Raw genomic sequence first — 144179 nt, 5'->3', positions numbered from 1 at the left:
TTGAATCCAGTTCCCTAACATGAAAGCTTTTACCCTAGCCCCTGCATTATAATGTAAAACACGCTCCTGAGTAGTCTGCCTCAGCAGTGTTTGATGGTAAAAAAAAACAAAAACCCCAAAAACAAAAACATAAGGTAGTCAAGCACCTGGAAAAGTACATTCTGTGAGAATTATGTCACTAACAATCTTGTAACTGTAGTGGTCTTAAATATATCTGTCTAGCTATACACCTTGATTGTTTTCATTCTAATTCTTAAACACCTGGGACTAGATTTCCAATGTCACCTTTCCAGCTGAGAGCAAGTTTTGACATGATTATGGCTCTGATAATGGTTTTAAAAAATTGTTTGATAGCTCTCCCCAAGCTGAAACCAGTGACTAATTAAAAGACCTTATCCACAGTGTAATGTACTATACTCCACCGATACTTTGGGAATTGGAGGGACTGATTTACTTGTAATTTACATAAAACTGGAAGAAACTGGACTGACCAATATCTTTCAGTTATTTCCATGTTTGCCACAGTTATCTTCAGGTGTCTTATTAATTTCGTAAGCACAAAACCCACTTTGAAGTTTTCTATGCCAAAGTTCAGCATGTATGTCTGTTGTTCCTTATCTAAGGTCTGCTTTCTAAGTTAGAATCCAAATATAAATGTATTGGGCCATATTTGTATTTGGAGAATCATAATGTAATAATGTATGAATGCAATGATCCATAAACTCAGTATAAACTTATAAGCCATCAATAAACTTGGAAGGTACTGCAGTAGCTACTCAAAATCTTAGGGCTTCACGATATACCAGCTTTTGCTTCATTTCAAAATCATTTTTTTTTAAATGAAAATTTACTAACCTTTCACTCAACACAAAATAATGGTGGGATCCTACTTCATTTATATTCAGTTGGGGTAATGTATTTATTCAGGTACCAGATGTAGAGTGTTAATGGATTAAAGTATATGGACAAAGTGGGCAATTGTACTGTAAATGTTACTTAAGTGAATTTGGCCTGCAAGGGTATTATTGATTTATTTTATCTAATTTAGTTTGTATTGCAATTCAAGCTCAACACTGAGGGTTGAAGTCATCTGTCTTCTATAGGTGAAATGACTTCAGGTCTCTAGGGAATTAAACTAAGTGAATAGGAAGTCTTTTCCTTTGAGGAAGCAAAGAGAGTAGAAATATTTTCCAGTGGGGTGAGGATGTTGGGGGGGGAAATGTTCTCCTCCCAAGGACACTAGGAAATCATATCCACCAGGAAGAAAACATGCAACCACCACTCAGGGAAACATTTTGATTTCCTTGTCAATATTAAAACAATATCCTCTTAATAGCTGAAGAGTGGTACTTTCCTAGGCATGGAGCTTAATGATGTTCCTTATCATCGATCACTTTGTAAATCAGCAGAACAGGAAGAAAGGTGCCCTTTTTAGCTGTTGTACAAAGCGCACTATTGAGGGTTTCATGTTCACTTCCTTGGTATTCCAAGTGTCCAGGCTTATGAATCAAAGAGGGTACAGTGAACACAGGAGAGCAAAGTATCTCTTTATCTTTTTTTTTAAGCTATTATGAAATTGCTGAATAGTAAATTTGTTGTTGAATGTTTGAACATAAATGATGAAAAATATAAACTGTTTAGTGCCATTAAACAATTGTGAGAATATTATGTTATGTGGCTCTAATCCCCCAAATTATGATAGCCTGAATTAATGGTGATTTTAAAGAAAAAGAAAGCACTAAGTGTTTAAAAAATTGGATTGTCAGGAAGCACACAACTGGTATACTTCATTAGTTTGGGTCCTCTGACATATCCCTGTGAAACAGGGAAGGATTCATATCCTCTTCAATTAAGGATAGGGAAACTGAGGCCTAAGGAAGCTTGGTGATCACTCCAAGGCCACCTGGGGCAACCATAACCAATTTTCAGGTGGAAAAACAATACTACACATCTATATTTGTCCCCTGGCCTCTCTGCTTCTAAGTTGCGAAGAAATCTATTAACTAAACAAAACAGTCAGACAGCTCCCGGGAGCCTTTGGATATGAAGTCTCTAATGACTCCATGCAAAATGTCCCAGACCTGAAACATCTGTTCTGGAGATACAGTCAAGATCCATACCACAGTCTCAAGTTAACAACTTATTTCCTTTCCTTTTATTTAATTATTTTTTTAAAGTGCATAGCAGCTGTCCACATATTTCAGAGGACAGACCTTGGTTTAAACCTCAGCCAGAGAACGTTGTATAGAAAACTCTCACAATTCACTGTATGTGCTAATTAGAAACTTCTTACACAAGCACAGGGATTCATCTGTACACTGATGAATTTTCAGTTGCCAGATAGCTCCAGTGAAAAGACCAGAAAAGTAAAAATAGTCGATCTAATGAATTTAACATTTATTTTTATGCAAGCTGGGTAATTTTTAGAATTGTTTTGTTTTTTTGGCAGAATGATTTGCATGTGCAATGCATTTGTTTTATGAGACTTGAAATAATACTTCCTGGAAAAGGAAGACAATTTTTCTTGATTGAGAGGCATCCAGCCAGATACCCAGAGTTAAACCCAAAAGACCAGAAGTGAAAGGAAGAGAGATAATCCCTAGGTCACACATCCGTAAGACCTGAGGGAAAGAATAAAGAGCATCAGAAAAAAGATCAAGGTGACTTATGATTTCACTGCAGCATGGAGTAAATTTGTCTCTAGTGCGAGCCCTGCATCTGACAAAGAGTAGTCACCCGGTTCCCTTTCTGTTGCATCCCTCCAGTCTGGGACAGCAGGCAAATGTCAGTCTCCATTTCCCACAGAAAGGCAATTTCGTATGCTGTTCTTTTAAAATATTTCCTTTTCTTTTCCTTTGTTTTACTTGACCCTCATTAGATACACGTAAACAGAAATACATGTTTATCTATCCATCCTTCAAGCATGTACTGGTATTCTTTGAAGAATATGTTAGAGAAGATTGTGGTCTTAGGCATTTCACAATCATGTGGGGGAACCATATAATTAAAAAGCAAATGAATCCATAATGAAGATAATTATAAGTAGAAAGAATTGTTAGAAAGACTCTGAATATAACATGATAAAGAATTATTGGGTGGAGCAGGGGTCTTTGTGATAAGAGGTTGATTATGAAAAGGCCTCCCCAAGGAGATAAAGTATCTGAATGATGGAAGGAAGTAACCATGCAATACTTTGAGGAAAGGATCTTCCTGGAGGAAAGAACAAATACAGTAACCTTGAGACAGGGTGATTGTAAAACATGGAAAGAAAGTCATAAAGTTTAGAGCATAGTGATTAGCCCATAGTGGGCTAAGTGGAGTTTGGTACAAGATGAAATCAGGGAGATGAACAGGGGCTAAATCGTGTAGAATCCTACTGGCCATTGAAAGGAGAACACTTGTATTTCATTCTTTATTTAAACTTTGATACAGTTTTCTACATAATACTTATGTGGTGAGGATTGTACCAGGCACTTTATAGACACTATTTCAGGTACCTTTACAACAACCCTGCAAGGAGTGCGACAATATTACTATTTTGTGGATAAGAAAATGAAAACTCAAAGAGGTTAAATAAATTTCCCAAGATTATTTAGCTAGTATGAAGCCAAGATTCTAAGCTAGATCTAAGTGCACAGTCTGAGCCTTGTCTACTCTTCCCCTCTGTTCTACTTTTCCTCTATCCTATTTCCCAGAAATGCATATGTCTTTCTTACAAATATTCTTGTTAACTCCTACTTATTCTCCAGGAAACATTTTTGTCCCCCTTGCCTCCCTTCCCCCTTCCTCCCCTTTTTAAACCTCATCTTCCACCAGGGTGTATGACTGTGCTGTGAGGGACCATAACACCTTCTGTTTTCCTGTATTATCACCAGTATCCGACTGTGGTGGTTGTTATCTTTACCTGTCTTCCTCACTACACTGTATCCTGCACAAAAGACTGGATTGGTGACAGCACCAACAGGATCCCCTTAGCACACGTGTGACAAAGAGTAAATACTGAAATAGTGAGTATTAAAAAGAAAATGAATCATGCTACCAGATTCACAGGACCTTAAAGTCCCAATAATTGGACTAACCAATTCTATGGCTTCAAAAATGATATGGCAGGGTAACTGAAGGAACAATTCAAGTATACTGTTGATATTTAATAATGAGCCTTTAAAACCCCTAAAATAACATAATATAGAGTAATAAAGGCACTTTTGGTCTCCTTGCCTGCAAGCTTTCAGTGTTTTCATTACTTCCCCCAAACCACTACAAATCTAGAATTTATAGGAATTAAAGGGAATGATGCAGTAGTCAAAATTATGTGGATCCATATCTTAGCCTTGCCTCATATCAGCAGTGAACTTTAGTTTTCTCATCTCCAAAGTTGTGCCAATAGTTTGTACCATTACATGAGGACTATAAATAATATAGATAAAGCACCTAGCACAGGGATCAGGATATAGCAAGTATGCATCATGATAATACTCTTCTTAATAGTAGTATTGTGTTCTCATCTTTAGACATTTGCCATCATTCCCCATTGCCAACTGAAATAATAAAATTACTTTGTGTGGCCTTCATGAGTCCCACAGTTAGCTCCTTCTTTGCCAGCCTAAAATTCCACTACATTCCTCTGATTTCTCTTACCCATCCAGGTATCCAACTTCCTCTTCTCCAGCATGCTTGGAATCTTGAAGCTTTTCTGCCTTTGGTTATGCTGTGTTAATAAGCTAGATTATTTTTTACCTGCTGAAATTTCTTTTACTATGAAAGACCATTTGAGCTGTGGGTATAAGAACATGGACTCCAAATCCAGTCTACCTAGTTGAAGTCCTAGCTCCTGTATTCACTACATCCGTGACCTTGAGTGATTTATTTAACATCTGCATGCCTCAGTGACAGTAATATAATTAGAATAGGAAAATGTTAATCTCCCAGGGTGACAAAGATTGAAAGAGGTCGCATATGTAAAGTGCCTATAACAGTGCATGACAAGATGTGAGCACTGCATGGAATATTAGCTGTCATCGTCATCATTATCATCATCACCTTTTTCCAATATTCCTCTGTATGCGAAATGCTTTTTCCTATTATTTGTCAGAATATCTGTTCTTTCCTTAGTGTTCTACCAAAACTTCTATTGTATCTTTATTTTAGAACTTAAAAAGTTATGTTTAATATTATGGTGTATGGCTTTAATGCTTGCCACCACCATAAAATTCTGTTTCTTCAAGGCAGAAGTCGTAATAAACTCTTCCTCATCTCTTTTATTATCGCAGGGCCTTAGAACAGTGTTTTCTCAAATGCTGTGTACCAGCTAAGTGTGAAATGAGTAAGAATGCATATGTCTAATTGATTTATTATTTACTTGCTCATTGTTTGTCTTCTTGTGTGAGAATAAAAGCATTGACCCTGTCTGTCACTGCTGTCATCCCAGAGCTTAAAACAGTGCCTGGTATGAAACAGGCACTCAAGAAATATTTGTTGAATGAAAGATGGAAAAAAAAAAAGAAAAGATGAAATGAATGAATGAATCAGTGAATGGATCAATCAATAAATCTAGATAACCATATTTGAGGTTTCTTAAAACTCTCTTTAGTGAATTAGAAAGCATGTGCTTCAGCCCTTAAGTTCTCTTATTTCTACACACAAACATACTATGTGTATACAGATTGCAAAATTGGAATCATTTCCAGAATCGGGATGTAAATCGGACATGTGCTTGACTAGGTGGCAGGGAGATATTTGAACAAAAATATCTTGCCTAGAGAAAAGCAGGTGGAATTTGCCTTTTCAACATTTTTGTGCCAAGCCAGATAATTTACTTCTCACCTGGGAACAATTTCCTTCCCGCAGCCATAATGTGAGTTTCACCACAGCTGTGGAGCTAAAGTCAAAGTCAAAGTAGAGATTGCTGCGTCACTTGCTGGGAAATGACTTTTGAGTTTGGGTCTGTGTCCTTGTCTGGCAGCTTTCTTATTTGTGTTTAAAAACATGGACTGCAGAGAGGTGCACATCTGTTTCTGAATGTGTAAGTAGAATATGGAGGGTTTTTTTTTCTTTTTGTGGCTTTAAATTCCTGGACTCTTTAGCTGTCCCAATACATGCATTCTGACTTCTACTTTTCCAGCCAAGAAGCAGCAGCTGCATCTGGATGTGTGAATTATACATTTGAGTTAACAGTATTTAACAGAAACATACATTTCTTTTTTATCTCCTGTTTCCACAGTTTTGAGACAACCAGACTTAATCAATATGATGCTGGTATCTTCCGTTGCCACTGTTCCCTCTCTTCTATAAAATTTTCTATTCTTAGCACCATATGGTCAGACCAGAGAATAAATAAATCACTCTCTGTATTGCTTTCCATATTGCTTTTTTTCCGCCTTCTGATATTGGACATTTCATAAGAAGATCAGAGTTTTGTAAGTTGAAATCTTAGAGACAAAGATCAGGACAGGGCTAGGCTAGGGGTAGAAGGAGGAATATGTACTTTCTTTTATGCCTGAGTCATGAAAAGAGTCACTAAAGTTCTCCAATGCTGAGTCAGAGACCTTTATAACAGCCTCCAATTTCCAAAGGCAGTGGAGATAATGGAATGACACATGGTTACATTATACCAGCCCCAGAAACTAAAATATGATAGAAAAGAGGAGAAAAAATATTTTCAAACATTGTCTGTGAGTACACAATGAAGGCCTACAAAGTGTGACTGGATAAGTATCCTTCTCCTGGACACTCTTGTCTAATGCCTGACATGGTATATCCAATATACAGAGAGGTACTCCTCTATTTTTTCAACATTTCAGTCGTGGGAGTCTACTTTTGCTAAGAAAATATGTTCACATATGTAACACCAAATGATATCACCTATTAACTCCTTTATACAAATTAGCTGACCTATGGCTAGAACTGTCCCAACGGACCATCCAATAGGTTATCTGCAATTGCAGAATCTCCAGGAACAAGAAAGCAAGTTGTAAAGGCCTCCAAAAATAAATTTTACATGCCAAAGGGAAGAACATGAGTCTTGAAGTCAGAGATCCATGTTTAGAACCTAAGAGTGTATGTAGCACACTAGCCTCAGGTCACTCAACTATGAAAGAGAGTGACAAAGGACAAGCTATTATGCAATATTTGAAGTCCATCTGTCCTCACCTGACTCACCTGAAGGAAAAATAAATGGGAGCAGTTCAAAAACTTCTTTGCTTTACAGATTCTAGGTACTGAGCATCACAGAAAGAAAACAAACAAACCAAAACAACACTACCAATCATAATCTAAAGCAAGAGTTGCCAGTGCTTCTGTTTGGTAAATAAAGTTTTATTGGCACACAGCCACACCTGTTCATTTAAGTATGGCCTTTGTTGTTTTCCTCCTGCAATGGCAGTTGAAAAACTACAACAGAGATCTGGCTCACAAGTCTAAAATAGTTATTATCTGGCTCTTTAAAAAGAAAAAAAAATTTTTTTCTTCTATTTTTTATTTCCATCAATCCCTGTCTGAAGATATTTACTGTTCTCCCACCGTTTTCTTGAAAACTCTTTGAGCTGCTACAAACCTTAAATTTCAAAATATAAAATCTTTAAAAAAAAAAAACAAAATATAATGTAATATTCTGTCTTTTATATATGCAGAAGGGCCAATGATATATCTGTTGAGTGTTGATACGGGAGTCAAAACTCTTCACCAGACTATAAAATAAGTCTAGAAGGATGACTGCCATTGGCTGAAAGCAGAAGACCAGTTGAGAGCATGACAGTAATATACTTTTATAGGGTACATGTGTGCGTGCATGTGTGCGTGCGTGTGTGTGTGTGTGTGATTGAGGAAAAGAGAGAGATTATTCATGTATTCAGGAACAGTCGTGTATGGTATATAGGATACTCTTAATGCACTGGGGTTTGGAAGGAAATCAGATTTTGAGAAGTTTTGATGAAATTTATCAATGGGATTATGTCTTTACTATTTCTTGAAAGAGCACAGATTTCAGTGGTTTTTCAAAGATTTTATTTGCTGAGGTGGGATGATAGGAGTTACGTTCTATACACCAAGTTGTGCAGCACATTAGCTCAGCTTTCTGTGGGTTGCCCGTGTCAAATGGGGTTGGAGTCTATATATACAGGGTTGTTAGGAGAACTACCTCAGATAATGTATGTGAAAGCAGTAACTAAGCTCTGATTTTTCCAAACAGCATCTGTTATTATCATCACTGCATTTACTATGTCATGGCTAACAGAAAGATTCCAATATAACCTTGAATTAACTTGAAGTGATTGGGCTTTATTTCAATCATTTCCTCATACAAAAAACCATTGGTAATATTCTGATCAAAAGTTTTGTAACTCGTGGAGCTGGGACTTAAAAATCATGTGCTTTAGGCAAAGAAAAGGAAAAGGACAGCATTTCCCATTTCTGACATGAGTTCACATTGTCTTGAAAATTTAAGCCTCAGGATACATTATGTGCTTTCTTCTTTGCACCTGGTCATACACCTTTTAGTAAATGCTTGCTGTTAAAATGATAAATGGATGCTATTAAAACACTTTAATGCATAGTGCACCAAAAGTGCCTACTTAAAGGCTAGTTTCCCTTCAGAATTTTGAAGAAGATGCCTTCTCAGCTTTTCTTTCTTGGCACAATTCTTAAGAGAATGGGAATATGTATATGCCTATATTCCTCTAAACATCCACCAGAGATAGTTATATTCCTGTAAAAGCTTCAAGTGGCTTTAATTAAATATTCTTAGTTAGTAAATAGCTCACCTCTTCCTTGTTTTCCTCTCTTCCCAAAAGGTTTGTGAGTTTGGCAGTAGGTGAAGTGACATAGATTGTATTTCAAACTTCCTAGTTTGACTTTTCCTGCCCAGTGTTTTCGAAGAGGAGAATCTGTAGTGTATATGATTTCTGGGTGAAAAATGTGTTACTTCACACATTATTTAAATTTATAGAACTTTATGTTAGAAACAAAAAATGGATTTGGGTAAAATCCAATAAACAACAACAAATCAATGATTAACTTGAATTTTCTTTGTTTTAAAATACACACGAGCCCAGGTCTCTGAAATTATATGAGGATAAAGGTATTATAAAGACCCACAGCTCTGCTTGTTCGTTCTCCTTGATATTCCCTTGTCCCCTGACACTAAATGTGCTTAAATGCATTCATAATATCGAGTTACATAAGGCAATCAATCAAATTTTGGAATTTTACAAATTTTGGAATTTTACGAATTTTTCTTAGAAGGCACAGCCATTTTCCCTGAAATAATAGAGTAATTTTATCAGTGTTCATCTAGAGCTTCCAAAGTTGTATTTGATCAAGAGACCATCATTATAGGCTGAGTTACTACATGAAACATATAACCAAATGCTCATTAAAGACCTATGAGTTAATAGTCTTAATTAGACATTTAAAAGCTGGTGTTTGTTTCTAACATTTGTGTATTACTTGAATGCTTTTTCATAATTTATGTACAATTCGCAGACTATAGTGATCTAATACTAAGGTAAACTGAGTCCAAAGTGATGATTCATGTAAAGCATAGTTTTTTTCATAGAAGCAAAAGTTTCTATTTTATTCCACTTTTTTCCCTCATTTTGCTGAAGAAAATAAATGGAGCGTCCCTCAAAAAAAAGGGGGGGCAACAATTAGTTTTCCTCACCAAAGGCCTGAACTTCACATTGTTTTTGCCTTCTCTTCAAATGTATACTCCTCAGCTTCAATTTTAATATGCCAGAACAAAAGAACTAAAATTTCTACTTTTAACAAGTCCTTCCTATGTGCCTGAACAGCAATGAGCTAGCAATAGCTTCTTACCTTTCTGACAACTCCCATTGCCAAGTGAAGGCTATTTAGAAATTGGTACAAAGTGAAAATAAATACCTGGTTTCCCACAGGCAGTCCTCTGAGGTGCCGTCTATCATTTGTAATTTTTGTGACGTTATTTGGTTGTTATGATTTATCACCTTGCCACTGTATGAGTCAGCCGTGAAATCTCCATGACTTCAATGGCACGTAACAAAAGCAATCAGGAAAGTGACATTTGAATGAAGGGTTGGTGGATGGGTTTGAACAAGATTTCATTAACTTAAAGAACTAAGGCAGAGTAACTCCCCCAACTTTTCGAAATCTTACAAAGTCAGCATTTCAGTTCTTTCTCTTCATTGGTAATATCTGTAAACTGGAGAGAGGGTGGGGAATTACCATGAATTGGAGACAAACAAAAAATATGAATTTATGGAGGGTGACAGTATGAGTTCATTCTTATTTTGCATTTAATCTTTTATTTTTCCATTGTGTTCAGAAAGACCTTTCGTTAATCTTGCAAATTTCCTACTGCCTTTTTTTTTTTTTAAGATTTCATTTATTTGACAGAGAGACAGCCAGCGAGAGAGGGAACACAGGCAGGGGGAGTGGGAGAGGAAGAAGCAGGCTCCCAGCGGAGGAGTCTGATGTGCGGCTCAATCCCAGGACTCTGGGATAATGCCCTGAGCCGAAGGCAGCCACTTAATGACTGAGCCACTCAGGTGCCCCATCCTACTGCTTTTAAATTTCCTTGCTACCCCCCTGTTTTTGCCTAGGTGGTAAATTAATTGCAAAATGAATTTATTCATTCAATAAATATTTATCGACCCTAGATTCTGTGTCAGGCATTGTGTAAGACAATAGGGTTGAAACAAAAAGCAAGGCAGACATGACCCTCCCTCTCAAGGACATTTTAGTCCAGTGAAATGAGTACTTTTCCAGGCTAATTGTCATTAATCTTGAGTGGGAAAATGCCCATTGAAGAATATTTCTTATATGAGAACTTGACTTTGCAATGCTTGAATATTTATTTTAAGCTACCGTTATCTTCATATAGAAAAGTGGAACAAAGATTGGCCTGTTGGTAGGAATATGACTGGCCTTCTGGGCACCTGCCCCTCAGCCCTGTGGACTCCCTTGTTTGACAGTTTATATTGGATGCTACTTCCTTGATTTGCAGATACTATTTAACTTACTTTGATCTAAGAAGAGAAATACTGGGTGGAGTTCTTAAAAAGTTTCACTGCTGGAGCTCAGTTCCTAGGTTGTAAGTTATCATCCCAACAACATTAGCCACTGGTTGTGTCATGCTCGTCATTGTATCTAAGGGACGTTGGAAAGATAGAGTTCTTAGGTAAAATCACTGTCATAAATGGAAATGTGACTTAAGCACAAATTCAAAAGGAAGATGAACTCTCTGCAAATAAGAACTATGGTTTTCACTTCAATAGTAGCAATACCTGGGATAGTGTCTGGAACAGAATGGCAATAGTAATACTATCTGTCCTTTATAGAAAGCATGCTGGTTGTCAGGTATTATGCTAAATGTTGAGTGAGAAGTACTGATGAGTGAATCTTTGTTGTACAGAAAGAGTAGAGAGGCATCAAGATTAGCTATTGAACCTACAGAAGTTAATATAATTTTGGAAGAAATTGTGCCACCCTCCCAGTCCTTTGGAAGGAAAGATGCAAAACATGAAGACATTGGAATGGTTTGCTTCCTGTCAACTATAAGAGTAAGTGTAGCCAAGAACTCACAAGGAATTTGATGAAGAAGAACGAGGCATTACTGACACAGCTAGATGAAGCATACTCTATTCCTGGTTGGCCTGAGAATAGGACATCACCTTATGTAAATGACATCATAATGAGAAAAACACAAGCAGGTAAACAGTAATTTTGGGTGTGGATACATCTTGCTCCACCTTTTAGGAAAGTTTTGGAGAAGTTAGAATTCAGGTTAAGAATGAGGTCATGAAGAGAAAATAATACTTAGGTATACAAATGTTAACTTGCGCCTAAACACTAGAGGAATATTCCTGGTACTTATCAATTGCTGTTTTTCTCAGTACTCTGAAAGTCAGTATGGGGCATGGAATCATGCCACTATTTTTCTAAGTTGCCTCATTTAACCTACTCCTGCATTGTGCAGGGCTTAGGAAGAAACCTTAGGAAATATAAAACCCAAGATTAGGAAAAGTTTGATGCATTTGCTTTCTTTTTGTATTGGGACTATGTTTCAAGCAATCTAAGTCCCTTGAACCATTCTCCCTGGCATCATCTCAAAGGATTAGGCCACACATACAGTGCACATTGATTAAGAAACCCACACCAAGGACTTCACATAGATGATTTTTGCTTAGTCCCCTGAAATCAATCAGACAATGTATAAATCATTGTTCCCATTTTACTGATGGGTTAACTAAGGTTTATAGAAGTTAGGTGATTTGTTCAGGGTCATAACAACTGGTTTGGTAGCACCAACTTCATAGGCTTCAGACCTGGTCATAAAGTGAACCAGGAACAAATGGCCAGAAATGAGCAAAGCTCTTAAGAGACTGCTCTTGGTTTCCAAAGGAGTGAAATTAATTTTTATCACAAGTAGGGAAGGGGTAGGGGGGAAGATGAAGGAAGGCTATTGGGTGATTTGGGTTGGGTAGAAGTTTTCGTATTAAAGATAAAGTGAAGACTTAAACAATTGGAGGGAGAAATTCTTGGCTATGCTAGAGGAGCAGACCTCAGGGCAAATAGGGATCAATTTTCTTGTTTGTTTTTTGCTTCCAGGCAACTGGAGAGTACAAAGATCATACATATAAAATTTTCCATGTTAGCCATGATCCTATCCAATGCCCTCCTTCCTGTTAAAGATGTTCTGCTAATGTAAATGTAAATGAGACTGAAGAATTGGTTGTACAAATCAAGCTCCTGATGAATTAACACCTTTTCCCTTCTACAGTGTATTGAGATCCAGCCCAAGTGTTCTTTAACTGAACACATAAATGGAGGTTCACAACCTTCCAAATCTGCTCTGCATGCCATGCCCAGATGCTCACATTATTCTTCCCCTGTGCCCACGTAGGAAATCCTCCTGGCATTTAAGATCATCATCTCCCTCAAGCCTTCCTGTCAGAAAGAGAACAGCCCTAAGTGAAATGCTGCAGATCAGTGAGTTGGTAAACCAGCTACGGAAACAGTGTGTTACAGCCCATCAGACCTCTGAAAATATCCCACTTTGAAGATGTAAGAATGAGAGAGCCACATCTGAATTAGGACCCAGAGAAGCAATTGATGGGTGGGCAAGTTCAGGTGACCTTTTTAAATGACAAGAATTTTTCACTTCCGACCTCAGAAACAGCTTTCAAGCTGAGTTTTGGTAGAGAGGCTATAAATTATGGTAATAAAATAGAATATTGCTAACAACTACTCAGTGCTACGTACTTAAGTACAACTACTTAAGTGCCTGACACTGAGCTACCATGTATATCATGGATGGTATCATGTAATCCCTTGAAATCACCCTAACGGGGGGGTATTATTTTTACCTCATTTTGTAGAAAAGGAAAGAGGCATAACACCCTGCCCAAGATTATAGAACTAGTTTTACAACCAGATTCAAATGCAGAGCGATACGGCTTCAAAGCCTTTGTTCTTCAAACACTAGACCACACTGCTTCAAAATGAAGGCCAAAAACCAGTGCGGAGGGAATGGGTCTAAAGGGAGCAACACTTCTGAGTACGTACTATAGTACTATATGCTGGGTGCTCTATGAAGGAAGATATTCATAATGGTAGGAGTTACTCTGTGTGTCACTGTGGCCTGTTTAGGACATGGCTCACAGTGAGATTCAATTCATAAGAGTGTCTGATGCACTTCTCTCGGGTAAGAGAATTCTGAGAGATGGGATCTGATTCTGATTGTTTAACTGTACTGAATTTATCCAGGGACAAAGCATTAATCAGGAAGATGGAATGGGGAATGTTCTGTATAAGAAATGACAACTGCTGCTTGAAGGAAGAAAGGAGGGCTTGTACATAATCTAGTGTTTTCAAATGGACCACTGGGCTAAAAGGACACATGGAATAGATTTGATAGAGAAAAGCATTTTAGATTGTGGAAACCTCCAAACAATCGTAGACTATATATGGGGTATGGATTGGTAGACTTACTTGGAGGAGTCAATACATAGAAATATTTATGTTACTTAATAGTGGACTGTTATCCTTTAACTTTTTATGAAAGAACTACAATTGACCTTTGAGAAGTCTGATGGCAGTAAAATTGGTATAAACTGATGGTTGGCCTTATCAAGTTTAAATATTTGAAAAGGTATAATTCATGTAAATGTTTAGCCTTTTTTTCACTGTGCAAGGGCAAAACCTGCCGAGGCTGGTATTTACTTTTCTAATTAGAAAAGCTTGAGTGATGTGAACAATTAAGATAATACAATACCTTTACAAGATAATTAATCTTTTCTGTGTGATTCATCCTACCACATCCCAAGCTGATAATGTTATTTACCTCCCAGTTAAGGGTATGTTAGAATGTAATTGGAGCCATTTGCTTTGACTATCAGAGGAGAAAAGATCATGCAATTTGCATCTCATATATTTAGAAATTAAAACTGAAGGACTGACCACTTGACACCACAGAAGTTCCTGAAATGAAGCCTGCTGAGCTCAATTTGTTGTGGCGGCTAAATGAATCCTCTCTCCAATTTGAATGCATGATGAAACTCCTATTAGAACACTGCACTGTAATAATTGACAACATAATGAAACTGCCAAAGACAAAATGCAAATACTTCCCTACTGACCCTTCAGAACTGCACTCTGTACTTAGAAAGAAGCAAGTGCCTGTGCCAGACAACTAACATTCCCCTTTATTCTACCTCCCCTCTATCCATCAGAGACCACTGAGACATTCTTTTGGACACCCATTCCTTTAGAATCAGACAGTTGAGAGTTGGCCGCCAACCGTAGGTTGCACAATTTGGGATAGTATATAGATTGAACTAGCAATAGTATTTGAAAGCAACTATTATCTTCTATCACTGTTGTTTTATGAAAGAGATGTATTTTTAGCACTAAAAAATGAGAAGGCTATTATCCAGTGTAACAATTTTATAGAGTAATTTAGCTTTGTTAAACAAACAAGCTGTAACGTTTTTTGTTTGTTTCTGGATTTGCCTCTAATCTGTGGAAACTTGGTAAGGCATCAGCACTGATCTTTGGAAATCACTAATCTATACACTGGCTTTTTAAAAATTTCTAATAAACCACTCAATCCACTATAATTTGGCCTCTGATCCTTTCAGGATCCATAATGAGTAACATCTTCAGTTGCTGGCTCAATGGTTGCTTGTCTCCTTTATGTAACTGGAGCTGTCCTCAGCATTTGATGTAAGTGAACTCTCCTTCATCTTGGAAAAACTCCTTTCTTTCAGTTTCAAATACTCCACATACTCCTTGGAATTTCCTCTGTGAAGTCATTTTTTCCCCATTCCGTCTGTAGTTTCCCCTTTATCATTGAAAGGTGGTTGTTCTCCAGGGTTCTATCCTAATTCCCTTTTCCTTCCTTTCTCTGCATACTCATCCTCCATAAACTTGCTTGTTCCCACGGCTTTAAATACTCACAAATGTTGATATCCAGGCCACCTTCACTTCTGAGTATCAGATCCTCATCTCCAATCATTAGATATTGCCACTTGAATACCACAAAAGCATTTCAAACTCATTAAGTTCCCAGATGGAAGTCATTTATCACTATCCTTTTGTGACTGTGAGTAGAATTACTCTTCTCCCATTGTCCAAGTCTTAAACCTAGGTACCATTTTGACTCAGTCACCAAGGCCTATTATTTCTGCCTCTGAAGTCAGGCCACATTTACCTCACACTTGGACTCCTTCAGTAGCTAGCCAAGTGGTACCCCACCACCATTTTCACCAAATCATTCTCCTTACTGTAACCAGAACATGTTTTTAAGCTCACATCTGATGCTCCCTATGTGCTAATGGCTCCCCCATTGCCTTTCTGATGAAGTCCAGACTCCTTGACTTGACTTATAAAACCCTGTGCCACTCATGAGCTTTTTCTTGCTTATAGCTCCAGATGATTAATTATTCTGCAATTTCTTTTATCCCTCCTTCCACCTACATTTAACATTAGACAACATTCAGCGTTGTTTCATATACATATATGGTTACAATCAATGATTTTATTTTTCCTCAAACATTTTTGGAAACCATGGGTATGTGTTATATAAAATTATTATCAGGCAATGAAATAGTATCAGTGATAGCAGTCATGTTAGTGAACTACTTGAAGCCCGAGTTTCAAGCCTATGTAAGATGGGGGATGATATTACTACCTGCTTTTCTAGAATTGCTATTTGATTGCATGGGATAATGCTAGTTAAGTGTTTTATACAATCAGTCTCATAGGGTTATTACAGTTTTTGAGGTTATGTATAAAGCATTTAAAGTACTTAATACATAATACTCTCTGTAATTCTTCATACTTACATCTAATCCTCCTCATATTAAAAGTAAGCCTTATCTATTATTATCTATCTTGGCCAATCTTAGTTTTGCGCCCAAAATAGGCAATAGTAATTTCTTCCTCTTTGGGCTGTTCTCCCATCTAGAATGCATTCTTACCTCCCTCCTACTTGCTGTTTGAAATTCCACTTACTTTAGGTGAGTTAGTTTAGGTTCCTCCTTCTTCATGAAGCCTTCTCAGATGTCTGTTATTTCTTTGGATATTTCCTTCCTCAGAGCCCGCCCCCCCCCCCCCCCCTTTTAAAGATTTTTTTAAAGGTTTTATTTATTTGACAGAGAGAGCACGTGCGCACAAGTAGAGGGAGTGGCAGGCAGAGGGAGAGGGAGAAGTAGGCTCCCCACTGAGCAAGGAGCCCCACACAGGACCTGATCCCAGAACCCCAGGATCATGACCTAAGCCGAAGACAGATGCTTAAGCTACTGAGCCACCCAGGTGCCCCAAGATTTTATTTATCAGAGAGAGAGAGAGAGAGAGAGAGACAGCGCATGCACGCACCTGAGTGCGTGAGTGGGGGGAAGGCCGGAGGGGGAAGGAGAAAGAATCTGAAGCTGACTTCTGCTTAGCATGGAGCCTGACGCAGGGCCTCAGCGTGGGCTCTATCCCAGAACCCTGAGATTGTGACCTGAGCCGAATCCAGGAGTCAGATGCCCAACTGACTGAGCCAATCAGGCGCACCTCTCAGATCTCTTCTGATAATTAGTGCCATAATACGTATACTGTCTTAGTTCTCAAATTGTCTCAGTTCTTAAATTACTTGGTGTGCATAAAAAACTAAGCCCCTTCAGCTCTCTCAGCTGCATGACTGAGTACACAATTGAATTGAATTTTCCTATCCACCTCCCTATCTTCAGCAGGTGTTTTCAATGGCAATTTCTAGATCCTTATTTTAAATTCCTTGTTAATGATGATATTGCAATACATTTTTTAAGCACAAAAAATGAGAAATGGCACATTTAAGTGGGCTGTTTTTCTTTGATTTAAAATTGAAAATCTAGATTTTGCAGTTTATTCCAAAACAAAAATTGCACACTGCTTCTTGAATCTTACCCTCTTTGGATGCTTTCTAGGTTTGTGATTACTTTCCATTTTCAAAATTTCTTCCTGGAATAGTTTTACAGGTGTCGCTCTGTCTTAGGAAAGGATAGATTTTCACTACCTTATAAGGATGACAAATGCAAGCCTGCAGCAGAATATAGTTTCATTAAGCACATTAAATGTTCTTCTCTCTTCTGCACCACTTGTTATGGTGGATGGATACTCTTACCACGGAAAAATTGAAGGTAGGGCTATTGAGGTGATGGAATGTGAGACAAAAACTTTCCTGTACTATTTTCTTTTAAAATTCTGGCTTTAGATAGTAAATCACATCTCCACTGTGGAATGCAGGCCTTCCTTTACATTCTCTCTTTCTACACAAGTCAGATATTATAAATTATTTATTTCTTTTTCTAAACTTCCTCATTCTCTTATTCCCCATTAAGAATTCTCTCAGGAAAATTGGCTTTTAGGTAATATTTTGCTTTGCATCAAAATCAGAGAGGGTCCTAAAAATCATGCAGATATTCATTTGAATATAGACATTCATCTCTTGCTTTTTGCCAGGATTGTTTATGGTTGGTTTTAAAAAAGATTTGAGACTTACCATGCTGTGGACCAAGAGCATTTTTCATTTTATGCCTCCATCCTTTATGTGGAAAGAATTGATGTCTTTGAAAATAAAAAAAAGGAGATGAGCTTTTTTTGGTGTGAGTTTTATATTATGCCGTTCTAGATTTTGCACAATGTCCAAAATGACAAGGAGTTGTTTTAAAGGTCCGCTTCCACATAAAGTACCTTGAAGAGGGGTGTGTGTGTGTGTGTGTGTGTGTGTGTGTGTGTGTTGGGGGGGTCAGTATGGAGGCAGGGCACAGGTAGGGCTCTATTTTCCACCCAATAATAGGCAAAGCAACTTAAGTTTATTTTGTTGTACTCTTTAATATATTGACTCCTTCATAAGATTGCCAAAGAGAAGAATTCTGCAGCAAATGGTTTGAAAAGACCAAATTCAAGAAGAATAATTTCAATTGATCAAAACAGCATGGGATGTGTTGTCTGTGACTTAGTATGCTTTTGATAACAGTTCCCTAAAAGGAATTTGCATTTTGAATTTTTCAGACTGAACTGCTTAAAATGTGGACTAAATCTGTTACTCCTGTGGGCATTTCCTCTGTAGTTGGTATAGTGATTACTCTGTCAATTCTTTAATTTCTACCTTTTAATGAGGACATGCAAGTGTGCCTATGGAATTTACATATTAATGTCAGAGTGATTTAAGAATGGACCATATTAAAAGAGGAAAAAAACCTCTTTTCCAGATTCAGCCTTCTATTTAATTCTGTGGCTAGTGACAGAGCTGAGAGCCACTTGATAGGGAGATTCAGCTTCTCCTCCAGGCACCTCTGGGGCCTTTGCGATAGAACCAAGCATAGCCATGTATAAATCAGTGTGTCCATTTCTGGGCCACCTAGCTTAATTGGAAGCACTGACCCTAGGCCTTTTCCTTGGGTAGGAATGATGAAGTCAGGGCTTCCAATAATTGCATCTGATCACTGCTTCCAGTGTGAAGATAGAGAATGAAGCAAAATGAATGAGCATCTTCATCCCATGTGAGGTTATTTAAGGGCAGAATTCATGGAGGAAGGGATCTGTGGTTTGGTTTGAGATTCCTCTTTAATTTCTTTTCAATACAATAAGTGAGGGGTGCCTGAGTGGCTCAGTCATTAAGCCTCTGCCTTTTGCTCAGGGCGTGATCCCAGGGTCCTGGGATTGAGCCCCACATCGGGCTCCTTACTCTGCTGGGAAGTCTGCTTCTTTCTGTCCCACTCCCCCTGCTTGTGTTCCCTCTCTCGCTGGCTGTCTCTATCTCTGTCAAATAAATAAATAAAAATCTTCAAAAAAAATACAATAAGTGAAATGTTTGATTTTCAAAGTAGGAAATCATTTTTAGTATCTTTTTTATAGTAATCCCATGTACAAACAATGCAATGGGGAGAAACTGGGTAAGTGGGGGTGTTCGGGCCATCAGAATTCCCTTCTTGTTATACTTAAGGGTTACCCAATCTTACATATAGACGATCTCAGATGAATTATAGAGTTCAACACAGATGACTGAAAGGTTCAAGTATATATGTGTTCCATTTGCATTAAAATACTCTAATATTTCAAGTGAAAACAACAATAATCTTGGGCTTAGTTTAAACCATTTGCATGGAAGTCTGATCCTTGTATGCAAGAGAGATAATAGTGTCCTATTAGGAAAGAGTGAATTGTATTTAAACAATAATTGCAGACAAACCACATGTAAATCAACATACGAAAAGGCATCAGGCTGCATACACTATTGATTTTCTGCCATGTTCTTCTCTAGGTTAATGTTCTGAAAATATGATTTACAGTGAGGCTTTGATGAGTCATATTCTTTGGATGTGATAAAGTTTTACAGAAGTCAAAAACGTTTAATTCTAGTAGTACTGAGCAACTTTAAAACTGTGACATTGAAATTACCACAAAACTGAATTGGTTCAAGAGAGCTGATGGAAGATGCACATGTGAGAAGTTTATAAATATCCTCTGTTAAACTGGAAATAATTATGAATTTTTACAAAGTGATGCATATTTTATATGAGAAAAGGGAAGCAGTTTTGTTATTTTTAAAGATGACTTTAAAATATAAAACAGGGGAAGTGCTGAGACATAGAAGAGACTTGGTGTAGGTGCAAAAACTGCATGGGATGAGGGGTAAAAATAGGGGAAAACTAGTTGTTAGGTGTGCATATCCAGGAATTCAGTGTGGAATTTGATATGATCTGAAGTCATAAACTAATTGATGGAATTCTTGGCATAATTAATCCTCCTGTCCAAGCTTTAAGACAGGTTCGTGTTAATTTTGACTTGGTGGGAGAATATAATATCAAGTGAGGAAGAAACTGAACCATGCTTTAACACCAGGGATTAGCAGAAATCTTGGGAAGTTCTCAGGCATTGAATTTCTGTATTGGAATAATTTTTACCACAATCTGAAGGTCGAGAAGACCCCAGCTGCTATCGGGTTAAATTGAGTTGAATTAAACCATGTTGATACTTTACTCTGTTAAAAACTGTAGACAGAAAAATGTTTCACTCTTAAAAGATAAAAAAATTAAATTTTACCTATTTGAGGTATACATATGAATATTCTAAATAAAGCTATATAATCTGTATACATAAGGGTACAGGAAGATGATTAATATGGATTTACCATCATTTTGGTTACTAACACCTGGTCTATCTGATAACAGCTCTGGTAATTACATGTGAAGAGTGCTGAGTTTGATCACTTGCCTCAAGGAAAAAAACAGACTAGAGCTAAAATTAATTTAAATTTGTTTATTCTGTAAAGTGATAGACTGATTTTATAATGTGCCTTTAGGTGACCTTCATTACATTGACTGTAACATAATATCATTTTCTTTAAATGGTTTTTGAAATGTTTCTAGATGTGTGCAGTATAATCTCATGTATTAAAACTAAGGAAGAAAAGTAAGCACTAATTAATGAAAGATGTTCATTATAAAATAAAAAAGTATCTTTCTAAATCAAGCATAAGACAAAGGTGTCCTCAGATCAACTACTGGGTGTCCTAGAAAATAAGATAAAAAAAAAAAAGAAATTGAAAAAGAAGAGACAAAGCATTCCTTATTTGCAGATTATATGATAATCCAAATATCAACTCCAAGAGAATTTACAGATAAACTTTAGCATTAATTAGAGCATTCAACAAGGTTGCAAGAAATGAGATTTATTTACCAAAGTCATCAGTGTTCCTATATACCAAAAATAACCAATTATAAAATAGTAAGAGCTATTAAGAAAAAAATAGTAAAAAAAGTATAAAGGATTATATCTAACAAAATACGTACCAGAACTTTATGGAGCAAATTATAAAGCACTTTGGGAACATAAAAGTAAAATTCTAAATCAATACTTCGAAGTGATTTCAGTCAAAATTACAATTGGGATTTTTACAACACCTAACCAATTTTTAAATTTAACCAAGTCATATGAAAGAACACAAAATGGAGTACCTGCATGTCTCCCTGTTTCTTGGACTAAATACAGCTCAAAACACTGTAAATGAAAAAGCAAACATTAAAAAACTGTGACAGGTAGAGAAGATAGAACAGCTAGGAACTTGGGACCTGATGAACCATATGGCGGTGTGTTTCTGGAGTTTTCTTTTTGCCTAACATATCTTGGACATGGTGATGAAGAAATTTTTAACCTAGAAATACCAATTGATACAGACAGATTTTTAAAAATCCTATTAAAGTCTGGTCTTAGCTAGAGGATTAGGAAAGGGGCAGCCTACTAGTGCAGAAGACTTTTATTTTTTTATTTTTATTTTTTAAGGTTTTGTTTTTTTATTAATCTCTATACTCCATGTGGGGCTTGAACTCACAACCCCAAAATCGAGAGTCACATGCTCCTCAGACTGAGCCAGCGAATGCAGGAGACTTTTAGACAATAACTGCTCTACTGCAGCTAAGAATCCCGAAAAAGCTGTGGTCCTACTCCTACTCCCATAAGCCGCCAGAAAAGTAAAAACTAAAAGATTGCCAAGACTACCAAGTGTGTGGAACAACCACAAAGAACGTTCATCTGTTGTTGATGAGAGTGTAAGTTGAGTTCACCACTTTAGATGGCAATTTGGAAATACTTACTAAAGCTGAAGATGGACATACACTTTCACATAGCAATTCTATGCTATGTTTATTAGCATAGAATTAGGAAAGTATAGTCCTAGTTAACAACTAATACTATGCTTAAGAAGACAAGTACAGGAATACTCTAGCACTTTTGGTGTGGTGGTTAATTTTAGGTGTCAACTTGACCTTGGGATACCCAAATGTTTTTCTAAACATTATTTCTGGGTGTGTCTGTGAGGGTGTTACAGAATGAGATTAGCATTTGAATCAATTGATTGAGTAAAGCAGATAAGTCTCCCCAGGGTAGGAGGGCATATCATCCCATATTTTGAATACTTGAATAGAACAAAAAGGCAGAGAAAGGGAGAATTAACGTTCTGCCTGTTCTGCCTGACTACTTGAGCTAAGGACATTGGTCTTCTCCTGTCCTTGGGCTGAGACTTAAACTACCATCTTATGGTGTGTGTGTGTGTGTGCATGGAATGTATGTATGTGTATTTATGTATGTATATGTATATCCAAAAGATCACTTCTATAGGATGAATGGATAGATACACACACACACACACACACACACACACACACACCGTAAGATTCTGTTTCTCTGGAGAACCATGACTAGAAAAATTCATATTTTTTAAAGGGAGGATGTAAATATATCAATGCTTATCAACTGAAAAAATACATTTATAAAATACTTAAACAAGGTAATATATAATATACCCATTATAATAAACTAGAACTATCAAGATACAGGTCTCAAAACAATATTGAGTAAAAAAGGTCCATGTATAAACAGTACAACATTATTTATGTAACACTCAAAATCTATCTTTTTATGTATATATATCTATAATAGGTATATGTATATGATTATATTATGTATGTAACAAAAAATAAATCAACTTTAGGAGGTAGTAGAAGAGAATATTATTGGGGAATGTTATTCAAATGTCTTTACTTAAATCTGCAATGTGTAGGTTCTTTAAAAATAATCTAAAATGGATTTTCTGATCATGTGAATAACTGACTGGATGCTAATATAGGACTCTTCCAAACCAGGAATAATGTAAATCCTGGACAACTTGCAAAAGTCAAATTTTGAAGGCCATGGGAAGTGAACAGAGAAAACAGGCACTGATGGAGAAAGTGTACGTTGTATAGGGGAGTTGAGAAGCTGAAAAAAAATTTCTAGTCTTTGTAGTTTTAAGAACAAAGCACAGTGAGTATAGTGTGGATAGTGTGGCAGAAATCTGGTGGATTTGGTCACCATGACAGCTGAAGGGGGTGACAGAATTCCAGAAGGGCAAGAACTAGAGAGATGATCAGTTCTATCTTATGCACATCTCTGCCTGATTCCTGCACTGAAAATTTTTGAAATAGATACAAAGTTCAACTAAAAACAAAAGACCTGAACTGAGACCAGAACAGTTACCCCTGAAATAGTGTAAATAGTCCAAATCCAGTCAATAACATCTCTAGGAAAAATAAAAGAAACTATACTCATAGAAGAAAAATAACAGAATCCAGAATATCTACCACTTAACATATGTTATGTCCAGGATATAAACCAAAATTACACAACACATGAAGAAGCAAAACAAACAAACAAACAAACAAACAAACAAACCCATTTTCAAATGAAAAGAAATCAACTAAGTTCAACCCTTAGATGAACCAGGTATTGAAAAGAGCAGGCACGGAGTTTAAAGCAGCTTTTATAACTGTCTTAAATGAAGTATGAGAAAATATGCTCATAATGAAGGAAAAAGAAAACCCTAGGCAGTAAATAGAAGTGTTACCTGAAATTGAAAAAAAAATAAAATTAACTGGATGAACAGCCACGTGGAGACAACAAAGAAAAGAGTAATTGAATTGGAAGACAATAGTAGGAATTAGCCAAGATGAGGAACAGAGAAAATAAGATTAAAAAGCATGAAGCTGAAACCTGTCAGATAATGTTAAGTATTTCAATACGTGGGGGCACCTGGGTGGCTCAGTCAGTTAAGCGTCCGACTCTTGCTCTCAGTTCAGGTCTTGATCCCAGAGTCATGACTTTGAGTCCCACATTGGCTCCAAGCACAGTGTGAAAAAATTTTTTTTCAATAGGTGTATGACTGAAATATCAGGAGAAAGAAAGATTGATTAGAGCAGAACAAATATTTGAAGAGTAATGGATTAATATTTTCCAAAGTTAATGGAAAGAAGTTTAACAAATATCAAAGACAATAAACACTAATGGTTTATGCCTTATGCTAAGGCACAAAATAGTGAAAGTGCTTAAAGCTAAAATTAAAGAGCATACATTGAGAGCAACAAAAGCAAACAACAAAGAAGCAAAACTAGTATAAGAAAGCAAGCATACAAACAAAAAACCCCAAGAACATTGCATGAGGGATATCAATGAGTCAACTAACATCTAACTTCCATCACAAGCCATGGAGACCAGGAGAGAGTGGAACTTTAAGCACTCTGAATGTATCAGCCCACTGACTTCTGGCCTTCAAAGGTTCTGATGAGATATCTGCTCATAATCTTGTTAAGGATCCCTTTATATGTGACAAGTCACTTCTGTATTGGTGCTTTCAATATTCCTTTTGTCTTTTTGAAGTTTGATTATAATCTGTTTTGGTGTGGGTCTCTGAGTTCATTTTACTTAGAGTTTATTGAGCTTCTTGAATGTTCATGTTAATGCTTTCATCACATCTGGGGTGTTTTCAGTCATTATTTCTTTAAACATTCTCTCTGTTCCTTCTTTTGCTTCTGGGTCTATCACAGTGTGTATGTCAATGTGCCTAACGGTGTCCCACTTGTTGCTTAGGCTCTGTTAACGTTTCTTCAATATTTTTTGTTTCTGTTCCTTAGCCATGATGATTTCCATTGCCCTATCTTTCAGTTCATTGATTCTTTATTCTGCTTTGTCTAATCTGCCTTTTAATTTCTCTAGTGAAATTTTTCATTTCAGTTATGTATTTTTCATCTCCAGAATATCTTTTTGGTTCCTTCTTACATTTTCTGCTTCACTGATAGTTCCGTTTTGTTCATATATTATTTCTTAACTCTCTCTCTATCTTCCTTTAGTTCTTTGAGCATCTTTAAAGCAGTTGCTCTAAAAGATGGTAGGTCTACCATCAGGTCTTTTTCAGGAACAATTTCTGTTAATATTTTTTTTCCCTTTGGATGTGCTATTTTTTTGCTTTGTAAACTTTGTGAATTAAGAAAAACCCACATAATCTAATAAATTATGTGTTTAACTATGCAGATCGTATTCTAGCCCTTCCCCAGGGTTTGCCATTTGGGTTTTTTTGTTTTGTTTTGTTTTGTTTTTTTTGTTTTTTGGTTTATTGCCTGTCTCCCTCCCTCCCTCCCTCCCTCCCTCCCTTCCTTCCTTCCTTCCTTCCTTCCTTCCTTCCTTCCTTCCTTCCTTCCTTCCTTCCTTCCTTCTCTGTGCCAAGGATAAGTCTAAGGTATAAATTTAAGGTCTTGAAGTCTTCTCTGAGCCTGCACCTTTCTGTGGGCATGTGTGGTGGCTTTCTAAATTTCCCAGTATATGAACTTGCTTTTAAATGTCCTGGTCTTTAATGTCTGGCTCCCAAAAGGGGTAACAAATATAAAGGGGGGAGGAAGAGCACTGACCCTTTCAATTTCCTGGAATTTGCTTCATCCAGAGAGCGAGAGGGCTTGCAATCATGGGGGGAGGCGCTAAAACAATGGCTGCCTGCCTCTTGGTCTGTACCTCAGATCAGAAGCAGCAATCAGTGATCAGAGCAGAGACTCCTAGTATTTGAAGTACAAAGACTTTTAGTCCACCCTGCCCTGAAAGCTGTGTACAAACTGCTCTTGGAACTCATGCATAGGACTCTGTCATGAGACTGTGGGTTGGGGGATAGGTAGCTACTACTGTACTAAGAGCTGAAATTAACTATAGTTGACCATCTAACCCTTTCTCTATAGGTTGTGAGCCTTCAACAAAGCCCAGAGTTCCAAAATAGTTACATCAGACTGATTCTGCTAGTACAGTTATTGTCTAGGTGGGGAGACAGACAGACTCCTAGTATTTTCTACTCTGCCGTTTTCACCGAATCCTTAAATTGTCATGTTTTTTAATCTAGATATTGAATTGGCCTCATAAAAGCCCTGATTCCAAAATAAAATGAGTAAAAACATAGGCAAGGAAATTCAGGTAATTTAGGTATGTAAATAGACCTCATCCTCCCTCATGCTCCCTCATCCTCAGAAGAGAGGAGCATTTAAGACTACCTATATGGGATTGGATTTGAACACTTTTTTCCCCTTACTGTCCTTCAGTGATAACAGCTTGTCATTAAAGAGTTTTGAGCTGTGCCCTTAAGGTATTGTTAAGACATTTAATAAAAACTTAGTTGAGAAATTCGGCATGAAGATAGTAATGCTTTGGGAAACGTCAGAAGTTTTAAAACAGAGAATGAACAGATCAGGTCAAATATACTTCTACATGGTTGCCTTTTTTTTTTCTTTCAGCAATAAATAGGATCTTTCAAATTATACATACACAGAAACGGGCAAACTTTGAATGTGTGTAAATTTAAGTATTTGTCCAGCCATCCATAGTATTTTAGATTTTTTATTGCATTGTATAAACAATAATATGAATTTGAGACATTGTTTGAAATATGAGTTGAACATGGGCAGAGTAATCAACAATACCTAAAACAGAGTAAATATGTAATACATATTAAAGGGATAAATGAGTGATTGATCCATTTTTATAGCTTTTGGTGTTAAACAAATGTTTGTTTTGAACTTAAGGAACATCATTTCAACATCATTCATGTGATTTGGCAACTTTGGTAATCTGGAAGGCTGGTCAAAGAAGGCTGTGGGGGTCATGAGCAAAAGAATTAGAAAGAGAAAGATAAAATCAAATTGACAGAGGACAACTGCAAAGAAAAACACCCAATCATATATTTTTTTACATTGTTTTCCAAGATCCCTCTTTTTTATTAATAAATCATGAAGAACACCATTTATATATACCCATGACATATCTAAATTGTAGAAGACAGAGTCAAGGAAAAGCTAAAATATCTATACAGATTTATAAGTAATTTGGGGTACTATCAGAAAAGCCACACTGTTATTTTCACACATTCAAGGTCACTGTGTTAATTAATTACATTCAACCTGGTCTATCATTGCAATAAAGTGCTAAGATTGTACAATTCTACTCCTAAATCATCAATGAAGATTAATTTTCTGAGAATATTTAAAGGGGATTTAACCAACTTGGTTTTTTATTTTTATTTTTTTTAAATTCTGTTTCTTTATGACAGGTATGATTTAAGATTGCACTCTTTTCAATTTCTTTACATTGGAGTGAGTTCACCATCATGTGGGAAAAATCCACCTGACTGTGACTATAAATGTCAAGCAGCACAACTCAACCACTTCTCTCTGAGGAATAATGTTGCTCTCTTCTTTGTTTCAGGTCAAGGCTTTCTATAAATTTATGTGTAAATAGCTTTGTATTTTATGTCTCTCCCTTGTTTTCTGAATTTTCTCAAAAAAATTTTGGTCGGTAAACCATGAAGTCACAGTTGAGAGAATTTTTCACCATGGATAACATTAAATGCCCTTTCCACAGAGAAATATCATCAGGAAATCTGGGAATCTCACCATCATTTAGAGAACATAAAATTAGAATGGTACTAGTTATCTGGAAACCTGGTTATCTGACTATGGCCACACTGATTTTTCAGTTTCTCTGAACAGCAAAGTTCTCCCGTCTTAGGGCACCTGCACATACTGTTGTTACCTGTGCTTTTTGTCTTCAGAACTTCTCATGGCATTTCTTTCCCCTCAGCCTAAAGGGCTCAGATTAAATCTTACCACATTAAGGACATTTTTCTGACTACCTGATCTAAAGTAAATTCCCTGTTATTCTTTGTTAGACCCTTACTAGTTTTCTTTATAGCTCTTATAACACTCTATACCTGCTTTGTTCGTTAAATTATTTTTATTTTCTATTTTTGGTCTTTTATACAAGAATGCCAGTTACATCATGTTAGGGACCATACCTAACCAGTTTATTTTTATTCCCCAACAACTTGTCCAGTTCCATGCGTACAGTAAATCCTAAGTGAATATTAACAAATTAGTATAGAGTAGATTACACTGCAATAACAACCAGCTATATGGCATAAATCTCAATGACTTAAAGTCCAAAGTTTATGTCTTTCTCCTGTGAAGTCCTTTTTGAATCTGGGAAGGAGTCCATGCACGTGTCTTCGTTAAACACATGTACCATTGAACATCCATATCAACACATGCTTGCATGATTGCAGTGGCAGAGGAAGAGAAAGGGATAGAGAACTGGAAAGTTAATGTTTCTACTTGAAAGTTATATATGTAACTTCTGTTCACATGTTATTGGTCAGAGCATGTGATATGGCCATACTTCACTTCAGTAAGACACTATAGTGCTACCATCTGTCTAAAAGGAGATAAGAACCAGGTAGCAGGACAGTGGTAATGTCTGCCACATTGAACAAATTGGATAACACACTCTGCAGATCTCATTCTTCCATTTAGTCCTTGAAAAACTACTGTGTGCCTTGAGAGATACGTAGGGGAAATAGATTTCTTCTCCAAACTTCCATATTTTCTGTGGTCACTAGAGAACCGCTGAGTACTGCTGAAATAATGCTAACTTATATTACACAGTACATTACAGTTAAGTGCAACACAGAGTGGCGATGGATTAAGTAACATAATGAGTAATAACACAAGTAAGTGCTCTATGAAATCAACCAGATATATGCAACTCATAAAATTTGTAGTTTTCATGGAAAAAAATGGTCTATACCTTGCGCTTAATTTTGCTGTGAACTTAAAATGGCTATAAAAAATAAAATACTAAGTTTTTTAAAATTATTGAATGATAAAACTAGCAAATACTTAGAGGACCTAAAAATAAGAAGAAAAAAAAACCCTCACATAGCAGGTAGGGAAAATTGCATAAACAAAAGTTGATGTAGAATTGGCTTAAACATGGCAGAGAGGACCATACAGATGTAAGATTGCATAGTAAGGGGCAGGTTACATGGTAGTGGAACTGAATGACTGCAAGAACAGTTGGAATTGTATTTTGTAATCATTGAGAAGTCACTGAAGGGAAGATGGAGTACCATTATGCAAATCAGACTTTAAAAGTTGAGTAATCACTCCCAACTCATTTAGCTATAAAGTGGAAGAGTTGGGGTTTGAATTAGTGGACCTAAATGCAAACATCTGTGTCCTTAATACTACTTTATATTGTGTCTCAGATTGAAGGCGAAGGAAACTAAATTTGGAAGAATATTCTAGGAGTGTCATGATAAAGTAATTGAAGGCTAGCCATAGAATATAAAGAAAAAAAATCTCTCAAAGCAATGTACAACTTAGTATATTCAATCATTTCTAAGAAAACAAGTTAACCAAACTCTCTTTAGTAAATAAAATTTTAAGAGAATTCCCCGAAATGAGTCTGTCTTTAGCTGTAGGTAATGAATAGCTTGAAACAACACTAAGTTATTTCTGGGCACACCCACAGGCATTAAGAACTATTTAAAATATTCTTGTCTTTGACACATTCTCCATAGACTCAATTAAAAACTACTATTAAAATTTCTACTAGTACCTGGGGCAGATGCTTTGCAGGTTTCCATGGAAGTAGCCCCCAAGAAACAATTTTGTTTCTAGAGACCAAGTATGTCTTATTACACAAGTAACTATGTCTTTCTTTTGACTTTACTTCTTTGAGTTCTGTTTTCAGAGAGAGAGACAGAGACAGTGGGTGTGTGTACACATATATACATGGAGAGAGAGGGGAGAGATTTTACTTAATGTGATCATTACAATGAAAGCAATGGGACAGATTTTATTAGAAGAATAAAATGAGCCTGGTAAAAATATGGTGGTTGTTGCTTTTTAGAATATCATGACTCTAAAATTGTACCCTGAATGCTCCTTCCTAAATGATGTGATGAGATTTGGGAGAGCTGAGTGTGCTGTTAACATTTCATTGTGTAACACAAGGTAAGCCACTTTGGGGGAGGGGGGCTTTAGATGACCCTTGGGGTAAGTTGGCAATTGTGAGAGGAAAGTACAGTTGAATTGGGTAGTCTTTAAGTACCCTCAATATGCTAAAATTTTATAATAATTATGAATCTAGACCCAAATAAAAGTAATTGTTAAAACATATGGAGATCTTAAAGTATGCCAGGCTCTGTTCTAAGCATTCTTTATTAACTGACTCATTTTATATATACTATATATATAGTGATAATCCCATTATCTTAGCTCAGGCTGCCATAACAGAACACCATAGTCTGGGTGGCTTAAACAACAGAAATTTATAATTTATTTTTGCACAGTTCTGGGCTGGAAAACTGAAGTCAGGATGCTAGCTATCATGCTTAGGTTCTTGTGAGGGCTTTTTTCCTGGCTTACAGATGGCTGCCATCTCACTGTGTGCTCACGTGCCCTTTCCTCCTAGAGAGAGACAGCTAGCTCTCTGGTGTCCCTTCTTATTAGGGCACTAATACCATCATGAGGGTCCCATTGTCATAACCTCATCTAAACCTAATTACCTCTCAAAAAAACTCCATCTCTAAATACCCATCACGTATGGGGTTAGGGCTTCAACATATGAATTTTGGAGGAACACAATTCAGTCCATAGCACCTATTAACTAGGTGCTATAATATTCACATTTAAAAATAAGAAATTAGATCATAAAAAACTTAAATGGCATGATCAAGGTTTTTCAGCTTTTAATGACACTACTGAGCACAGTCAGTGCTTTAAAAAAGATTCTATGCTACCTTTTTGAACCTATCTAGTTTCCAAATGGTGTTCCTGACAGGTACATATTAACTGCTTCTCACTTGCATACCTTTCCTTACATCAAGAGGGAAGAGTAAATAATGATGAAAATCACAAATTCATAAATCTGACCTGATATAAGAGCAATTTCCAACTGAATGGAATAATCAATGATTTGAAGCTTATGAAGTTTTCTCTAAACATGCATTTGCATGTTTAGAAGACTTATTGACATTTCTAAAAGAAGTAAATACCAAGGACTGTAAATAACATATTACACCTTCGACCAAAATTTTGTGGCTTGTTAAGGGTAAGCTGGACTGTAGAAAGAACCTTAGATTTTGTAACTGAAGGGTTTTTGCTTGAGAATGACTGAATTATCAGAAGTGGAATAAGAAGAGCCAGGTTGAAAGCTGAGGAGCATGATGAGAAACTCCTCTTACAATGATTAGGTATTATATAGTTTGCTGTTTTACAGAAGCTTTGTAGGAACTAAGGATGTCTCATGGTGAAAATATTTCCTTAGGGATTACCCTTCAGAATAGTTCTTTCATGGATAAGAGAATATTAAAAATTAAAATCTGAATGATTTATCAGGTTTTATTTAATCCGATGTATTTAAGAGATGCAAGATCTGATGAGAAGAGCAATCATTTGAGAGTGTTTACCTAAATTAATTATATCAATAGGAGAAAAAAGATGGTCAGTTTAAAAATAAAATTTCATATGCTAAGAAACACCAAGGATGTCTTTCTGTTTGGGCTTTAAAAAATATCTATGTATAGGAAAAACAATTTAACTTGTGACAAAAAGGGAGAACTTCTAATAAATTTGAGAGTGAACACATTTCTCCATCAATAAGAACCTACTAGAAGTGGCAGTTTCATGTTGCTTAACTGATTTTATTTATCTCTGGAAAGCTTTTGTCTTCAAGCTCTGCTCATGTCCTAATCGTGCAATAGAATAATAATAAATAAGCAACTTCAGTTTCATCTAATCAGAGCCAAAATGGTATACATATTTGTATACATATTTGTATACATATTTGTATACAAATACATATTTACTGTGATCTGAGAAATTCTCTTCTGAACATACTCTTTTGCCTATGGTAGTTGACAAAAAAATAGGAGCTAAAATCTATACTTTAAAATTATTAAAAATAAACTTAGCTTGTAAGCATGACATCTAAGTATGGAAGTTTTTTCCTGAGTCTAGTGACTTTATAATTCTTTTTTTTTAAATAATAATTTTTTATTATGTTATGTTAGTCACCATACAGTACATCCTTAGTTTTTGATGTTGTGTTCCATGATTCATTATTTGCATATAACACCCAGTGCTCCATGCAATATGTACCCTCCTTAATACCCATCACTGGCCTATCCCAATCCCCCACCCCCCTCCCCTCTAAAGCCCTCAGTTTGTTTCCCAGAGTCCATAGTCTCTCGTGATTCACTCCCCCTTCTGTTTACCCCCCTTCATTCTTCCCTTCCTTCTCCTACCGATCTCCCTGCTATTTCTTATGTTCCATAAGTGAAACCATATGATAATTAAATATACTTTAAAATTATGAAAGACAATCACCTAACATGCCAAAATTTTCTTTCAGGCCAGTGACCACATGATGAACCTTTGGATTGCTATTTAGAATTCTATTAAGCTTTTTTGGTGTTGAAAATCATAGTTTACACAGCTTGGTTATTTTGTGATATTAATGGGTTAGATAAGTTTGGTTTCAGCCTTAATTCTTTGAAAGATTTATATAGAGGCACTTGGTTTGACTGTAAGTTGATTCTTTGTTTCTGGTTAAATATTTAAGTCAAACTTGATGAGAAATTGAGGACTTTTATGACTAGGGAATTAATTTATTCAGATCCAGCTGGGTAAGAGCTTCTCTCAGCTAGATCTTATGTTCATGATAATTCCTTTTGGAAATTCAGTTGCTAAAATAGAAAGTCATTTTTAAAGGTACAGCTGATAACCTATATAGAGAACTCAGAATGGGCTGTTTCCTTTAAGCATTGATGATTAAAGGATTGAATTCAAGGCTTTTAGTGTATTATATATACTAAGGACAGAGGGCACTCTCTTAATCATGTATTTGAAGAAAAAAGTAAAGTCTTTATGAAAGATCTTAGGAGGAGGCTGACTGACATTTTATATTTGTGCATTGATTTTTCCTGCAGAAGAAATGGAATAAAATAACAGAAACTTTTGGTAATGAGATAATGGAATGAAAAATATTTTGTTGAATATACATTTTTCCAAATACTTAATTATAGGCTTATCTGAAGAATATTAATCATATCTATCAAGAATAAAACATATTAAATGTGAAATATTGGCTCTGGAGAGTTGTGGTAGAAAATATGTAAGTGTGTATACAATATATACAAGTTCATATATTCATATATATATTCATAAACTTAATTTGGAACTTCATGTAATTTTTGTTTAGTCTTCACTAAAGTAATAAGGAATATGAAACCTACACCTTATAGTTCCAAAATATTTCAAAGGAAGAGAGCATTTTTGGAAAGGACTTATTCAATTGAATCATTCTTTTTTTTTTTGCAAATAATATATACCTTTCCTAACTGAATATCACTGAAATGGATTAGCTTCTTCCACTGCACCTAATAATCAACTGCTAGAAAAATATAAAAAAATACTTAATCCCTGCAGCACATTTTCCTTTGTCCAAATGATTTAGTCAGAATACAGCTAGGAAAATTAAGCATTCAAAATATCAAAACACTAAAGTTCTCCCCTAAATACTGATTATTGGGACAATGGGCTAAATAAAATGTGCTGGACCCTAAGCTTGTAACTTTAATCCTTTTTTCATGATTTCCAGAAGGAAGAAGCTGTTTTCAGGGCCAACGAACAGTTTAGAGAATATGTGTTTGCAGATTCTGGGTCTGCTGATTTAGTGATGCCCTCTCAGGGATCTCAGTGAGTTGTGGAGCCCTGGGGAGCTGTCTCAACCTTGGATGTGCCATTAAACCAGATGGCCATGCACGAATAGTACTTGGAATAAGTACTTATTACTTAGTAATGCAAATGCAATCCTAGTCATAAGCTTCACTAAAAACATCCTTGGAATACATTTTAAATAACAAATGTATTTAGAAACACACCGTTCCCTTTTGAAAAGAGCTTCAGAGAAGGTTTCAAGAGAAGAGGATGGGTGTGCCTGATCTAGCCAGAAAAAAGGGGGGAAAAAGCCTTAAACAAGTTTGTGTTTATTAATATGAGTACACACTCCTGTTTTTCCTCAAAATAGTTTGACCCTTAAAAAAAAAATACAAGAATTTAACTCATTGAAACTATCATGCGTAAGGAGTGCATTTGTTGTGATGAGAATCAGGTGTTGTATGGAAGTGTTGAATCCCTATATTGTGTACCTGAAACTAATATTATACTGTATGTTAGCCAACGGGAATTTAGTAAAAACTTAAACTATCATGCAAGTAGAATGTGGGCTTATAAAGAATCCAAATATATTTAATGGAAGTAGAACAATATTTTTCAAGACTAGATTATTTAAAAAAGGGATTGTGTATGCATCAAGAAAGGTATGGAAATATGCACAAAAACCTGCTCATGTTGGTTATTTGGAGGTAGAGGCAATGAAAAGGGAAAAATATAGGGAAGGAAAATAAAACATAAAGTAGGAAAACACACAGGGTAAAATAATAAATGTGAAGGTAAAAATATAGATTATGTAATTCTTTTTATGAAATTATTGCAAATATGGTATTAGATGCAAATATTTACATTTAAAAAGTTAGAAAATTGATAAATAATTTGACGAGGTTGTTTTATTGTTGATGATTTTTTTGCCTTTAATTTTTGTATTTTTTAAATGTTGTTTTTGCAATAAAATCACACCTAAAAATGTTAACATGATCAAGAGAATGAGAAGACAAGCCACATACTGGGACAGAGTATTTGCAAGGGCTTTTAGGACAGTGAAACTACCATTTATGATCCTATAATAATGGATACATGTCGTTATACATTTGTCCAAACCTGTAGAATGTACAACACCAAAAATGAACCATAATGTAGACAACGGACTTTGAGAGATTATGATGTGTCTGTGCAGGTTCATGAGTTGTAATAAATGTCCCACTCTGAGGGATGTTGATAATGAGAGGGGCTGTGCATGTGTGAGGACAGAGGATATGGGAAATCACTGTACCTTCCTCTCAGTTTTGCTGTAAACCTAAAAATTAAGTCTTAAAAATTAACATGACGACTTGCCTGGAATCACTTTGGTAAATGAATTATAACTAATTCCCTTTGTTATCTGGCAAGTTGTAGCAGCAGTCATCCCACAGAGAAACACACATGTAAAACTGCCTCCTAACTGTTCTCCTGCCTCCGCCCTTGTCACTCTGCAGTCTAGTTTCTTTGCAGCAGGCAGACTGAGCCTTTTAAAACATATGTCACAACATGTCACTCCTCTGTTCAAAACACTCTAATGACTTCTCACCTCAGAGTGAAATCCAGAGTCCTACATAACCTTTCATACAATCTGCAGCCTGCCTCCACCCACAACCTCTTTTGATTTCATTTAGTACCAACTCATTCTACTGTAACCGCACTGGGCTCTTTGTTGTGCCTTCCACACAGTGTTCCTGCCTCAGATCTTTGCTTTTACTGTTCCCTGTGTCTAGATCACTCTTCCTTACCCCATCCCACCCCCAGGTAGCCCCATGGCTTCTTTGCTCATTTCATTCAGGCCTCTGCTCATGATTGCCGTAATGGACACCTTTCCTGAACATCCTTGCCCAATTATTTTTTTATTCCCTTACTTTATTTTTCTTATATTTCTTCATAGTACTTATCACTAAGCAAAATACTATATGAGTTTTTGATTATTATCTTTATTTTCCCACTAGAATCTAAGCTCATTCAGGGTAGGGGCTTTGGTACTTTCGTTGCCTGCTGTATTCCCAGGGACCAGCACAGTACCTGGACTTTAGCCACGTACAAGCAGTACATATAGTCTCTCCCCGCCCCACCCCCACTAGATCTTCCTCAGCGTTAGGTGCATACTTTTGCAGATGAACCTCAGACTTCTCATTTAGTTTTTTGTCCTCCTGCTCATCCTTGAATTAGCCTTCTTCATTGGATTCAAGCACACTTAAGAAACAGATTTTCTCTTGCACTTCCTTTCCTTTCTCTCCTTCCCTCCTGTCCTTCCTTCCTTTTTTTTTTTAAACTATAAAACATATCAGTTTGTTCTTATCCACTTACTCTTTCCCATGTCACTGACCCTAAAATGAGACTACTTGTCATTTCTGGCAATACAGATAGAAACATTTTAAATTTTAGGTAATAACATCCCACTACTCTCATTGGTACACCAACTTATCGGGAATTACTGTTTCATGCCATTTACATATTTACAGACTTCTTCTGCCTCCCAGTAGCTAATTTTCTTTAGGGTTATTCTGAACAGATTGATACCAGAGGATCTTGCTGTCTTTTGGCCTCCTCCCATGCCCCTTTCCCCAATAAATAGTGAATAAATTTATAGATTTACTTATGTACAAACTATAATTTTACCAGGGATGGATAATAACATTTGCTATCTGTGCATTGATTTTCTTTTACCTCTATAGAGCAGGGGTAGGGACATGATCTGTTTAGTTAAGAAAGGAAAATAAAGGCATTTGTGAAAATGTTACTGTTTTTTAAAAATCTCTGGTAGGAAAGCCAAGGTGTAACTTTATACGGAATCCTGAGTAGCACCCTTAATGATTTCTCTCTCTTGATACTGTACTTTTGTCTGACCTAGGGCTTAGAGGGGTAATTATATTGATGATAGATGAGGATTTTGCTTTGTTTACAGCAGTATGCATGTAGATAGTGCTTCTTTCAGGATTTTTTAAAGTTTACACCTGAATTGTCTATTGAGATATTTATTTAATATAAATAATTTTTACTTTTGACTAATTTTATTTTCATTAAAGTTAATAGATGTACATTGTTTGAAGCTAAATATTATGAGTTCCATTTCTGGTGGCTTTGATACCCAGACTAACATATACGAATGCTGGATAATCTCTAACAATCATACCGAGGACCTGGTAAGAAAATAAGAAATATTCTGATGCATAAATGAAGCAAAAGCAGAAACTAAGAGAGCTATATAACTTTGGCACATTAGAGATGTTTAGTAAATTGAATGAAAAGCTCATTTTTGAATGAAACAAATATTCTGATGTTTGAAGGGCAAGAGAATATGAAATAGGTATAGATTACAACGTTCTCTGAAATACTAATGTTGACCTTATATATTCATTCTTCTCTCCTACATTTACTTCATCTTACCCAAGCTAAATTCATATTTTAAAAATCCTGCAGTCTTTTATTTATACTTTAGGCAGACCTATTCAGGTAGTGTGTCTGAAAAATAGTTTTTTCTTTCCCAGAGATAAATGAAATCTTCTAATCTTTTCTCCCTGGCATGTAACTCTTACTTGCATATATCATTCTCAAATCCTTATTCTCTCTTGAACCAACATAAAAGGCAGTCATTTTTTACTTGTTTCTGTGCTTCCCTGTACATTTATGACATAATAACTTCATCAAAAGCTAAAACCTCTCCCCTTGGGAGAGTGCCACATTTCACAATAAAAGTGGGTTTTCTAGAATAAAAAACAATTGCCTGATTAGCCAAAGAGTAGAAACAAGTTAAGTTCAATGGTACATTCTTACCAAATGCCAGATTATACGACTGGAACATTTGCGTCTAGTTACAGCCAGTTTCCTTTGCCTACTTTCTGTAACTACCGTTCTCTTCAGTGAATGCTGTGAGTTAAGGTATATATTTTCATAAGCTGATATGCTATTTATGCAATGCCCCTTTTAACTGACATTGAGCTATCTGGAAGTTAGAGGTTTGCAGTCAGTTTCTGAATTGCCAAAAGCAATAGTCCTAGAAAGAAGCTAAATATAGTGGTAGAGATGATAACTTATCAGAGTGGCTGAAAATGTAGTATTCAAATCATTTCTCAATTATGATATATTTAAATGCAATCCTATAACAACCAAAATGATGACAAATCATGGAGCTGTAATTTTCTGTTCACTAATTTAGAGCCATACATTTAAGCAAATTCCTTTACAGTAACAGTTCTACTTAAAATAATCTGCCACAAAAGGATGATCAGCCAAATAATAATGTGCACAGAGGTTACCCTACAGAGGCACAAAGTATTGGTTCATTACTTATACAAACAGTGAATTTGCAGAGATGGAAAAATGATTACTACTCAACAGAATTATTTTATTTCATTAGTTTAAGGTAGTATTAAACATAATTTCATAAGTAGTGATTTACCAGATGCTTTTAATGGAATAGTTGATTCGTTGCTTATTTTGAGCACTGATTTTTATGTCATTTTAAAGAGGAGTACATCTTTTGAAATAAGGCATATTGAAGAAATTTAAAAACATGTCTCATAATTATATAATTATTTTAATTAACTTTATTTTCATCTAGTCTTGCACATTTAAAAAAATAACAGGTTACCGTGAGAGTGATGTATAACCAAAATGCAACCCCAAAGCTAAAAATATGAAATACAAATTGGTTGACAATTTGGGTTTTTATGTTTCCCAATTCCATTTGTTCTTTCTTTCCAAAAAAGTAACATTTGCTATAGAAAACAGTTCTGTTAAGTCAGTTTATTGACACTAGTATTTAAAATTTTAAGTACTCTGCCTCTTTACTTATACAAATTATTTAATTTTTTTTAAGAATGTGGGACTTCCAGTACATTTATTTTAGAGTAGCCTAACCTTCCATGCAATGAGTATGTTTTCCACATTCTTGCAGTTTATATAATATTATGAAAAGAAGAATGTTTAATGTTAATTTTTACTATGAAAAGAAAATAGAAGTGGGATATTTAAAAATAGGTCACTGGTCTTTGTGGAATGGATAACTGATTAAGGATTGTAATTGAGCATTTTGTCTTTCCAATTTCTAGGACACATAAGAAGACACCTACTGTGCTTGCTAAAATGCTGAAATCTCTGCATCTTAGCTTACATTCCAAAATAAAAAGCTCTTAATCAAAATAGGAGTAGCAATCCATGAATAAAGCCAGGATGGAGATGGAAGTAGGGAAATCTGAAAAGGAGAAAAAGAATGAAAATGTGTGTGTAGATGTTAACATGTGGAGGAATATTAAATGGGAATGGGGTAGGGACTCTGACACACAATTATGAGATTGAACAGAGTTCAGAATAAGAAGTAGGCAAAGGTAGAGTCTCAGATCCTGGAGGTATAATGAAAATTGTTATTGTGTTCCAGGAGGAAGAGATGAAGTGTCATGGGTGGTGTGTTGGGGGTCTCCAACACCACTCTCAGACTCCATGTTCCCTAGGAGGACTCACAGAACTCAGAAGCTGTGATACTCAGTTATAGATTATTATAGTGAAAAGATACAGATTAAATTCAGGAAAGAGAAAGGACACAGAGAGCAGAGTCCAGGAGAAATCAGGAACATATTTTTGTTGTCTTCTCCCTGAGGAATGGCCCAGTTAGTGCTGAATTCCCACAAGAACAGAATGGTAGAATGTGCAGAGTGTTGCCAAGCAGGCAGGCCCACAAGCACTTTGGGGGCCTACGCTTTTATTGGGGGTTGGCCATTTAGACATGCATGGCCTATGTGGCTGACCTTAGCTATTCAGTTTTCAACCCTCAGAGGTTACATTGATACAGCATGGCCCAAAGCTTCAGGCATACAAAAACAGGTGTTCACCATAGGCACATTGTTGGCATATCTGGCATGGCCCAAGGCCTCAGGCATACCAAAACACTCTTAACAGGCAGGATATTCCAAGCATTCAGACGTTTTCTCCCAGGAGCTGGTCAAGGGCCAGGTTTTTTGTTTTGTTTTGTTTTGTGTTTTTTGATCTACAGGGTTTAAGTAATGGGGCCTGCTGAGTTAATCCTTTACTGCACAGATGGTGCTGTTTGGAGAGGATAACAAGTCATGATAGAGCCTGCCAGGCTTTACCAAATACACCAAACATCCTACGACTATTTTTCCTCTGGCGGGAACCAGTAAGTCCAAATGAAAGAAAGTATATCTACTGCTTCTGATCATTGGAAGGGAAACACTTGAAACTTGAAGTTTCATGTGGTCTTTTATTGTATTTTATATTTGAAAGAAGAAGGAATATGTGAAAAGCTCATGACCCTAATGGTATTATGAAAAATATTCGGTTTTCTGATGCCTTTAACTTCTACAATGGTGGTTCTGACATATAGTAATGAATGTCTCAGACTAGAATATTTATGAAAGCAGACCAATAGATAAGAAGGGCTTTAAACGGAAATAAGAAAGGAAGAACATGTAATACACAGAAGGGCTCTAAATCATTCTTCCTGTAAATATGCCTTACTAATTCTCTTACCAACTTCAAGTATTTGCTCACATTTCACCTTTTCAATTATGTCTACCTTGACCACCTAGATAGGCTGAATTCTACAAAAATAGCTGTTTTCATGATTCAAAGACAATTTTATGTGGTTCAATCTAAGATATGCTGCTACATACACCAAACTCTCTCAATTCATGCCCCTCAGCATTCTCATTTCCTATTTACCTTACACTCCTTTTAATTATATTTCCTTAGTGTTTAAGCTCCATCTAAAATACTATATAGGGAAGACTTGTCATATTTACTATTTACTATCCGTCTCACTTCTGCTACAAAGATACATGAACATAGAGATCTTTTTTCCCCCTCTCTTTAACTTACAGATGTATTCCAAGGGCTTAGAAACTCACCTGGCACAAATCACTAAATTACTATTTGTTAAACATAGGAATGAACAGATACTATAGCTTAGAAAGCAATAAAGGAGACATTCAGTCATCTGTTCAATAGTGGGAAATATTTGGAAGCAATTCTTAGATATTCTATGCCAGAATGAGCTAATTGCAACTGTAAAACTTCATAGTCAGATAAAGGTTTTGGATCCCGTATCTGCTACTTACTCATTGCATAAACTTTGGACTTTTTTTTCTCTCCTGTAAGCAGTAGTTTGCTTATCTTTACAATAATATGTAGCTTTAGTGCTGTTGTATAAAATACAACTGTCTCCATTCTTTCCTAGAGACTGGATGAGAAATAGCTTTTTACTAAAAAAAGGAGATCTTTTATAATTAAATACCAATAGGATGGATATGAGTATAGAGATAGAAATAAGAGGATATGTATTTGTTCAAAAAATGTCAAGCAATGAGGCTCAAGGGAATATAAACAGAATATAGGAGGAAGTGGAGAGTTGAACAATACAAAGGATAAAAAATGACTCAACTGAAATTCTAAATGTTCCCTGTAAGTGGTAGAAATGTAATGAAGATAAATCTGTGAAAATTTTAGTAGCAGGAAAGATAACATCATGTACTTAGAATAGCAAAAATTCACAAGATGTAAAATGGAAGTGTTCTGATTTAAGGGCAATTGTGGTAGAAAATAATTAATAATCATATGACTTCAAAAGATCTAAGACAATTTTAACTATCACCATGGCTTTCCACTGGCCCACCACGTCTGCTGTGATGAGTTTTCTTTTTGTTTAGTATTGTTTGGCTGCACCACATCTCCCTTTTAGAGAAGGTCTTTCAGGAGTATCTTGGTGGGGGTTAAGGCTCACCATTAGGATGCAGCCAGGGAGTTGAGAAAATATGTAGGCTTGGGTAATTGCCCCTAGGAGAATTTATGAAATTTAAAGAAGAGATCATGAATGTTCTTGTGCTTTCCCGTCTTCAAGGCCTGGGTGCCCGTCTGCCACTGATTCTGGAAATAGCTCTCCAAAAAATTCCTTCTTTTTTGTTTAACATAGTCCATTTCTGTCACTTGTCACCAACAACCTTGACTGCCAGATGTGATTAGTTCTAGATGTAGGGTCCTGGAGTGAGAGGTTACCAGGACAAGGAACTTAAAGTGATAAAACCGTGCAAACCAGTATGAATTAGAGCCTATCTGGTTGCTGCCATTTAAGACCAACATTGCTTCCCTGTTTAAGTTATTGATTCCTCTTGACCTGAGTTTCTGTCAATGTGATTGAGTAAATGCTCACAAAATCTCCCATTATTAAATATGTAGATGAAATATAACAACTAGATAAAATATCACAACCTTCACTAGAATGATGAGCTTGTGAGAATGTAAGGAAACTTCCCACTGACCCAAAATAAAGAGATAGCTCAAAAACTCTGGAGTAGATGGCTGTACTACAGTTGCAATTTGCCTGGAGGTGTTTTCCATTCTTGGTAACCAGGTTTGTCTTTTAATGGACACTTGGAGGTAGAAGAGAAAGCCTTAGTAGGGGAGTGATGGGGGAATTCATGAGGAGCTGGAACTGACAAAGCTGGGAATCTCTAGTGGCCAGAACCTAATGAGAGGGTGGAAAGGAAAAGAAGAAAAAAATCCACCAGAACTGCAAAGAGAAGATAACTTAGATGTTTTGTCTTGAGCTCTGGATGGAGAAAAATGCCTCCCCTAAAGATATGTAACCATAGATAAGCCCTCATGCTAGTGTGTAGTTAAAATTTATACTTCCACTGTAGCCCTGAAAATGAGTAATTAACATAAATAAGTCTCGGGTTGGTAGAACATGAGGATACTTGGCAGAAGCAAAAACAAATTCTCCTTTGAACGTCGCTCTCTTAACCCAGGCTGTGCAGAATTCCCATGGATTAAGTCTGGACAGTCCAAACTTAAAAAACATGTAAGGCAACAAGCCCATTGTAAGCAAGAGCTCAGGGGGATCAGACTTCTAGGAACTTCAGATAATAGAATCATACAATAAGGATGTAAAATGAACATTCTTACACGTTAATATTTAAAATATGAAGAAGAACCACCCCGCTGTTTTTAAAATGAGGGAAACAAAGACTTGAAAGGATGTAATAACTTCAATAAAAAAATGCAATGGGTAGGTAATAGCAGATTAGACAGAGTTGAAGACGTATTCGGCAAACAGTCTGAAGAAATAACAGGGCAACATAAGACAGACAATGCAGTGAAAAATATGAAAGTGAGGAACAAAGAATGACAAGTACTACCATGTTTTTAATGAGAATACAAAAATGATAGAGAAAGGAAGGGGCAGTATTTGATGAGATAATGACTGGTTATTTTCCCAGATTTGTTCAGTATCAAGCATCCTCTGATTGAAAATCACAGTAAGTCCCAAGTAGGTGAAAAATAAATAAATCATGGTAAACTTATTTGCTTCTCTGCCTGTTCTAAAGATTTTTCATAATCTGCCTTCACCATATACCTAGCTGGTTATATTTCCCACGACTAATAGTATGCACGCAGTGTTATGAAAGTCTGCTTCTTATTTAATATAATTGTTAGTCTTTGCTATAAATTTGCTTCTTCTTGGTATAAAATGCTTTTTTCTTCTCTTCTAGTTGTCAAAATCCTATTTATTTATCAAATGCTTTTTCACAGATCCTTCATGATTATTCTAGTCACACTGATCTCTTTTTTTTTTTTGGAATTTCTATTACACTTATATTATGCAGCTCATTCATTCATTCCTGATATTTATTGAGAGTCTGCTATGTACTAGCTGGTTACTAGGTACAACAATAAATTTGATAGAAACACTCCCTGTCTTTAGAAACATTAATATTCAGCCAAAATGATAGTAAAAATAATTAGAATACAGTGATAAAGTATAAACAAGGTGTGAAATGAACACATATTAGGATAGAGTAGGGAAAGTAATCAAATATATGACTCAGTGTAGATTTCCTAGAGGGAGTAACATTTCTGCTTATACATAAAGATCAAGTAAAAATTATCCAGGCTTAGATATGGGGTAAAGTGAAAAATGGTAAAAGAAAGATTTAGGCAGTGGGACTAACATGTTTCACAGCTTAGAGGCTTAAGGCTATTTGAAATTTTAGGGACTGAAGGAGTTTGATATGGTTATAGTGTAAAGCATAAGGAAGAGAAGGGTGAGCAATAAATCTGGAGTGATGGGCTGGACAGGGTGCAGATCTAGGTGGGCCATATAAGTCATGTTAAATTTGAACTTTGTCCTAAAAGCATTGGAGAAGCATTGAGGGATGTGTTAAGTGGAGGCTATATTATTGTATTTCTATATTAGAAAGGTCACTTTCATTGCCATGGAGGAGACTGATTCAAAGGAGGGGAGACCAGTTAAGAGCCTGCAACAGTGCTATAGACAAAAGCTACTGGTGACTGAGACTACCATGGTCTCAGTAGGGATAACAAGAACTGGACAAACTTGCCAGATGTTTGAAATAGGTGATCACTTTTCTCTAATGGTTAGCTGTGCATTTGTTTTGTCTCTTCAGTTAAGCTATAAGCTATTTAAGAGGAGAGACCATGTCTGATTATTCTTTTCTGTCTACCAAAACTTCCAAGTCATCAATAGCTGGGCCTCATAAATATTTGCTGACTGAATGAGTTTGGGAACGGAATTATTCAATTGTTGAGACTTCATAAAGATAGCTGGCTGAAGATCCAGGATGAAATTCTCCATAGATCAATTTTCAGGGTAGTACTAAAAACAGTACTGAGATGCAGAGTTCTCAGACATTACCTCCTCATAGTGGCCAGAGTAGTGAGCTATAAACCTGGTGATGAAGAATGCACCAGTAGTTACAGCAGTAATCTTGGCTCTAGGGCAGGAAGTCAATGCCAGTGACAAACTGCCAATATGTGACAATTTAAAATCCAATAAGTGAAGTTAACAAAGTTGCTTTATAGCTCAGTGGACTTATGGGGAGGGCTGGAAGCCATTTTCATCCTGTATCAGCAGCCTGGCTGTCTTATGGGCAATATAAATAGCAGTCTGGCAAGGAATCAGGATTTCTCTTTTGAAAATAAATGATAAGGGTTTATTTAGGTTAGGTCTGTATGTTCAGTGGAGCAAAAATTAGAAATGTATAAAGCTGATCATCTCTTTGAAGGGAAACACAGCAGGGGCTGAATGAGATTGAGTTGTTTTTTTTTTTCCAGGATGGGAAATCTATCTCCTCATCCAAATAATTTCTCTCTACGATTTTGTGAAGTTGTAAACATAGTTTCTTCTGAACTGTGACAACTGTATTATATCTTGACTTATTTGGATAATTGCTCACCATGAAACTAAACACAATCTATACTTTATTGTGTGTAAAATTTTAAGTGAGGATTTAAAACTTTTCTTGTGGCAACTAATTGAGATTTCGAAAAACTAAATCTAGGTATGAAGACGTCTCAACATTAAAAAGTGCCTTATCTAGCACGATGTATTCAATATTAAGTGTTTTTTCTGGTATGATGTGCTCATAAAGTAAGCTGGAGCTAAAGAATTTTATGTATGGAGATGACAAGCTAAGCAGTGACATATTTCCCCAGAAACTTATCACAGGTGTGTTTCATAAAAATAGATAGTATTTATTGAGTACATACAAATCTAAGCTTTGTATTAAATATGTTATTCATGCTCACAGCAAAATTGTATAAGAGGCGCTATTATTACTCACATTTTATAGGTAAGGAATCCATACTCAGAAGGTTCAGAAACTTATTCAACAATCCTAGGATTTGAATCCAGTTCTCAGAATCCAGAACTGATACTTTGTACCACTATACTGCTTATAGTCATAATGAATGCCTCTGAAGAAAGGAACATCTCTTGTATTTTCTACCAAGTTGGGTGGCAAGTAGTATGGTCTTCACTTTCTACCAATATAAAAAAATGATTATTAGAAACCAATGCATAGTGTAGTGTGCTATCATTTCCAAAGGATTTTTATCCAGCTCTTAGGTTTAGAGTTCAAAATTTAACCAGAAGATGTGAGATACACCCTTTTGTTCTCCTGAAATTATTCCCCATGAATAATGGGTTTGGTTGGCTTGCTCATCCCCCAGGTGCTGCTACATGCTTCCACTAATGGGTTACAACTGCAAACTTCTTTGGCCGATTCCCCCTCTGCACACAATCAGAATTCTCTTTGATTCTCAAATTTTAGAATTCTTTACTTTCTATGACACTCACCTTTGCCATCAGCCCTTTTTCCTTCTGTATTTTTTACTTCATTTCCTAATATATTCAAACTCTTTGTTATGCAAAGTTGCTGGTCTTAGTTCTTTAATTCGCCTCTCGTTAAACATGTCCTAATTCTACATTACACCTATACATGTATGATACACACACACACACACACACACACACGCATGCGCACACACACACACACACACTGGCAGCACTAATAAAGGCTTCCTCCTCCCTAGAATGTAAGGGAGGAGGAGACTGCTTGCATGGGCCAAGACAGAACACTCTCAATTTTGTACTAAATATTGCTACATTTATAATACTACCGCTGAATCTTTTATGATTTCTAGAATATGTGATCAAATTTTGTGCAGATAATTATACTTTTTTCTCTTCCTTTATGCTATTTCGTATCTATTCTATTTAATATTGCTATATATACTGAGTGTTCTTGGCTTACATCTTTAATATTTCCATTTCTAAAAGAGAATGTGTGTCTGTTTATGTGATTGTGTGTTTATCATATTGATTCCTATTTTATTATAAGTTTTATCAGAATGAATGTTAAGTTTTACAATGTTAAGTTTAAGTTTGAAGTTTTGGTGGAGATAAGTATACACCTGTAGGAAGTCCTCCATCTCTTCCAGATTGCTTAATTTATTAGCATAAAGCTGTTGATAAAAGTTTCTAATAATCCTTCCAATTTCATTGTTGTTGGTTTTATTAATTTGGGTGCTTTCTCTATTCTTTTGGATAAGTCTTGCCAGTGGTTTGTCAATTTTATTTATTCTTTCAAAGAACCAGCTTTTAGTTCTGTTGATCTGCTCTACTGTGCTCCTGGTTTCTAATTCATTGATCTCTGATCTAATCTTGATCAATTGCTTTCTCGTGCGTGGATTAGGCCTGTTCCTCTGTTGCTGTTCCAGCTTCTTGAGGTGAGAATATAAAAACTGCATTTTAGATTTTTCTATTCTTTTGAGTGAGGCTTGGATGGCTATGTATTTTCCCCTTAGGACTGCCTTTGCAGTGTCCCATAGGTTTTGGACCATTGTGTTTTCATTCTCGTTGGTCTCCATAAATTGTTTAAATTGATTTTTGATTTCCTGGTTTATCAAATCATTCTTGAGCAGGATGGTTCTTAGTGTCCAAGTGTTTGAGTTTCTTCCAAATTTTTCCTTGTGGTTGAGTTCCAATTTCAAAGTGTTGTGGTCTGAGAATATGCAGGGAATAATTTCAGTCTTTTGGTATCGGTTGTTTTGTGACCCAGAACATGGTCTATTCTTGCAAATATTCCATGGGCATTAGAATAGAATGAGTATTCTTTGGTTCTGGGGTGTAGTGTTTTATATATACCTATGAGATCCAACTCGTCAAGTATGGCATTCAAAGCTCTTGTTTCTTTGTTGATTTTCTGCTCCGGTGCTCTGTCTATTGCTGATAGTGGAGTGTTGAGATCCCCTACTATTAGTGTATTTTTATCTATATGTCTGTTTATTCTGGTTAAGAGTTGGCTTGTGTGTCTTGCTGCTCCCCTGTTGGGGGCATATATATTTATATATTGTCATATCCACTTGTTGGATACATCCTTTAAGAATAATATAGTGCCCTTCTGTATCTCTAACTGTAGTCTTTAGTTTAAAATCAAATCTGTCTGATATGAGAATTGCTACCCCAGCTTTCTTTTGAGGTCCATTGGCGTGAAAGATGGTATTCCATCCCTTTACTTTCAGTCTGGATATATCTTTAGGTTCAGAATGAGTCTCTTGTAGACAGCAAATGGATGGGTCATGTCTTTTATACAATCTGCAACCCTGTGGCGTTTCTCAAACTCAATACACGAGAAACAAATAAACAAATCATAAAATGGGCAGAAGATATGAACAGACACTTTTCCAATGAAGACATACAAATGGCTAACAGACACATGAAAAAATGTTCAAAATCATTAGCCATCAGGGAAATTCAAATCAAAACCACACTAAGATACCACCTTACGCCAGTTAGAATGGCAAAAATTGACAAGGCAAGAAACAACAATTGTTGGAGAGGATGTGGAGAAAGGGGATCCCTCTTACACTGTTCGTGGGAATGCAAGTTGGTACAGCCACTCTGGAAAACAGTGTGTAGGTCCCTTAAAAAGTTAAAAATTGAACTACCCTATGATCCAGCCATTGGTATTTACCCCAAAGATACAGATGTAGTGAAGAGAAGGGCAATATGCACCCCAATGTTCATAGCAGCATTGTCCACAATAGCTAAATCGTGGAAGGAGCCAAGATGCCCTTCAACAGATGACTGGGTTAAGAAGTTGTGGTCCATATATACAATGGAATATTACTCAGCTATCAAAAAGAATGATTTCTCAACATTTGCTGCAACATGGACAGCACTGGAGGAGATAATGCTAAGTGAAATAAGTCAAGCAGAGAAAGACAATTATCACATGGTTTCTTTCATCTATGGAACATAAGAACTAGGAAGATCGGTAGGAGAAGAAAGGGATAAAGAAAGGGGGGTAATCAGAAGGGGGAATGAAGCATGATAGACTATGGACTCTGAGAAACAAACTGAGGGCTTCAGAGGGGAGGGGCGTGGGGGAATGGGATAGACTGGTGATGGGTAGTAAGGAGGGCACATATTGCATGGTGCACTGGGTGTTATACGCAACTAATGAATCATCAAACTTTACATCAAAAACCAGGGATGTACTGTATGGTGACTAACATAATATAATAAAAAATATTTTAAAAAAAGTATACACCTCTAAACTCTTAATATAAACTCTTAATATAAACATTTTTCAATATTGAAGCATTTCAGCAGCCCAAGGCTGAATCCTATTTGTAATTCTCTTTAAATGCTGCTAGATTAACTTACTGATGTTTCCCTCAGAGTTTTGGTCTTAATACTAATAAGTGAACTTTGCTTGTATTCCCTCCCTCTCTTTATTTCTTTTTGAAGCCATCTTTATTATAGTTTGGCATCACAGTTATGACTTTATAGAAACACCTGGGAAGGATGTTTTAAAATTATTAAAAACAATTTTTTTAATACTCTGGTACTGGTTTCTAAAGTTTTGATAGATTTTACCTGTTGAACCATCATGGCCTCATAAGTCTTAGAGAGGTAGCTCTTTTTTCCACATATTCAGTTAGTTCTTGGTAACTGTAGTCTTTTTCTATCTTCTGAGCTAAATTCAGAAACCTACATTTTCCTTTAAACTATTTTAATCTGGGCTTCATGCATTGCAATTTAGCATTTATTTACATTATGCAGCTATGAAACTAGGACCCACAATGCTTGTTTCTTTACCTTTCCATGCTACTGACCTACTTCTGTGAGGGTCTGTCTTTAACCTCACATCCAAGCATTAGCTTGGGGATCACAATCCAGGCATATTCCCCTGGCTAATCCACTGACTCAAAATTCATATCTTCAAGTAAGGTGTTGTTTATTTGGTGCTTCAGGGTTGTGCTACATACAATAGTAACTTATATTTAAAAAAAAATGGTTTCAGGGACGCCTGGGTGGCTAGGTTGGTGAAGCCTTCAGTTGTGATTCCTGGGATGAGTCCTGCATCAGGCTTCTTGCTCAGCAGGGAGCCTGCTTCCCCCTTTGCCTGCTTCTTTCTCTCTCTCTCTGACAAATAAATAAATAAAATCTTTAAAAAAATAAATAAAAAATTTAAAAAGTTGAAATATTGGTTTCATATTTTTTCCCCTATATTCTCCCTTGATTTCATTCAGATTTTACACTAATCTTCATATATTGTGGTTTGGGGTTGTTTTTTCCTAGTTTCACTAGAAATGGGACTTCTGTTACTGCTTTTGTTGCCATCTTTTTTACCTTAGTTTGAAAATGGGAGTTGAAAAAACAATGTTCCTCCCTGTTCAATTTAAGCAGAGGTCACCACCATCCTGTTTCTTTATAGCACCATCATTACCCAGGCAAAATGCTATATTTGCATCCTCTTTAGCTCCTCCATCATCAAGTTGTATTAAAATCAGGTAATAATCACAGGATGGTCTCTGTATATAAGTAGTTTTTTAGAAGTCTCTGTGGACATCAAGTTTATTTATTTATTTTTTAAAGATTTTATTTATTTATTCGACAGAGATAGAGACAGCCAGTGAGAGAGGGAACACAAGCAGGGGGAGTGGGAGAGAAAGAAGCAGGCTCATAGCGGAAGAGCCTGATGTGGGGCTCGATCCCGTAATGCCGGGATCACGCCCTGAGCCGAAGTCAGACGCCCAGCTGCTGTGCCACCCAGGCGCCCCGGACATCAAGTTTAACACATCCTGCCATCCCTTCACTTCCTAGTCTCCTATTCTCATCATGAAGAAGTTTATCTGGTGGGATGATTTACATTGACAAAAATAATGATATAAGGCAAAAGGTGAGAACTGACCAAATGGATTTGCTAACATAGGGCAGAAAGGTTGGGAAATGGGGAATGGAGGAGGTACTATAAGAATGAACTGTTCTTTATTTTTTTTTATTATGTTCAATTAGCCAACATATAATACATCATTAGTTTTTAATGTAGTGTTCAACAATTCATTAGTTATGTATAACAACTAGTGCTCATCATTACACATGCTCTCCTTAATACCCATCACCCGGTTACCCCATCCCCCCAACCCCCACTTCTGTAACCCTCAGTTTCCAGAACCCTCCTGGATTCCAAAGTCTCTCATGGTTTGTCTCCCTCTTTGATTTCTTCAGTTTTCTCTCCCTACCTGTGGTTCTCTGCACTATTCCTTATGTTCCACATATGTGTGAAACCATATGATAATTGTCTTTCTCTGCTTGACTTACTTCACTTAGCATAATCTCCTCCAGTTCCATCCATGTCAATGCAAATGGTGGGTATTCATCCTTTCTGATGGCTGAGGTTCCTCAAGACGTTAAAAATAGAGCTACTTTATGACCCGGCAGTTGAACTATTCTTTAGAAGATTCATCGAATTTCAACAGGTGGTGAGGCCACTCCCATTGGTGGAAAGGGTTAGTACAAAGGCATAAAGATTGGGAAGAGGAGAGTGTAAACTGGAGACTGGCTGGTCACCCAGAGGAAGGGAAGAGGGGAAGTGAGGATGGCATGGTGATTTAAGGAGTACTAAAGGAAAATAATCTTGATATAGCCTACTTCTTCAAGAAACTTCTTCAAAAGAAATAAACTTAAATTCAATCGACATATTTCACTCCATCAAATAAAATCAGCCCTTCCTTTTCCATTCCACTGTCCACATCACCAACAAAAACAGTAAAAATCATGCTAGCATGTTTACTGAAGTCTCATTATATGCCATTACATAATTTATCGGTGTCCCATTTGCTGTTTCATAAAATAATGCTATACAGTGGGTATTTTCATGCTCATTTTGCAAGCTGAGGAAATTGAGGCACAAAAAGGTGAACTAACTTACAAGCCATGTCAGTAGGTTAACTGTGGCATCTGGGTAGTCTGTTTATAAAGCATGCTTATATTGACATATATTGTTTACATGGTTCTCATTCTTTGATTCAAATTAACATGTTTTAAAATACTATTTTCTGATTCTAAATGCAGCTCATAGTAATTTTGGAAAATTTAGGAAAGATAAAAGTGTACACACACAAATCAGTAAAACCATAGCCTAACTTATTTTTTAAGGACAAATTATTAAAAATTTCCCTTCTTGGGGAGCCTGGGTGGCTCAGTCAGTTAAGCAGCCAGTTCTTGATTTTTGGCTCAGGTCATGATCTTAAGGCTCTGGGATGAACCCTCCCCTGCACCTGGCTCCTGGCTCAGGCTCAGCAGGGAGTTTGCTCCAGGATTCTCTCTTCCCTTCTTCCTCTGCCCCTCCCCCCACTTGTAGGTGTATGTGCTCACTTTCTCTCTCAAATAAATAAATAAATCTTTAAAAAAATTTCCCTTCTCTCCTCTAATTCAACTTTTTAGGGCTAACTATTGTGTAAGCAGTCTTTTGCTTCAGCATATATTTACACACAGGAGTTCACCCAGCTTATTTATTGACCAGTAATATCTTGTTTATGTATTTCCAAGTTAGTAGATTTATTTCACTATTTTAAAAATTTCTGATGTATTTTGATTTTGGATCTACAATTCCACTATTAATGAATATTGTGACGTTTTAAATTTTATTTTGTCTTTTCTGTTATTGTTGCTATAATGAGCTCTCTTGTGAACATAACTAAATTATCTATAGTCATTTATGTGATAATTCTATGTGAGATTTAGTAGTAATGGTTTTAGGATTGCTGGGTTTGCTGGGCTGTAGACTGTACATATTTATAATATTAATAATAGTACCATATTAGGCTCCAGAACAGTTGTACCAATTTATCACTCACCAAATGAATACTAGAGTATACATTTCCATATTCCATCACCCACATTAGGTATTTTAATCTTTTTAAAAATTTTTTAATCTCATGGAATAGGCAGAAAACCTGTATCATATTTTTAAGAGGTTAGTATTTTTATGTGTTCACTGGTTGTTTGTAATTTTTATCTGGGGATTTGTTATTTATATATTTTGTCCATTTTTCCCTTGGGATGATCAAACTTTGTAGAAGTTGAATTGTAGGAGCTTTCTGTATTTTATAAATATTAACCTTTGGTTTTGCATATGACAAGAATATTTCTGCTATTTGGTTATTTTTTAATTTGTTAATTTTTAATGGAGAATTAGTACATTATTTTAATTCCAATGCCAATATTTCTTTTATGGATCCTGAGTTTTGTATCATTCTCCTTTATTCAGTGAGTACATTTTTTATATCTAGATTTTTAATCCATTTAGCGTGGATGTTTAGATGTTTGTGGTAGAAGATAAACATCTAATTCTGTTGTCCTCTGAGGATCATTCAGTAGTTCTTAAACCATTTACTAACTTAGCCATATTTTCCATCTGATTTGAAATCCCATATTATTCATACGCTTAATTATATGACTCTCTATGCTGACTTATTTCACTATTCCTTTGCCATTAGCACACTTTTAATATAGTAATTTTTTACATTATTTTGATTAACATTATTTTGACATCTGTTAGGTTTTTTATTCTTCTTGCTCCTTTTTACTCAAAGTTTTCTTCTGCCTCATAGTATCCTTTGTCTTAATTTTTGTTTTGTATTTTCTTTCAACTTCTTTCACCTGTAAGGCAATTCCTTAGGTCACATCTGGGCTTCCTTCTTCTCTCTTCTGTCTACGTGGGATTTCTTCTACTGAGTTTAGGAGAAAAATCCACTAAAAACTACCAAGCTGTGAATCTCCTCTTGACATTAATAAATATCAAATATTTTCATGTAACCCTGTCTCATTTTATCTGCCTTCTTGTTATTTCCAACTTGAAGCCTCATTGGGATCTAAGTCAGTGTATTTGAAGCCAAACCAAAATCTCCCTCTCACTTCCGGGAACCTCTGCATAATATCCTGTTATAATGATGTAGGTGTGAAGTTTGTAGGACCTGTGTGTCTGATTTTTAAGTATCATCACTGTTATTGGAATGATGATAAATAACCATTCACTATGTCAGGTATTGGGTTAAATATTGTACATAATTCTCTTCTTAATCCTTGACTCTTCCCTGTAGATTTTATGGGATCATCCTTTTATAAACCTCTTCACTGAAAAAGAAAAAGATTAAAAAATTCCCTCCCAAGATCATTCCTAATAAGTGGCAGAGCTAGACATTTATGGTAAATCTATATACCTTTCTAACACCCACTATGCAAACCTGCCTCCTATTGATTATGGTGCTCAGGTTTGGAGGATCTTTGTGAGTGACAGGATGGGATAAGGTTGGAGGGTGATGGTTTATTATATCAGAGTTGCCTAATAGGATTTGAAAAACTAGCCGTACTTCTCAGATTTGTAAGATTCACTAAGTAAATATGTCTTATCACAAAAATTTCCAGAATATATGCCATATTTATATTGTTCAGAAAACAAGTTTAACTCTTAATACTAAGTAAAATGCCTAAGTAAATGGTATTCTCTTATGTAACTTCTAGCAACTACAGATAACTTCAATCATCACATTTCCTTTTCCTCACTGTAATGGCATGCCTATGTCAAGTTTTAATATATATATAAGATACACATCAAGGACATAATGTATTAGACAAGTACAACTTTTCAATTTCTTAACTTTTAAGATACATAATTGCTCCACTATGAAGACTTAAATGGGGATTGTCACTTTTGTAATTAATTCTTTTTGTTTCATCCTTCTTACTAATTGAAAATAGGCTTTCAATATAGAATGCTTTGAAATTGGATGAAGAGACAGAATTGGAATGAACTTAATTAACTACAAACTGTCCAAATCAATCAGAGTTTGACAGTGCCTCGGTAACACACAGAGTTCATAATTTACTTGAGATCTGCTGTAATGCATATGCCATAAATTGCACAGTAGCCATGCTCACTGTGCACAAAATTTAGTGCCAGGCTATGAAGTTGCACTGACAGAAAACTGTTCCTGCAACACAGACTGTTTTGGGAGGATATACTTTACATTTTCATTTAGACAACTAATAAACTTTTGAAAATAAGTGCTTTGCTATTTTGCCCTGATAGAATTTCATAATGGAATTAAAAAATGTTTAAATGTGTTTCCAAGCATTTAAACATTATAAGGGTCATGGTTAGGTCTGTTTGTTTTGTTACAGAGTCTTAGTGAGTCAGTCTTGGGAAATATTAGATATAGGTTATAAAGAAATATTTGTCTGTGCAATTCTATTATACCCTTCTTGATGTTATAAAAATAATTTTCTAGATATTCAAAAAGAATATTTACTGATCCTAAAACTGATTAATTACACTTGTTAGTATTTTATGACCTATGTCATGTTTCTGGTTTTTAAGAAAAAATATAATTATCCTTTGTTGAAGAAGAAAATAGTTGATAAAGATTATGACATATACTTGGCTAGACAGCATTACAGGATTATTTTGGCCAAAGATACCTGTAATTTATACCAAATAGTCATTCTTCATGTGCAGATATCCTTAGCAAATACTCAGTTTCCTATATTCTCCAACTACTTAACAAGTTTGAATTGTCCCATATTATTATTCTTGGATATATAAAATGTTTAGAGGAGGAAGGGGAGTAATATTTATGGTATGTCTCCAATATACAGTCATAAAAGCCTACAGAGTTATTGTTCTTGATCCCTATGCAAGAAACATTGCAAGTATTTGATAAGTTATGAGAAAAATTTAAGAAGAGGCAAATCAGTCATGTAATATAAATGCCCAGCTTGTGTCAATGCATAGATAATTTCTGGTTTCTGGAAGAAATAATAGTTAGTTAACATAATTCTTATTGGCCATGAGATGATCACAGAAATCCTATGTGGCTACACCATATCTCAGAACAAATGATCCTCAAGGTAGTGCAATAAATAAATGTGGTACCATTGTTGACTTATTTTCAGCTACCTGAAAATCTGGGCAGTTTTGGGTAGGAGTGAGTTGTATTTTTGAGAAGGCAGGGATCAGCTTAGAAAAGCTATTAGAAAGAATAGCAGAGCAGAAAAAACACATCATTGTGGGACAAAAAAACCCCACAGAAACCCATCAAGTCTTCTGAAATTAAAGAAAAAATTCTTATTGTAATCAGGTTACCATTTCTTCATTTTTTTAAAGATACATAAATCCTGGGTGCCTGGGTAGCTTGGTTGGTTAAGTGTTTGACTCTTGATCTCAGCTCAGGTCTTGATCTCAGGGTAATGAGCTCAAGCCCTGCGCTGGGCTCCACACTGGGTGTGGAGCCTACTTAAAAAATAAAAATAAAAATACATAAATCCTTCTTCTGAACGAAGGTAGGATTTACTAATAAGTATGAAGAAAAACACACTCCAGTATATGTTTATATTTTATTTTGTTTCTTAATGGGGGAGTTTTGATCAACTCAAATTTCCTACTAAGTGAAATAAAAAATTAAGACTGATGGCTAGAAAAAACATTGCAATATTTTTTTTCCTTTTATAATCTTTTGAAGAAAAATTATAATACTAAATACTACTTGAACCGAGCTGAGTCTTTGGATATAAATTGGTCTTTCATAAAGAGTGAAGTAATGGACCTATATCTGTGATTTCAGAGTCTGAGGCATTAGATGTTGCTGATTTTGGGAAGGAATGCTTAAAAAAAAGTAGGAAAAACGTTTCTGCACAAGTGAAATCTTTTTTTTAAGATTTTATTTATTTATTCGACAGAGATAGAGACAGCCAGCGAGAGAGGGAACACAAGCAGGGGGAGTGGGAGAGGAAGAAGCAGGCTCATAGCAGAAGAGCCTGATGTGGGGCTCGATCCCATAATGCCAGGATCACGCCCTGAGTTGAAGGCAGACGCTTAACTGCTGTGCCACCCAGGCGCCCCTGCACAAGTGAAATTTATAAAGAATAGAAGGGGAAACTGTAAGCCAAGTAGAATCAACTGGAGTTGACTACTGAAAAGAAAAGATAGACCACCAAATTAATAATGAATAATCATAAAAAAATTTAGGTCCAAACTAAAATTATGTAACAATCTATATATTTCTAGTTCCTTCAATAATTCATATAAATATCATGTGATAGCTGGTTATAGAAAAAAAAACTAAGGCACTTAATACTGTAAATGTGAGGAGGATATATTCCAACTTGAAAAGCAAAGTTCTCTTTAGGTTGTAATTGATTTATTAATGGCTAAGCTTTAAGCCAGTTGTGGCCTCACTAAGTATATGAATTTAGAGATAGGGGCACTTTCTGAAATGGCTCGAATAGGGCATTTATGGTATCACTAGTGAAATGGCTTCTTCTTTGTATCCTAGCATTCTTTTGTTTTAATGTCACATGCAGGATATAAATGGTGGCAAGATGGAGGCAGCATCTAGCCTGTACGCTTTCAAGTTCGAAATTATTGGAGATTATTTTTGACCATTTCTTTATTAGAAAACTCTGACCAAACTTTAGCTTTGATGGGCACATTTCACTCCTGACCAATGACTGAGACTGGTGGATGGCCATGTACTGATGGCTTAGGTCATGTGTCAGCCCCAACCGGCTATGTATGTTTGCAGTAGAGGAGGGTGGCTTCTCAAAGAAAATCTAAGGAACTTCTCTACCTGCAGGGTAAGTGGGTGCTGATTATCAAAAATAACAGATACTGCTTCCTTCAGGACTATTCAGAAAATATGAGTGCTCTATACCCCCTTCAGTTACAGCAAGGACTCTTGACAGTACTTAGAGAAGAAAACCTTATAACTATTCATTAAACAAATATCATTAGAGTACCTACTGTGTTGCAGACACAGACCTAACCCCAGGAATTTTACAGTCTAGTAAGGTCAGTGCCACATGGCTCACTTCTACCACCATATTACCCCTCACAAATAACTCTACTTGTATGAAATTTTTCATACTTCATGGTGTATCATAACAGCAGAGATCAAGCAACATATAAGCAGTAAACAAATGTTCCAAGTATGAGAAAACTAATTTGTATAAGTATCTTCAACTACAATTTTTAAAAATAAGGGATAAGAAGATACAAATGATACTATTACTTTTTGTCCTGTTTCAGAATGCATGTGTATTGTGACAAATTAAAAGTATGTGGAAGGGTAAAAAGTAAAAGATAAAAATCTATCATTCACACCCTTACTCCTTACTTCATTCCTTAGATGTGAGAGGTGAGCGAGTTTGCAGTTTGGTATATATTCTTTCTGAACTTAGAATGTGCTATTAACTAATGCATCAAATCTAAACTTCCAAAATGCTATTCAAGGACTCCGCATGATCCTAAGATGCCTTCTCTATCCTCTCTTATCACACTCCCCTAAAGGTCCTATTCCTTTAGTTACACTTGACTTCTTGCTCTTTCCAGGTTACCTCAAACTTTATCTCATTGGTCCCTTTGTTGATGCTAGTCTCATTATGTAGAGTTTACTTTTATCCCAGTAGTCAATTGGTAAAATCCTAATCATCCTTCAAGAACCAACATAATTTCTCTTATTTTCTGTGTTCTGTATAGCACTTGTTGCAATTTTATTGTATCACTTCATGACTCTCCTATTTCAAGTGTATAATAATAGCACTCTCCCTGAACTATAAGCTCTTTATTTTTTTCAAAAAGCTCTACTGAGATATAACTGACAAAATTGTAAGGTATTTAAAGTGTACAACATGATGATTTGCTATATGTGTACATTGTGAAAGGATTTCCCCTATTGAGTTAAGTAATACAATTAATCCATCACTTCACATATTTACTTTTTTCTACTTTTTTTATGAGAATATTTAAATTTTACTGTCTTAGCATATTTCAAATACACAGTACTGTGTTATCAGCTATGACCATCATGTTATACATTAGATCCTCACATTTTACATTTTACAGCTGAAAGTTGGTACTCTTTTTACCAGTTGCTTCTTATTTCCTTCACCACCCACCTCCTGGTAACCACTTTTCTCCTCTCTGTTTCTGTGAGTTCAACTCTATATTTTTTCCCCCAAGATTCTACATTAAGGGATACCATGAAGTATTTGTCTTTCTCTGTCTGGCTTATTTCACTTAGCATACAACTCTCCAGGTTCACTCATGTTGTCACAAATGACAGGATTTCCTTTGTAATTAGGGATGAATAATTTTGTATATATATAAATATATCTTTTCTTTATCCATTCATCTTTCTACAGACAGTTTATTTCCATGTCTTGGCTATTAGGAATAATGCTGCAATAAACATGGGCATACAGATATCTCTCTTTGAGAGAATGATTTTGTTTCCTTCTATACCGAGAAGTGGAATTGCTGGATCATACAGTCGTTCCATTTTTAATTTCTTGAGGAATCTCCATACTCTTTTCCATAGTGGCAGCACCAGTTTACCTTCCCAATATTGTACAAGAGTTTCATTTTTTCTACATCCATGCCAGCATTTGTTATCTCTGCGTTTTTGATAATAGATAAGTATGAGGTGATACCTCATTGTGGTTTTGATGTGCATTTCCCCAATGACTAGTGATGGTGAACACTTTTTCATGTACCTGCTGGCTATTTGTTTGTCTCCTTTGGAAAAATGTCTACTCCTATCCTTTGCCCATTTTCTAACTGGCCTATTTGTTTTTGTTTTGTTTTGTTTTTTGTTATTAAGTTGTGTAAGTTCCTTATATATTTTCAATATTGACCCTTTTCAGAGATGTGGTTGCAAATATTTTCTCCAGTTCTATAGGTTTCTTTTTGTTTTGTTGATGGTTTGCTTTGCTGTGCAGAAGCATTTTAGTTTGATGAAATACTACTTATTTTTGCTTGTGTTGCCTTTGCTTTTGGTGTTAAACCTGAAAAATCATTGCCAAGGTTGATGTCAAGGAGCTCACCTCCTCCATTTCCTTCTAGGAGTTTTATAATTTTAGGTCTTATGTTCAAGTCTTTAATCTATTTTAAGCTGATTTTTGTGTATGGTGGAAGATGGGGGTCTAGTGTCATTCTGTTGCATGTGGTTGTCCAGTTTCCCCAACACCATTTTTTGAAGAGACGGTCTTTCCCTGTTATATATTCTTGGCTACTTTGTTGTAAATTAATTGATTTGAATGCATTGGTTTATTTCTGAGGTTTCTGTTCTGTTGCGTTGACTTATGTCTATTTTAGTGCCAATACTGTTTTTTTAGTACTATAGCTTTATAGTAAGGATGTGAAATAAGGATAATGGCTCCAGCTTTGTTCTTTCTCAAGATTGCTTTGGCTCTTTGGGGTCCTTTGTGGTTCCATATACATTTTAGGACTGTATCTTGTATTTTTGTGAAAAATGTCATTGGCTAGAGATTGCATTGAATCTGTAGATCATTTTGGGTAAGTCACTTTGGGTGGTGTGGACATTTTAACAGCATTAATTCTTCTAATCTGTAAGCATGGAATACCTTTCCATTTATTTGTGTCTTCAATTTCTTTTATCAATGTCTTATAGTTTTCAGTGTACAGATCTTTCACCTCCTTGGTTAAATTTCTTCCCAAGCATTTTATTCTTTTTAATGCTATTTAAAAATGACACTGTTTTCTTAATTTCTCTGATAGTTTTTTTGATATATAAAAATGCAGTTGATGTTTTATATTGATTTTGTATCCTGCAAGTTTACTGAAATAATTTATTTCATTCTAGCAATTTTTGGTGGTGTGTGCTCTTTAATTACATTTTTGTCACTCATTAAGTTTTCTATGCCTCAAAGAATGTGGCAGGGGTTGGCAAAACTACAGCTTACTGCCTAAATTTGGCCTGCCACCTGTTTTTGTAAATAAAGTTTTACTCTAACACAGAATAATAGTCATTACATATTGTTTCTGGCTGCTTCTGTGGTACAACAGCACTGTTAAGTAGCTGTGAAAGACATCATATGTCTTGGAAACCAAAAATAGTTATCAGAAAAGCTTGTTGACAGCTGTATAAAGTTTTGCACATAATAAGTATCCAATAAATGCTTGATGAAATTTGCACAGGGATATTCTTTAGCTGATACCACCCAAAAGTACAGCCCTAAGTTGAGAATTTAAATAACCCAATTGTTTTGTTTTGTTTTATTTAAATTCAATTAGCCAACATATAGTACGTCCTTAGTTTCAGATGTAGAGTTCAGTAATTCATCACTTGCATATAACACCTAGTGCTCATCACATCACATGTCCTCTCTAATGCCCATCACACAATTACCCCATCCCCCCACCCACCTCTCCTCTAGCAACCCTCGGTTTGTTTCCAATAGTTAAGAATCTCTCATGGTTTGTCTCCCTCTGTGATTACTTTCCATTCAATTTTCCCTCCCTTCCCCTATGATCCTCTGTGCTGTTTCTTATATTCCACATATGAATGAAACCATGTGATAATTGTCTTTCTATGACTTATTTCTCTCAGCATAATGCCCTCCAGTTCCATCCACGTTGATATAAATGGTAAGTATTCATCCTTTCTGGTGGCTGAGTAATATTCCATTGTACATAAATTACCACATCTTCTTTATCCATTCATCTATCAATGGACATCTAGGCTCTTTCCAGACTTTGACTGTTGTGGACATTGCTGCTATAAATATTGGGGTGCAGGTGCTAATACTTAGTATAGCAATTGCTGAGTCACAGGGTAACTCTATTTTTAACCTCTTGAGGAACCTCCATACTGTTTTCCAGAGTGGCTGTACCAATTTGCATTCCTACCAACAGTGTAAAAGGGTTCCCCTTTTTCTGCATCCTTGCCAACATTTGTTGTTTCCTGACTTGTTAATTTTAGCCATTCTGACTGGTGTGAGGTGGTATCTAATTGTAGTTTTGAACTGTATTTCCCTGATGCCAAGTGATCTATAAAGAACTTATCAAACTCAACACCCAAAAAACAAATAAACCAGTCAAGAAATGGGCAAGAAGACATGAACAGACATTTCTCCAAAGAAGACATACAAATGGCCAATAGACACATGAAAAAATACTCAGCATCACTTGATGCAATTGTTTTAACACTGCAGTGCCAAATCCTGTTGAACTGATTCCTGTGTCTATTTGGATGTTTTATTTAATTTTGCATAGGCAGTCTTTGGGTAGTGGAGGTGAAATGGCAGTAAAATAGAGGTTAGAATCATTTTCACCAGGCCAGTTTATATTGGCTTCTTCCTTCATAAGCAAATGTATTTAGGGGAAAAATTTTATATGCCATTTTACAGAGAGGCATCAAAAGTGTTTTACTGGTTGCTGTCACAACAACCAAAAATATGCTTTGAAAAAAATGCTTGTGCTGACAGGAAATATTTCCAGAATGAAACTCTTGGTTATGATCATTTTGGTTACAGAAAACATTTTGTTTTGCCTGATACAGACCTTAAAAGTTTCCCAAAAATGCTTCTAGCCCAACTTTCAATGAGGAGACCACATCGTCTTCAAAAGAGATGAAAAAACTATTCATGTAATATTTTAGCTACCAAGAACTAGCTAGAGTTTACATCTTGAAACTTTGCTTTTCAAGAGCAAACTTAAAGATGTGTTTAAGAAAAATCCCTAAGTTCCTGCATAAGATATATTGCCTAGGCAAAATAAGATTCTGATGAGATGAATTTTTACAGTTGAAGGAGAAATTTTGCTATATGCTTTCAGAATTTTCAATTGAGATAAAATCTACTTAAATCTAGCTTCAATACATTTGATTATTTGTAAAATATGCAGTTATAGTGTAATAGAAAATGTATAGTTTTGAGGACAGATTACAGAGTCATGTCAAATCTTACCATTTGTTAGTATTTTGTTGTTTTTGTTATCGTCATCATCAACTGACTTTTATAAGTCAGAACTGCTCACAACCTCAGTAAAATGTGAAACAGATAATAATACTTATTTCATGCTTTTGATGATGAGATTAAATGAGAGAACATAAATAAAAATAGCCAACAGTTCTGGACCATTGTAGGGAATCCATATACATTGACAGACTAAAGAATCAAGGTCTAGTTTAATGATTTAATAAAAACATTTTCAGATATAATGTGATTAACAATCACATGGCCAAACTATATCACTTCCCCTTCTCTTTGCAGATCTCAAAGTTTCAGAGAGTATGAAATCTTTGACAGTCATCTATTGCCACCAAAATCACTGTCATGACTGGCCTTTTATGGATAGTTATCTCATAGTCACTGGAAAGAGATCCTACCAAATTAAGTTCTGATGATAGTTGGCCACTAATAAAATGGAGAGCCTGCACCAATTTACTCTTCTAAAATTACCCTGCCTGTCTTTAAAAGTTGACAGCTTGCAAAATGAATCTTGAATGAAGAAGGAACATTTCCGTCATTACCAAGCCCTTGAGTTAGTGAGGTTCTGTGCCCTATTTCTCCTTTATTCATTACATATTATTCATATGTTTCAATTAAGCTAGCTGGATAAAGCCCTTTATTTGGTTATTAATCATTTCATTTCAAAATGGTTATTTTGCTGGCCAAGCAGGTCTTCTAGAATTCTCCCTTGACACCATAAACTAATGGGATGTTTTAAATTTAAAATGAGAAATCATTAGAATTTCAGTTAGGTAAAATTAGGAGTAGGTCATACTGATATGAGTACCTGAATGTGTCATGCTTCTGGGAAAGACTAGAACAAATTAAGATTTAAACCCTGACACTAAAGGGAAAGTTTATATTTCAGCACTGTGCTTCAGAAATCATAAAACACTAAAAAAACAGGTTGCTGGAAAACTCATCTATGAAATGAGAGAATTTTCACTCTCTTGGTTAGGGGTCAAACATGCCAGTGTTTCTAGATAGTAAATTTACTATGTTTGGCTAGGTGTGGGAAATGAGTTATAAATCTCTGTTGAGTTCAACTGAGTAATTTCGCTAGAAAACACATGAATTTCACAGAGGTGAAAGCTAAATTACCTTTCCTTCTTAATCAATGCAGACAGCCAAATGAAAATGTGGTGGCTTTAGAGCTTCTCTTTTTTTATACCCAACAATGTATTAGCGCCTGAATTAACTGGACAAATGACTTTGCTCATTCAAAATCATGAACATCTTCTCTTACAAGCAATCCTTTTAGTCAAGGTAAAAAAAACAAAAAACAAAAAACCTTGGTTTTGTTTGTTTGTTTTTTTAGAGAAAGAGTGTGTGCGTGTGCATGAGTGGGGGAGGATAGGGTCAGAGGGAGAGAGAGACTCTTAAGTGGGCTCCATGCCCAGTGGGGAGTCCAGTGCAGGGCTGAATCTCACAACCCTGAGAACACGACCTGAGAAGAAACCAAGAGTCAGACCAACTGAACCACCCAGGCATGCCTTTGTTTTTTTTTTTTAAATTTATTTGTGTATTTGAAAGAGAGAGGGAGCACGTATGGGTGGGCCGAGGAGGGGCAGAGGAAGAGAAAGAATCTCAAGCAGATTCCTTTCTGAGCACAGAGCCTGAAGCACAACGCTCAGACCATGACTTGAGCCAAAATCAAAAGTCAGATACTTAACTGACTAAGCCAACCAGGTGCCCCTGTATTTGTTTTTTAATTTATATATTTTTACAGGAATTTGTTCTTTTCCTAAAAGTATAATTTATGCAACTTTGTGATTAATCCATCAATAAATTTTAAATTAACACTTAACACCGAATATTATGCTAGTTTATGTGATATGTGTTTATGCAAGCTAAGTTTGGACAAATAAGTAAGCAAACATGAAAAATAAACAAGTCTCTAAATCTTAAATTGTTCTATTTCCAGGAATAATCTCTCTGTGATAATAGTGAATCTTAGGAATTTGGAGATACAGATATGAACAGAGCTTCAGAGACATAAGATATCAAGGGTGGGAAGAATTTTTGAAAAGGCAGAGTAGGAGTGTGGGTATGAAGGACAAGTTTCATGCTAAAGGGACAGCATGACCAAAGGAGAGGCAGTTTGGGGAAAGAAAGAAAACTAAATGGAATCAAGTTGTTAGTCATGGAAACAGTAATAGAAGGTTACCAAGGAAGATGGCCGGGGGGCATAATAGGAAAAAGCTAAAAATGTAAGCACTTAAGACTGTGGGAACAGGGATCCATTCTTTGTAATTAATCAAAAGAGTGACACGATAAAATGTTTCAGTTTTTGAGAGGCATTTTACAGGAGCGATTAGGAGTATTCACTATGGAATCACACCTCGTGGTTCAAAACATACACTTCTAATTCTGGGGGGGGGTGTGTGCGTGTATATGTCTGCCTTTATGTCTGAATCTGGAAAATAAAAATAAAAATAAAAATGCCTCTTATCTTCTAGGGTTATGGTGAAACTTAAATCAATTAATGTACTTAAAGCACTGGAATATAGTTAGCATTTAATAAAAGTGGGCTACCTGTTTATCAAAGAGGGAGACTTCATAAGCCAATGGCATGAAAGATGGTTTGGAAGAACCTGGAACAAAATAAAGAATTCAGCGTGATGTGGTAGTCACTAGACTTTGGGCTCTTACAGCCGTAGAGCGTGTCAAACTCATACTACACCTTCAATATCCCGGAGAGTGCCTGGTGCATAAAAGATATTCAGCACATGCTGAATATCATTACAAAATGAGGTGAACCAGACATGGGCCCATTTTAATAAGTATGCAAACAAAAAATAAGGCACATGTGGGAGACATTTTAAGGGAAAAACTGTACTGTAGAATAATCTATAGTTCAGTCCCTGGCTTCATAACTCAATAGCCCTTTCATATTGATTAGGTCATTGTAATGCTTTTGAAATTATGTTTTATCAAATGAGGGCAATAATATTTAGAGGATTTTTGTGAGAATTAAGTGAGACAATGCTTGTGAAATTGTTTTGTAGCTCTAAGTTTTTCAGTAGGTATGAGGTTTAATGTGAGAACAAGAAGAAAGTGAAGATTCTGAGATCTTGGAAAGGGTGCTCATTTGGGAGAACTATTTGGTTCGATTTTTAAAAATAGGTTTGAGGTGATATTTCAGCTGTCTTTGCCCCAAGATCACTTCAAATAAAAAATTTTTAAAGGATTTGTGGACTACTTCGTGAATATGCAGGCTGCTACAGTGTATGAATGAAAATATTCCTTAATGGAAAGAGTGGTACTGTGTTACTGCTTTTAATGCATTTACCCAAAAGGAAATGTCTGTTTGCAAGAAAAACTATACATATATATTTATATGTATATATTGTTTGTGTATATATGTATAGATTTACATATGTATGTGTATATATCCACACACATATTCATAAAACTGATAAGCTTTCTGAGTCTATAGGCCATGCTAAGAGACGCGGTGCTATATTTTTACATATATAAATAATATTAAGCAATATAAGTTGCTCTAGTACTGGGCTCTATGGTGTAATGGTAGTCTGGCTGCCTTTATTCTAGTCTTGACCTTAAATGAGTTACAGAAGTTTTCTCAGTTTGTTTCTTGTTTATAACATGAGCTGGAAAATTTTGAGGAACTCCTGTGCAGAGCAGCCTTCCCACCATTAGTTCTATCTTTATTGCTTAATTTTCCTGAAGATTTTTGAGTCATCAAGTACTGAAATTAAAATTCCAGGTTTTCACTGTGAAGTTGAGCCCTAACAGCTGAGCTATGAGTCTACCAAAACTGTCCGTCTTCAGGGGAAAAGATGGTGCTCAGCAGGGGTTGGTGTTCAGCAGTGGAGTGTTCGCTGGTTGTTCCCATTTCAGAGGGTATTGTTTGCAAAAAGGCTTTGAATCTAATTTTTAAAATAATCATAAAGAAAATAAATCTTAAAACAAATTGAGTTTTATTGAATTGTGGAATATGAGCAGATCACTTGTCCAGCAGGCTTTGTCACCTTAAGATATCAAGCATTTCATCACAACAGTGATGCAATCAGTATTGCAGGAGAGCATTGTCCCTAACTGAGCTCTTAATGTGGTAAATTGTTTGCAAAAATGACTGCAAAAATTTTGTCCATACACATGCTCCTCTACAATGCAACTTTTCCTTTCCTCCCATCAAGAAGTGGAATCTGTGCCCTCTTCCCTCCAGTCTGGAGAGATCCTGTGACTTGTTTGAACAAGAGAATTATACAGAAGTGATGCTGAAGAACTTCAAAGGCTGGGCCTTATAAAGCCTTGAACCTTCCATTTTGCCCTCTTAGAATCTTTAGAATAAATCTCTGTTGCCTTAAGGCACTGCATTTTAGAATGATGTGTTATGTAGCAAAAGAAAGTGGATATCCTGTAATACATGATCCATACGTGAGACAAGTGTATAAACATACATAGGCCAATGCATCAGAAAGGATGAACAGTTTTCCTTATAAAAAACCCTTATTGTCTCATTCACAAACTTACCTATTTATTTCTAGACTCATTTCTATAAAGATTTTTAAACAAGCTTTATGGTACATAGCATGCTACATTTCACAGAGGAAATGCTACATATGATTTATTACCCCATAAACCCTATGCCATTTTGCCTGTCTGTGCTACAAAATGGGCAAGGAGTCACACACATGCAAGTCACAAAGAGGATTTGGTCCTAGAAGGACAGCGTGATGTGAAATGGGATAACAGTGGTATGCCGTTCCATTGATGTTAATTTTTATGTCTAGCTTCTGTGTATTTTTCACATCAGACATAACCCAATTCATCTGGATATATGAGGTTGTCCTATGTGCATGATAAAACGTACATAAGTGTGTTCTGTTTCTATTTAATTATAATAGAGCGACTCATATCTCTCTTACAATTCTGTGCTCTGTGTGACATATACAATATTTAGTATTCATTTAATAAATGCTCCCAACTAATGGGCCAAGATGTACTGGCAACTGTGATAAAATATTACGTTTGCAGATACTACCCAAAATTTTAACTACTAATTATGAAAGAATCAAAATATCCATTAAATATTTTTAAGTCCAGTATACTGTATTTTATTGCTTGTGTGTTTTCTAAGCCAAGAGAATTCAGCCAAAGTCCACTAAACAATTCTTCAAAGCTTTTAAGAACAATATTATGGATGGGAAATTCTCACTTTTAAATCTTTGAGCAAATGCGTTTAGGTAAAATTTCAACTGTTACTTTAGCTATATACTAGTTTCTGTGGTAGAATATATGCAAGCGTATTAATTTAAAGTGACCTTTTTGGGGGAGGAAAGGAGAACTCAACAAGCTAAGTTACAATATGTATGGGAAGAAAATTATACAAACCATGATTGTGAAATAAAGTAAAATTACTCTTATTGCTGGCTCCTCTTAGGTGATGTTGCACTTCTGAGCAGCTTTCTACAATGTTTTATCCAATCCCACTCAAGAGAATACTTATTTTAGGATTCATCTGCCTACTTAGGGCATGAACATTTGTTCTACTACAGAGGTGAAAATAAAATGTATACACTTCATCCAATATAGCTAAAATGTGTATAGTGAGACACTTTATGGTCAGATTTTACTATACACAGTCTTCTTCATAAATGATTTATGTCAGCATGTGGAAAACACCAAAAATGGCCATAAGGTAAAAACAAAAGAAAACAAAAATAAAACCAATATCTCTTTTATGGGGAAGGGGACTTGGTACCAGTATCTACTCCACAGAGTAAGGTTGGTAAGGCTATCACTCATGGTAGCTGACTCACCTGATCACAGGCTATACGGCAAGCCAGACTGCAAGTATTCAATCCCCATGGTTTGTGTTGGTTCATGAAATAAGGACAGTTGGTAAAAGCTTCTTTGAGATTGGTTAGATGAATTCAAATAAAGAGGGTTTCTCTTCTTTAGGGATTGCAGACTGTAGCTGCAACTGGTCATCTTTAATGGAACACAGGGAAAACTGCCTAGAACAAAGTCTCTATACATAGGAAACCAAGCAAGAGAGAGAGCCCAAATGACATTGTTTGAGCCATTTAGTCTTTCTTATATAAGGCCACTTGCATCTACCCATGGCCTTCTCCAACATAGACCCAGTAAATTTCATTTTTGATTGAACTTATTTGAATTAGTTTTATTTTTTTATTTATTTATTTTAAAGATTTTATTTATTTATTTGACAGAGAGAGACAGCCAGCGAGAGAGGGAACACAAGCAGGGGGAGTGAGAGAGGAAGATGCAGGCTCCCAGTGGAGGAGCCTGATGTGGGGCTCGATCCCAGAACACTGGGATCACGCCCTGAGCCGAAGGCAGATGCCTAACGACTGCACCACCCAGGTGCCCCGAATGAGTTTTATGTTACTTACAATTGAACCCCTGTAGTTCAGTGCTCAAGTCTTTAAAACAATAAGTCAGTAAGACTCAAAAACTTTTTTTTTAAAAGTCATTCTGTATTTCTTTATAATGATCAGAGAGACTAGATCCTAAGACATTTATCTTATTTTAGTCAAGTATCTGAGGATCAGTCCTTGGAGGGCCTGGTTTGCAAATTTCTGGGGAGAAATCAAGACAGTGTGTAATAAAGCTAAATGAACTCAGAATCAGATGGGCATTTCTATTCTACAATTAAGTAAGTCTTAAGTCATTATAAACCTGTCAATGTAGTCAATTTCACCTGTTACATATCAGCCCTTTGTGATTTCATTAGAGTATAAGTCAATGGGGCATCTTTAGAGAAGGTTTTTTTGGGGTTTTGTTTTGTTTTGTTTTTAGGTTTATGTTTGGGTACTTAATTATATGACACCATTCAGAGGTCCCCTATCTGAAATGTTTATGATTGTGTCTGTTTGGATAGAGAATTCAAAAAACTTCTTAAAGAAAACTTTCTTGGAGGTATCAAGTTTACTTCAGGATTCCATTGTGTTGTTTAGAATCAACTGTTTGACAGGAAAATGGAATATTTTAAAGGATTTGTTGGATTTAACCTATATTTTCAAATATATAGACATTTTCTCAGGGTGGCTTTGAAAGTAGCTCAGCTTTCCTAAATGAGTGCTTTGAAAAGATTCGAGAAGATGTGGTAAATACATACACTTGACATGACTCTTAAATAATGGTAGATGATGTAATTTACAAAGACTTTTTATTCAATAGCCTTCCGTAATACTTCCATGCTTTTATAATGGGAATTATTTTCATAAAGCACACTAATGACACAGTCTTTGCTATTACCAGTTTTATATTTAAAAGTTTAACTTTTGTATGCCACTTATGCTTTAGTTATTTTTGCTATTTCCATAATTTATTAACTATTGGATTTCTAAACTGTCAGCTACACTAAATTTGGGATGTTACAATTCTCTAGACTGTGTTGGAGATTTGCCAAATTGTATTAACTTTAGATGAATGGGATCTCTATTTTATTTTGCAACATTTGATGGTAGCAAGTTCTAAGCACCATGTGTCACATAAAGTGGATGACAGTAGGGTGGTATCTAGATGCAGAAGCACAAATATGAATAATGGAACTGAAGAATCTATAATAAGTTACTGCAGGTGGTGACTCCAGAGGAAGACAGTTCTGTGTAAAAACTGTACCAATTAATGACAGATGAAAAAAAAAGAGTAGAGAAAAATTCCTCTGGCACATCGAACAACCTAAGTCACCACGGCTATAAAAATCTCAAGTCTTTTAATATGCATTATGAATTTTAATTTTTTCTAATACCCTTAGAATACTTTAACTTTTTCAGAATAAAGAATATGCATGCTATGTAAAGTACTCTTCCATACTTTGAAGGTTAACTCATTTTGGCCCAGGATCTTAGCCAGGGGCAACATTCAGTGCCATGAATGAGGCAAAGGTAAGTTTGAATTGCTGTAGACTAAAACACACAGTATGGAAGAAGAAAGCTCCAGGAATTATCAAATTTATGTATTTGTTAAAATATTTACAATATGTATTCCATGATTAATAGTTGCAGCTGTGAGAGGTGTACAGGTTATGATAGCCTATAAAATGATGGTTATAACACAATTAGTATCTCCCTGGGTAGAACTCAAGGATATCGCTTATCCTTCAGAGCTGAACCCAGTCTGAACCACCTTCAGAGCAGAAAGGCAAGTGAATTGTAGATCTGGTGATAGGAACCAAACAAACCTCACTGTAGAGACGGAACCGCGGGTTACTATCTGATAACTTACCTGTATCACTTTAATAATTCAAATGAGTGAACCCTTATGCTAATAATCTAGCTTGTTTAAAATAATTTCACATGTAGATATGTTGCTTAAGCTTAATTTTTACAAACAGATACCGAAGCATTATGAAGACCTGTCTAGCACAGTGAATGGCAAAGATGTCTTTGAATGACAATTGCAAGCCTCAGAATTCAGCATATTTTCACTCTCTCTTTGAATCAAGCCCATTTTATTTGAAGGTCTTTCTCAAAATAGAATCAAATGAAATAAAAAGTAACAACAACCACCATCAGTGCTTTTCTCCTCATGTTCACTTTGGTCCAGATACGAGAGACATAACTTTTGCTCACATTTATTAATGAAAACTAGTCAGAGGTCCCCAATTTAATCACAGAGAGGGTAGGAAATGCAGTCAGTCTTCTGTGCATCCAGAGAGAAGAAATGGGATGACACAAGTCTAGTCAGAGTCTGCAACATTGACTGTTGCAGACTGTTTCTATCATCCTGTTACACCAGTATCCTCAGAGATACTCTTTCTATTCTCTTGAATTCAGAAGGAACTTTTTTGAAGAGTTTCACCGAGTGTTTACTGAAGCACATTAAGCTGGCTAGTAATTTCAGTAGGAAGTTTTTGTTAGGTTGTTCCTGTTTTACACTTAATTGGATAAAGTCACACAGTCTCAAACGAAGCATCATTCTACACATCATTCTTAACATACCTCTGATCTCAGTCTGGTTCTCAAACCTCACTGGCTAGCGATGGTTTTCTTGGAATCGTTATAACATATGAAGGATCCATTATTCTCAAAGTTCAAACCTCCCAGATTATAATATTCAAAATACAAGCCAGTTATTTCTAAGAGATATGAATCTTTCCTTTGCTCTTCATCATAGTCAATAAGATACATCTCTTCCATAATCTTGAAGAATATTGTCAATCTTTACTGAGAATTTTCCTTAAAGGAATGTTGTAGACATTTTACCTTTTGCTTCACATGGAAAGCTTTCTAAAATTATATTTTGGTCCACTTTTCCTATCTCCAGTTCAATTCCCAGCATAGACTAACAATGTCTGTTTCTGCCTTCTGTCTCCTAACTATCTTGGTTGTAACCATCTTCACCTCCTCTCCTTCAGTCCTTGTCTCAGCAATACTCAAACACCATCCATGCTTCTGACAGGTGAACCACTTGCACATTCTTCTTTTATCATTAAACAACATTTAATCAACTAATTTTACAGCTATTTGACAAGCTATTACAGAAAAAAATATGTTGTATCTTCACTGAAATAAATTGCTTTGCAAGTAAAATTTCACTGAGCAAGGTGTTAAATGTATTATCACATAGCACACTCTAAAGCAAAATTTGTCTAATCTCTTTTCTTATGACACCATTTTGCAAAAGATGCTGGCAAATATTTTCCTATGAGGGATTCCATCACTTCCTAAAAGCATTCTTATTTTAGCTTGTATCACTGCTTAATGCTACTGACCTTTCAATAGCACCTATCATAGAGGATTTTTTTTCCAAGATGCATTTCATTAAAAAAACAAAAGATAAAAAACAAAAAAACCAACAAGCAAGACTGTGTTTAAAAATGCACTTGTGTCTATGTGAGCCTGTTTGTTAAAGATTTGTACAAGCTAAGTTTTTCTTTTTGGAATCTCTTGGATTACTGCCCATACTTTAGGAAAATAGCCCCAATTACTCTTTCAATATTTAAAATATTTTTCTTTCACTGATGATTTGTAACTGATTTGAAAAATATATTCAGTTGTTTTTTCCTTCAATATTTGAGCAGATTTGTTTGGTTCTTATCTGAACCAGTATATATTGGTACACTGGCTTTTTAAAAATAATGAACTGGTTAGGATTTATAATCTATCCAACACCTCTTGAGCTTGTAGTTTCCTTCATATAATCAGTGATATATATGTAGAATGTTTTTAATATTATCTTTATTGTGAAAAGTAAAAATGAATGAAGTGAGATAAAAAATGTAAGAGGACATATCGAGGGGTCAGTGTTAAGGTGTTTTTCTGTAACCCTGAACTGAATAACAGCTTGAACACAGTTCATCAAAACTGTGCTGAGGGGCGCCTGGGTGGCTCAGTCGTTAAGCGTCTGCCTTCGGCTCAGGGTGTGATCCCGGCGTTCTGGGATCGAGCCCCACATCAGGCTCCTCTGCTGGGAGCCTGCTTTTTCCTCTCCCACTCCCCCTGCTAGTGTTCCCTCTCTTGCTGGCTGTCTCTATCTCTGTCAAATAAGTAAATAAAATCTTTTTAAAAAATGTGCTGAGAGTTGGCCAGGGTTAGAAACTTTTTAAAATTTTTTATTAATTTCATTTTTAAAGTACACTCTGTGCCCAATATGAGGCTTGAACTCTTGACCCCGAGATCAAGAGTCATATGCTCTAAAAAAAAAAAAAAAAAAAAAAACCAAGAGTCATATGCTCTACCCACTGAGCCAGCCTGGTGCCCCCAAAGTTAGAAACTTTTAATGACAGCATGAAATGTATCTGTTTGTAGGTGTAATAAAAGCTGCTTACATCAGTTGCCTCCTTCTTATCCTCCTTATCTGTAACTGTTTTCTGAATTTGTCAGGGGACTTCATGGGGGTGGGTCAGATTAACTTGAGAAACAGGAATGAAATAGAATGGAAATCAGTAGTGGGTAGCTCACTACATAGTGATCTCTGGTATGAAAATATAGTTTAAAGAAAGACTTTAAAAAATACACACCTATATGCTATTTTACATAAGCATTATGATTATAAACAAATATTAATGATAAACCACTAATAAATGTACAACCTTAGGGGTTGTTAAATAATATAGATTAAAAGTGACCAGTTTGGGCTTTTAAGTACTCTCTTATTTTTACAATCCCATTTTGCTTTCTTGATTTTCTATGATCATGAAACGTCTATGTCAACTAAGAAAGGGCGAAATAAAAAGTCCTTTATATCCTTCTAATTCACCAGCCGTAAACCAAACATCTTGAAAACATCTCTTTCACAGTGAGGGATTAATTCTAGCAATCAAAACCCACCAGTGAATGTGTCAAACACAATCAAGCCTGGCATTTGCGTTATTACAATGTCAATGTGATACCTCTGTTGTCCTAGAAAACTTAAAACATCATTGAGATTATCAATACTGGTACTTTTGCTTTATTTAAGAAATTGATTACTTTTTCATTGCAGAATGGAAAAATAAACTTCTCACAGATCAATAAAACACTACTCTCTCCCATCGCTCCTTTTCCCCCTGATAAATGCTCTTGATAAATGCTACTTTTGAGGAGCTTAGCTAACAGATTCTACATATTAGGTTTGAGCAGCTGTTGCTGACATGCTGTCCATCCTCAGTGCCTTCTTTCTTTTTCAGCAGCTCAGCAACAGTCTGGGCACCCAATCATGTGCTAAAGACATAAAATTATTTTGATGGGAATTAATAGAGAACATTAGCCAGGAGATGATATAGGGCTTTCTGAACTGTGCTCATACTTTAAAGAAAATAAGAATTCTTAATGGAAATAGTTACCAAAGCCAAAGAAACTAAAAAAAAATGAGTAATGCCCCCAATACTTCATCTCACCTAAAGATGACATGGTAAGAAGTAAAAATTGTAAGATTTCAAAACCATTGGGTCATTGATTCTTAGCCATGGCATAATATAAGCTCCCTCTTCTCAGTTTTAGTCTGTGTACATGTGTATAAAATGTATATACATACATATGAATACATATTCTACTAATGATGTAAAATTAACAATATTTTATTATTATCTAATAATAATAACTAATTGCTTATACTCTTCCTAATATTATATCTGTTTTTTCCTATAAAACTCTTAATCCTATGAGATCAGAAACTGTAAATCAAGTGGTCTTAATTCAACATGACAGTGCATATTTGTTGAATGAATGAGTGGTGAAGGGAACTCACCATGGTAGATACTCTAAATAGGGAAGGCATAGTATAATTCTGTATTTCTTCTAAATCTCAACAGCCATTTTGGAAGGCAAAAGTTAATAATACAACAAAAATTAAGTAATTCAAGACAGTGACAATGGCGTAACAAGGCAAAGGTTCTATGCCAAGTGAGCTGTGTAGACCATTTTTAAAATACAGATTGAACCAACAGGGGTTGGACTGTTTGAGGAGAGATTGGTAGAGAACATGGAACTTGAAATTGGTTATTCAAAAAATATCAGTTGAATGTCTACTATGTGCCACATGCTACACTGAGTTTTTGACATGCATTATTTCTTTTAATTCTCACGTGTCCATAAGTTGAGTGTTAGGAGAGTTGTGATTATCCTATTCTACTGATGGGAGGACTGAGGCTTAGAGAGGTTACCAACTTGTACGGAACTAGGAAATAGTGAAGACAGGATTCAAAATCATGAATTCAGACAGCAGAGCCCTTTGTTTCTATCTGCTACTGTATGTGCCCTTCCTAAGTAAGTCTCAGAGAAAAGGTAATATATATATATAGGAGAGGGGCAATATAATTAAAAGTGTGGATATGGCAATTCACATGACAAATTCAAATATTTAGGAAACCATGAGTTGACAGTCTGATTATTCTAAGGCCACCTTATATTGAAAAGTGACATGGTGGGGGGCGCCTGGGTGGCACAGCAGTTAAACGTCTGCCTTCAGCTCAGGGCGTGATCCCGGCGTTCTGGGATCGAGCCCCACATCAGGCTCCTCCGCTATGAGCCTGCTTCTTCCTCTCCCACTCCCCCTGCTTGTGTTCCCTCTCTCGCTGGCTGTCTCTATCTCTGTTGAATAAATAAATAAAATCTTTAAAAAAAAAAAAGTGACATGGTGATGTTGACTACAATATTTCCTACAATATTTGCCTCGTGTTAGGCGCTGTAATAAGCACTCTCTGTGTAAAGTCCCACTAATGCCTTACTTCATCTCTGTGATCTGGTACCAACCTGAACTACAGCAGGTAGTAGAGGGCTCTTAGGGCCAAGTTAAGGTTCTTGCTTTTCATTCTAAATGAAGGGACATTTGAGATTTTCAAGTAGTGGAATGATATAATTAAACATATCAATATTTTGATGTCAATATTTTATGTTTTTAGTGATTATTAGTGAAATTCTATAAATATACTTTAGTAAATTTACTAAGATTGGGAATAATAGATTTTTATTTGTGAGAACAAGTATGTGCTTTTGTGTGTATAATGGCGAGTGGAACAACGTTCTCTGAGGAATTGAGGGCAGAGATTAATTTGGAGAATAGCACAATAATACAAGTATAATATGATAATGGCCTGAAAAACACTAACAACATTAGGAATGAAAAAATTCGATAGATCATACCTATGGAGACAAAGATTTTAACAAAGTGAAAAAACAGAATAGATCTTGAGCCCAAGAACACAAGCAAAATCTTTCTGTAGTTGCAAGCTGGGAGAAGAAAAGAGAGTTCAAATGTATTCATCCAAAACTGATCACTGTACCAATAAGTGTCTCTCTACATTCAAACTAGCCTATGCTTCTTAGGGCTTGAATTTACTGGCTGCACAGGCTCTATAGTAGTCCTCCACTTTCTCACAGGAATTTCTCTTGCCCAGGTCCTAATGAAGAACATGTCTGAACTCTGCCTGTTAGAAAGTACTCTTTATTTGAACCCATTTCCTAGTCTGAACAGAATCAGTGAATGAGGTGCAGTGGAGGTCTGCTTTCTCTCTGGCTTCTCAGGATGCGTTGTAGCACCCAGAGCAGCTGGCAGGGAGGAATGGAGCAGCATATATTCTAATATGGTTAACTTATTCTAATGAGCTGCATTCTCTAAAATCAGACTTGCTGATGTTGGCAGGAAATAAATTTAACTCCCCTGCACAAATAGATGCAAAGCTGAATTCTCTGATACATTTCATTTTCCACAAGGTAATCAAGATTCATAAAACTTCAATTTAGGATCAGGGCACCAGGGAGTCAATGTCCTTGAGAAACACAAAATCTTCTAATCAGAATTGTGTTTCAATGGTGTTAATCTCACAGGATCTGATAAATGGACACAGTGGAGTTGAATCTTATTTGTCCTCATTGTCCTTTCTGCCATCCATTTCATTCAACATCAAAGTAATCGAATACATAAAATCTGCACTATTTGCTTTTGGCCCAGAAAACACTACTAGTGTCTTTAATCAAAAGAACAGGAGATGAAGTTGATGGCACTTTTTTTTTTTTTTTAAGAGAGCAAGTGAGTGCACAGGAGCAAGGGTGGGAGTGGGGGTGGGGAGAGGGAGAGAGAGAGTCTTAAGCAGGCTCACACCCCACCTGGAGCCCAATGTTGGCCTCAATCTCAGGCCTCTATCTCGCAACCCTGAGATCATGACCTGGGTGAAATCAAGAGTTGGACGTTTAACTGACTGAGCCACAAAGGTGCCCTAGTGGCACATTAATTTCTAAAGTTATCAACAACTTCAAAATTATTCTAAATTCTTAATCATGGAACACTACATCAAAAACTAATGATGTACTGAATGGTGACTAACATAATAAAAAATTTAAAAAAATATTCTAAATTCTTAAATCTTCCCTTCATGGTCCCAAATCAAATTAACACCTCTCTTGTCTCCATTTTCTATAGAACTTTATTAACTTCAAAACAGAAGGTGATGCAACCATCTCAAATATATTCTTTTCACTCTTTCAGCCCCCAATGCGTTATCATCAATAGCTCTCCAAATAACAGCCCGTTAAGGAGGAGGAGAGTTTTGGCAGCAAAATGAGGGCTAGCAGAGAGAAGGCTGAGAAGTATGATCACACATAATTTTTAAAATTTGCTTATTTTTAAAACATGGCATACTATCAGCCATTCTAATATAACTCATACAAAGCCCTGAGTACATGTCTGGACTCAGGAGCACTTAGAACTTCCAGGGCAAGCATTTTGCATTGAAAATCAATATTGATGATGCTAAATAAGTCTGCTACTTGGAGTCACCTGGACATGAGTTTGTATTACTGAAGTCAAAGTAATTAATGACACATTTAAAATTCTTCCATTCCATGTGGAATAAGAAGCTACTGCTTAAGAAGTCAACTAACCCTCTTAGATTTCATGGGTGTCTGATCCTGAACACTTTAAGGAATGTGCTGCTTGTAACTTTGAAATCACCAGTGCTTGTGTCTGTGATCAGGCAAACGTAAGACAAGAGAGGAAAAGAACTTCTTGCGAGGTTGAAGGAGTGGTAGTAATTTGGTGGGCATTTAAGAAAATGTGGAAGTGAATTATGAAAGGCAAAATGTGTTTATTAAATATTTGGTTATGGGAAATATAATTTCTTGAGTTTGGGTATATAAAGAGTTGATCCGATAAGAGGTGGTATTTGTAGATGTGATTAGTAAGGGTTTTGCCAATCTACTGTTAGGTATAAACCAAAAGACGCTCAAGAAGAGCTATGTTGTCATTGCACTTGGAATAAAATACAGAATCTATTCTATGACCTGCAAAGCCCCACGTGAATGAATCTCAACTGATGTGTTGGTCCTGTCCGTTTTGATTGAATTGGTTCCAAGTTCAGCCTAGAAGTTGATAGTTAAGTGTGTGAAAAGGATTGAGCAACACTGCCCTCCATAATAGAACTCTTGATTCTCTCTCTCTAATCTCGTGATCTGCACACCCTAAATATTCCTTCCATCACTAGTCTACTCAGTATTAGACTAAGCCAACCTCACTTTCACTTTAGGGCTTTGTATTTGCTGTTTTTGCTTAGAATGTTCTGATATTGACCACTCCTTCCTTTCATCCTTCTTACCCCTGGTAGATAATAGCTACATGGTCAGCCCCTTTAAATGTTCAAAGAGGTCATTTGTAACCTATATTAAGTTTAAGAAGATTTTCCATTTCCATTACTTTAATCACTTTGAACCCTATTTTATTTGCTTTATGGAATTAGTCACTATTGGAAATCCTCATTCATTCCTTTCCTTGTTTACTGGCTGGGAGCCCTCACTACAAATTAGAGAACATTGTCCCTATCATACTATTTACTGATGTATCCTTTGTGTCTAAAACCATGCCTGGCACAAGGGGTATTCACTCTTTGTGTTGAATAAATAAATATTTGTTGAATGAATAAATGAATGAGTGAGTGAGTGATTGAAATGTCAACAAAAAAAAGAATGTACTGGAAACTCTTTCTTGACCATGAATTATTGTTCACTAAATTCCAATGCCTGCTTTATATTATAGAACACATTTTACCTTCTTTCTACTTACAGTATTTTTCTTCCCTAGGCCTTTCTCTTAACTTTTTCAACAAAGGCGAAACAGACTTTGGATCAAAGAATATGCAACACATGTGCCAATGACCAAAACAATTTTCTATCAGAAAATTCAATCAAGGCTTCTTTAATCAGGGCATAAATCTTTCAGACACACATCACAGACGATATGACATTAGATCATAACTGCTCTTTTTTTTTCAAGCTATTCCCCCACATCCATTTTGCAATTACAACCTCTCAGTGGTAGAGGAATAGCACTGAAGTAGCAAAGGGAAAGCAATACCCTGAAAAAGCAGTTTTAAACATGATGAACTTGGCACTTTTAGTTTATCTCAGTCTGCAATTTCAACTCTCATGGGACTCAATGAAATGGAATCAGGCAATGCCGATCAATAATCTGAAATTCTGTTATAAAGGGTGTAGTGTAAAATAAACATTAAGAGCCAGCGTCTGTCTCCTCCTTCTACCAGCAACACCCTCATATTTCCCATGCCCATGGAATTTTTTTTTAAGAGAGAGAGACAGAGACAGAAACAGAGAGAGAGAGCAGGGCAGGGGGAGGGGCAGAAGGAGAGGGACAGAGTCTCAAGCAGCAGGGCTCATAACCCTGAGATCATGACCTGAGCCAAAATCAAGAGTCAGAAGTTTAACCGACTGAGCCACCTAGGCACTCCACCATGGAATTTTTTAAATGGTGGTGAGAACTGTTTATACCTGTTGGCATTTCTACTTTTCTCCAATCCAAGGAGAACATTTAAATAGAAGAGACTGAGTTCATCCCAATCAATCTTTTCAGCAGCGTCGTATACTTGTCTTAAAGAGTGGCCGTTAGGGAAATGACTGCATTTGGCAATAGACATATTCAAAATAATGGAAATCTGTAAAAAGAAAAACCTTATTAGATAGTATTTTTTAATACAGGTGAATAAAATCCTGTTATTGAGGGAGATTTTAATGGAAGTATTTGGTTAGTTCATTTAAACTAATTAAAGTTTTAAAGACAGACAATTTCACTTTGTAGTTTTTGAATTTGAAGAGTTTAGAATACGGTAAAAATCATTGAAGTAGAAGTAAGAGATATAAGAAAGTGATGTCATATTCCATAATCTACTGGTAAATTGGCTCAAAAGATCTCTTAATTGTTCCCAAGAGTGATGCATGAAGTTTTTCACAATGTAACCAAACTGTGAAACTGGAATATATGGCGAGAAATGTAATACATCTAACTCAGAGAGCATACATTGAGTTCTGGATGGGATACTAAAGCCATAGCAACTGTTCTTTACAGGAGCATCTTATATAACATAAGAACCTTTATAAAAGCATCGTTCTGAATGTTAACAATAACAAAAATGATGTATTTCTTTAGTTCTTTTGTACATATGATTTATTTTGACAAAATGAGAACTATACATTCCATTCTTTAGATCACTTTGAAGGTTTTTTTAAATTTTGAATTTTAATTTTCATGATTTTTTTCCAAGCATCTGGAGACCCAAATACCCATCACTCAAACTTAGTAGATGTTTCCACCTTTCTCTATTTTCTTCAGTGGCTTCTCTCATTTTCAAGCAAATGTAAAGCCATAGATACTATTTAAACACCATAATCAATAACTTCACCCTTCTTCCGAAAGTTAACCATTATTTGGAAGTTAGTGGGTACCAATTCCATAACTCACATCTATCTGTCTTCTAGATTTCTTAATTGCTCTTTCATGCTTTTATCTATTTATCTGCATGGACAGTGGTTGGGGTGAATTCTTTACTTACTAACTATGTGTTTTTGAGCAAGTTACTTAATGTCTATACATCATCTTCCTCATTTGTAAAATATTGACAATAATGGTGTACCTCATAGGGTTGTTAGGAGATTGATTCATTTATGAGGCACTATAAAAAGAACTTGGTATAACATATATAAATGTTTGATAAATTACTCAATAATATATTTCAATTCATTAAGTCTTTGTCTCCAAATTAGAGTTTATCCCATTTATTGTGATTTTCCTAATTATTTCAGTGTTTTCTTCATTCTTTTTCACATCTTACTATTTTCATTTTGTTTTTTCCTGTTTCACAAATTCTTGTCCTTTTAAAATAGGTGTTATCTTTTCATTTACTTGTTTATAGAATTGTTCAGCAGGTTCTACGAATTTCATTTCATCTGGAATAAATTCCTATTCAGATTTTTACTTGTTGGCTGCCGATTTTGTTGACTATTTTATTTTGCTTATACTTTTTTCTTTTTTTCCTTTCCTTTTTTTTTCTTGACTCCTTCCTCAGCTTCTCCTCAAGTCATCTACCTGTCCACAAACCTAAGTTAACAACCTTGTGTATCTTTTCTGTATTTCACGTAACACACACCCACACACGACTGGAGGACATATTTTTATAAAATAACACATCTGTGTTTTGTAGAATACTTGTGGAGGATATTAAGAGATATTATGTGAGGAAAGTATGCTGTAATCAAATAGTTTTGGGAAACACTAGGTAAAACAAAATTGAACAGGTTTCTCTGCTGCCAGACTTCTTAGTGCATTTATCATAGAAATGTGAGCAAACTGTGTTTGCCTCCAAATCATTTGACAACAGAAACCTTTCTTAATAGGGAAATTCGTATGCTATTACTATGAAGAACAGATTTTGGGAAACACTGACGTAACGCTTGCAAAAAGAATCATTTAGTCTTTAACTATAAATTCAGCTTTCAGCCGTTTGAAGAGGCCAAGCAGCCATTATTATTAACTACTCCAGCTTCTTATTTTGTATGCAGAATCTGGATTCTTATCCCTTTGCCTGGTAACCAAGCCCCTGCCTAAAACCTAAGGATCAGAAACAAAGTATCTGTCTTGGTTTCCTGTCCTAGCCCTTGACCTAAATTGTCCTTCCAAGATCCAGGGTGCTGACTCTAAACCCAAGCAGCCTACTTCATGGTCCTCCTACTAATTAACTGTCTCCTCATTATGTGACCCAATTCACAAATTTCTATAATATCCAGATCTTCATTCTTAGTTTACCTCTTATCAATACATAAATTCAGAAGAGAGTATAGATTACAGAAGAAAAATAAAGGATATAAAAGAATCATAAAGAAAGTGAGTTTTGACTTGGGCATTTACTGAAGTAGGGACACAGCATGAGTTAAAAGGCTATTTCTATTTAGCCACCTTTAGTTTTCCCCATACATTTATTGGCTGAATTAAATGAGTTAACATAAAATGAATTAAATGAGTTAACATATAAGAGCACGTAGTGTTATGCTAGTTCAGTATAGGCAGTAAATGTTAGTTCACATTCCATTCTTCAAGTAAGATCACATAGCCAGGAATTCTTCATTTATAATATGAAGAATGTCTAACAAGCATAGTGGATCAATTCATGTACTTAAAACATAATTGCCACAAATTACTAGACAGTAGTAAGCTATTTTCTGGTGAATATTATGATTAATAATAATAATAATTATTATTAATATAATAATAATAATATTCCTATATTATTAGGATATTTAGGCAACTTTAGTAAGTTTGCACATAACTTCCTTAATGGATAATGGGGGAAAATGGGTAATATATGAGAGGTAGGTAGAATTATTAGCGTAGATAAAAATTAAGAAACTCTAAATCAGAGAAGCTTAACAACTTGTCCAAAATAATAAATTTAGTAAGTCAAGCAGCTGGGTCTCTAACTCCAAAGCTCATGCTTCTTCCACTATACCATATTGTTTTCTCACTTTTTAAAATTTGTCCCTTTACATGCAATTTGGTATTTTTGTTATTAATAGGCATCTTGCAAATTGTGTCAATATTTTCTCTGCTTTTTAAAGTTGCTAAATGTATATTCATCATCGAGATTGCTCTTTTTGTAAGTAAGCAGTTCTACAAATATACTCTAGTGATTATATAGTTAGTGGTAATAGCAATAGTAGTTACAGAGTGTTATGTAAGCGTGTGCCTTTTGCATGGTTTTAAATATAGATTACGGTATATTCATAATTTTTTTTCTTGGTATGTAAGTTAACTAAGTTTATCATTATAATGATATCTTGGTATGTAAGTAAACTAAGTTTATCATTATAATGATATCTTCAATCATTGTGTATCATTTTATATAAATAAAATACTCTTTAAAAAACATAATTGTATTTAGCGGTGACTTAATATACCCCCAAATAGCATGGAAACTATAATGGTCAGGTGTTCCAGCTTTTATGGATCCTATTTTATATGCTTAGCATTGTCTTAAGTATCTTATATACTTATGCTATTTAATAAATACAGAAATCCTATGAAATTCCGCAGGGTCACAGAGCTAGTACGTGAAAGTGACTGAATTCAAAGCCTGGCAGTTGGTAAAAGAGCCCTTATTCTACTCCATATGCTATACTTCTTCCATATCAACTCTCACTTAGTAGGGGATATATATTTAATATGAGGTTGCTTATAATTAAAATTAGTGGAGGGGTGCCTGGATCACTGATCTTAGTTTCGGCTCAGTTCATGATCTCATGAGTCATGAGACCAAGCCCCATGTTGTGGGCTCCGTGTTCAGTGGGAAGTCTGCTTGAAGCTTCTCTCCCTCTGCCCCTTCTCCCACTTGTGCGCGCGCTCTCTCTCTCTAAATAAATAAATCTTAAAAAAATAAATTGAAAACCAAAATTAAGAAGAAAGTTGTACCATATTATAGTCAGGTAGACTATGCTTCTCATCTCATGTTGTCTCCAGTCTCTATAAGAGTGACTAAATCAGACACCTATACAATTCTTTTTTCAAGAAAATGTCAATTCTGATTATATTAGAAGTTTGACATTTTGAATGGCCGACGTTTTTTGGAGAATTTCCTCTTTAGGCAAAGGAGAGATGGAGATACTAGAAAATTATCTAGGCAGAAGGCAAACACTTTAAATGTATTGCAGAAATTAGAGTCAGTAAATACTTGAGAGTAATTGTCCAAAAAGGGAGAAATAGTGACAAATGCAGTAAATTCCAAGAAATAAAGGCTGGTCAGATACAAAATCTGTTCCTCTGCCAAGAGTAGAGTATTTCTGACTATTGAACAGGAGATTCATGACTACAAGGAATCAAGAATACAGTTGACCCTGGGACAGTGCATGGGTTAGTGGCATTGATCCTCTGCATAGTAGAAAACCTGCTTGTAACTGTTAACTCCTTAAAAACGTAACTACTAACAGCCTACTGTTGACCAGAAGCCTTAGTGATAGAATACAAATAGCATATAATTTGTTTGCTTTATGTATTATATACTATATTCTTAGAATAATGCATTTTTTCTGCATTTTTTCATTATTTCTAGGATACACAGTTCATCTGAGAGTTTTTTCAAATCATTACAAATCTCCGAAAAATTATTCCAATATAATTATCAAAAAAAATCCACATGTAAGTGCACCTGCACTGTTCACACCTATGTTGTTCAAAGGTCGACAGCACTAAAAAAGATAAATAGCAGTCAGTGGTAGAGAAAATAAATAATATTTCAATGGCAAATCATTTACAAACAAAAAAATCAGTACAAGTTTTGTCACAGGTGGTGAGTGAACAGTGACTACTGATACAGCCAGAGAATGAAGCATTAAGTTTTTGTCATTGTTGTTTTAAAGTCTGGGGATGAAGCAGGAAGGAAAATGGAATGTTAAAGCCTTGAACTCTGCATAGTAGTAGGAAGTTTTATATTCCGCAAGATTGTTACTCCCACGTGATTATATCTACATATAAACCTAGGTGAGCCGTCTTCAAAATGGTCAATAAATCTGACAGAGACGCATTTGCCCATTATTCCCAATCAATGCAAGGAAGAATGTGTTAGAACACAGCAAGCAATCAAAATTCCCTTCTCTCCTGGAAACCACAGTTACCTCCAATTTTTCAAAACAAATCTTAATCTGTTCTCATTCTCAAATGAGTCTTTCATTTTGTTATTTGGTGATACAAATCGAATATATGCTAAAATGATAGAAGTTTAAAACTAACAGTTACCTAAGAAATAATCTGGAGTCTAAATTCTAGACTAATGTCCTCATGAGGAAATCAAAACCCTTTTAGGCTGTGACTTATTAAGCTCATGAAGTAGGTTACTTACTAGGTCTTCAGTGGTAGTCAGCTTCTTGTATTATATTAGAAGTTAACTTATCATTCAATCATCTGGAGCTAATCTCTCTCCCTCCCTCCCCCTCTTTTCCTTCCTTCCGTTCTCCCTCCTTCCCTCCCTCACCTACTCCTTTCCTTCTTTCTTCTCTACCTTTTTCTATTCTCTATACCTATCTCTCACCCTCAACATAGAAATTAAGGGAAATAACTCGGCAATTAAATGGAGTGAAAATAATTTTTCCAGTGCTCTTAAAAAATATTTGTATGTATTCAAGTGCACCATTATCCAAGTTCTATTGGACATCTCTTGAACTATGCTCATATTAAAATAGTATAGACCGCAAACATAATTAAGACATGATAATAGTTACTTAAAATTATGGAGATTCATATTTATTTCTACATTTAACCATCAGGGAGTTTAGTTTTCTTTAAAGTGTGTCTGTGGTCTTCATCATGTATGTAAAATTTATGTTAAAAATGAAAAATAAATATAATGGAACAATGTTATAGAAAGTAAGATGAATTAAAATAAAATAACAGCATTGGCTTAAACCTGAGGTAGAAAAAAGTAGAATCTGAGTATAGTCTCTTTAAATGGGTCTCACCTTGGTGGTCAGTTAAGGTTTTACACATGTAGTTTGGAGGTGTGCAGTGGTTTACGCTTATAAATTGAAAATCAGTAAACCTTGAGCCCCACAGGTTTCTCTCTTTCTGCTCAGTGTAGGGGTAATGGGAATCCCTAGGCAGGATTTGACTTGAACCTTTTGACCTATCTTGAACTCTAGTTCAGTGTTCACTATGAATATCACTTGATCACTTTTTCTCTTTTTCTTCAGTTAGCAGCCAATACACTCTAAGATAAATTTGAGGAAAAGCCATTTTTATGTCATAAATTCCTTGGACTTTAATTATACAGTATTTTGGAAAAATTTCGCACTTCTTTTCTCCATTTGCTTTCCAAATATTCATGTCATTTTGTTAACCAGGTATTTAGAAAGGCTCCATTATACTTGTGTCCTGCTTATATTTTAGAAAGAGTTAGACACATTTGTGTCCATTTGTTGTATACCAAGACATGGAAAATAAATAGTATTTTGCTCCTTGGGGTTTGGCAGTGTTGTGTGAATTATAACATAAAAGCATTTTCATTTGCTTAATCTTTCTCTTCCTTTCCAGTGCCCAGTACATTAAAACAAAACAAAACAAAACAAAAATCCAAATAAACAGAAAATGTCTTATTGAGATAATAGAAGAGTGACCTCATTTTTATTGTTACCTTCAGATTCAGCTATGTCATTTTTTCCTAGATGGAAGCAGACTGGATTTCTTGGCTTTTCCATTGCCCAATTTTTACAGATGTTTTTTGCCTCATTTTGAATTCACCTTGAGAAAAGAATGATTTTCTAAGATTTTCTTTTTTCTTGGACCCATGATAAAAATGAGTCAAACATATCTGGAACAATGGTGCTGTTTACAGAAATAAAGTTAATCAAGAGAATTTTAGATTTTTTTTGTTTTGCCTAGTAAATGTTAGTAATAAACACACATTTTTCTTCTTATGGATACAACATCACTAGTTCATTGTACAGACTGTGACCTGAACATGGTCTGTATGTTACTTTAATATCAGTAACCACCACAAAGCAGTTTGGCCAAATTATTAGGACACCAGGACACAAGTCAAAGTTTTTTTTAATATAAAACCAGTGTTCTTACTCTGTCCTATATAGTATGATAATCCAACTGCAACTTGTTTCTTGTTAGTGCTAATCAGTCCTTTTATTTATCTCCTGCTGGCTCCTCAGTATGTACCCAACCTAAGCTATTTCAGACTTTTTCTCTTCTCTTCTAGAACCTAATACCTACTTGCTCTTCTCAACAGGTGGTCCCACTACTGTGTTCCTGGAAAGGCTGAGTTCATGAGCTTCAGCTTTTATGTTTGTCCCAATTCAATGTTTTGTTTGCACCCACCCTTTCGTCTCTCTTTTAAGTCTCATAAAAATCCTCATCTCCTCTTTTTGATGTCTAAAGCTAAACCTTCCTTTCTGAGCTCAGATTCCATCATGTCCCAACTCCAGAGACACTTTGCTACCATTTGTAATCCCTCTGGCTTTGAGCTCAAGTTCTCTCTTTTAATTGGATCTCTTCTCTCAGCTTCACACACACACACACACACACACACACACACACACACACACACACTCTCATGTTCTTATTCTCATATCTGTGTGGCGTGTGAACACTCTGTAGGACACATTTCCTTTAAAACTAGTTGACAAGGGCTCTCTCCTTTATCAATGACTGGACTTCCTTGGTGGCCCAGATTTTTTCTAAGAACTACATGTGGGTCCTCTTTTCTCTTTTCATAGACTTGTCGCTAAATATCCAATATATTCTGATCTCCAAATCAGCGTTGCCCAAATCTAAATGTCTAATCTGTAGTCTCTCCAGCTCTAGTCCATATCTCCATAATCCCTCAGGTATTTCAATTTTCTGTGATTTCCAAATCAATATACACACAGTTCTATCATGTAAAACACCTAGTTTAATAATTACAGTAATAAATTCGCAATTTATTTTTTATTTGGTATTAACTCTATAATTTAACACGTTATGGATAGGTGAGCCTTGGTGTCTTCCAGGTTTTGAACTTGCAGGTTTTCTGTGCATAGCATTACCTTTAAAAGATGACAGAGTTTTCTATTTGATATTCATACACTTACTCTAAAGGTAATAAAATATTGTTGGACATAATGAGGTTTCAGATCCCTCTTACCCTATAATTCAGTGATTCCATGTTTCTCAGCACTATGTACTTAGGTCTGAATTTATATGATAATTAGATTCATGTGAAGGAAGAAAAAGGGCAGGTTATTCCAAAATTCTTAACTCAAAGTTATAGATTTTTCATAATATATAAAAACATGTAAGTGCGTTCTGACAAGTTAATATACGTGCCAGTCATATCATTTTTTGAGAAACTACACTAATCTGAAAAATAGTTTGAAAACAAAATTTGCACGTACAAGTTTATTCATAATAAAACTTTTCGTTGTTTATTTCTAATCTACAACTGTTAGCTTTGTTTTATATAACTTCATTATATACATTTATTTATAAACTACTTCCTTTCAGTAAGATGATGCATTAGGTCTATTTTGACCCCACCGTTTATTACCTTTCAGTGCTTCTTTACATTGGGGTATTCCCTCAGATTTTTGATAATTTCATTTAAAAGTTTTCATAAGAGGGGCGCCTGGGTGGCACAGCGGTTAGGCGTCTGCCTTCGGCTCAGGGCATGATCCCGGCGTTGTGGGATCGAGCCCCACATCAGGCTCTTCCGCTGTGAGCCTGCTTCTTCCTCTCCCACTCCCCCTGCTTGTGTTCCCTCTCTCTCTGGCTGTCTCTATCTCTGTCGAATAAATAAATAAAATCTTAAAAAAAAAAGTTTTCATAAGAAGTACACTTGGTCCCAGAGTCAATGGAGCCAAAGAATATGGACAAGGAAATCTTCACCATGTGGGATACTGAGTCCTACCACTATCACTTGTATACCCCAGATCTTTTATGCCCACCCTGCTAGTGAGGGTCCTCAAGGGTCAGCAGGCATTTCAAAACACATTATTCCACATAAGTTCCCATATATTTTTATAGTATTAATTTCTTCATTGCTGTATCCCACAAAATGCACAAATCAATTGTGGTAATATAGAGATGCAGAATCTCTTTTTACAAAAAGGTTTTCTTATGAAGGTAGACTTAGGTACTGAAGTATAATCTTAACTTTCACCAATTACTGCCTAATCTAATTCTTGTCTTCTCAGCAGGTTTGAATGTGGAATACTTTTTTAAACTTCAATCTTAGATCATTATATCTAGAATAACATTTAAATGGAATTTGGGATTCAAACAGATGTATGGTGTTTTCATCTCAGTGGGCAAACTGCCCTCATCATCCACTTTTATCACTTTTCTCTCTTCTTCCTCCCAGAACTGAGTCTTCATTCTTTGCAATTCCATTGTATTTCATAGTCTATACTTCACAATTTAGGAATTAAAAAAAAAGTGGCTTTACAATGATGATAGTTATTTCATACCTAGTCATGTTTCTCAACAGAACTAATATCTACTTTAGGATGGAATTTATCCTTTATGTCCCTATAAGAACAAGAACATGATTGAGCTTGCATAATATATTTAACCATGTATGAAGTGTCACCATTAGCAGGTCACTCAACAAATTATGTGCAAGTAGCCACTTGTATTCCACAAATGTCAAATGCCAGGCAAATCTCATTGGTATAAGCCACAATGTTTCAACCAAAAGAAGAGCAGAAGTTTGGATCCTATAAAACATGAACTTCATTTGGCAACAATGAGGATTTTGTGGTCATGTGAACTGTATAAAGCCCAAAGAAAAGAAATAAGTATCTTGGCTTATGAAGAAGTACAAATATTTAGTCTCCTTGTTTTGAATGGACATAGGTCTTTTCTTTCATATCTATATGGGTTTAAGACCTTGGCATTATTCCATTCTCTGTCCCTCTACCTGTCTAAACACAGGGGTATGCTGAACTAGGGAGATTCATTTAGGTCAGTATGGGAGGGGTGATGGGAACACATCTGCTGAATGGAAGTAAAACAGAAATGGACCAGATGGCAGGAGTAATGAGGGTGAAGAGCAGAAAGGAAAATTCCCCAAAGATCTACCAATGGTATTACTACATCTGCTGAGGAAAAGTTGACTAAAAAGGGAGCCAGCATGGTTTCCACACATCTGAATGAGCTGACTCAGTCAGGGGTTACTCTGCAGGGGTAGAATTAGAGTTGGTTAGGTGCAGGGAAGGAATGGAACAGAAAGAAAGAAAGGGACATTTTGCCTGATTTTTTTTTGTAAGAACATCTCTCCATCTTTGAAAGCTACAATTATTTGCCAGCAATTAATATGCTTCTGATTCCAATCAACATAATAAAGTCTGTGAAAAGTAATTTTTTAAAAAAAGGCTCAGTGCTACCATCACAACCAATGTAAGCTTTTGCCTTCATTAAAGCCTTTTACAGCAAAATTAGCTACAATTTATAAAAGAGAAAGAAAATAGCTTTTTTAGTTTCCCACAGTCTGCAAAAATGAAACAGAAACAGAGATTCTAAAGATATTAAAAGATTATTGGTTTTGCATCGTTTACTTGGTATAGAATTGACTGGAAACAAATATTTATTTTTGCATATAAAAATTAGGCCACTGAATTAAAAGGTATTAGGTATCTTTTTAATACTAAACCATTTAGAACACGTAAAAATAAAAATTTTTTATCTCTTTATCACAAGGAAATTGCTAACATTGATAATATTATTTTACAGAAGACAATAAAATAGCTTGAACATGTATTTAAAGATTTTATTTAATTATTTATTTTAGAGAGAGAGAGTGCACAAGCAGTTTGGGGGAGCGGAGGGAGAGGCAGAAAATCTCAAGCAAACCCCCCACTGAGCACGGAGCCTGACATGGAGCTTAATCTCACATCCCTGAGTCATGACCTTAGCCTGAGTTCATGACCTGAGCCAAAATCAAGAGTTGGATGCTTAAGGAACTGAACCACCCAAGCCCCTCTGAACATGTATTTTTATATGTGTATGTATATAGGAAGGAATAGAATTGCCAGGAAAAAGGGAAGCCAATGCAATAATCTTATTGCTCACTCATCCCTAAAATTTGTATTATAAAAATTTAGAGCCTTCCAATCAGGACAGCATTGATACTTAGGAAGTATTATTTCAGTGTTCTGCCTCTTTCACCCTGAATACAGATTGTATTTTCCAAGGTTAATCTGTGATGTAATATCAAAAATTCATGTATACATTAGTCCAGTCAATATGTATTATCATAATCATAGCCATGTAGTAAATGATACATGCAATGAAAATAAAAGATTCTAAACTAGCTAAATACACATATAAAGACTTAGATTTATGAAATGGAAAACCAAAGTTCATAATAATTTGTTATAAAATATAATTGAGAGAATAAAACTATTAGTTTAAGAGCCAGTAGCAGCAATATATAAATGGAAAGAACAATCTTTAGCAAAGCAGTTTGGAAAAATAAATAGCCCATCAGCTTGGCCAGATAGACTAGGTCTAAGGCAAAGAGACAGTAATAGCTTATGTGTTCTACATAATAAAATAAGAGGAGTTTTGAGTTTCCCAAGTCAGTCCTTCAGAAAGGAGTGAGGGAGCCAGAGAAAGCAGAAAGGAGAAAGAGAAGGGGATGAGAAGACCTATTCTCTCCTTGGAATATGACTAGTGAGAAATTCCCGAAGATGGAAATGGTTAAGGGACTTTTTAAATTAGGAAATCTGTTTTTCAATTTTAAGTTATCTTCATAGTAATGCAACCCTCCCCTGACCCTACCTTATTACTCTATAAACAAGTGGTTCTCAAAGTGTTATCTTCTGACCAGCAGTCTAAGCATTATGCAGGACCTTGTTACAAAAGCAAATTCTCAGAAGCCATTCTCAGGAGACCTACTGAATCAGAAACTCTGGGGATGGGGTGCAGGGAACTGGGTTCAACAAGCTCTCCAGAGGATTATAATGTGTGCTCAAGTTTGAGAACTTCTGACCTACGCATAGCAGAGAAGTCTGCTGTTTCTTCAGTGTTGTTGTAGTGGCACTTAAGGAAATAAAGAAAGTGGGTCATAGTCCAACAGAGATGTCATGAGCAAGAAGTGAGATGCAAAGTGAAGAGAAAAGAATTCATTCACCCAGGATCAGAAAATGAACCAACAGCAATAAGGTGTTCAAGTCAATTAATACTTGTCACTCCCAAGAAATTTCAAAGATATTATGAGAGACACTGAGTTTACCAGATTCTGTGGCATAGGAATTTGAGATGTTTATAAATATTAAATGATGAAGTGACTAATCATAAGTAAATAGTATGAAGATTTGGGGGATAACATAATATCTGAGAGACACTCAGAAAATTCCCTATTTGGAGAACTATTTAGATTATTCATAAATAAAAATAATTATCACTTTCTTTCTGGTTTCATTAAAAAAACCCACCTAACCCGCTGGAAAACAATTTTGTACAGGAAGAGTTTTTGAACTTAGGCATCTTTCTGAGAGTAGAAGTAATTCACACATGGGTAGGTGGCTTCTTGTGCTTAGTTTAATACAATTTAATAGTTATAGAATTTTAGTTTTTTAAAGGAATGTATTAACAGTGATGTGTTTTAAAACAGCTTAAAATAGTTGTTACAATTTCAGGAGTGTACAAATCTCATTTGTGACTCAGGAACCTGCTGAGAGATTTGCTTCTGGGGACCATTTCTAGATTGTGCATAAAGAGGGCTGAGAAGCTATAGCTGTTCTTCCATGGGATGCTGGGGTGGAAAGCACCAATTTAGCTAGACCTATTTATATGTGTCAATAGGGGTAGGAAAGGGGAAATAGAAATACAATCAAAACCAGTAGTAGGATGTATAGAAGATATGCTGTACTGTAGAGATTGGCACTTACCACACTAGTCAGAATCCATACTATCTTTTTTTCATAATTGTCCCTTAATTTTCACCTGAAGAATCAAACTATAGAAAACACAACTCAAACTAACCTCTGCTCCCCTCTCAGTCCATGATCTTCTAGAAGAGCTGGGCTCCACCACACTCTACTTCTCTTCACCTTCCCACAAACAGTCACTCCAAGGAGGCTCATGACTCTGGTCCAGACTATAATATTCTATTTTCCAATTATAGTATTTAGTTCAGGGATTCAGGGATAAAAATGCAATGCAATTATCCATTTATACTTCTGAGGGTCAGGTCTAGGGTTTTATTTTAACTATTGGTGGGAATAAAGATTTTTTTATGCTGAATTGGAATTGTGAGTACAATGTCAGGAGCTCATGGTATTTTGGTATTGTAAGGGGATAGTTGATCTGAGAGCTTGTAGGTTGACAAACAGGTTATGATTGCTACCAAGTCCTTGGGTACAGCCACACCTCAAGTTAGAACTCTCATAGCACATTTAGTGAATAAAAAATTTTTTTTTCTTACTGCTTAAGCCATTCCAGTTGCAACTTCCAATATTTGAAAATAAAAGAAACTGATAGGCAAGTAAGAAAAGAGCAGCACAACCACTGACAGGTTGACTAGGAAAACTTCTCATATTGGGCTCCAAGAAATGTGGGAAGAAAGCTTTTTTCACTCAAAACAGGCTGTGTGAATAGGCCACAGAGTTTGAGCACAGATTTCTGTGTTTGCTCATTAGGGATTGCTGAATACACTGCCCACATTGGTATGCCCATTGTTGGGCTAACTGGAAATATCAGTGTCCTGGCTCTGTAATACCTATAAATAAAAATCAGTAAATTATCCTAAGTTTCTTCAAGCCAGATCAGTAGTTGTTGCTTTATACTTTATTGTCAAAAACTTAAGAGCCACAGTTGTTGAAAAGGGAATCCTAGTGTTGGTAACTACTGTGAAGCTGTCTGTGTCTCCACCCATTTCTGTTGATTTTCACGGTTTCAGTGCACAATGATGGCTGCTTTCAGCAACTACTCTACCCATTCAGAGAAACTTCTCTACTAACAAACTATAGAAACGATCCCTGAAAGTATAGTCTTTGCTTTCAGTAAGTAAATTCAGCTTTTCACCTATAGGCTTTATTTGGGATTTTTAGCTCAAATATGGGGCATGTTGAAAAGGTTACGGTGTTAATGACCTCCAGGAAGCAAACCTGAACGAATGATGGAAGGAAACAAGAGGATAAATGCCCCAACTTACTCACTGTTGGACTGGCACAACTCTGAAGCATGTTCTGTTCTATTCCCAGAGGTCACAGGTTTTGCTGGCTTTCGCCCCAGTTGTCAACAACATAATAATCAGTTCCTTAATTCATCCTTTTTTGGCTGCTTTCCCTTCTATATCTCACTTTACTACTTCGCCACCACTGCTCCTGGGATCACCTCAGAAATGAAATTCTTACTCTCAAATCCTTGCCTCTGGATCTGGTTCTGTTACTAACGTGGGCAACTAAAATAAACGACTATATATGAAATCAGAAAATGTAACAGGAAGTACATTAGGAGACACAACAACAAAGTTTAAGGTAAGAAGAACCTGAGAAACATAAGGTGGAAAGTTCAGAGCTAGTCCACACACAGGCAAGGTATGTCTTTTAAATGAAAATAACTACTTAGAAGAGCTTCAGTCAACAGGCACCCAAATATATAGCCACCCACATTTTAATAAACAAATTATTTTCCAATCCTGAGGGTCAGTATGATTGCATTTTTCTCCCTACCCAACAAAGCTTATTTGGATATTCTGCAACTTAGTCTCTGTAGATAATGAGCAAATACTCAAAGAAATTGACAGGTAGCCTTGTATCTTTGCAAAACCATACAATAATATTTTCTATAGTGGAACAATGTACTTTTTCCAGTAGACAATGGCAAAAGAGTTACAATAAACAGGCAAACTTTGCTATCAGAAATCTGGAAATAACTGTCAAGAAACATCACCGGACTCCAGACTCCAGAGAATATTTAGTAGTTTGTGAACCATAACTTCTTTCCAGTAACTAGTTCTGTTGGTAATTATCTGCTATAGGACCAAAGAGAACAGGGCCTGCTGAATTCCCAATCGTGAGGAAGTTATAAAGAAAATCCCAGAGGAGTAAAAAAGCCTACAAATATCTATGCTTGAAATAAACAGAGATTTGAATACTTGTTCTCAGGAACAGTAGGTTAAATATTAGATGAGGAACATTGACCATGGAATAATAATAGAGCTAGCAACAGGCAGAAAAAAAATGCCATTAGACATAAACATATTGCCCATAGGAAAAGATCATCTTTATTGGGCAGCTGGACATTAACTAGTACAGTGCTTTCCAACCCTACCCCCAACACTTTAATATTTTACTTTAATTTCAAAATAAGGACAAATACTACATCTTAAGCCCACTGGAAAAAAATAAACATAGTAATAAAATCTAATTTCAGTAGCCAGTGACCATTATACTTTCCACTTTGTAACCCCATTATAACCATTTTTTTTCTCTCTACTCTCTCTTCAAGTTGGCACATTGAATTGAAATTCAATGAAAATCTCATTAAAAATATTTTTGGAGGCAATCCAGATAGCAAGAAGGAGAGAATGACCTGTGGGTGGTCTAGAATGCACTGTCTGTGGTGCTGATGAGGACTCACTCTTTCTGAGCACAGCTGCTCCTGATCTGTAGTTTATGTACATCATTATTCCTGGGACTTGGATGACACATCTGTCTCCTAAAAGAAAAGGGAAAATCTTAAGCTCCCAAAGTCTACAGGACCATTTCTTGCAGTGATCAGCAATAAATGCCCGACTTGCCACAGTAATTGGCCCCAGCCCTGCGATGATCCAGGGCAAGGTTCCAAGTTGAAACCCTGTCTCCTTACAGTGACTACATTGAAAACACAAGTATATGTCTAATAGGTTGGTTGGATCAGCCTGATTCCATAGCATGCAATCAGTGTACACATGATAAAAAAGATGAAAGAACTTCAATTCAAAATTGGAAACACACACACACACACACACACACCTGGAATATTTTAATCCAAAGCTAAATCCTTTTAGAGGAAGGAGAAGAGATTGTATTGAAGTGCAGAAAAAACAATTTTGAGTTTGTTTAAAAGAAATTATGGGATAATCACAAGGTGTTATAAGTTAGCTCTCTTTAATGGACATGAGACATAAGGTAAAGGTGGTCTAATGAAATTCTTTATGATTGAATTTATACTCTTTAAGATGGACAATTTATACTCAGGGAGTGTGCTTGATCTTTTATTTGAAAATGATCAGAATTTTTCTCCCATTTTAAAAATGGAGAAAATGAGTTGCAAAAGGTGGTGTTGCCAGATCATTATCTTTCAGGGAAGAACTCAGAATAAAACTCTTGGCCCAATTATGGTGCAAGGTTTTATAAATTTGAAGGTTTTTAAATTTTTAATTCTAATGTTGGGGTGAGAAATTGATGTATCATTTTCAGACTAATTATCTGGCAAAAATAAGATACATTCAGGAGATAGTGAAAACTAACTTTAAGAAAGCACGTCTTAGTTTAGAGCATACTTAGTTCAAGAAATCTCTAGATTTACTAGGGATTAGAACCTTAGTTATATAATTAATTCTATATCTCTTCTCTAATATGCTATCACACAATGCTATTTCTATTTAACATGCAAATTTTCTCAAAACTAGTGAATATAAGAGCCATATGGAGAACAGTGGTTTTAGGAGGTCACCATCTTTTTTTTTCTTGATGCCTTTGGTAGAGATTTATGTGAATATATTTTCACAAAATGTATATTGTTTGACTTATATGCCTCCTTTTAATACATGCTGTTTCTTCTTTAATGTGGTCATCAAGGTGCTCAGATATGTTTTTAATCATTTATAGCTTCAGCTTTCTATCTTTCCTTTGTATACTTTTCCTCCCATGTCCCACCACAACTAAGATATTTTCTATTTTCCGTGTTTAATGGTGTTCTTAGTTCTTAATATTTTAATATAAAGTACCTATATCCTCTTGAAACAAATACGAAGTACTCTATTTGCTACTGATAAAGTCATTGATTATCTCCTAGTTGTCATATATTGGACATACATTCATACCTTATCTTGTTATTCTGTAGCATTTATTTTTCTTCTTATTCTGTAGTTCTTCCCTCCCCTAGTTTTACTTTTAATTCTCTACATGCTGACCTCCAGTCTCCTTAAACAATCATTTTTTTCTACACTTACTTTAAATACTGGTATTTCCAAGTGTTCTGACGTTAGCTTTTTTTCCTTCTCACTTCAGAGGTGTAGGTAATATCATAATATTGTACCTATGCTGTTGGTATCTATTCTCCCACTTTATACATGAAGAAACTGATACAAAGAAGTTAACAGAATTGTTCAATGATGTATATTTGATAAGAATCAGAGCTTTAAATTTAACGATGTTTATATTTCTTCCACCATTCCACATACTCTAGGATGGGTTGCCATAACAAAACCCACAATAGCTCTGTGACTTGGATAATATCTGTTTCTTGTTTTGGTTTCGTGTTCTACTTGAGTATAATACCTCTACTTTGCTGTATTGTGGGGTCCCAATTAACAGTCTTTACCATCTGGAACGTTGCCTTCCAGATTTGGTGGTTTTAGAGGTAGGAAGAGGAGAATTGGAGAGTTGAATACTTAAAATCTTAATGAAAATGTGAAACACACATCACTTTTGCTCACATGGCCAAAGAAAACCACATGACAGTGATTCCAGTGGATGAAACTCTAGGAGAGCCAGGTAATTGTGGAAATAATGCCAACCACAATTTCCCCATGAATTAGAATACTCTTTGTGTATATTATAATTGTAGTGGAATCTTTCAGTTTTAGGGTACCAATTCCATTATTTCCTTTTCAACAGCACCATAATTATTAGTGTGGGGGAGAACTTTCTTTCCCCCATTTTGTGTGCTCTTCAAGGGTGGATGCAAAAGTGGATAGTTCCTCCCTATTACTCTAGCACAGCAAGCAGCCAGACACAGAACCTAAGGGAGTCAATCAGATGATGTGCTACTGAACTTGAAGCCTGTGACTTGATAGGAAAACTGGGAGAAGAATGAAACAATCATTCATTCTGAGAGAGCAAGCTGACCCAACCATTGTTGTTAGAATGATCGTTGCTCCAATTCCCCTTCAGAGCCCTCTAGAAATCTCTTGTTTTATGTTTCTAAGCCTGTTCCACACATTTATACTGTGAACTTCCTCATAGCCTTTTGATAATTTTTTTTTTTTTGCATAAAGGGGCAGAATTAGATTCTGTTGCTTACAACCAGAAAACTCAAACTCATACATACTACTTACTAATATTCTGAAGATATGCTGAGGGTATTTAGGAGATCCAAATGTGAGGTTATAGATGTATGTGTCATTATATAAAATTTATGGAATAAGATTCAGGAATAAACTAATGGTGGTGTTGATATTTACATAACTTTAAAAAGTTATGCAGTAAAAGGTGTCAAGAAACCATAAGAAACCCAATGAGATCCTGCTAAAGAAGTATGAAGATTCCTTTGCTACAAGATCCTTCAACTCAGATTGCTTAGCACCTAGGTTAGAATCAGTTTAGTGATAATAGGATAAGCACTTCACTAATGTGATTCTGAATGAGCAATTTTCATATTAATGGCTTTCTCACTGTATTAATGAAAACACAATTTGCCACTATAATGGGAACATCACTTAAATTAGATCAAAATTGCTAACATGAACAAGGCTGTTAATAAAGCAAAGCTATTGTATGTGCTAATGGTTCTCCTGTTGTTTTAAGAATGTTCTTATATTCCAAAATTTGTATTAAATTAGAAAAAACTGTGCCATTTTATTTACTGCTTGATAATGTCACTTACTGTATATACAAGCCATTGCCATCACATTAACTTCGCATAGATCTGCCAGGAACTGAAGTCGTATAGAAAGGAGAATTCCACACACTGGAACTAACAATAAGCATTCTCCCTTAACCTGGGACTGTTGTCTTCAGTCATTTGGTATACATTCTAAACTACTGAAGAGATAGAAAACACTGTAAGGAAAAGAAAAATTTAAACACTAGAGTCATAAAAATAATAATGACTCTGTTAAATAGTTTGCTAGGGCTGCTGTGTAACAAAATACTGTAGACTGGTGGCTTATACAACAGAAATTTGTTTTCTCACAGGTCCGGAGGCTAGAAGTTCAAGATCAAAATGTCAGTAGTGTTGGTTCTTTCTGAGGGCCACGAGGGATAGGTCGGTTCCAGGACTCTCTCCTTGGTGTATAGATGGCCATCTTTTCCCCAAGTCTTCACTTAGTCTTCTCTCTGTATGTGTCTATGTGTCCAAATTTCCTCTTTTTATAAGAATGCTAGACAGATCAAGTCCTACCCTAATGGCTTCATTTTCACTTAAGGACCTCTTCAAAGACACCGTGTCTAAATATGGTCACATTAGGATGTACTAGGGGGTTAGGATTTCAACATAACAATCTGAGGAAAGGGGACACATTTAAGCACATAGCAACTTCCTTAAGTTTTAATTTTCCATGCATATATAAACATGTATTTATGAAATGTTTATATGCAAAGTTTGGCACAGGTTAGATTACCAGGTTATTTACAATTATTTAAATGGTTCTGATTTATATGACATATAAATATCCCAAATTAAACTTGAACATGAAATATAACTAATGGTAGAATAATTAGCTCACTACTTATAGCAAAAAATAGCTAAACGATAGTAGTGGAAGTAGCAGTTGTACTGTATGTGTACCTAGGAAAGGAAACTCAAAAAGAGGAAACATTTAAGTTTTTATTTAAATTCCGGTTAGTTAACGTACAATGTAGTATTAGTTTTAGGTGTACAACTTAGTGATTCAATACCCAGTGCTCATCACAAATGCATTTCTTAATCCCCGTCACCTATTTAGCCCATCCCTCCTCCCACCTCCCCTCTAGTAACCATCAGTTTGTTCTCTATAGTTAAGAGTCTCTTTCTTGGTTTGCCTCTCTCTCTTTTATTTGCTGTGCTTGTTTTGTTTCTTAAATTCCACATATGAGTGAAAAGTTCCTCAAAAAGTTAAAAATAGAACTACCCCATGATCTGGCAATTGCACTACCATGTATTTACCCAAAGAATACAGAATACTAATTTGAAGGGATATATGCATCCTGATGTTTAAAGCAGCATTATTCTACAATAGCCAAATTATGGAAGCAGCCCAAATGTCTATTGACTGATGAATGGCTGAATAAGATTTGGTAGATATATGCAATGGAATATTACTCAGCCCTCAAAAAGAATGAAATTTTGCCATTTGCAACATGGATGGAGCTAGAGAGTATGCTAAGCAAAAAAAAAAAAAGGAAACATTTAAATGATAGTGTCATCTCTGTTACTTTTCTAGATATTTATATGTTCCCTGGTATATAACTTTTTACTGGGCTAAATTTAAAAAAAATTAAAATCCTAATACTCTTCATACGGAATAAAAGATGGTCTCATCACTACTAGCTGTGATGAGGCATGCATTTCTAACACAATGTAATGCCTGGTTGTGTATTGCAGACTCAGCCTGAGCTTCCAAAGGAGTCACTTTCTCATGATAGGAAGTAAGTCATGTTTACTTGGCTGTAGTCTATTTATTCATTCAATTAAACAAATATTTAGTAGGCACTCAGTATGTGTCTGATGCTGTTGTCAGTACTGGGTGAAAGGAGCCAATAAAAGTCCACACAGTAGGGTCTTTTAAATATTTTAAATATATGCAGATAATTCTTCATACTGGTAGGATTAAACAGAATCACCACAGGACTATTTAGTTAATTTTAAATATGTTGCCAATAAAATACTCAGTTTGAGAGTAATTCATAAGACTTAATTGCTATTTAGCTAAAAAGACCATATGTCTTAAATACTTTGATTTCAAGTATTCTGTTCCATTCTATTCTAATAAACTTGGAACTATCTGAGAAATCTCAGTGTACTGGTGTTTAATATTTGAAATCTTGTACATGAAGGCAAAGAAACCTAATTTTTGCCTCAGAATGAGTGGTTGAATAATCATCTTTCCCAACAGCTTTTTACCTAAAGCCATGAAAGATGAAATCAATAATTGAGTCTTTAAAACCATTTGTTTTAGCTCTTTTCCCTCCAATGTTTTATCAATCCTAATGAAACTAAGAAATAAAACAGCTTTTAACATTATTTCTTTTCACTTCTTTTTATTATATACAAACTGGGGATATCATCCAGTAATAGAAATGGCACACAAACAACACCCAGGTTGAAGAAGAGAAATGAGAATTTTAGTTGATTTAAAAACTGAAAAATCAGAACAATCGTAATAAATTAATTTTATAAATATAGATTTTTCATTGGATTTTAGATTATATTTTCACATAAATCAACAGCTAACACACACCTTTTTCATAGTGCAATTGATTTTTAGCAAAATTTTCGTCATTAATACCTGTGGAGGATCATTTTTGTGTTATCCCGGTTCAAAGGGAAGATCTTGGTTATTGATTGGACTGAGTAACTTGTACCAACTTATATAAAACAGTTGTAATTTGAGAAAACTGGATGCAAGCTGTTTAATTGTGAAATGATATAATGTACCATAATCCTCAAAGCATGTACGTGAATATAGTGCATATGTATTTGCATAGTAATGAATCCTCAAAATAAAGTATAAGAAATTAGGTGAAAGCTAAAAATGAAATAAGATATTGCCAGCAAGAAAACATGTGGCTGCATCACATTAAATTTAAATGGAAACTCTTTCTTTGAAACTCGTTCTAAATGCATTTTTGTAGTTAAAGAAAATAGTATTTGGGGAAAATATTTTCTAATCTTAGGGTGTGACTGATTGTATTATATTATACATTATATGCCTGACTAGAATAATAATCAATAAATGTCCTAAATAATAATGTTTTTCATTAATAAAGTCTTTTCTTTCATGAGACATTTTCATATGTAAAATGAATCAAAAGAAAAGAAATACATCTACTGAACATTTATTATATGCTAGAAATTGCCTTGGCTTTTTACATGCATTACCTCATTTAATCTTCACAACTCTGTGTGATAAAAACAATTCTCAATTTCTAGATGAGAAAAATCAGGTACAAAGAGATTACGTAACTTTCTCAAAGTCACACAACTAGTAAGTTTAGAGTAGAGAGTTGAATCTTAGCATCCTCACTGCAGAGCCAAAGCCCCCAAACAATCAGACCATATTGTCTCCATGCTGTATTCATATACTGCCTTTACTGATCTTTGGGAAAAGCCTATAACGTTGTTATGAGTAGATACTAAACTCTTTCAGAGAAGTTTTGAAGTTTCCCTATGTCACACAATTAGTAAATAGTCGAGTCCCTTTTTAGTACCAAATCTTATTGCTCCAGATCCTTGATAAAGTAGCCTACTGAGACAGCATGACTCTTTCTTCCCTTATGCTCAGGGCTCAATGTACAGGTAATTCCCTAAAATGTGTCATCTTCTCCAGGTACTTTGAGATCTATATTACAGAGTGATCTAATACATACTATTTTAATCGTCCAGAATCACTTCAAGGGATTTTAGGTTTTATGTGAAGGTAAAACAAAAGGATGCTTTGTCCTTGTCTTAAGACACCAAACACTGAATGGGACATTGTAAGATCCTTTCCTTTTTGTCTATACCAGTCTTTGTTCCATACTCCCAAGGCTTTCAGAAATACATGTTAACAAGGCTTGAGCAGTAATCTGAGTAATAACAGTGATCTTTCAAAATATATGACTTCTGGCCATGTTGGCAATTTCTATTTCAATTAAATATCCATCTATCCATTCATACACTCAACAAATATTTATTAATTCACTATATAAAGGAATTTTTCTAGGCATTGGGTTTGTAGCATTGAAAAAATAGAAATCTCTATTGAACTCATATTTTAATGAGAGCAGATAGTTGATAAACAAGTACAAAAGATAGAGCATCAGATGGTAGTAAGAGTTAAGGAGAGAAATAAAGCAGGGGAATGTGACAGAGATATCAAGGACATGACATTGTTAAATTCCTTTCATGACATTGTTAAATTCCTTTCATGACATTCTTAAATTCCTTTCATACCACTGTGTAACATCTTTTTTTTTTTTTAAAGATTTTATTTATTTATTCGATAGAGATAGAGACAGCCAGTGAGAGAGGGAACACAAGCAGGGGGAGTGGGAGAGGAAGAAGCAGGCTCATAGCGGAGGAGCCTGATGTGGGGCTCGATCCCATAACGCCGGGATCACGCCCTGAGCCGAAGGCAGACGCTTAACCGCTGTGCCACCCAGGCGCCCCCACCACTGTGTAACATCTTACCACAAATATATTGACTTAAAGCAGCTTCAATTTATTATTGCACAGTTTTTGTGGATAAGGATTCCAGGCATGTTTTAGCAGGGTCCTCTACTCAGAATCTCACAAAAATGAAACCAAATTGTTGGCTGGGCTTCAGTCTCATTTGAAGGCTTAACTAGATAAAAATCTGTAGCTAATTTCCTTGCAGCTGTTGAATTCACTGCAACTTGCTTCTTTGAAGCCAGCAATAGAAAGATTCAGAGAGTCTATACTTTTTTTTTTTTTTTGAGTCTCTGACTTTAGAGAAGGTTTAAGCCCTTTTTAAAAAATCTGGCTTGATTAAGGTCAGGTCAACCCAGTATAATTCCCATTTTGACTACCTCAAAGTCAACTGATTAGGAACCTTAATTACATCTGCAAAATCTCTTTATCTTTACCATTTAATATAACAATAACAGAGAGATAGCCCATATCCTTTGCCATATTCTTGGTTGGAAGCTGATCAAAGGTTCCACCCACCCTCAAAGGAAGGGGCCTGATCATCCTCAGTATGTCACCACCGATGACCAGGGCAAATCTCTGAGAAGGTAATGTCTGAGCTAATACTTGGAAAAGATGAAAGAGGCATATGGGTATCTGAAAGAGAAAGAATACAGACATTAGAAACAGTATGTGTTAAGTTCTTGAGGTTGTAGTTTCCCTTATGCACTAAAAACAGCAAGAGGGCAAGGTGGCTGGCTCAGCGACAGGAGAGATGGAAGGGAATAAATTCAAAGTGATAACAGATCACGTAGGGCTTTGGTAAGGATTCTGGCTTTCGCTGTATGGGAGATAGGAAGCCATAGAATCTTCTTAGTGCAGGGATGACAAGATCTATCTTACAAATTTAGGAATATCGTTTTGGCTGCTAGTAGACATAAATGGTAGGAGTCATGGGTGAAAGCAGGGTGGCCATTTAAAGGCTATTACTATAATGTGTGCGTACAACACAGTAGTAGTGGTGCAGGTAATGATAATTTGTAGTTTCTGATATATTTTGAAGGTGATATAACAGGATTCCTTAAATGATTGGATGTAGGAAATGAAAGAAATTAAAGAGCGATAACATCAAGGTTTTTGCATAAACCCTCTCTCACAACTGTTTTGCTTAATAAATTCTCAACATAAGATAATACATACTATCGATGTGACATCATTTATGATGTTAATTTTAATTACCTGGCCAAGTTGGTGCCTGCCAGGTTTCTCTACCACAAAACTATTTCTTTCCCTTCTTTCCATACCCTCCTCTTTGAAGGGTCTTTCTAAATGCAGCTCATACTCAAGGAGTGAAGAATTAAGCTCTATCTCATTGCGATGGTGGCACATTTCTTCTACACTGGAGATTTGTATTTATCATTCATTCATTCATTCATTCAGTGACTATATTTGTGTATGTTTGTAGATATTTATGTTATGTTTTATATTTCTTGTATAATTTGTATGTAAAGCTTTATGCTTTTTAATTTAATACTACATTATTGATTTTATTGTTCAAATTGTCCCAGCTTTAGCTACTGGGAGAGCTTTCTAGTTTACTCCTGTGTGCCTTTGACGTGACCCTAATCATTTGTTTTTTGAGCATTTCCTTACTTTGGCACATTACAAGATGCTTCAGGCTTATCTTGTATATTCCTTGTCTTAGCTCTAGAATCAGCTATTTCTCTAAGGAATCCTAATTCTTTTTTTAAGTAGGCTTCACACCCAGCATGGAGCCCAATGCAGGGCCTGTACTCACAACCCCGAGATCAAGACCCAAGCTGAAATCAAGAGTCATATGCCCAACCAGCTTAGCCACCCAGGCACTCCCCTATTTCTTTTTGTTGGACAGTGGTATTAGAAATGAAAAGTCCTAGTAGTTGGTGCTGTGTGTATTCATTGCTACACAGGACTATTCTTTTTTTTTTTTTTTTAAGATTTTATTTATTCATTTGACACACAGAGGGAGAGAGCAAGCACAAGCAGGGGGAGTGGCAGGCAGAGGGAGAAACTGAGGTTCCCCACTGAGCAGAGAGCCCAATGTGGGGCTCAATCCCAGGACCCTGGGATCATGACCTGAGCCAAAGGCAGACACTTAACCGACTGAGCCACTCAGGTGCCCCTACAAAGCATTATTCTTAATAGGAAAATATTTTTTAAATGGTATACATGACCATTTACAGTAAATTAATTAAATATATATGATAAATCCATATATCATGGAATACTATGCAATCTTAAAAATAAGAAAACACTATGTTGATATGAAATAAACTTTAGGCTATAGCATTACATGAAAAGAAAGCAGTGTGTGCATAACATGTTATATATGTGCATGTATGCTAACATTTGTATTAGAAGAAAGTAAAAAATAATTAGGTATGTCTACATACACAGTATCTTAAGAAGAGTACACGTGATATTACTAAAATTAGTTTCTATAAAAAGGAAAACTTCATAATTATGGGGTCAGAGAAGGGGGAGGAATATCACTATATACACACTTTTATACCTTTTGACTTTTAAACCTATTGTCCATTCAAAAATATCTTGATTATATTTCAAACATGGACACATATTTTAGATGTAGTTGTGTACTGTACTATCCAAAATACCAGGATACTAGGTAAATAACAGGAGACGAAATCATGGTCAACCAGACATCATTCTTGGTTATTATCTCTCCAACTAGATTATACATTATTTTTTAAAATTGCTGCCTTAATTTATTTTTTATGCACATCTCAGTTTCCTCCTTCCATATCAAATCATCCTTGAAGTGAGGCCAAATTAATTTTCTTGCCTACAGTAGGCAGTCATTTCTTTTTCCTTGTATTTAACATGAAAAGAACAGTGTGAAAATTCCTTATAGAAAGTTATGTCCTTTCACTGGTATAATTTGACATTTTCACTGCCCAGGAGGATCTTGTCTTGAACAAAAATATCACAGAATGTTATAAACATACAGATTTGAGGGTCCTTGAGACATGTAAACATACAGATTTGAGGGTCCTTGAGACATGTAAACTAGTTATAGGGAGAACCATATTGAACATAAGAAGACAGATTATCTGTAAGGGAATTGTGGCTTGTAGTAATGCAGCTTGGAGTTGGCAGCCAAATATCAGCTAAGCAGGATCTCAGACCCAGGAAAACTTTGCAAATGTTTTAGTTACAGAAGCAAGTAGGCCTCCAAAATACGGTACCATGAATGAAAGCCAAGAGAATAATTTTGAAAGATGAAGGCATCCAAACCCTCTTCCTGGAAAGCTTCTACTGCCTGTAGAAGTGCACTGTTACCTGCCTCAGAGTGTTGCCAGTTCCACTTATGAGTGTCTACATGTTTGTTTCCTTGAGCTCTGATCACACTGGATTGTGATTTACCTATCTATATGGCCATGTCCTTGCCAAATTGTGAACTTCTCACAGCCAGGGGCTATGCTAGATCTCCTGTTACAGACTTAGGGCTTAGCACATGGCTGGAAACATTTTTCTAAAAATGTGAAGAATAAAGAAATTTTAAAAGGAGAGAAGAAATCCAATACACAGTTTCAAATGCAAACATCGGCTTTGGGAAGAACAGTCTTTGGATTATGTACAACAATGAGTGGACAACAAATGCCACACTAAGGCTTACAAAAGATAAGAAAAAGACAGGAGAAAGAGGAAGTATAGGCACAGTTGGAAAATTTAAGAGAAAAAAATGTAGAAAGGTAATTGGGAGAGAGGAAAAACTGGAAGAGTTATCTGTGTGGGAAATGGTAAGATGTGATGGCCACTTATTTTTCAATTCCCTTCCTTATTTAAGAATAATCAAATAAATAAGCTAGTAGTTTAAATATAGTGGTTAACATTCTTTAGGGCACTTACTGTAGGAGAGCTTTACCTAAAATAACATCATTTGGTTCTCACATCAGCCTTTTCTGGGAGTAAATAGTAACATCTTCTTTAACAAATGCGAGAATACGCCAAGGGGAAGTACACCAAGTCACCATCCTTCCCAATGTACACTTTTCCTTCTGTACTGTTCTGGACGAAAGAGGATTTGATATTCTCATGTGTACTAATCAGTATTTATACAGCTTTTTGTTCTAATTTCAAATCATGATTACCTTTTTCATCTGTAGCTAATAATAGTTCCTTGGTGTTGAATGTAAATATATACCTTGGGCAATTAAAATACCACTTTAGTCTCAGAGTTTTATGCCTATACATTGCCTCTAAATTTCTTAACTACACCTTCACATTTTCTGAATCAGTTCTAGGGCTGATTTCAACCTGGTTGTGTTGGTGTAACCAGTGTTTACTCTGATGAATTGCTGACTTAACTGTACTTGTCATTGTATATTATATGACCCCAGATCTGGCCTAATACCGTCTCCTTATTCTTATGTCCCATCACTTGGAATACAAACCCTTTTATCTCTTTACATGCCTCTCATACTCTGTTAACTTACTGTTCTTTTTTTTTTTTTTTTTTTTTTTTTTTGCTGTTGCCATTCCCTGATTTAGAATGTTGTTCTATTCATTCCCTATTCATATCTTTCCAGGATTATTCAGAGTCTTCTACCATCTGATATGGATTGTATCCCCACTCCCGAAATTTATTTGTTGACTCTCTACCTCTGAGTACCTCATAATGTGACCTAATTTGGAAATATAGCCATTGCAGATTTAATTAGTTAAGAGGAGGTCATATTGGATTGGAGTGCTCTCCTTATCCAATATGACTGATGTCCTTAAAAAAAGAATTCACACAGGAAGAACCTCATGGAAAGGTTGGAGTTGTGCTGCCAAAAGCCAAGAACTACAAGAAGCTAGGAGAGGGGTCTGGAACAGATCCTTTCCTAGTGCCTCCAGAGGGAGCATGGCCCTACCAACACCTTGATTTCATATTTCTGGCCTCCATAACTGTGAGATATAGTACAGTGAGAGACAATACATGTCTGTTCTAAGCTGCCTATTTGTGGTACCTTGTTTCAATAGCCATAGGAAATGAAAACAACATCCATGAAGTCATATTTTTGGCCCTTCCTTCCTTCCTTTTTAACCTCATTTGTTGCCTAATGGTAATATTACTTAAAGAGCAAAACAAAAACAAAAAAACTTCATGAGTTTTACTGAATTTCATACTTTTCATGAATTCCAGACACTATGACAAGAACTTGACATATACATTATTTCGTTTTATTCTTATACAGACCTATAAGACAAGTACTATTATTATTCAAATTTTAGTTATGAGAAAATAAAGCTTCAGAAAGCTTCAGTAACTGTGTTCACAGAGGTAGAAGTAGGACTCAAATTGACATTTCTCTGACTTTACTTTCTAGACTATTGTTCAATTTTTCTTAGTGCCACATAACTATTTACTTATATATATTTTTTGTATTATTCTCAAGGTATTTACACATCTCACACCAAAGTAAATAACAGAAAACCTTGTTTAAGTGCTTCTTATGAGCCCTGTAATCTACATTTATTTTGCTACATGTACTTTTCACAACCCTTTGTGGTAGGTTCTATAATTCCATGTAGGTTCAATTTACAGATGAGGTAATTTAGATATGGTATTTTAAGCAGCTAGCCTAAAGCCAGACAACCTTGGAATGCCAAGGCCTGTATCAAATTCCAAAGTGTCCACTCCTAACCATTACCCTTCTCCAGCTCCTTAGTGGTATCTCTGAGGACAAGAACATGTTTGATGTTTCAATTGTTTCCTTCTAGACCTACCATTAAGCTGGAAAGAGACTAAGTTCTAAATAAATTTTTTCAGTAAGAACAGAAGAGAACCCCAGGGACAATGTAACTAGAACTGTTCCCACTGCCTTTGGAAGTAGGTCTGGGTTATTCACTATAAACTCTATGGAATGCCTTTTCTCTCATTTGAGAATCTCCTCCAAACCTGGTATAATATCCCACATCAAATGCCATTGAGTCAGTATTATGCTTGACAGCTTCTACACAACTGTTGCTTTTATCAGGAGAGTCCTTTCAAACAAAAGGGAAATTATTCATCTCCAAAATAGATATATTAAAACCAATAAATTAATCTTTAAAGAAGTTTTTTATGGCATCACCAGGATAAATGAAAAGGTACCATAGATATTTTAGAAAGGGAAGCCCCTATTGTAGATTTTGATATATGCTCAACAAATGGATACTCAGAACTGAATAGAAAATTGTATCTCCTACTAAAGTGTGTGTGGATATATTTCTTAAATGAGTTCTCTAAGTATGCTAGCCCAAGGAGCAGGAAGTGTTATAAGTATTACATAAACTCAAGGTGCATTTCTTTCATTCAACTTTTCCCCAATAAAACTTTTTTTAATTACTATACATGTGACTCCCATGTACTCCCTAATTTCATTTTTAGGCCAATGGGAAATATATTTTCTACTGTTGTTATGAAACCTCCAAAGTTAATTACTGGAGATAGTTGGATTATTTTTTTGCTTATCTTTATTCTATTGGGACTATACACCATTTGCATGTAGCAATGTAGGGTGAGTTCACTTCCGACCCAGTCAATTATATAAGTCTATCAACAGCTATTTTATTATGGGAACAATAGAGACAGACGGCTTGGACTCTGTGATGAATGTAGATTAGAGAGAGGTCACCCTGACATACATAATTAGTTTTAGAATGTTAAATTAATAGGTAGAACGCCCCTAAGGCAACCATACATTAAGGCTGAAGCTGCAGGATCTGGAGTCCAGCTCCTGTCTGCTGTTGTCAGCACTGACATGGCTCAACGCACTGCTTGTGAAATGGCATAAGGTATTATGGCAAAACTAAATGGCTGTAAAAACAAAATTTGCATAATGCTATGGTCATACTACATATATTTCCCTTCAGAAACTTTATGCGGCTAAATTATTATGCAAATTCCTAGTACAGGGTTGTCTTAAACAGATAAATCTTTGGGTGCCTTATGAGAACTAAATAGATGTTAAACAAGGGTTCAATAAGCAATCGATGATAATATTCAGAGAAATATTATATTTCAAGTCTGTACTTGCTGTAAATATTAGCTTAAAATGCAAAGGTGAAATAAAAGACATCTTTTCCAGTTACAAACTATTTATTTACCTACCCATATGTAGGTAAAAAATAGTACCAGTGCCCCAACTCGTCTACAATAGAGGGATGAAAGATGATAACCAAATTTGACTTTTGTTTTAATCAATGGCTGATAATATTTTAATTTGTATTAACAATAATGTACTATTATTATTGTTATTAACCTGTCTGAATGAAGAGAAGGATGATTTTTTTTATTTTAATGTTTTTTTATTATATTATGTTAGTCACCATACAGTACATCCCTGGTTTCTGATGTAAAGTTCGATGATTCATTAGTTGCGTATAACACCCAGTGCACCATGCAATATGTGCCCTCCTTACTACTCATCACCAGTCTATCCCATTCCCCTGCCCCTCTCCCCTCTGAAGCCCTCAGTTTGTTTCTCAGAGTCCATAGTCTATCATGCTTCATTCCCCCTTCTGATTACCCCCCCCCTTTCTTTATCCCTTTCTTCCCCTACGGATCTACCTAGTTCTTATGTTCCATAGATGAGAGAAATCACATGATAATTGTCTTTCTCTGCTTGACTTATTTCACTTAGCATTATCTCCTCCAGTGCCGTCCATGTTGCAGCAAATGTTGAGAACTCGTTCTTTCTGATAGCTGAGTAATATTCCATTGTATATATGGACCACAACTTCTTAATCCATTCATCTGTTGAAGGGCATCTCGGTTCCTTCCACGATTTGGCTATTGTGGACAATGCTTTTATGAACATTGGGGTGCATATGGCCCTTCTCTTCACTACGTCTGTATCTTTGGGGTAAATACTCAGTAGAGAAGGATGATTTTTATAGAGAACAAACAATAGAATTTTCTAGACATTTCAAGGAGAAACTTGAAGCAATCCAGAGGCATATCTGTAGTATAATTTGTACCATACATTATATTATTTTTCATCAATAGTATAATTCATTTGTTCACATTTTAGTATTTACCATGTAGCAGGTACTAAAGTAGACAACCTATTATGCTATCTATATTAATACACAGAGCATACCTTAAGAAATCGATATTATTACCCACATTTTACTGATGAGATAAATGAGATACCTGTTGGTTGTGAGACCCTGATCACACCACAAAATGATGACAGATCATGGACTGCCTGAATCTGAAGCCCATATTCTAATGGCTTTATATGATATTTTTTTCTTCATATCATTCAAATCCCAAATGATTGAGCTAGGCCATACATGTTTAGGTTTAGGTTAAGTAAACAATGAGTAAGCATATTACTTGTTTCAAGTACCAAATTAGATACTTTCCTCAATAATTCTATGGGATATTTTCTGAATCTATAGCACAGAGATGTTTTCTTGCAAGGTTATATGGTCAGAGTGCAAAGATCATGCTTAATTTGTAAATATTCATTTCAAGTTTATCACAGCCTCTGAGAATTTAGTGGATACTAAATGTGGAAAGCTTCAGTGTTTCTAATGCTACCTTAAAAATACCAGGTTTGTGTTTGTATAATTTAGGTTGATTTGGGGTGGTAATTTAAACAGACCAATATAGACTGTCCCAGGCAATTATGAAAATTTAAAAAAAAGCTGATCATTATTTTCTCAGAGATAATGACAGTAAAATAAAATGTCACAGAATAGCTATCCCCTGCTGTTAGATAAGTGCCAAGGTAAAACCAATTATTTATTTGATAATCATTATCTTATGGAAAATAAATATTGGAAAAACACTGAGGTCTTTTCAAGAGCTGAAGATTCTAATTCTATAGCAACTGAATATCATGGTGAAACCTTTCATCTTATACTAAGTGATTGATCAACTACAAATTTAATTCTTCTGTTTTATACACACACACACATGCACACACATATACATACATACATATATATATATATATATGTATTTCAACAGTCACACTATTCTAGTATTTATTTCAGTTCTTTCCTTCTTTACAAAGTTTATACAACTCCTAATTCTCTGAAGTCTTACAAATCTAAGTGATCCCTAAATCAATCATATATTTCTTAGCAGAGATGAACTTTTTTTTTCCGTTTTTCCACAGAGAGATATACAAGAGGATTTATGTCTGTGTTCAGTCAACAGGAATTAAGCAGCATTTTTGATGCCCCATGTTTTGTCCCTAACTTATTTGTCCCTAACCTTAGAGCTACCACGCACCACAAAAAATTAAATTAAAAAAAATGTGGGTGTTGCTTCTATATACAGATGTGATAAATCAAGCACTTGAAATGTTACCGTGTAGGAGATGACAATTTTGCCTGATTTTCAAATATGCATTTGCAAATATAAGATTTTTTTTAAGTGAAAAAGACACAGCTGACCCTGATTTTCTTCTTAGCAAATTCCTGAGCTTTCTTTTTAGACAGAGTACTGAAATGCTATATCCATTTTAGATTTCCAGATATCAGAGTTTGGCATAAGAATGGAGTCATACTGCAGGAGCAAGAAGTAATATTTTAGCAATAGCTCTGAAGATAAGATTGAATATTTTAGGTAAAGACTTAGAATCTAGAATAAGGCTATAGAGAAAAAAATATGTGTACATGCTTGCACATATATTTTGCGTGCACGTGTGCATGCACACACAAAGGTAAGAGCATTTGAGGTTTCCCTTTTATTGTAGGTATAGGGATGCTTCTAGTCTAGACAGAGTCAGTGTTCATAGCTTTGTGAGTGGAGTACAGAATGTATTTAAGCCCTAACACCTCTTTAATACAGTTTATGATCCTTACAACCATATATAATGTCCATTTTCTCAGACCATGGACCTTCAACTATAGGATTTTGTCTAACACTATTTTCTGCATTATTAAAACAATATGTTTTCCTCATATAAAATTGTAACACTGAATAAATCTATTCAAACAATACAACACTGTCTTCAGTGAAATTCAGATATGTCCAACCAGTACCATTCCATTAAGAATCACTACTATAGAAAATGCATTAGAAGATAACTCTAAATATATTGAATCTCCTGGATTTCCACAAAAAGTGGTTTGTGTGTGTGTATATATGTGTTTTGCCTTAATGTAGTTTTACCATTAGGTGCCTTCGTTTTATTAGGATATGTTTGGAGAACATCTGACCCTGTTAATCTTGTTGATAGACCTAGAGGGGCCTACAATAACTGCTCACTGCCTCTTTTGGAAAGCCTTCCCTTCCTCCATTAGAACATCATGTGTTGCTATAACATTTGGCAATATCTAGTAAATTTAACACTGTTTACAACATGCAGCTGTGTTTTATTCCTGAATACAAGAAAGTAATTGTGAACAAGTTTAAACTACAAAGAAAAATTCTTACGACTACCAATAAAATACACCTATTATTCAATAGGCAATAACCCAATTGAGGGTTCTTTTTTTTCATGATTTGATCTCATTTTCTATTTTATAGTTCCAAGAAACTAATGGAAACATGTACAGAGCTGTTTTTTTCTCTAAATCTAGATGTTGCGAAAATTCTCATCAAACACAGTAGGTTGATGACAGGTACAAGGAAATGGCAGACATTTAAATGATCCAAATTATAATTGGTAATTAGCTCCCAAATTATTCTTGTCTTTTTCAGTTGAAAAGAAGACATTTTTTACAGTTATGTAATTACCACAAAGAAATATAAATATCCTGTTTGGACCTAATATTCATGTGGAATATAACTTACTGTAGCTGAGAATATGTATTTGCCTATGTTATAGAAGAAATATATGTAAAAGGCATTTTAATAACCATGAAAGGAAATTTCCTTTTAAAAGTTATGCCGTCATAAATAAGGGTCCTTAGAAAAAACTAACATCATAAACTATCATTATAAATTGTTAACTTCATCTAGAACATCTCTGTACTAGGGAAATTTATTTCTTTCCTTCTGTGTGATTTCAGCTACTGTACATATTTTTCATTTTAGTCACGATGTTCTGCTAATCAAAACTAGCAATATAATCTAGAGAGATCTGGGGAATTAATTAGGTACATCTCATTTCTACTCTGCTAATCTCTATATCTTCAGCTTTGGGAAAAGGAGCCATCATTGACTGATAAACCAAGGAGATTCTATTTGCTTTATAGAAGGATCTGCTAAAAAGGCTGGCTATGGTTTATAAATCTTTTAGTCCCATTCTGATAGAGCAACATTTGAATGCTGACCTTGAAATGGAAAGCATTGTACTCTGTGGAAATCAAGTAGAGGTATTACCATATTAGCTGATTTTATTTATGTGTTTTGTCTATTTTGATCAGAGAGAGACAGAGAGAGAAGTATTAATTAAAGCTACATGGAAAGGGGGGCACGAAACTCAAAGGATGTGGAAGAATGCTTCATGACCATACCACTTCTATTTGCAAACACTGAATGAAGATATGGCAAATCTATCTGCCTGCTAACTTCAGTAAAATGAATCTTATCCATAGAAAGTTTGAAACATAAATCCAGGTCATTACCTTTTCATTCGAAGGGGAGTATTTGAAAAGGGAAAAGGAGTTTTTTTCTTCCTTCCCAAGTGGTCATAAATATCCCAGCAATCAAAGACATTTTTCTTTCTAACTCAGATTAGAGAACTGGGAAATCATGTTACAATAAATGGATAGATGCCACGGGTGTATCATGGATCTTTAAGATGACAATGAGAGTTCAGTGTAATAATTCTCTAAAAGTTTGGATAATTGGATTTAGGAATCTGGAATCTGATTGTATTCCACGGGCTACACATATCCCCCAGTAAAGGAACCAACATTTTTCTTGATGGTTAAATGTTGGCTAACTGGCATTTGCAATCCTGTGTGTGTTTTCTTAGCCAAAATACATGTTAAATTTTATTTGTCTTGGGAATATTTACTTTAAGAAATTATAAGCATTTGAAGTTTAAATAAATTACAATTCTAGAATTTAAAAAGATAGCAGTTTTTAAAAAAACGTATTTCAAGAAGTCAGGGCATAGGGCTTCTATTTATAAAATGAGCACCATACTTTCATTAACTATACTAAAATGCAGTTTAGTGTCGTGTGTGTGTGTGTGTGTGTGTGTGTGTGTGTGTGCACTGGAGGTGTTCATGTGGAGGGACAGGAAAGAGGGGAAGAGAAAGGGAACATGGTAGAGACACCCAGAAGTGCTATAGAGGGCTAGGGTCACAGTGCTCACTCCCAGGGCAGGGGAAGAGTTCTGCTTTGGCCCATCCTGGAAGGGCTGTGGCTTTCCTCCAGCCAACAGTTTAGTGTCTTTAAAGTGGTTCTCAAATACTTCCCTTTCAAACAATTATTAGGAAAACATTGATTTCAAGTACTCATGAGTCCAACATGATACAGATGTATTTTGTATTTTAGGGTGTAAGAAGTGGCATTTGCCACTGAACTGTATAGTTAAAAATGGTTAAAATGGTAAATTTTATGTTATGTATATTTTGCCAAAATAAAAATAATAATTCTTTAAAAAAAGTGATGCAATAAATATTCAAGGTACAATAGCGTTTGATAATTTTTTTTTAAGATTTTATTTATTTATTTGACAGAGATAGAGACAGCCAGCAAGAGAGGGAACACAAGCAGGGGGAGTGGGAGAGGAAGAAGCAGGCTTTCAGCGGAAGAGGCTGATGTGGGGCTTGATCCCAGAATGCAGGGATCACGCCCTGAGCTGAAGGCAGACGCTTAACAACTGAGCAGTTTGATAAATTATTAGAATTAATTGTTTATAATGTCTGATTCCTGGGAACTGTCCAAACTGTCATTCATAGTTACAAGGCGTTCTGTAGAATTTCTGCACACAAATGGAATGGCTTTTATTTAAAACTTATTTTCAAGTTTTACCATCCATAGCAGGTTTTGGAGAACTGGTTTTCACATCCTTTTGTTTTTGTTGTCACTTCCTACTCTGCCAGTAACAATTATATGGCAGCGGTAAATTGAACACAGAGATATTAAAGTTCTGACAAGTTCATTTCATGTTTTTTTTTCTACAGTTGTAGCTTCTTAAATCGAATTTCCTGCAGAATATAATAAAGTTGTGAGTCTCATGTCTCCTTCTGAAATTGGGAGTAACTTTGCTACTGGCCCTGAGAAATTTGTTCTCCATCTAGTAATGGATCAGTTTTACCCCTCGAGCCTGGATGTGAGCAATGTCCCAATCTTCAGTCTGATTTTCCTAGAGACTATTTTTGCATTGCCAGAATAGAAATGGCCCCAGAGCAGTGAATTTATGCCTCCATAATGAATATGGTTAGTCCACAATCTCATGCCAAGTACATGTTCATATCATCTTTATGACCCACATAATATATCATGGAGCTACAGGCTGAAAAGAAACTAATTAACCTTTAATGAGATGAGGACACTGTAGGACAGTTGGCACTATAGAAGGGCTGCAATTCCCAGACCGAGACATTCACCTGGGCTTCATGCCATTGTAGATCTACTACCTGTGTTTGGCGCCAGCCTTCTTTACACTACCAAGTCTGTCCACAAAAACAAAGCAAAATAAGTCAAAATGTTACCCAAGAGAAGCCCATCCAGCTGGGCTAATATAGAGGATATGGAAATAAGTAAAATGTCTAATATAGCTGTCCTCAAAGTCTTCTCTAGTTAAAGGAAATTATACACTTTGTGACCTTATCACAGATCATTCTGCTTTAAAGGACTTGAACCATGTAGGTATGACATTAAAGGAACATTCTCAAACCAAACAGTGGCATTAATATGCTCACTCTTATCATGATGGACTATGACACATGTTCAATACTGTTTGATTCATATTAAATTTCAGTTGAAGATAAAGGTTCAGTGAGTTGATCTATACCCAGTTTCCAGGATCCCCATAATTTCTGGAATTACAGATTCAGGATTGGTTGTCTGACAAATGTGCAGAAGAATAATGCTCACAAAGTGTTTATTAACGTTCTGAAAGTCGAGAGAGAAGTCTCTTCGGAGTAGTTTGACCTTCATTCTAACTATGAGTTGACAGTTATTCTAGAAAGAAAACACAGAGCCTGTAAAACATCTTTCTGTTCATATTGATCTTTCCATTGAATCGGACAAACATTTTTATCCAGTGGCACATTAATGTGGGAAACACTTAGGCACTTCTCCTCTATCACCTGTTCAATTTTCCACATGTAAAAGGGGAGAATTCCATTTCCTTCTCTTAGTTCAAATCAGGTCAAAGTAAATTATAATGAATTAAACTCCTTCCTTTTATTTATTACACTTAAGACCAATTCTCAATTGTCTTTGTTTGTAAACTGCATACATGTTGTATGATAGCATTAAGATAATTCAGGCCTTAAATTTTAAGGACTGTTTAATCTATAAAATAATGATGTTACCTTATAACTAGTGACTCATATTTTTATAGCAGATTTCCTTCTCTTCTTAATGCCCATATCTTTTCAGGTCTAGTTTTGAAGGCCATATGACTAATCCTTTTTTTTCCTAAAGTAGTCTGCTTTACTGATTACCAGAAGCATTGGCTTCTCTGAAGTTTATTTAGAAGAATGGGAGAGCATGACAGGACTTTCAAGTTAATAGCACAGGAAAACATGCTACAGTTTTAAACCACTTTGGTCTTACCTTTACTGGCAGTTACGTGTAGAGAGGAATTCTGATTCCAGGATGAAATAGTTCATAGGTTCAGGGTACTAGTAGAAGAATCCCTCCACTTCCTATCACCACACACACAAACAGAATAACTAATTATTTAATGGAAACTTGTCCACTGAAGGTGAAGGGAAATTTACTGACTATATACTGTATCTATTCCTTAGGAATATGGTTCTTTAGAGTTATGTGTAAAGTGTTCTAAGCAATCATCTGGTTCAGTGATTCTCAGACCTTGGACATAAGAATTACACAAAGAGCTGGTTGAAAGTGAAGATGTGCTAGGGCCCACCTTAAGAAATTGTGAGTTAGTGGAACTGGGATGAGACCTAGGAATCTGCCTTTTGAATAAGCATCCCAGGTAGTCAGTGAAAATGTTAGCTTATCCCTTCATTAAAGCATATGGGTTCTGAATGCTAAAGTAAGTAGGGCATGAGGAGGTTCTTATAGTCTTGGAATTAGGTTGTGGCAGAACATCTTGTCTTGAGGCTGCTACTAATAAAGATTGCTGAGGGACAATACTGATTTCTTGGGAGGAGCTACACAATTTGCATAGACCCAGCAGTAATGTTAGGAGAGAAAGGATGAAATTCAAACTTAGGCTTTTCTGAATGAGAACTGTCTGACTCCCACCAAGGCTCTGGAGAAGGAAAGGACAAAGAGACCCCTATATGAAAAATACATATAATGAGAAAAATGGTTAAGTATCTGAGCATAAAACAAGAATTGCAGAATTTGTAGCAGAGAATGACTAATGTTGGATTATCTTCAGGACCCATGTCAGTAGTTAAATAACTAAATACTTCTCATTTTGAAGATATCTCGTCCTTCTCTCCTTTTGGACAGGGTAAGTTCCCAGGATTAATGGATATTTAGGAAAGTGAAATGAGGCCTAAAGAGACAGAGCTAATACTCTCCCTGCTAATTTGGACAGATCAGGTATCAAATGATTTTAGAAAAAATAAAATAAAGTTACCCCTAGTTTATGAGCTAGTTCAGACAATGTACAGAAGCATAAAGAAAGAAAGGAATAAGCCTGAGTTCATTTCACTCCTCTTTTCTACTGGCTAATTCATTGGAGTAAGAGAATGAGTATCAACTTTGTCTAACTTTTAGGTCAAGAGGAATGCCTGTATGAATTCTAGCAATATATTCATTTTAATAAAATTTTATCACCATAGAATAATTTTGAATAATTTGCGTAGTTTCCTATTTAAGACTTTTACTGTCGCTTAAATTTATATCAAGGTGACGATCAAATCCATTTTTATGACATCTAATCTCCTAAAATAATGTTGCAAATACTAATAAAGACACACCGTGAACTGATCATTTTTATTATGTTTTATTGACTTTCTTGGTCCTATAAATAAAAAAAAAACAAGGTAAATTTATCTTTCTTATTTCTTTTTACAAAAATCACTCTTCATCTTAAAACTTAAACTTTACCTGTGCTTTTATTTTTCTGCAAGGTATTTCTCTATCACATAATTTATCTTCAACAAGTTTCATTGGAATACACCCACATCCACTTGTTTATGTGTTGTCTATGCCTGTTTTCATACCACAGCAATAAACTTAACCATTTGTGACATATACTGCATGACCCACACTTTACTCATTGATGCTTTACAAAAAAGGTTTGCTACCCTTGTTTTAGGATGTGTAGTTGTTCTTTTATATGGATTCCAAGCCTCTGTTTAAATTCTCCATCTCTTCATTTTGTTCGTCTTTTCTTCAGTTATTTTAACATTTTTACAATAATTATTTTAAAGCCCTTGCCTACTGTCTCCAGCAACGTGACAACTACCTCCAACAATTTCTAGGTCTGCTTCTATTGTCTGATTTTTCTCTTGATCTATTGCCATATTTTCCTGACTCTTTTCAAGTCTCAACTTCTAAAAAATTATATTCTAGTAATTGTTTTTAAAAGAATAATAGAGACTAAAGTAATGTTACTTTTATCCAGAGAGCATTGGCTCTTTCCTTTAATAAGCAGATAATTTTAAGGGCCATTTGGATTTAAACAAATTGGGCCTGAAATTCTTTTTTAGTTAGACACAGCCCACAAGTGTCTGAAGGGCAAGCTTTGTAGTGTGTTTATCAGTATCTGTCTCCTAATGGCACTTTTTTTCCTAAGCACCATGAGGCTGCACTATGCCCTCTTTCACAGTAGCTTCCCTGCTTTTTGTTGATATCCTGGTATGTTGTTGCTTTGTCTTCCCTGAAATATTGCCTTTTGGAGGTTTTAAGCTTAACTGTTTAGCTTCCTACCTCACACAGATTCAAAATCTGGCAAAGAGAGCATCAGTGAATTTTTTTGCAAGCCCCTTCCTTTAGGATAATTTTGATGCCAAAGCATTATGAGCCTGGGAGTTCTTTCGCTGTGCTTTTCTGGCTAGTCCCCAGCTTTCTGCACCACAGTAGCACTCAGCAAATGTCCTGTTGGGAAAACCAGCTGTACGTTTGAGGCTCCTCTAGATTTCAATCTGTCATGCAAGAAAACATGGCCCAAACCGTCTCCTGGTTTCCCTTTCCCCTAGTAGAGTCTTGCCTCTAGTTAGGGTTCCTCAGTGTCAGCCTATTCCTCCTGGGAAAAAAAGTCCAGCTGATGATCTCAACTTGCCCAGGAAAGCTCTTCTCTCTCTAGAATTTAGTTCATGAAGTCTTATCTGGTTCCACAGCTGTACACTGCTTTTAGAAGTATGATTTTTATAATTTGCTCATTTTTTGCACTTGAAATGGTTGTTTCAACATATTACATCTTACTTGGAGGTGGAAATCCCAAATTACATGTAATCCTAACTGTCATATTTAAGACCTGAACAATATATGCCCCAACTCACCTTTCTGCCTTTCTCTGTTACTACTCCCCAGGTCACATACTATGCTACAGCAAAATTGGATTTTTTAGTGTTTTTAATAACACACCAAATTTTCCTGCCTCTGAGTCCCTGCCCCTGCTGTTCTAAGCAGCTCATGCTCACTGGAATTCTGTATGTTCTGAAAGCCTCAGTTTCAAATGCCATTATTCTATGCAGTCTTTTCTTAAATCCTCATTTGGAAATAATCTCTCCCTGCTTTAAAACACTTTCTAGATGTATTTTACCTTCCTTATAATGCACAATATTTTGTATTATCTTCTCTCTTTTAGAAAAAATAATCATCTTATTCTCCTTAAAACAAAGATCATAATGCCTTATAAGTAAGATGGAGGCAACTCCTTACAAATAAGGACTGTGCTTAACTTACTCCATAGGTTCTTATATCTTTTGCACATAAAAGTTTGAGATAGAGCAACTAATCACCTGACAAGTCCCTGTTATGTCATGACTGTCTCTGCTTCTGTGTTAGGCATAGAATAGCTATTTTATAAATAGCTTTCTTGAGGTACAACTGACTTGCAGTAAAGTGTACATATTTGATGTGTACTATTTGACTGGTTTTGACATAAGTATACACCCTTGAAACCATAACTACAATCAAAATAATGAACACACCTATCAGTGCAAAGTTTCAGCAATCCCCTTTGTAATCTCTCCCTGCCACCCCTAAACCCATGCAACCACTAATCTATTTTCTGTTACTGAAGATTGATTTGTCTTCCTGAATTTTGTATAAACACAATCATAAATGAGTGCCCTTTTTGTTTGGCTTGTTTAACTCATTGCAGTTATTTTGAGATTTATACATGTTGCATGTTGATGGATATTTGGATTGCTTTTATATAGTGGTTATTTTAAATAAAGCTGTTATAACATTCATGTACAAGTCTATACGTGAACATGTTTTCATTTTTCTTGAGTAAATACCTGGAATTACAATAGCTGGGTCATATGGTAGATGTATGTTTAACTAAGAAGCTGTAAGTGTTTCATTTTACCTCTTTAAATTCCCACCAACAGTTTATGAGAGTTCCAGTTTCTCCAGTCCTTGGTAAGGTTAATCTTTTTAAGCTATCCTAATGGGTATGTAGAGTAGTATCTCATTGTAGTTTTACTTTGTGTTTCTCTAGTGATAAATGACACTTAGCATTTTTTGTGTGAGATTATTTGTCATGTATTCATTTTCTAACAAGATGTACACGTATGCATACAAACACATGGGCCACTGTTGATTAAACACTAATTAGCTTCCTGCCCCTGAAATTGGCCAGATTCCCTAATTTAGGAATGTGTAGTTGATATTTAAAAGAGATTCAATCTCTTTGAGTGACCGGAACATTTTATCTTTGATAAAATCTTATCAAAGAAACTGTGACTAGCCTTATTTCTTTCTAAGTCTTTGAAGCAAAGGAAGCTAATTTGTAGAGAGAGAGAGAGAGAACAAAAACGTAATTCAAGAGAGAGAGAGATGGAAGAGATATACAGGATACTGTTTGGATTCCACGCATATCTCTAAATTCCAGTTCCCATTATTCCTGAATCCTAGGAACAATTTTTTGACCTCAGGTCTCGGGAAGCATTACTTTCTTCTTATTGACTTAATATAGCTCCACTTATCTCCTGTAATTTTCAACCAAAGTTACTCAAGAAATGCTTATTTAAATCATTAAATATCTCTGCATGTTGGCAGTATTAAAGGTTGAATGGTTATTTTAGAGCAGTTCAAACATTTATTCTTTAGTAAGATGCCATATTTCGCAAGTATAATTTCACTGTATGTAAATATACCATACTTTATTGTTTTCATTTCGAGCTTATAATAATAACTTCTGTATATAGTGTTTTCACAGGATTAATGGCTGGTTAGGGTTAATGGCTCTCAGCTATGCCATGGGCCATCAACTCTTCTCAGTTGGCCATTAATCCCCAGGAAATGCCTTGTACCTCAATCATTATGGTTTAATTAGGTCATTAAAAAGCTGCTGGTTAATTGCCACATTACAAGCATCAAGAGATGGGCAGGTGGCTGCAAAGAACAGAAGAATCACAGCAATCATAAAAACAACAAAAAAGTAATACACACACACACGTGCACATGTGTGTGTGAATGTAGAATAATTAGAAAATGTTTCTATGTTTTCACATGATAATTTTTAATTAAAATGTTTAAATGATTATAACTTTTTGAATGAGAAATATAATTACATTAATAATCCCTAAAGAAAATATCAAGTTTCAAATTTTATAAAGAATAATTGGCTGAAAATTTTCTAAGTGTGATTAGGACAGAGAGTTGGAATAGTTTCAAATCTAGATGTTCCATCAACTGGCTACCTTGTCTTGGTGAAACCCTTTGTTTTTTCTGCTTCTCAGTCCTCTCCTCTGTAAAAAGGAAAGCAATGCTAAAATTTGGGGTGCTCTGAAATTCTTTTAAAAATTTAACTATTGAAAATAAACTTCAGCTAAGAAAAAGTTAAGTTTCACACAAGAAATAGACTTATGTTAAATCCTTTTATCTTACAAACTCAAATTGAGATATAGAATTATATTTTCACAAATCACCAATATTAAGAATAAGAGTTTTCACTATATACATCCTACAGATATTAAATGATAAGAAAACATTGTGAACAACTTTATATCAATAATTTTAGCAGTTTATATGAAATAAACAAATTCTCTGAATGATAGAAACTATTAAAGCTCTCATAGGAATTAACAGATAACCAACATAAACCCCATATTTATTAAAGAAATCAAATTTGTAGTAAAAATTTTTCCCAGAGAGAAAAATCCATTTGTGGTAAAAATTTTTCCTAGAGAGAAAAATCCACAACCAGAAGGCTTCACTAAACATTTAACAAAAAAAATATTCACACAAAAATTTCCGAAAACATATATCTACACACGTTATTCTAGTCCCTTTCTTCTGGAAGAGAATTTGTATAAGAAGAGTCATCAGTTTGAATTTGGTAGCTATGATTCTTCAGCTCTGACACTTAGACTCTGAACTGTTAGGCATATGGTTTCTTTCAAAATAAAAGATTATTAAATAAAGATAAATACCCAATATCAACATGGAGTATGAAAAACTGTGCATGAACTTCAGGATACAAACTACTGACACCATACAATATAAAAAGATTATAAGAAGGGAACATATTGAATTCATATAAAGAATTTACTTTCTCATAATATGACACTAAGGAAATTATACATCAACTGTTTCTCTAAAAGATATCATAAATTATGAGGACCAAATAAATAACAAATATTTAAGGATTTTTTTACATTTATTTTTTAATGTAGAAACTAACATATCTTAAAGTTAACTCAATTACAAACCATTTATTAAATGCTCATTATTTAATAGGTACTGTGAGAATTTATTCTGGGAAAACAAGATGAAATCCAAGAAATTTTTAGAAACCAGACTGTTTTCTCAGTCCACATTTTCTGAATGACACAGTTCATCACATTCTTATTCATTAAAAAAAGCACTGCTGTTTGGTAGTATATATTGTGCTGGGAAACATTTTGTGCCCATGAGACCATTACTCTACACACGTCTGTAATCCAGATAATAATAATTGACAATCTCAGGACCGGAGAGAGGGCAAATACATTGGAAGGTTTCTGTTAATTAGTTAACGTGGCCATTAGGGCAAAAGTGTATCTGAATTATAAATTGTTTAGAACTCAAAGGAATAACAGTTCTACGTTTTTTAGGCTAGAGAAGAGTTCAGTCTAGAGAACCAATGAGCCTAGTTGGAAATCTGTTCTATAATACCAGAAATCTCTCTACAGTACATTATTCTTAATACTAAGATTTTAAAGGCCAAAAGAAGGTTGGTATTTGGGGGCAACGATGGTGAGAGATGCCACATCCTCTTACTAACTCTCAGTGTATTATGTTGCTGACACTGTTTTTGGACTCTTTTCCACTAGACTATACTCATTCACTCATTTAGGCAATATATGATTACCCGCTATGTGACAGGATCTGTTCTAAGTCTTAGAAACATAGTAGTGAACAAGAGAAAGTAGGTTAGCTCTTATGATACAACAAATAAACAAATACACTTTCAAAGCATTTTAACTGCTGTTAAGTGAAAGAAAGTAGGAAGGTTAGAAAATTTAGATTGGGTCATCAGGGAAGATTTCTGTACAGTGCCATTTGAGCTGGGATTTGAATGGACAGAAGCAGCCCTGTGAAGATTGGTGTGGGAGAACATTCTGAAGGCAGAAGGAATGGTGGCTGCACAAGTAGTGAAGTTGAAATGAGAAGATGCATCTGGCTAGAACATAGTGGGTAGGAGAGGAGCAAGTTGAAGTGAGATCAGGGAGGACATTGTTAGCAGCTGAAAAGTTGGGGCTTTCTGCTAAGTGCATTTGCAGTCCTGTGAGTATGTTGAGCCACTGGAAAAAAAGAGTATGAAAGCTCAAGAAGAGGTCAAAGCAGACAATAAAGTTTTGGGTGTCATTGACAAAACAATTGTATTTAGGATCATGAGACTGAATCAAAATGTGTACATAAAGAACAGAAATAGCTCCAGGATGGGGAAGAAGGCTATTCCTACAATGTGACTATATGCTCTGAGGCTGTTAAGCACTGGTCTTAATTCTTTTTTATTTTTGTCAAGTTTAGGAAGGGGAGGTTAGAGAAGATGGGTAGTTACTGGAGGCTTCATTAAGAAGGTAAAGTTCAGTTTGGGAAGTTTGAGAATTAATAGCAGCCCCAGAGACAGAGTTGAATTCTGTACTTGGGACAGAGGTTTGTCCTCCATTTGTTTCTGCCACCTTGGACACAGCAAATATTTGTTTGAAGCTTGCCACACTATACGCAGAGATTAGCCAACTTCCTGCCCAAGACATCAACCTGAGGGCTCTTCAACCTGGAATCTCAGATTGCTTTCTCCACATTTTGGAGGCCATTCTTTGAGGGGAAATCCACTGTTATCTCCCTTGATGCATGGTGCAATAGTCAGCAGCTCTTAGCAATTTATATTCAGATAAATTGCATTTGTTCCTTTGTGAATTTTTTTCTTTATTTCTAACAGATACCACAGTTGTATTTTAAGTTTTAAAAATGTTTATATTTATTGTCATGAATGGTTCTTCTTTATCAACCTTTTTTCCTCGTTAGATTAGAAGTAAAAAGAGCAAATTTAAAGCAGACACAGTAGAGGCTACTATTTACAGGACTTACACACTCTTCCCTAGTGTTGGAGCTTCCTCCAACATGGCAATATCTTTCTTTCCAGTTCCAGATAATCTTTCTGCCTTTAAGATGTCCCTCTGGCTAATGTTGACCTAGCCACATCTAGAAATTACTAATCTTGTCAGCTCAGAAAAGTTGCAGGCTAAAAAGCCTCTCAAAGCCATCACTACTCCTGCTCTCTTCCCAAAGGAAACCAAAGCAATAAAAACCACATATCAGTCAAGGTCCAAACAATAAAACAGAAACCATTATCCATTTTGAGAAGAGACCAAATTTAATGGGGGGAGTTTGTTATCCATGTATGGAATGGCTGGGAAGCCAAACAGGGACTGGCTGGATAATAACCATGTTCATCAAGAGCAGGGGCACAGTCATCCAGGGCTGGAGGGTTGAAGAGAGGGGATAGTGTTACTGGAACCTAAAAGTGGCCCTTCCAGTGGCTGCTAAGGCTGCCCAAAGCCAAGAAGAGGATCCATACCCAGGTTTCTCTCTTTCTCCATCTCTCCAATCTGCTGTCAGTATCTCTCACTGGCCAAATCCTGATGAAGGCAATTGGTAAGGGAGGCTGGAAGTGCAGGCTGTGGGGATTAGCCCCAACTGCTGAAGGGAGGAAAGAAGGGGAAAGGCAAGGAATGGTTCTGAGGGCAAACAGTTCTAAGATTACCACAGAGCATTCTAGATTATAGTTCAACAGTGATAAAGACACTCTAGCGCTACTCTTTATTTCATAAGTATAAATGCAGTTAAAAATATACGAAGGGGTTGGGGTGCCTGGGTGGCTCAGTTGGTTAAGCGTCTGCCTTCAGCTCGGGCCATGATCTCAGGGTCCTGGGATTGAGCCCCGCATTTGGCTCCCTGCTTGGTGGGGAGGCTGCTTCACCCTCTCCTCCTCCCCCCCCCTTGTTCTCTCTCTCCCTCACTCTCTCAAATAAATAAATAAATAAAATCTTTAACAAAAAAGTTTTCCCCAGTTAAGAAAAAAAAAAATATATATATATATACATACATACACGAAGGGGGCACCTGGATGGCTCAGTCGGTTAAGCGTCTGCCTTCTGCTTAGGTCATGATCCCAAGGAGAGCCCTGCGTTGGGCTCCCCGGCTTCTCCCTCTCCCTGTGCTCCCCTTGCTTGTGCTCTTTCTCTCCCTCTCTCTTTCTGTGAAACAAATAAAATCTTTAAAACAATATGTATATATACAAAGGATTTGAGTTTCCTCTTTATTCAGTTTTAGGGTCTTAAATAAAGCACATGTATTTTCCAATTTCCTAATTAAAAAAAAAAAACAAACCTTACTAGTAAGTTAATGTTACTCATATTCCTACACATTAAAGTATTAAATATGCATCAAAGTAAGTTTGGGAAGAAAAAAAGCACATTTTGGGCACATAGTAGTTCTCTACAGGTTTGCTGAAACTCCCGACTTAAAGTTGGATTTTGTTACACATCTCTTATCTTGGCAGAGATATACCAAGTAGGGCCTACTGCTAGTAAGTCTGTTCTTTCCTCTAGGTTTTTGTTGATACATAAAAACAGGATGAAACATCTAAACATCTCTGAAAGTCAACTGGTTTATTTTGATTCCGGTGAGAATGGCTAAATTTAATTAGCAGGACAGAGAAAAACCAAGTTTACAATCATGAAGTTTTTCATGTATTAAAGATATCTGAGTACATTAAAGTGCTCCTATCTGTTCATTTATTTGTAAGATGTAGTTAGCAACACCTGACCTAGCTACATCAGAGGATTATTGTGAGGGCAAAGAAGGTTCAAAGATGCTTTGAAAATGTATATATAGGTACAAATGTGAGGTAAAATTATCTGTGTTAATTTCTTGTCAATGAATACTTGACATTTTCCATAGCACACTTAAAAGAAGTAGGGCTTAAAAAATAGTATTATGTTTCCCCACCGTGACCCATAAGATCTGATACTTTAAAAAGAATGACTAACAGAAGTTACTAGTAGAAGAGATTGAGGTGGCAAATGTCCCCACATGCTGCAAATCGTGATTATGGATGACTGTAGTCCATGTGCTAAATAAACAAATGAATAAGTAAGTGATGCTCTGCCCAACTAAGGGTTTGTAGCCAGGTAACAGCTGCAATTTTAAAGAAATAAATTCTTAAAGGAATAGCTAAACAAGACATGCTTTATCTTAATTTTCTCTTGCTCGGAAGGGAGTTTTACTCCTATACATAATGAATGAGAGTATTTCCAGGGTCAGATTGATTCCATCACTAAAATTACAACTCAGGTTATAGAGAAATTCATCTACATCCTGCATTTTTAACCAAATTCAGTCAACTATCTCCTTAAGTACATTTCTTAAGATTACTTAATCCTCTGTGGGTAGCAACAGCAAAATTTTATCTAGGCAAGGCCAACTAAGATTAAAACTAAATCGAGGACCTAAAATTTTCATTTTACAGAGATAGTAGAGCATCTCTCAAACTCTCTCAGTCTCACTGTAAAGGGAGTCAGGGTGCCGCTAAAGGGTAGTAGAAGTAGAGACTATGGATGTCATCTCAGGTCCTTCTGAAGGGGTTTAGTTCTCAATGTAGGTTTTAGGCTTAGTAGTGAAGTGGTGATTATTGGCTTTAATTCCTTTAACAAATAGTTATTGACTACCTACTGTGTGCTAGCCCTGGGACTCTCATTAGGGACAATTTTGTGCTCCCTCTAAGGGACATTTTGCAGTACTTAGAGACATTTTTTTGTTGTTGTTGTTTTCACAGCTGTCCACTCATCACAGCCCTGGTGGTTAGAAGTCAAGAATGTTGTAGGAACTTTCCCATCCCTACCCTCAAGAAAAAATTATTGAGAACTTGTGGTTTGGTATTGATATTTGAAATGATACCAAGTCTGAAATGTCGACAGTGCTGAGATTAATACGCTTTGAGCTAGCTACAGTACTAGGTGCTAGGTTATAATGATGAGCAAAACTAGACATAAAAGCATCTTGCTTTCATGGTACTTAAAATTCGTTTGGGGAGAAATCATTATTTGAATCATAGTCTAAAATACTTTTTCAAATATAAATTGTGATTATTGCGTTGAAATGGCAATAATCATCATGGGAGAGCATATACAACAGAGGGATTTGACCTACTCAGGAAAATCAGTTATAGTTTTTCCTAAAGAAATGACTGAATATTATATGCAAATAATGAATCATGGAACATTGCATCAAAAACTGGGGGTGTACTATATGGTGACTGATATAACAAAATAAAAATTATTAAAAAAATGACTGAATAGCTAAAGTACCAGAATGTTTTAGTAATTTGCTTTTTTCTGTATTACGGATTCACAGTTTTACTCATGTCACTATTGCTCAACTGTATTTTGAAATATATATATTTTTGGTTAGGGTAATAAGATTGTACATAACCAAAAGCTTACCTGATCTTTGCTATGGTCTGTAGTTCCATATCCTAAGTTTAAAATGAAGCAGTGAATAAAACACTGAAAATGTTCTTTAGGGATAGCCTGCCTGGTTTTGTGCTCTACAAAGGACTTTATTAACATTATATATATATTTAAGATTTATGCATAATCTACCCTTGTATTTTTCAGGATCTTGTCTTTTTATCCTTTTTTTTCACACAGAAGAACAGAACAAAAGACATTATCTTTTGAAGAAATAGGCTTTTTTCAATAAAAAGAAATTACTGTTCTTTGAGATAATCCATTACATTTTCTTATCCACTCATTTCTTAAGCTGATAAATCTGTTTTTCTGCATCCCTGTTTCTACTACAACTATTTTATGCAAGATCTTAAACATCAGGTCACATTTTATTGTCATTTTTAATTGTAGACCAAACCAATTCTTTTGTGAATTCCCTTAACTCTTAACTTTTATTCTACAACTTTTTCTTTTTTCTATTCCTTAGCCCATTCCTTCCTTGTGTCTCTTTCTAGTTGTGTTTCCTGTTCCTGCCCTGATATGTATTCAATCTATGTACCAAGTTCAGTTGTCAACGACTTTACTGTTTGGTTCAATACAGAGAACTCACCTATCTCTCTTGTTCATTTCATGTCCTTCTTGAGGTTTTGGAAACACAGAGACACTGAGAGAAACTATTTAAATATCTAAATAGCTAAATATTTAAATATCTAAATATTTAACATTCAAATCTGTTAGTATACAAATAACTCTGGATACTGACGTAGTTCAGCCTGAACCTATTCACATATTCTTAGTAGATCATCATTAAAATCTACATCTCCAACCTTTATCACCTTCATCTTCAAGATCTTCATAGTGTCTAAAATCTAACATTTCTATCGAAATCTCAAAACTGACCTTTAAGAAGAAAAAAAAAGGTTTTCCCTTACCCCTCAGGTAGAACAGGTTTATCTCTGTCAGTTAGATTCTCTTATGTCCACTTTCCAAGGCTACCACATCAAGCCAGGCATGTCTGTTCCCACTGCCACTTCTCCAGTAGCAGTCTCATTATTTCACACCTGATCAACTGCATCATTCTCCTAATTGGTGACCCCTGTCTATTGACCTCACTATATAGCCTCTTTCCTTTAATTTATTTCACACCTTGTTAACAAAGTAATCCAATATTCCCCAAACACCGTGTCAAACACAATAATTTCTTCTGCAAAAGTTCTACTCTTTGTCATCATAAAAGGTTCACATTTTTATTCCTTGTTCTATGTATGCCCTCTTACAAATATTTCCCTTGAAGTCTTCTTTAAAATATCCTTCTTTAAATTTCCTTGCAATATTTCTTCTCAGAGACTCCTAAAAGACATTTATGAATACAGTTCCTTTATGACTATTCCTTTCTCAATATTTATGGCACGTATCATGGACAGCATCTGAAACTTCATGAAATTACCATATACTGTTAACTGTCTTTGTTCTGTTTCACTCATTTCTCTCAAATTAGATTGTAAGATCCTATAGATGAGATGTTGACCTTATACTTCTTTAAACTTAAAAAAAAAGAAAAAGAATACCATTTTCTCTTCCAACATCTAGCCAATGCCCCAAGTCTAGTGAGCATAGAGAATAGTGGATGATTCTGTTAATGATGCTTATTGTTTGTTACAGGAAGAAAAAATATTGCTCGCTAGCATAAAATAACACAGGGAGAAAAGAATAATTTTAAAATAATTTTAAAATTTTAAAAGAATAATTTAAAAATGTAGGAACATTTTTAGTTCTGAATTAATTTAATGAATATTTTAAATTATCAAGAGTAGGCATTCTTTACTCAGTGGTCTTTTAGTACAATTGCAGTTTGGTATGATCTGTTAGATTTCCTTTGTTTTTCAGAGAAATAGACTTCAGGATGAATCAATTTTGAATAAAAGTACAGATTTCTTTTATTTCTTTGTAGTAAACAAATTCCTATAATACTCAAATAAAAAAGAACAAATAGCTTTTGGTAAGTGTTTATATTTTTCATCCATATTTTCTTCTTTCAAATTCCACAACACAGAGGAATTGAGATATTCATCATTTTGCCAAAACCACATAGCCTATAATTCTGCCAATAGAACTTCTAACCATTCTTAATAAAGCCCCCGAATATATAGAATTAGGAAATCAAATTCATTGGCTTAAACTCCAGGATACAAACCCCTTACAAATGCCAACACACTCACTGTAATACCAGCTCTTCTGTTTTTCACTAAGGATTTAGCAGTGTATACTGCATCCTGAAAGTAATGGACAGGTTGAGTTTATGTGGCATGGATGCAAGCACTACTTACTGGACAAGTGAGAAAGACACAAAACTACCTGTGCTGGTTGATTAGTGTCTGATTAGGAAGAGGAGCTGATGGCTGATTTTCTCTCTCCCTCTAACTCTTCCCTTTGACAGCCAACAGTGCATGAACAATATTTGTTAGACTATTTTACCCATGCAGTTTTTCACTTTGAATCAAAGAAATGAGAAATTACATTGCTCATCCCCAAATTGATTTGAAGAAGTCAATATGATAGTGAAAATATTGCTGATTCTAGGGATATAGAACATTGAAATGTCTCTAATTTTCAAATGATCCTTATTATATAGCCTGAACTTAAAACATTTTTTAAAAAGTAAGTTATTGAGAGCTTTTTGAGAAACTTTAAAATATATAGAGCTAAATTTTGAAATTAAAGATAAATCAGCAATGACAAAGTCTACACATTGTTAAGTGTCATTATATCATACATCAGTATATGGCAAGGAAAAATTAGGCATGATCCAAAATGAGTGTGTAATTGTGACAATATTTATGTCATCAGTTATGAATGCTTTATTGAGGGTGTTTGGGTACACCAGATACCAGAACACAGAAGGGAATTCAACTAAATTTTTTTTTAAATAAATGAATTAGACTGTATTTTAGAGTTCCATCAATTGTTATTTGATAGTTCAATAATAGTAAATTATGTTTTTGCTTTGTAACATTACTTTAAATCAAATCTCCATCCTTTCATAATCTTTCCATTATCTCTTTATAGAGAATCCCAATATACATTACTATGGATTTACTTCTATTTAACCTAAGATGATAGAAAGTAAGCTTCATGAAGATATTAGTGTCTATAATAGTGATAATCAATGATAGGTAATGTAGATATCATCAAATATCTAAATAAATTTTAGCAGATATCATGACCTTAGTCCTTTTTTCATCTATTATTATTTTATTGGTTATCACTTATGATTCATTTATTTCTTCACTTACTATTGTTTTGATGTATATTTGCAAGGATTCCTGCAAAGTTAAGGTTTATCTTTGCTTTGTCTCTGCAATCCTACCTCATTTCTTTTTTTTTTAAGATTTATTTATTTTATTTTAGAGAGAGAGAGAGAGCATGTGAGCAGGGGGAGGGGCAGAGGGAGTGAGAGAGAATCTCAAGCAGACTCCCTATTGAGCACGGAGCCCAATGTGGGGCTGTATCCCAGGTCCCAGAGATCATAGCTTGAGCCAAAACCAACAGTCAGACACTTAACCCACTGAGCCATCCAGGTGCCCCTACCCTACCTCATTTCTATAAAATAAATCTGTTCACATGAAACTGTGAGTAGTTTAAACATAGAAGCTTTGTGATCTTCATCTTATATTCTTAAAACAGCATCTGGCACCTGGCAGCCAGTAGGTTAATGTTTGAGGAAATAAAATGTTTGAAATAAATGTTGGCAGCTATGATGCTGTGGTGAAGAAATTAACTTACAGAATTAAATTTGTCAGTCCAGTGTGGTTTTTTAAGTAAACACTTTTCCCATTTGTACCTATGAACTGCTGTTTAAAAAAAAATACAGTAATTACTTTAGATGCATATTTTAATGATTTTATGAATCACTAATGATTGTGACAAACATATGCTTTTGAGCATATGTATTTGTTAGTATAGGGTATGCGTGGAGACCTACCAATAAAGATGTTCGTCACTGACTTGCTTATGATAGAGGACATTTAAAAAATACAGTCTGGGGGCACCTACTTGCTCAGTTGGTTAAATGTCTCCCTTCGGCTCAGGTCATGATCTTGGGGTCCTGAGATCAAGCCCCATGTATGCTCCCTGCTCAGTGAGGAGTCTGCTTCTCTCTCTCTTTCTGCCCCTCCCCCTGCTCAGGCTCTGTCTCTCACCTCTCACTCATGCTCTCTTTCTCACTCGCACGCTCTCTCTCTCTCAAATGGATAAATAAAAATGTTTCAAAAAATACAGTTTCCCTCTTGAACAACATGGGGCTAGGAGCCCTGTGCAGTCAAAAATCAGTAAATGTATTTTGACTCCCCCAAAACTTAACTATCAATATCCGAATGTTTACCAGAAGCTTTATGATAACATAAACAGTAGATTAATACATATTTTGTATATTATTTGTATTATATATTTTTTATAATAAAGTAAGATAGAAAAACAAAAATATTATTAAGAAAATCATGAGGAAGAGAAAATACATTTATAATACTGTATTTATTGAAAAAGATCTGTGTATAAGTGGACCTATGCAGTTCAAACCAATGTTGTTCAAGAGTCAACTGTATGTAAATGACAAATAATGGAAAATAGGTTTGATAAAGTCATGTTAAATAGTAAGACAAAAATACTACCATAAAGAATACTTAATGGCATGAAAAATGAATACTACATTAGGTAAGAAACATATAACAAGATTTATACATAATATGATCCTTTATTTATAAAAACGAAATGTAGATATATGTTAAGTAGGATTAAAGAACAGAAACTCAAAGGTAAATGCAAGTTTTCTATGGGTAAGAAAATTGCACATTATTTTTATTTTTAACCTTTTGCTCTTTAGTGTTTTCTGTAATAATCTCATAGTAAACATGTGTTGCATTTTTAAGTGTTACTTTTTAATTGAGATAAATGAGCACTGTTATAATGAAAAAGTTTATTTCGTGTGGTTACATAATTCACCTGAAGTGTTCTATACACAATTTCTATATAATTTGGGGCAAAGTGACTTTCTAATTTTCTTATTCTATCCTTAATCATCTCTAAACCAAACCAAATTTAGATTTCCTAAATTTGCATTCTCACAATGTAAAATTTAATCTGAAAATCAAGTAAGTTCAACAAAATATTTTACTGTATGCCCAGTAAGTTCTAGACACAAAGACAACCAGGTAAGTAAGGTACAGCCTCTTTCCTTAAAGGCTCACAATTGAGAAGGAATAAGACATGTACACTTAGAAGTAGAAAAACAAGAAAAGAGTCATCAAAAACACAGGGTTTTAGATGTGACACTCTAAGGAATTTCTAAATGTTTGCCAAGAAAATCCTAAAATGCAAAACATGAAAGAAACTCACAATGCATCAGGAACCTAATACTATAAAAGATTATATGGTAACGACACTTCCAACTTATTTCTTTCAGGATAATCATAAATAAATAAAACTCATTGCATTCTGTTTGTTAGTTTAGTGCTTTCTGGAGCTCCACTTCCCTTAAAACCACACCCATGGCTATTAATGGATTATTCTCATCTAGTGCTATATCAATTAGAGGAGGAAATTGGAAAAAGTCAGGATATAAATCAATTCTTTTTCGAACACAGAGGACAAGTAGATGAACCAATACGCATCTCCTAAAGTTTTTGCAGCAAGACAATTTCTGCCCCTAGGAAGAATATTGGAAGAAAAACAGCATAGCTTCATTTTAATACTGACTTCTATTTGTTCAGTTTTCGTTTTAATAAGATATATTAATATATTTGATTACTATAATTTTAATAACAAATAAAAATTTGGGGAATATAGTGGTATGACACTTATCCATGAACCTAACAATAATTATTCATATAAGTTAAACAAGTAATTCGTTAAACTTATAGTAATTTTGCTCATACCACCTTCAGAATGTATTATTCTTAGTCACTCCTAAGTAAATGTTAAAGTGCAACCAGCTGAGAAGACTAACCAAAATTGGAAAATATTAAATCTTTCATTAGAAAATTAACCAGTTTTTCTTAAGGTACAATGAAAGTTCATCTGGAATTTGTCATAGGTCAATGAATATTAATGACTACTTGTTTTTTCCCTCATTGTCCCATTTATCCCTATATTTATATAGAGCAATTTCTATATCCTAGTTGTATAATTGGAAATTATCCACTTGGACAAAGAACAGAGCTAGCTTGATGTTGTATTCATCACCTAGAGCACTGTTGGCCTTCAGTCAATGTTAAATATTAATAACAATAAAAGCTTCCGTAAGTGAAGCCAGGCAAAGCACAGGGGAATATAAGCAATCACTCACTCCAACACCAACAGCTTCACCCTCATCAGAAAAGATCACCCACAAGAGGAGAAGATAGAATTCCTCTTCCTGTTTAGACCCTCTCCCTCAGTTAGCTAGACTATACTGACGGTTTTGTGGTGAATCAACAATAAGGTCTAAAAATCATCCAGGAAATGAATTGAGACTATTTAACATTAGACCTCTCAAGCAGCCATATTTTAATGATGAAACAAAGGTAGATTCTAAGTTGGGATACATATATCATCCTGGTTTCTTAAATATGCCCCATTCCCTCCACCACTCTCGGACTTGCAAAGGACCAGAGATTAATGGTCATAAAATGAGAATTTAACAAAAAAATCAGATTCCACAAAGAGCTCCATTTCCAGCCTGGCTCTTATATCGTGTGTTCTAGGGTTGCCTTCTAACAACATATGGGAAAGACATCAAGTGTTCCCAAACAACCTTGGCAAAACTGTAACTGTCAAATCTCTAGCAGAATATCAAGGGCTGTATTTGGCAACCATTAAATAAATGAGTAGGTTTTGGCAGGATCAACACTTCTATGCTGTCTTTACAACAAAACAAAACAAAAAGTCCAATGACTTCTTTATATAGTCTCAGTCCATGTAATAAAAAGCACCATTTCCTGTAATTGAATTGTCATTTTTCCATTTATTTTCTGTAATGTCCTTGATATTTTCTATTGCTATCCTTCAAGATGATAAATGCAAAACAGAAGGCTTGCACTAATTACTGTACTATAGTTGTCTTTCACTCACATCAACTCAACATATTAATACCTGCATCTTAAAGGCTAAATTCATTCCACTCTTTGCTTCCTAATTTGTTACAGTTCCTATAGAAGCATACTGTGACAACAAAACTCTAGCTCCGAAACCCTGTAGTGTGTTAATTAAAGAATGCTGCAGGGAGGTAAAAGATGATTGTTAAGGATCAAGTGATTGAATTTTTAGTGATCAACAGACATCCAAGGTTTATAGATAACACCCATGTATACAAGAAACTCAGCACTAATGGAATGTACCAAATATAAATGAGAAAAAGAAATCTGACCTAACAATTGGATAAGATTTACCTGAAATGTACATTCATGGTAGTAAAAATGAATTGTTCCTATACACTAGATATTTCACACAGTGAACATTCTTACACTTGGATTACCTCACACACTGAATATGAAACTATATTTTGTGTAGGCAAGTGATCACATTGAGATAGCTGTCTCTGGAGTATAGCAAACTGGCATGGCTATCTGGGTCCCATCCCTCGTGCAGCCTCACATGCTGTTTCAGGCTCTGGGCAGCTGCTGTGCAGAGACCAAGCAGGCAGCATAGAGAGGAAAGGTGGTCCCTCTACCATCTGGTGATCAAAGACCCTTGGGGGGCTCATATTAGGTCACAAGCTTCTCTGCCACTGTATGACAGGAACTTGGCCAAACACACTTTTTCATTTCTTACAGTCCTCTTGAGGCAGAATGTGGGGTGTGTGGGTATGTCCCTATATATGCATATTTGGCCTTTTCCAATCCATTCTCAACAGAGCAGCCAAAATCATCTTTATAGAACATAAATCAGATCAAGTCACACCACTGCTTTCCCACTGCACTTAGGAAAAAATCCAAACTCCTTTGGTTGCAAGACCCTGCTTAATCTGGTTCCTGCCCAGTATCAATTTCTTTTCATATCACTTTCCCAGTGATTTGTCAGGCTCTAGTGCCTCTGACCTCCTTGCTGTTTCTTGCATAAACCAAGATTTTCCCCACTTTTGGGATGATGCAGTCCTTTTTCCCTATGCCTGGAAATGGCTTCCTTAGTTTTTGGTATAGCTTCTGCTTACCATTCTTCAGGTCTTCACTCCAAGGTCATCTCCACAGACAGACTTAGGACAACACTTCCTGAAGCACCCTCCTGCAGTTATTGGCCATAATCCATGTATTTTCTTACATGACTATAATAATCCATAATTACTTTAGCATTTACCAGTTTGAGGGAGGTTTGTTGTCATTTTTCAGGTGTTCCCACTAGAGTGAAGCTTCCTCAGGGCAGTAACCATCCCTTTTTTCTTTACTATTGCAATCTTAATCCCTGGTCCTTAGTGGCAATTTAACAGAGATATGTAATTGAATGAATATATCAACACATAAACTGAATGACTTAATGAGAATTAGGGACCAGTAACCCTTGAATACAATTCATTTCAATCATATGTTTAAAAAAATATAACAAATTCCAGCTTTCAACCAAGGGACTATCAAAGTCAGATTTTCCCTATTATATTTATCTTTCGTAGAATTTACACACCCTAGTTAAAGAAGGAAAAATGTATTATGTTGAGCACCTAAATGTTGGTTGTAATAGAGTTTAATTCAGCCACCTGAACCACCCTCTATGGAGGCGTTCTACAGACTGGGACACAGAATTCAAGAAGTGTTAAATATCTAGGTGCTTGTACTAGTTATTTACTACTAATTTATCACTGTAAGGCTCAGATTCAAACTTAAGCGTACTTATCACCGTGGGCTGATTTTACACTACATCTTGGCTGCTTTGTTGTCAAATAACATCAGGCAGAATCTTCAAGACTAAAATCAACTTGAAAACTTCTTGTTATGTGGATTAAAAAAATGTATGCCGGGACACTGATAAGTATTGTCAAATAAACAGTGAGAAATAAAACCACTGGGTACTCCATAGTGTCCTTCAGCAGAAGTTTTTGAGTTTTTAAATTAGCTTGTTATTATATGTCAAGTAAACAGAGCTACAAATAAGCATTTCCAGAAAACAACTATATAAGCTTAGCTTAATAAATTATGCTCTTAATGATCAGAAAGGATGATTCACTGCTAAGGGAATATATCATAATGTTAGGGGACACTTTATTTATTGCAACCATCTATCCAATTATCAAGTCCGTATTGTTTCTTACTTTTATTGGTCTTAATAATGAACAATAACATTTGTTTATAATTTAATGTCTTCTGTTATGATAGGTGAGAATGAGAGATTTCCTCAGGGGAGGGACTAAAATTCCCTATCAGTAAATACTTGTTTTATTTTGTCACAAAAATTTAAATTTTGTAACAATCTTTATTTTAAAGGTAGCCTTTCTAAATAAATCACTGTTAGAAATATATTAAGGTAAAAAAGCAAACTGATGACAAGAGGGAGCTTTTTTCCTACATATTTTAAAACCTGAAATAAGCCAGACAGAGAAAGAAAAAAAACTACATGATCTCACTTACAAGTGGAATCTCAAAAGGTCGAATACATAGAAGCAGAGAATAGAAGTTACTAGGAGTGGGGAAGTAAAGGAAATGGGAGAAATGTTGGTCAGTGGGTACAAAGTTGCAGTTAGTTAAGATGAATAAGTCTACAGATCTAATTTTATTGTATGTTCCAATACAATAATTTCTATTGCTTCTTCTCCCTACATTGTCTATACTTTCAAAAGATCTTATTGATTTGAATGCTCTTTTAACAAATAATTTATTTTTTTCTAGAACTTTGAGGCATTCTACTCTTCCAATTAAAGGATGTTCTTCTTTTCCAGTCACCACTGAATTTGGGGTTACAAATATTATTGATAAACATTAATATACACAACCAGTTTTTTAAAAATCAAGTTACTCTATGTGATCGCTGCTTTGGATCATAGACCTGATTTTAGTGAGGAGGATTACCTTGTACCCCTCTGCGTGGTCTTGACGGGGACTGCACCTCAGGGTAAAACTGTAGCCAAGTACCTTCATAAAGAGTCTGATGCCAGTTGAAATACCTTCTTTCAGTGGCTAATCCCAACTGAAAAAATGCATGCCCCACTCATACCCCACAATTACATCTTTAAAAAAATAGTAGCTTTTTGATACATGATACACTTACCATAAAATATACCCATAAGTGTACAACTCAGTGTTTTTAGTGTATTCACAGAGTTTTGCAAACCCTTATCACTAATTTTAGAACAATCTTATCCCCCCTAAATAAAATCCTCAAACCCACAAACAGTCACTCCCCATTCCTTCCTTCCCCTAGCCCCTGGCAACCATTAATCTACTTTCCGCCTTTGTCAATTTTGCATGCCATCTGTGATCTTTTGTGACTATTTTCTTTCACTTAAGCATGTTTTCAGGTGTCATTCATGTTATAACATCTGCCATTACTTTATTCCTTTCTACTGGAGAATAAAATTCTATCGTGTGGATATACCACTTCCGTTCATCCATTCATCAATTGATGAACATGTGGGTTATTTCTACTTTTTGGGTATTATGAATAATGCTGCTATGAACATTTTTATATGTTTTTGTATGGACATACATTTTCATTTCTCTTGAGTATACAACTGACAGTGGAATTGCTGGATCACATGATAACTCTTGTTTAACCACGTGAGGACCTGCCAGGCTGTTTTTCAGAGTGACTACACCATTTTACATTCCAACCAGCAATGTATGAAGGTTCCAGTTTCTCTACATTTCCATTGTTGGTTATCTTTTTTATTATAGCCATCCTTGTGGATGTGAAGTGGCATCTCCCTGAGTTTTGATTTACATTTCTTTGATGGCTAATGATTTTGAGCATCTTTTCATATGCTTACTTCTATGTGTATATCTTCTTTAGAGAAATGTCTGTTCAAATCATTTGCCCATTAAATAGAAGTCCCCTATCAGAAATATTCTTTTCTCCAATTTTACAGATTATCCTTTTCACTTTCTTGGTGTTTGTTTTTTGAAACTCAAAAGATTTTAATTTTTTTAAGTTCAATTTATTTTTTTCTTCTGCTGTTTGTACTTTCGGCATCATATCTAAGAAGTCATTGCCTAACCTGAAATAACATTTATTCTGTTTTCTCCAAGAGTTTTTTTAAAAAGATTTATTTATTTATTATTTTAGAGGGTGGGGGTGGAAGGGCAGAGGGAGAGAGAGAGAGAATCTCCAGCAGACTTCCCGCTGAGCATGGAGACTATCTCAAGACCCTGAGATCATGACCTGAGCTGAAATCAAGTGTCAGATACTTAACTGATTGAGCCACCCAGGCACCCCATCTCCCGAGAGTTTTATAATTTTCTCTTTTTTCTTTGTTCCATGTTGAAGTAATTTGTGTGTATGGCTTATCATAGGGGTCCAACTTTATTCTTTTGCATGTGAATACTGAATTGTCCCAGCACAATTTGTAAAACAACCAACGAAGGAACACCAAAACTATTCCTTAGTTCTTTTCCACATCTTTTTACCCTCTGTCCGAAAACCAATATCTTACCTCCCATCTCCACCCCTCCCCCAGTCTTGTTATCAGTCAGAGTAGCTTACCACAACAAAAGGTACATGTCCAACAGAGTCAGCCAGTGTGGCTCTACTCATTATAGCCTCTAGATACCCAGGCACATGGAAGCTCTGTGCCAATATGTGTCTCTGCAGTCCCCTCAGTGCTGTAAAAGAATGCAGTGAATCACTTGCTGGTTCTTCATCCCACTGCCTGGAGGTAATACACATACATCAACCCCATTTATATTTCATTGGCTAAGTATGGCCATGCTTAACTTCAGAGTGGGCACCGAAGTACAATCCTTCCATTTGTCTGAAAGGTACACAGCTGGGCTTGTATTTGTATTATTTTAAACAGCATTACTAAAATTTTACCTTTCTACTACATTCATCCTTTAAGATGCAGCTCAGGCACTGACTTAATGGGAAGGCTTCTTAGTCCATTTGGGTTTTTTCTGCACATCTTTCTCAGAGCATATATCAAACAGTTGCAATTGTCAATTTTTGTGGTGAGGGGATCATCTTTAATTGACTTAACTCCATGAGGATAGAGGCTGTATCTTGTTTATGTATTTCTAGTTCCTATGTTATATAGTATCTGGCATAGAGTAATTATACAAATATTTATCCAATGAATGAATGAATTTTTATCAATTTCTGGAGATCCAGTTATGTGAGGAAGACTGACCCATCAGGGCCCTCTTTCAGAAGAGTGCGCCACCTTGTTTAAAGATAAGGTGACTCAAACAGAACCGAAAGCAAATTCTGATATATCAAACCTTGTATCTGAAAAAAACCTGAAGCCATACATATTCTTTTTTTTTAAGATATTTATTTATTTGAGAGCGCGCACGCGCGTGAGAGAGAGCCAGTGAGAGGAAAGGCAGAGGGAGAAGCAGGCTCCCCACCGAGCAGGGAGCCCAACACGGGGGTTGATCCCAATACTCCAAGACGGTGACCTGAACCGAAGGCAGATGCTTAACCGACTGAGCCACCCAGGTACCCCAAAGCCATACATGTTCTTACAACCCTCTTCAGATATGATTTCTTCTGAAGCCTATGTATCTCACTCTACCTCACAATTGTAACACAAAGGAAAACCGCTTCTGTGAACCATAAGCCTTGTAGAAGATTGTGAAACCAATTATACTGTCAATAAGAATGGAAGATTTTGTGTAGGAGGTTTATCACTGGGAAAATAGGTCGGGACGTAAAGAATTATTTTTATTTATAGCAGTAAATTGCAATAATTAGAGGTGTATGGAAATAAATAAATAATTCTATTATTAAACGCATACAAATACATAAAATTATTGACTTATAATTTGGGGAGTATTTTTCTCATACCAAACTGTATTTCTTATGCCAACCATATACAGTAGACCCTGAACAACATAGGCTTGAACTGTGCAGGCCCACTTATATGCAGATTTTTTTTGATATATACAGTATAGAACTATAAGTGTATTTTCTCTTCCTTAAAACAATTTTTTTTCTAACTTACTTTACTGTAAGAATATAGTGTATAGGGGCACCTGGATGGCTCAGTTTGTTAAGTGTCTGACTCTTGATCTCATCTCAGGTCTTGATCCCAGGGTCGTGGGATCGAGCCCCACACTGGGCTCTGCTCTCAGCATGGAGTCTGCTTGAGATTCACTAGCTCTACTTCTGCCCCTCCTCTCCCACTCATGTTCTGTCTCTCTCTCTAAAATAAATAAATACATTTTAAAAAATAAATAGAAGTCAGTGTCAAGTTCTGATTACCTAGAATTAGTAGTTCATATAAAAAAAATTATGTATTTTTCCAAAAACAATAAAGTAGCAAGCAGTACCTAATTTTTGAGTAGTTATTCTGTACCAGGCTCTGTATTCCTTATTTTGTTAAATCCTCATTTTGGTGCTACTTTTATCCTCACCTTACACAAGAGGGAAGGCTTGGAAAGTATAAATAGACTATGTGAGGTCATATGGTGCTGGGACCTTTGAATACTACACCATTCTGCCACTCCCCATCGTATTTTCATATGACTTGGATGATATGACAGAGTTGAACAAGAGTTTACTTCCTTATAATTTAAATCTCTGCTACTTCAAAATAATAAGTTTAGGGGTAACACCCTGGCAAGGGACTTTCAGGGATTTTTTTTTTTTGGCAAATTCTGGCCTTGATTTACTGTTTCATTAGCACAGTATATAAGAAAATGATATTTAATGCTTTGAGGTTGGAAAGGTATTCATGTTCCACTCCGCACAACTACTGCTTATCATCATCTATCCCCGTAAGTCACATAATTATTTTAATACCTTCAGAAGACTTTTGAGTTTGTTTGTATCTAATGACACAATCAATAGCGTCTACCCACACGGTTACTCAGTTCCCCTCTTATATTCAGTTTAGCCTCTGACATATAGTCCTCATCTCACTGGTAGGGTCCATAATCATGCCATCTTTTTAATACAAATCTCCTTTAACTCAAATTCTGTTAATATGGTCATAACACATATTCATTTAATGTGACTCTTTTGTAAGTTACATTGTGATTTTAATAGAAGAATTGTGTTAAGAAAAGAGAGGCGGAGAAAACCAATCTCACAGAATGGAATTTCAGACTCTCAGGTTAATGTGAAGCTATTTTGGAGGATATGGAGCTTTTAGGGAGCCACTCAAATCTTAACTTGTTGATATCTATTTCTGTATAAAACAGAACCCAGAAATGCCGATAGTACTACTGTTATTATCTGTGAGGTTAATTTCGTCTCTTAGGTGAATCATTTTGAGATTTTTTCCTTCAACTAAATTGGAAACAGGAATTCTACTGAATTATTTTTCTACTCATATTTATATTATGGGAAGAATTAATGTTTTATTTTTGCCTTTTTAAAGAACTTTGACCAGTTCTCAAAAAGTAATATACAGGTAGTAATTTATGTGCTATAATTTACTTACATATAATTATACTTGTTAGCAGAACTCTAAAATTTTCTTGGAAATCTTTATCTTATAATGTCTAAATTCCATAAAATAATGTCATAGGAAGTGTAGAAAATATTTATGAATATGCGATTTCTTTTTTGTTTATTTTCTTTTATATAAAGTAAATGGTAAAACAGCTATTTTGTTCTAACTACCTTAAAGATATTTCTTTGGAATATTTTTATAATCTGTAAAAGATATATCTTCCATGTAGAGAATAACCATATAATAATGAAAACATTAGCCTTTCTGTCAGTTTTAAACTTTTTAATCTTTTAGAATTTAGATCAAATTCTCTGCTTGAATTGACAGTCCCTGCCTAATCCTTCTAAAATCTGGGAGCTTTACACATTATCATCTTAGCATTTAATGGAATAAAACTACACACAGTGCAGACAGAAATCCAAAATGCCTATAATTAAAGAGAATAAACTCTTTTTTTTTTTAGGGATATGCATTCATACCCCAGACTTTACCCAAATCAGTTGAGGAGTTTCCTAAAATGTGATAAAATACTGTTTGTGATACATTTCCTCCATATTTCTCTCAGTTACATAAGGTGCCTAGTTTAAGGGGTATTTGCATAAGC

Source organism: Ursus maritimus, unplaced genomic scaffold, assembly GCF_017311325.1.
Source record: "Ursus maritimus isolate PB19 unplaced genomic scaffold, ASM1731132v1 scaffold_15, whole genome shotgun sequence".
Classification (NCBI taxonomy): Eukaryota; Metazoa; Chordata; class Mammalia; order Carnivora; family Ursidae; genus Ursus; species Ursus maritimus.
The sequence above is the reverse complement of the archived record's forward strand: the minus strand, read 5'-3'. Positions refer to the sequence as shown.